This window comes from Jaculus jaculus, chromosome 3 (assembly GCF_020740685.1).
Source record: "Jaculus jaculus isolate mJacJac1 chromosome 3, mJacJac1.mat.Y.cur, whole genome shotgun sequence".
Classification (NCBI taxonomy): domain Eukaryota; kingdom Metazoa; phylum Chordata; class Mammalia; order Rodentia; family Dipodidae; genus Jaculus; species Jaculus jaculus.
In genome coordinates, this window is record NC_059104.1 from 115,012,152 (window position 1) to 115,156,330 (window position 144,179).

Here is a 144,179-nt window from a genome sequence, read left to right on the forward strand (position 1 = left end):
TGCACTGAACAACTGAGCCATCTCTCTAGGCCCTGAAAATTCCTTCCTTCCCTCATTGTCTTCCTTCATTCCTTTGTTCCTTCCTTTCCTTTCCTTCCCTTCCTTCCTTCCCTCCCTTCTGTCCTTCCTTCTTTCCTTTCTTTTCTTCCTTCCATTCCCTTTCCTTCCTTCCCTTATTTCCTTCATTCCCATCCCCTTCCTTCCTTCCCTTCTTTCCTTTCTTTTCTTCATTCCCATCCCTTTCCTTCCTTCCTGCCCTTCCTTTCTTTCTTTCCTTCATTCCCTTCCCTTCCCTTCCCTTCCCTTCCCTTCCCTTCCCTTCCCTTCCCTTCCCTTCCCTTCCCTTCCCTTCCCTTCCCTTCCCTTCCCTTCCCTTCCCTTCCCTTCCCTTCCCTTCCTTCATTCCCTTCCCCTTCCTTCCCTTCTTTTCTTCATGCCATTACCTTTCCTTCCTTCTTTCCTTTCTCCCTCTCTTCCTTCCTTTCTTTCCTTCCTTCCTTCTTTTATTTCCTTCATTCCCTTCTCCTACCTTCCTTCCTCCCTCCCTCCCTTCCTTTCTTTCTTTCTTTTCTACCCTTCCTTCCTTCCTTCCTTCTTTCCTTCCTTCCTTTCCTTCATTACCTTCCCTTCCTTTCTTTCCTTCATTCCCTTCCCCTTCCTTCCTTCATTCCCTTCTTTCCTTTCTTTTCTTCATTCCATTCCCTTTCCTTCCTTCCCTTCCTTACTTTCTTTCCTTTATTCCCATCCCCTTCCTTCCTTCCTTCTTTCCTTCCTTCCTTCCTTCCTTCCTTCCTTCCTTCCTTCCTTCCTTCCTTCCTTCCTTCCTTCCTTCCTTCCTTTCCTTCATTCCCTTTCATTCTTTCCTTCATTCCCTTCCCTTCCCTCCCTCTCCCTCCCTCCCTCCCTCCCTCCCTCCCTCCCTCCCTTCCTTCCTTCCTTCCTTCCTTCCTTCCTTCCTTCTTCCTGCCACACTGAGCAGCAACTCACTCTGTAGTTCCAGGCTGGCCTTGAATTCATGGCAATCCACTTACCCCTGCCTTCCAAGTGCTGGGATTAAAGGTGTCACCATACCCAGCCCCAAAATATGATTTTAATAGTTACAAAGTAGTTATTGTATACATATATCATTTAACATTTTCCCATTGTATACATATCATATCATTTAACATTTTCCCATTGCTATTTACTATGCTGTTCAAGTTTTTCCCTTGAGAGATAGGTGTGATTTGCACTGTGTAATGTCCCAGCAGTTGGGAAGTGGAGACAAGAAGATCAAGAGTTCAAAGCAATTTTGAGGCCAGCCTGGGATATATAAGATCCTTCCTCAGAAAAATAAAACACATTTTCCTTCCTGTGATACAATAAGCTTTATTACATATCCAAGCCTTTTTATGCCTGAGGAAACTTGCATTTAACTATGAAGAATAAAAGCAAATAAGTTTGTAGAAGGAACTCGAGATAATATTTATGATATGTGATATGATTCATGTATGTGTGCATTAGAAATTTAATGTATTGGTTAGTACTAGCATGTGGAAAATTTTATCATCATTATTACTTGTAGTATTAATATGTAATCAATTTACCATGTAAGGGAAAGATCATATCTACTTTCTTTTTGGAATTTTTTTGATGCAGGGTGTCACTCTAGCCCAGGCTGATATGAAACTTACTCTTCAGCCTCGGCTGGCCTTGAACTCATGATCATACTACCATTTTAGTCTTCCAGGTGCTAGGATTAAAGGTGTGCATCACCATCCCAGGTTCATATCTACTTTAATAATGAGCTAAATCATGAACTATAGACTTGGTGACACATTTACAACAATGTATTAAATAAAAAATAATACGAGAGAGCCCTGATTGTCAAACTAGGTGTCAAGCTACTAGCAACTGAAGAGATTTCATTGCCTGTTATAGCATTGTTTTAGGAAAACAGAACTGAAAAATATGAGTGTATTCTTTTGTTATTACAGAGTGAGATCCAGACATGGTGGTACACACTTGTAACCCTAGCACATGGAGGTAAATTCAAAGCTAGACTGGGTTACATAGTGGTCCATGTTAAAAAAAAAAAAAAAAGTGAAACCCATTAGTATGGTCCATAGGGAAGTTTATTCTTTTGTAACCACTAGAGGGAGGTAGATTACATTAGTTTTTTTTTTTAAATCCCAGACAACAGTTTAATACAAGTTGCCTTGGTTTTATAACACATCCTGTCAGACATAATATTTTAAAAGAGTGTGGCTGGGTGTGGTGATGCATGCCTTTAATCCAAACACTTGAGAGGCAGAGGTAGGAGAATCCATGTGAGTTTGAGACCAGCCTGGGACTACAGAGTAAGTTCCAGGTTAGCTTAGGCTAGAGTGAAAAACAAAAACAACAGCAAAATAAAACAAACAAACAAAACACCAAAAACAAAAAGAGAGAGAGAGAGACCCTAGGGATGGCTCAGCCTTTAGAGGCACTTGTTTACATTACAAAGCCTGATGGGCTTGGTTCATTTTCCCAGCCATCCATGCAAAGCCAGATGCACAAAGTGATGCATGTGTCTGAAGTTTGTTTGCAGTGGCAAGAGACCCTGGTGTGCCTATTCAAACACATAAATAAAAATATTAAGGAAAGAGTGTACTAAGTCTTCAAGTAACAACAAATTAAATGTTATACATTCACTGGGGAATACAATGGTGAATAAAATAGTCCTGTAATTTGTCAAGAAGACCACTGTGATAACACTTGTGGTCTTGGCATGATTCTTTTTTCCGGTTTCATACTCTTGCCCTTCTCAGTTTTCAAACTGAGCTTCAGGCATGCTGAGCTATTTGTATTCATCTTACACATCCTACCCTGTCTTATTGCTTGTGTCCCTCTTTACCTAGTGAACTCCAATTTATACTTCAAGCCCTACAGCCTGCATTGCCAGAGTTAAGTGCAAGTGTGGACTGTTGCCACTCTACTTCTTTGGGCCCAAGTTTCGCCCTCCTATGGGTGAGTATGTATGTCTCTAATCCTTGGGAGCCTTAACTATGAGAGGGCTAGGGATATATTATTCATTTCTCAAGCTGTGTTTCTAGTTGTGGTGCAGGATTGGGCTCACAGAAAGTGCTTAAAATTCCTATTTAGAAGATAGGCAAGTAAAAGTACTACAAAGAGATGCTTTAAGAAGAGAAATTCCTACCTAATCTCTCCATTGGTCCTTCTAGGAACCTTATATTTTACATATACCACTAAGAAGCAGCCACCTACTCTCCAATACAATTTTTTCCCCCCTAAGGTAGGGTTTCACTTTAGTTCAGGCTGACCTGGAACTGACTCTTTAGTCCCAGACTGGCCTTGGATTTATGGCAATCTTCCTCCCTCTGTTGGAGTGCTGGGATTATAGGTACAACCACCATGCTGGCTGTGAACAGACTGTGTTGATGATGATGAGGGTCTTTGTTAAATATGAAAGGGTAAGAAAATCTGGGAGGATGATTTAGTATTTTAGACTTTTTTTTTTATTAGTGTGACCAAGTACACAAGAAAAATAAATTAAGGAAGTATTTTTATTTACTTATTTCTTGAGGTAGGGTCTTGCTCTAGCTTAGGCTGACCTGGAATTTACTATGTAGTCACAGGGTGGCCTCAAACTCAAGGTGATCCTCCTATCTCTGCCTCCAAAGTGTTGGAATTAAAGGCATGCCCAACCATGCACAGAGGAAGTATTAATTTTGGCAAATGGTTTCAAGCATGTGCCTTTAACCACTGAGTAATCCCTTCATCCCCATTGACTCATTATTTCAGAGGTTTCTTGGGAAGGGTGTGGCTGAGCAGAGCTCTTTACCTCATGGTAGGGAAAGAGCAAAGTTCCCAGGGACCCACACTCTCCAAATAGACCCCACTGCTTAAAGTTTCCACCATTTTATAAAAGAGTGCACCAACTGGGGGATCAAGTATTAAGCCCAGGAATATGAGGAACACATCCCATAATCAAACCATGATATCTAGGTTTCCATAATATTCCCCCGTGATATCTTGGTGTATGATATCCCCTTTAGATACCCAACCATAAGACTAAATTACATTTGTTCTTCCATTTCTTCCTTACACTAGCAATACTTACTCAGTCAAGGGGGTGGAGTGGTTTTGTTTGGCACTGGGCAGCAGGTAATGACCTTACTCCTTTATTAATAAGCCATTTTCCCTGTGCTTTCCACTCACAGAAACAAAAGCCTGAAGGGTTTAGAGTCAAGTTTAAACATGTCCTAAATACTCATGGGGTAAAGTAATCAAGTATCCATCAAAGTAGCATATGCATTTGTTTATATATATTTTTTGTGATTTTCTATCTTAGTCATGTTTGTAAACAGTACAAAAAAAGACTTCTGGCCAAGATGGCAACCGGCTAGCTGCACTGCAAATCCTGGGGAAAGAAAGGCAAGACATTAAGGGTCAGTGGGAGGGCACAGAGGGGAGGGGGGAAATAGGGAATCGTGGGCGGGTAGCCCACCCCTCCATGAAATAGCCGCTGTGTCTGTCACCACTGTAGCCGCATGCCAATCTCGGGCCCACCGTGTGCCGATGGATCCCTGCATGCAGAAGCTTAGACTGCTCTGCACACACACCCACATAACTGCTCCGGCCACCACGCAATCAGTGACTCCTAACAATAGGGAATTCCCCATTCCCTCAGGAGTGGGCAGCCCACCCTGCCCCATATCCACAGCACAGCTGCATGCAGACCAATCCCTGTGTGTGGAAGTTTAGGACTGCTCTGCCCACTTGCTCAATTACTGCTCCTGCTGGCTGCATGTTCAGTGAGCCCAGTCGCACAGCAACTGCCACACAAGCACAGACTGTGTCTCTCACTTGTGCCAGCTCAGCTACCATTCCCTACCTGTCTGCCGTGCCGGCCATCCGCCATTGTCCTGTGGTGGGGGAGTGCAGAATGCTTCCTGGTCCCAGTGTTCCCAGCCAGAGTTTGGACTGCTTCACTGCTTGGTACCTCAGTGTCCCTCCAAGCTCAAGCGCAGGCAGCTTTGGCGCATTACCACTTGAGAATTCAGGCAACTTTAGCACCCCTGCCAGGCAGTAGATAGGCGGCTTTGGCAAGTGACAGCCAAAGCTCAGGCTGCTTGGCAACTGCCCCAGGCTGCCTCAGATTCCCATTGCACTAGAGCCCAGGCTGATCCACCCACCTATGTGCCAATACACTGTCATGGGCAGACCACAGCACAAAGGAAATAACATGACAAATCAAATGCAAGAAAATCCAGTTATATCACCCAGTCCTACAATGAATACATCTAACCAAGACATAGAAGAGTCATTAGGATCAGAACATCAAATTGAAGCTATGAGCAATGCAACCCTGACCAACCTACTGGTAGAACTTGCAGGAAAGCAACAAAGGAACAATAATCATGTGAATATTGCCATCACTAAACTAGAATTAATAGACAAGAAACTGGAATGAGTTCAAAGAGAGTTAAGAGATTTGAGGGAGAGTGAAAAAAAAGAAGCCTTTAAAAATCAGCTGGCCATGCTAAATGAACACATAAAGAAATGCAAGGGTGAATTCCAAGAATCATCAAGAAAATCAGAAAATGAGGTGAAAAGGGAGCTTGACAGAAGGTTGGAAATGATACATAGAAAAGTAGTAGAAAATGCGAACTTAATTGAAAAAGTCCAAAACTCTCTAGAGGTTCTCAAGAATAGAATCAGTGAAGTGCAGGATAGAAACTCAGATCTGGAAGACAAGATGGAAGAAACAGTTTGAGAGTTCAAAAATTTCAGTAAGTTCAAAAGTTCCTGTGAACAGAACATGAGGGAATTATGGGATACACTTAAACGTCCTATTATCAGAATCATTGGAATACCAGAAGGAGAAGAAATTCAGACCAAAGGCATGGAGAACTTATTTAACAAAATAATTGAAGAAAACTTCCCCAGTCTCTTAAAAGAAAGGCCCATCAAGATACAAGAAGCCAACAGAACTCCAAGCAGATGGTCCTAAGAAGAAACTCTCCAAGACATATTGTCATTCAGACTCTAAATATTCACACCAAAGAGAAAACCCTAAAAGTAGCTAGGGAAAAACAGCACACCACTTTCAATGGTAACCCCATCAGAATTACTTCAGACTTCTCAATGGAAACCCTGAAAGCTAGAAGGGCCAGGAAAGAAACACTCCAAAGTCTAAGAACCTATGGCTTCCAACCCAAACTACTCTACCTAGCAAAATATCCCTCATAATAGATAGTGAAAGAAAAACATTCCATGACAAAACTCAACTTCACAATTATATGAACACAAAGCCAAACCTACAGAGAGTATTTAAGGAAATTCTCCACAGAGAAGAAACAAATAATCAAACTCAAGTGCCTACAAGAAGCAGATCACAATAACCAAACTCAGAGTAGGCACAAAAAACTTCAAAACCCATGAAAACACCAACACACATCTACCATCACAATATGGCAGGGATCAAATCAAATCTCACAGTCACTACCCCAAATATTAATGGCCTTAATTCATCCATCAAGAGACATAAGCTAACAGGATGGATCAAAAAATTAGACCCCTCAATCTGTTGCCTTCAAGAAACCCACCTCACCACTAAAGACAGACACTTCCTCAGGGTGAAAGGGTGGAAAACAATATTCCAAGCAAATCGGAATAAGAAACAAACAGGTGTAGCTATATTAATATCAGACAAAATAGACTTCAAACCAAAAATAATCAAAAAAGACAAAGAAGGCCACTTCCTACTTATCAAGGGAACAATCCATCAAGAGGATATTACAATCATAAACTTGTATGCACCAAACACAGGGGCACCACAGTTCATAAAACAAAACCTATTTGATAATAAAACAGAAATAACTACCAATACCATCATAGCTGGGGACTTCAATACACCATTACCAGTAATAGACAGATCATCCAAACAAAAACTCAACAGGGAAGTAAGGGAGCTCAACAAAATTATAGATCACTTAGACCTAATGGACATCTACAGAATTTTTCATCCCAAATCCAAGGACTACACATTCTTCTCAGCAGCCCATGGAATTCTCTAAAATAGACCATATACTGGGTCACAAAGACTGCCTCCACATATTTAGGAAGATTGACATAATTCCCTGCATGATATAAGATCATAATGCTATATTGCTAGAATTCAACAACAAAAGACCCACCAAGAATCCCAATGGCACCTGGAAACTGAACAGCACACTTTTAAACAATAAATGGATAGTGAATGAAATAAAAAATGAAATTGAAAAATTCCTGGAATTGTATGACAATGTGAACCCATCGTACCAAAACTTATGGGACACAATGAAGGCAGTCCTCAGGGGAAAATTCATAGCACTCAATGCCTTCATCAAAAAGACAGAAAGATCCCAAATTAATGACCTAACCATCCACCTTAAAGGAACTGGAAAAAACAAGAAAAATTCAACCCAAAGAGCTCCAGAAGGAAAGAAATAATTAAAATCAGAGCAGAAATTAATGAATTGGAAACTAAGGAAACAATTAAGACAATTGACAAAACAAAGAGCTGGTTCTTTGAAAAAATAAAAAAGATTGACAAACCCCTGGCCAATTTGATCAAGCAAAAAAAGGAGAAGCTTCAAATTAACAAAATTCCAAATGAAAAAGGAGAGATCACAACAGACATAAGTGAAATTGTGAGAATCATCAGGACTTATTTCAAAAACCTCCACTCCACAAAACTGGATAATGTGGAGGAGATGGATAAATTCCTGGACGCATACCATCTATCAAAGCTAAACTCAGAGCAGATTAATCACTTCAATGAACCCATCACAGTCATGGAGGTTGAAAAAGTAATAAAAAACCTTCCCCAAAAGAAGAGTCCAGGACCAGGTGGCTTCTCAGCTGAATTCTATCAAACCTTCATGGAAGAACTCAAACCAATCTTCCTAAAACTGTGCCACACAATTGAAGAACAGGGAAAGCTACCCAACTCCTTTTATGAAGCTAGTATCACCCTAATTTCAAAACTAGGCAGAGATGCCACAAGTAAAGAAAACTACCGGCCTATTTCCCTAATGAACTTAGATGCAAAGAACCTGAACAAAATCCTCGCAAACCAAATCCAACAACACATCAAAAGCATTATCCGGGCTGGAGAGATGGCTTAGCGGTTAAGCGCTTGCCTGTGAAGCCTGAGGACCCCAGTTCGAGGCTCGGTTCCCCAGGTCCCACGTTAGCCAGATGCACAAGGGGGTGCATGCATCTGGGGTTCGTTTGCAGAGGCTGGAAGCCCTGGCGCGCCCATTCTCTCTCTCTCCCTCTATCTGTCTTTCTCTCTGTGTCTGTTGCTCTCAAATAAATAAATAAATAAATTTAAAAAAAAGCATTATCCACCTTGACCAAGTGGGATTCATCCAAGGAACACAGGGGTGGTTCAACATATGGAATTCTGTCAATGTAATACACCACATAAACAAGGTTAAACATAAAAACCACGTGATCATTTCGATAGATGCAGAAAAAGCCTTTGATAAGATACAACATCACTTCATGATCAAAACATTGGAGAGAATTGGCATGGTTGGTTCATATCTTAACATAATAAAGGTAATATACAAAGCTAATATACTTAATAATAATAATACTTAATGGAGAGAGACTGGAGGAATTCCCATTAAGATCAGGAACAATTCAGGGTTGTCCTTTCTCAACTCTGCTTTTCAATATAGTACTGGAAGTCCTAGCGCAAGCAATAAAAAAGGAGAAGGAAATAAAAGGGACACAATTTGGAAAGGAAGAAGTTAAGTTAGCTCTATTCGCTGATGACATGATTGTATATGTAAGAGACCCAAGAGACTCCATCCCAAAACTCTTGAATGTGGGAAGCCATGCTGGCTTTATCAGGCTTTGCTGTGTCAGCTACTGTGGGAAGCCATGCTGGCTTTATCAGGCTTTGCTGTGTCAGCTTGTTTACTGCTTTTGTATCCTAATTGTCTGTGCATGAGCACATGATGTTATCCTAACATGGCTGCTCACCTATCCCGATTGGGTGATGCATAGTCAGCTGATGAGACTTAAGCCAATCAGACGACACTGCACAATCATCTGACCACTAGTATATAAGCTTGGGGCTCTGTAGGGTCAGGGTCCTTCTCTCTTTCAGTCTGGAGCTCCCAATAAAGTGTGCTTGAGAAGAATCCTGTTGTTGTTGTTCTTCCTGCTGGCGGGAGGGGCGCAACAAGTGGTGCCGAAACCCGGGAACTTGTCAACAAACGGCCAATTGAGAGGACCCCTGAGGATACTTCCGAGGGAGGATTCAGAACTCAACATACGGAGCGGCGGTACCGGTAAGTTCCCCTGGTGCTATATGATAAGTTTTGGCCTGTAACTGATCTCTAAGTAACATACATAAGGTTGCAAAATGGGACAACACCACTCCACCTTTTTGGAGCCACTTCAGGAAGTACTAACACAACGTAGACTTAAGATTTCAGATAAAACTCTTAAAGGGTTTTTGGAAGAAGTGGCTATGATAGCGCCTTGGTTTGAGCTGACTGGAGGTTTAAATTTGACCTGCTGGGATAAATTAGGCAGAGACATTGACCGTAAGTCAGAAACGCGAAAGTTGCACGCAGGTACACAGCCCTTATGGCGTTTGGTGCGATCCTGTTTGGAGGACAAACATTGTGAAGAAGTGATCAGGGAAGGTCAACGCATATTAGCACATCATCAAGATAGTATGTCAGAGTCTGAAGAAAGTAAAAGGGGAAAACAAAAAAAGGTTAAAATAAAAGGAGAACCTAGGTTTCAAATAGAACAGAATAAAAGTGCACAGAATAAAAATGAATCACAAAAGGAAGGGCCAAATTCAGGTCCTAAGTTATATCCAGATTTAATGGAACTTGCAAATTTATATATAGAAAGTTCTAGTGAATCTGAGGGAGAAGAATTAACTCCAGAGGAAGAACAGGATTTTGAGGAAGTAGAGACTGAATGTGGTCGGGAGTGTTCTAGACCCAGACAAGATGGCGTCTTTGCTTCTCCTCCAGCTTATGCTTCTATGAGTAAAAAGTGTAAACAACAAGATGGCCGACTTCCGTTTGGGGCACGTCCTTCGTCCGGATGTAGTCTGATAAAACCAGATACTTGGAAAAAGCTGGCTAGTGCTTATCCAGTCTTTGAGGATCCTAATACCAATAATAGATATCATGAAGCTATAGGATATAAGGATGTACTTGAAAATGTCTGGAAAGGCCCGGATCCAGTTATAGCCAGATCCAGGGGAGCTGTTTGTGTTTTTCCACAGGGCCAAGCTGATCCTATCTGGGTGCCAGAGCGGTTGACTCGAATCGTGCGTCATGAGACAACAAGAAATGACAACCTCCGTATTACTACTGATGATCCTGAGCCTGTTCCTGCCGATGATGATAAAGGGAATTAAGATGCAGTTTTGGGCTGTGGCCAGAACATGGCCTGTCCCTATGCCAGTTCATTCATATTCTAGTGTCTTACCTACTCTATTTTCCACATCTTGCCAAGGGGAAATGCCTTGCATCAGGGATCCTATGCAAACACCAACAATTTATAATCAAACTTCTTTTCATCTGAATGGCACTTTGTGTTTTTTCCAGGGTAATAAGAACCTAGCTCCCCCATGTATTGTATTACAAAAACAAAATCTTAGTGCTTGGCAGGACCCATTAGAAAAGTCTAAAGTTGATATGAGTATAATACTTGCAACTTTAACTCAGATTACTAAGAAAAAACAAAATGGGTCAGGAGAGGGAGGTAATGTTACAAATGTTAATATTACCACATTATTGATACAGAGTGAAGTGACTGTCCCTTCTAGACAGCCCAATCTTAAGATATATGCTAGTAATGTAAAAGGTGCTCCCTGGTGTGAACCTAATTATGCATTTCCTCCGATTTTTACTCCATGTCAGAGTTCAGATAAAATCCAGAAACAGATCTTACAGGGATTTCAAATGACCCCTCCATTAAGGCGTTACCAATTTAAAAGTAAAGGAGATGATACTCTTAGTAATAGTGCTGGTTGGCCCTGTTATAAATGGCTTCTGTCCAATGAGGCCGGTGCTATGGCAGATGTGTCAGCTTTAGCAGGATTATTGGGAACTAAACATGCATTATGGAATGTTTCAGCAGTTAGAGTTAATATAAATGATAAAATTTATATTAAAGACATAAATAAAAATCACCAATGGATTAATAGTAGCTTTAATCCAGCCTCAATTTGTGTACAAGCTCCATTCTTTTTTCTGACAGCAAATGTTAGCACTAACATCTCTTTGATAGATTGTAGAAATATCACATGTTGGCTTGCAGAGTGCTGGAATGCTAGAGTTAATCTAGCTTTAATAGTAAAATTACCTACTTTTGTCCCCATTCCAGTAGAGGCGGATCCAAATACCTTTCCTTTAGTAGGACTTATTCGTCATAAAAGAGATTTTGGTATTACTGCAGCAATCATTTCCGCCATCGTCATTTCAGCTGCAGCAGCAACTACTGCTGCTATTGCCATGACATCTCAGGCCCAAACTGTGGAAGTTGTTAATAATATAGTAGAAAAGACTTCTACAGCATTAGAAGCACAAGAAGCAATTAATACACACCTTCTTGCTGGTATTCATCTAGTCAATCAAAGAGTAGATTTGGTGCAGAATCAAGTAGAGGAATTATATAAAATAATACAACTTGGATGTGTGTCTCAGTATCAACATTTGTGTATTACTCCTTTGCAATTTAATTTTACTGCTTCTTTTAATCAGAGTCGCAAGCTAGCTGAATTTTTGACAGGAAACTGGACGCGTGAAGGAGAGCAGCTATCTCGGAAGTTACTGTTCCAGATTGTACAGCTGAATAGAACTCATTTGGAACCAATCTCTTTGGGAGATTTTACTTCTTGGTTATCTTCTACATTTTCTTTCTTTAAGGAATGGGTGGGGGTGGCTATGTTTGGAGCAGCCCTTTTGTGTGGTATGGTGTTCTGTCTCGGTGTTCTGTCTCTGGCTTATCTGTCGAATCAGACGACAACGTCACCAGGATAACATAAAGATTGTTCAGGCACTTATAGCTTTGGATCAAAGAGCATCTCCACAAGTGTGGCTGGCAAGCCTGCAAAATGGTTAGTTCCACCCTGCTTACTGTAAGGCCTTTGCACACCAAGTGACCTTGTTGTCATTGCACCTTGGAAGGCTTACATTCCTGCATGAGCAGCCTTTGCACCCTGAAGGGATTTTTCCATTGCACTCGGGAAGGTGCTGAAGCAGGTTTTTGGTCTTGGGCTCTACCCTTGATCGGACTGGCCATCATGAGGGCTGGTCCTGGATCGGGTATCCTGAGGTTCAAAACAATTTTTAAAGGGGGAACTGTGGGAAGCCATGCTGGCTTTATCAGGCTTTGCTGTGTCAGCTACTGTGGGAAGCCATGCTGGCTTTATCAGGCTTTGCTGTGTCAGCTTGTTTACTGCTTTTGTATCCTAATTGTCTGTGCATGAGCACATGATGTTATCCTAACATGGCTGCTCACCTATCCCGATTGGGTGATGCATAGTCAGCTGATGAGACTTAAGCCAATCAGACGACACTGCACAATCATCTGACCACTAGTATATAAGCTTGGGGCTCTGTAGGGTCAGGGTCCTTCTCTCTTTCAGTCTGGAGCTCCCAATAAAGTGTGCTTGAGAAGAATCCTGTTGTTGTTGTTCTTCCTGCTGGCGGGAGGGGCGCAACACTTGAAGGTGATTAACTCCTATAGCAAAGTAGCAGGATGCAAAATCAATGCACAAAAACCAGTAGTCTTTCTATATACAAAGGACAAAGAAACATAGAAAGAAATAAGGGACATAGTCCCATTTTCAATAGCAACAACAACAACAAAAATACCTTGGAATTACGTTAGCCAAGGAAGTGAAAGATCTATACAATGAAAACATAAAAACACTCAAAAAAGAAATTGAGAGGACTTGAGAAAATGGAAAGACCTCCCATGTTCCTGGATAGGCAGAATTAACATTGTGAAGATGACAATCATAACAATAACATAATCATAACATAACAAGGCAATATACAGATTTAATGCAATTCCAATTAAAATACCTACAGTGTTCTTCACAGAGATAGAAAAAAATGATCTCAAATTTCATGTGGAAAGGCAGAAGGCCTTGCATATCCAAACATAACCTCAGCAAAAGAAATACCTCTGGAGGCATCACCATACCTGATCTAAAGCTATATTACAAAGCCATAGTTTAAAACAGCATGGTACTGGAATAAAAACAGGAGTATAAGACCAATGGAATAGACTTGAGGACCCAGAATTTGGGTCAAGCAACTATAGCCTGGAACTCTGTAGTCCAAGGCTGGTCTTGAGCTCACAATGATTCCCCTACCTCTTCCTGTTAAGTGTTGGGATTAAAGGCATGCATCACCATGCTTGGCCATAATATATTTTAATTATAATCCTCTTCTGTTACCTTCTCTTGTTTTTCATGCCCACCCCCCATAACCCTCCACTGAACCCCTTCTTATCAACTAGTCCCTTTTATTTTTTATTGTCTTTTTTTCTCCTCCTCAACCACCCATGATGGAGTGTTGATGGGTCCACTGTTGTACAATATTTGTGCAGGCAGTGACAGTCATTGTGAAGTTATGAATACATCAGCTATGCCATGTCCCGAAGACAGTGTTCCAAAGTATTCCTCTGTCCTCTGGCTCTTACATTCTTACTTTTTTTTTTTTTTTGAGGGATGCTCTTGCTCTAACTCAGGCTGACCTGGAATTCACTATGTAGTCTCAGGGTAGCCTCAAACTCTTAGCAATCCTCCTACCTCTGCTTCTCAAGTGCTGGGATTAAAGGCATGTGCCAACATGCCTGGCATCTTACATTCTTTTTGCGTCCTCTTTCACAGTGCTCCCTTAGCCTTTGAGGGATGACACATACAGAAGTCTCACTTTGTGCTGAGCACTCCACAGTCATTTCTTCGGAGTTTTGAGTCTTCCTAGTAGTCACCGCCAACTCTCACAGCAATTCTTGCCCAGTATTCCAACATGTGCTCCTGAGCTGAAGTTATAATTGCACGCTCGTCTCCTTAGTCTCACTCATGGTGCAACCTTTTTGAGGTCTAGTCCTCAAAGCATAAGCCCATCTAATAATCCTCCCCTTCCTGGTTCTGTTCTGGGTTCTGTATGTCTGGGAGAGGGCTAGTTTCCATGACACTCAGGAAAGTGGTACTGGTCCCAGCTGGGTGGTATTGTTATGTTGGTATCTCAGACTAAACCTATAGCCATTTTCTAGGGGTTACCAGTAACCACTGTCCCTCAAAGTGACAGCGGCTGGGCAGAAGAAGAAAACCACTAAGAATCAAAGATTATCTTTTTTTTTTTCCTTTGGAGGCAGGATCTGACTTTAGCCTAAGCTGACCTGGAACTCACTCTGTGTTCAACTTATGGGGATCCTCCTACTTTAGCTTAAAGAGGTATGTCACCATTCCCAACTAAAATCAAGTCTTTATGAAAGTTTACAACATCAATGTCATTCATACCTCTTGAACAAAATGGTCATCAATAATCTCTGGTGCCCAAATCTTCTAAGAACTAACCTTCCCTTCTCCACTTTCTCCCTCCCTCTCTTCTTCCCTCCCTTCCCCCCCTGTTCCTTTTCTTTTCCTCTCTCTACCCCTTCCTATTTCGTTCTCCATATTTCCTTCTGTATCCTTTTTCTCCTTCCTTCCCTCCCTTCCTCCTTCCCCTGCCTCCATTTCAGCAGGCAGTTCTATCATTACATAACTTTTCTGGCCAAAATACTTTCTGAAACCACCCAATTTTTTCCCTGTATTTTAAGAATAAACCGTCAAAAAAGAAGAATTCAAAATATGTTCATATTCTGCACCACCATTATAACTAGTCCAGACCTTACAACCTCACATAGATAATTGCAAATACTCTTCACCTGGCGCCTCTTAAATACTTGCCACCTCCTTCCTTCTACTGTGGACAGTCCCCAGATAGGAGTGTGGTTCTCTCAAAGGGCATGCTCCTGTCTCAGCTGCCATTCTTCTACCTCCCCTGCAGCTGGCTCCCTTACTCCACGATCTCTGCTCATCATCTCCTCAGAGACCTTCTCTCAACACTTCACCTATCTTTCTAAACTAGGACTCCCATTCTCCTCTCCTTCTGCCATTCTCTGAGTTTCACTTAGCATACTAGTAACTACCTCACAGCATATTTCAAGACTTTATTTTCTTGAGGTAGGGTCTTACTCTGGCCCAGGCTGACTTGGGACTCACTCTGTAGCCCCAGGCTGGCCTCAAACTCATGGTGATCCTTCTAGCTCTGCCTTCCAAGTGCTGGGATAAAAGGCACCACTATGCCTGGCTATATTTCAAGATATTTTAAAATTTGAATTGTCCACTGAAATCTAAACTACATGATGAGAAATAATGTGTTTTATTTTCTATTTTATTTCTGACGCAGAGTAGCACCCATCACATTAGGGATTTGCTGAATGAGTATTTTCTCTGTTATTCATTATTTGAAGCTTGCTATTAAATGCACTATTTAATTTTTTTTCTTGAGATAGGGTCTCACTCTAGCCCTGGCTGGCATGGAATTCACTTTGTAGTCTCAACTTGGCCTCGAACTCACAGTGATCCTCTTACTCTACCTCCCAAGTGCTGGAAGTAAAGGCATATGCCACCACACCTGGCCGACTTTAATTTTTGAGAGTACAAAAATAAACAGAAATCTACCTGCCAAGGAGCTCTTGACTTAGAAGATACATGTATGTACACAAGCAAGTTCAGGTACAACAAACATCATTTGTTTAGAGCAGGTACTACTAGAGATGATTAGGAAAACAGAAAAAATCAATCTGAACAAGATCTAAAGCAGTGTATAAATGCTTTGTGGCAGATTGAAGGGGTGTGGAGGATGTGTGCCCAGCTGTGGGTACAAGTGAATGAATGGCAGAGATGTGTGCAATAGCCAGTTTTCTCTGGGAACTGGAAGGGGTTTGCCAGTACTTTATGGCAGGAAAGGTGGGAAAGAGGATGCTGGGACAGCAAGGCACACTAGAATATGGATAGTCCAGCAAGCCACGCTGAGTGCAAATCCTCTCTAGTGGTGCACGTGGAGGCTTTTAAGATGGGATTGACTTAGTGGATTTCACTCTGGCATTGAATCCTCACTGTAAATATGTCACCAGAAATAAGAAAATCAACTTGAATCATCTGGATGAAAACCTGAAGTAAAAGTAGTGGGGGGAAAATCAAAAGCAACAGGAAGTTTGCTACTATATTCCAGAAAGCCAGCTTCTAATACAATTTTGATTTCACAAGATATTGCCATGGGGAAAATATACTTAAAAGAGAGCAAGTTAACCAGTTTACTTTTTATGTTTACCATTTGATCCCTTTGAATTTTTCTTTTCCTTTTTAAAAAATATTTTATTTATTTATTTATTTTTGAACGGGGGGGGGGAGAGAGAGAGAGAGAGAGAGAGAGAGAGAGAGACAGAGACAGAGACAGAGACAGAGACAGAGACAGACAGGGAGAGAATGGGCACGATAGGGACTCCAGCCACTGCAAATGAACTCCAGACGCGTGTGCCCCCTTCTGCATCTGGCTAACATGGGTCCTGGGGAATCAAACCTGGGTCCTTTGGTTTTGCAGGCAAATGCCTTAACTGCTAAGCCATCCCTCCAGCCCAGTTTCTCTTTTTCAACTAGTTTATGAAGTAGTGGGCTTCCTCATTACATTCTCTTGCAAACTTTGGCTTATTCTCTCCCCCAATCACCCTGTCTACCCATTTTTCTTCTATGCCCCATCACCCTCAGTATTGCCCCTTCTCTTCTAATATCTCATGTGTTTTGCTGTCTCTTCCTCCACTCCTACCTTAAAGCCTCTTTTCTCCAGTCGCATGGGCCCCTTTCTAGTTTCCCTACCTTTCCCTTTGAAAATTTTTTGAGGGACTATGCTTGGGAACTTAAGCCCTTGTACATATAAGGCAAGTGCTGTACCACTGGACTACACTCCAAGCCCCTCTTTGAGTTTTTTAGAACCTAATCAGATAACAGGATTAATTGCTGAGCATGCAGAATAGATAGGACCCTCTTGGTAACATCTCCAAAGTACAGAGGTCTTACAAAGTCTTAAATGAATAGTCTTATTATTTATAGTAGGTATTATTAATCATAAACTTCTTATATTACTGTACAAAATTTTATTACAATTAGGAATTTCAGAAAACAAAACAGGGCTGGAGAGATGGTTTAGTGGTTAAGCGCTTGCCTGTGAAGCCTAAGGACCCCGGTTCGAGGCTTGATTCCCCAGGACCCACGTTAGCCAGATGCACAAGGGGGCGCACGTGTCTGGAATTCGTCTGCAGTGGCTGGAGGCCCTGGCGCACCCATTCTCTCTCTCTCTCTCTCTGCCTCTTTCTCTGTCTGTCACTCTCAAATAAATAAATAATAATAAACTAAAAAAAAAATTAAAAAAAAAGAAAACAAAACATAATTATACCAACACATAATTTGAATAATAAAATATTCTTTTATTTTTTTAAATAGAACAAATTTATATCCAGTAGCATGCTTACTGAAAACACTGAAATATTTCCATTCATTAAAAATATACATATCAATAAAATACATAATAAAGTATACTTTGTAGCATAAATATAAACTACTCAATTTCTTTACATTACCTATACTATGATCTAATTTTATAGTTATAGTATTTTTAAATCATTAATAAGTATATAAATATATGAGATATTTACAAGAGATTCTCAAAAATAATGATTCCATTAAATAAGTCAATGTCATATTTCACCAGTGTTTTCTTTGCATTCGGGATCTGACATCAGGAGATGTACTGCTCCTTGGCTGGCTATTCTGGAAGACAGTTTCAGAATTTTATTTTATTTAATTTAATGGTCACAGACTTAACTGGTCAATCACCTTGTAGAATAAAATTTATTTGTTTTCTCCATATTTTATATTTTCATATATATATGTGTGTGTGTGTGTGTATTGATCTTATTACCCACAATTTCTCTCTCTTGTCCCTTTCCATGAACAAACACCCTTCTTACCCACTTATCCCCATCTTCCTTTCATGCCTTCTTCTAACCCACTAAATCAGGGCTGCCTGCATGACCATGGGTAGAAGGTAATTTACTGTGGAGTGGACAACCTTCCAGTGGCTGCACCACTGATGAATCTGAGTTCCCCCTTCCCAGCAACCATTAGCTGCATTAAGGCACTCTGGATAAACTGTGGCTTTCCATTTAATTTATTTATGTATGAAAGTGTGGTGGTGGAGGCAGGGAGAGAATGTACATACCAGGGCCTTCTGCCACTGCAAACAAACTCCAGACACATGTGGCACTTTGTGCATCTGATTTTATGTGGGTATTGGGGAAACTGAACCTGAGCTAGCAGGCTTTGCAAGCAAGCACCTTTAACATCCGAGCCATCTTTCCAGCCCAAATTATAGTTATTTTTTTTCTTGGTTTTTCAAGGTAGGGTCTCATTCTTCTAGCCCAGGCTGACCTGGAATTCACTCTATAGTCTCAGGCTGGCCTCAAACTCATGGTGATCCTCCTGCCTTTGCCTCCCAAGTGCTAGGATTAAAGGCATGTGGAGTCACGTCTGGCTAGCGTTATTTTAATTTTCATTTTTTAAATGCTGGGGCCTTGAGCATACTAGGCAAACACTCTACCACATAGCTCTAGCTCTAGCCTTCCTTGAAATATAGAAAACTTTTCATAAATACATAAGAAGTGTACATATTTAGGAACTCAGGAAGAGGATCACTTGGCAAAATGCTTGCTTCACAAGCATGAGGCACTGAGTTCTGATACCCAACAGCTATGTAAAAATAGGCTGGGGAGAAGGTTCAGCTAGAGGTTAAAGGTGGTTGCTTGTAAAGCTTGTTGGCCTGGGTTAAATTCCCAAGTACCCATGTAAAGCCAGATGTACAAAGTGGTGCTTGCGTCTGGAGTGTATTTGCAATGGCAAGAGGCTCTGACACGCCCATGATCTCTGTCTCTCATACATAAATTATTAAAAATGGGGAGGTGGGGGGCTGGAGAGATGGCTTAGAAGTTCAGCTCTTGCCTGTGAAGCCTAAGGACCCTGGTTTGAGGCTAGATTCCCTAGGACTCATGTTAGCCAGAGGCACAAGGGGGCACATGCATCTGGAGTTTGTTTGCAGTGGCTGGAGGCCCTGGCATGCCCATTCTCTCTCTATCTGCCTATTTCTTTCTCTGTCTGTTGTTCTCAAATAAATAAATAAAAATAAACAAAAATATTAAAAAATAGGGAGATGGCTCAGAGGTTAAGGCATTTGCTTGCAAAGCTTGTTAGCCCAGATTTGATTCCACAGTACACATGTACAGCCAAAATTGCAAATGCATCTACAATTCGTTCGTAGCAGCAAGAGGCACTACTGTGCCCATTTTCTCTCCTGCTGTGCTCATAAGTACATTAATATTAAAAATAAAAACTTGAGGACTGGGAGATGGATTAATAGGTAAAGGTGCTTGCTTGCAAAGCCTTCTGGCTTAAGTATAATTCCCCAGTACCCATATATAGCCAGATAAACAAAGTGGCACATGTGTCTGGAGTTTCTTTGTAGTGGCATGAGGCCTTGGTATGACTGCTCTCTCATTCAAATAAAAAAAAATAAACAAACTTGGGATCAACAAAAGTTTTTATCATTATTTATGTGCATTCAATATCATGATATTCCTTAAAACAAGCAGAAAACAAACAAACAAATAAAAAAGTTCTTCAACTGCTTACCAGAAGTGGTACTAATTGTAAAGCATTTTTGATGGATGGATTTTTGCAAATGGTTTCTTGTACATCTAAAAAATATACCATGACACAGAATAATTATTCTCATATATACAGAGAAGAATGACTAAGAATTTATTATTAAATTATGATATGTCAAAATATTAAAAACTGAGTAAGAAACTTTTCTTTTATATTGACCCCAGACATGCTTCTTATATACTAGGTTCAAAATAAAGCAGTTTAATTAAAAATTACACAAAACTTTAATACTATATAATAATTTTCATCCCAATATTATGTTTCCTGTTCTTTAATTTCTTTTCTTTTTATTAAAGAAAAACCACAAATATCAACTTTGTTTTTTCTGTGTGGGTATGTGCATGTAATGTGGTGTGTGTATGTAATGTGTGGTGGCCAGAGCAGGATGCTAAGTGTCCTGCTCCACTGCTCTTCTGCCCATTACTGTTTGAGCCAGAGTCTCTTACTGCCTGTTTTTTGTGAGCCCTGGTGATTTTCTGATCTCCTCTTACAGGTGTGTATGAACATGCCCCAATGTTGGGTGAGTTTTGAAGATTCAAACTCAGGTGATTTCAGGCCCCCTTGGGCCTTTATGCTTCTGCAAGAAGCACACTTACCTGCTGAACCATCTAGCTAGCCTACAAACTTCAACTTTTGAGTATCTCAGGGAACAGTACATTTTTATTTTTATTTTTTTGGTTTTCTGAGATAGGGTCTCACTGTAGCTCAGGTTGACCTGGAACTCACTATGTAGTCTCGGGGTGGCCTTGAACTCAGGGTGCTCCTTCTACCTCTGCCTCCCAAGTGATGGGATTAAAGGCATGTGCCACCACGCCTGGCTCGAACAAAGCATTTTAAAAAATATTCTTTCTATATACTTATGACAGAGAAAGAGAGAGAGAATGGGTGTGCCAGTGCCTCCAGTCACTGCGAACAAACTACAGAAGCATGTGCCACCTTGTGTGTTTGGCTTATGTGGGTACTGGGGAACCGAACCTGAGTTCTGAGACTTTGCAGGTTTGTCGGGATTATAGACAGTGTGCCACTTTGCATCTGGCACACATGCAAGCAAGCACTTTAAATGCTGAGCCAGCTTCCAGCTTATGATAATTATTTGAGGATTGGAACATAGTGAGGTTTCTCCAGAAGTGTATAAATGTATGTTTTTCACCTACTGTACTTCCAGTTTAAGACCATTCTAAATTAAATATCTTCTTGATAAAAGCTAGTTGCAATATCCTCTGTATTTTCCAAAGTCTTCATTTATCTTTACTACTTTTTCTTCTTTATTTTTATTTTTATTTTTTTTGAGGTAGGGTCTTAGTATGTATGTTAGGCTTGAGTACAATTTGGTAGGTAGCCCAAGTTGGCCTTGAACTTGCATTATCTTCTTGCTTTAGCCTCCCAAGTGTTGACATTACAAGCATGTTCCCCATGCCCTTATCTTTACTTCTTAGTTTTAAGAATTCCTTATATTTTACTAGCTCATTACTACATATAGATTTTTAAACTACTTACTCAAGAATTTATAGTTTTTAAATCATTTTAAATATTATTTATTTATTTGAGAGAGAGAGAGAGAGGCAGATAGAGAGAGGGAGAGAGAATTGGAGGGCCAGGGCTTCTAACCACTGCAAACGAACTCCACAATCATGTGCTACCTGTACATTTGGCTTAAGTGGGTACTGGAGAATTGAACCTGGGTCCTTAGGCTTCACAGGTAAGTACCTTAAGTGCTAAGCCATCTCTCCAGCCCATGAATTTATAGTTTTACTTTTTTGTTTGCTTGTTTTGAAGTAAGGTCTCACTCTGGCCAAGGTTGACCTGGAACTCATTATGTAGTCTCAGGGTGGCCTTGAACTCATGGCAGTCCTCCTACCTCTGCTTCCTGAGTGTTGGGTTTAAGGCATGTGCCTCCATGTCTGGCTAAGAATTTATAGTTTTGTTTTTTTTTTTTAATGCTGGTTAGTATAGATACCTAGTCTGTTCATTTTTAAAATGATGGTAACATATTTATATATTCCTCAAAGACAGTAAGGCAGAAATTGGTATCGTAACATATGGTATATCTGAAATAACATGAAGCATTAAGCATATTCTGTTTTTATATACTTTATTAAATATTAAGTGATAACTGGAACATTTTAAATTTTTACTTCTTTTTTGAATTAAATTAAAAGTTAAAATTGGTTAAGTATGGGCTGGAGAGATGGCTTAGCGGTTAAGCACTTGCCTGTGAAGCCTAAGTACCCCGGTTCTAGACTTGATTCTCCAAGACCCACGTTAGCCAGATGCCCAAGGGGGCGCACGCATCTGCGGTTTGTTTGCAGTGGCTGGAGGTCCTGGCATGCCCATTCTCTCTCTATCTGCCTCTTTCTCTCTGTGTCGTCGCTTTCAAATAAAAAAAAAAAAAATACTAAAAAAAACCAAAAAACAAAAAATGGTTAAGTAAAGTACCCTTCCATACTTACTGTACAGCCTTTCATTAAGACGGCTGAGGGACTGCAGGATCTTTTGTTCTTCAGTTGACAGTGTGCAGATGTTGAACTTCTGGGTCTTGTTTAAAGATGGATTTGGTTTCTGCAGCTCGTTGCTCTTCATGGCAGTTAAAATTTCATCCTCAGGCACTGAAACTTTCACTAGGTTTTCAGCCATCAAAAAATCCAAAATACTATCTGAAACCATAGAAATGTTCTATCAGTTAATCTTTGATCCCTCTTTGTCTTTGGGGTCAGCCCTAATACCTACTTAATAGAATTTTGTTTGTATGCAGTTTTAAAATATCGTAACATGATAGAAGTGAGATAATAAAATTTCCTAGTGTTACCTGAACTAAAGAAAAATATATTATGTTTATACAAGTTTTGTGTTGTGTTTTTGTTATTCATTGGTGGTACAAAGACAATCTGTCTGTTGTCCTTATAATAGTTGTTCAAATGAGTTATAAATAAGAGTAAGATAAAATCAGCTTAAGAGAAGCAAATGATAAGGAACATACAGATACCCTCTACTAGACTAAGACAGCAGGATCAAAGAAACTTGCAAGGCCTGAGACAAGGAGAGATGAACCCCAGTTCACTGCTTATAAAGGACTTACTTCAGTTTCACATCTCACCATTCACTTAAATAAATTACAGAGCTCAATCTAAATAAGGCAGCTTTTTTTTTTTTTTTTTAAGTCACAGGAAACCTTATTATTTGCAAGCAAAGACAGGGAGAGAGAAACAGACAGAGAAAATGGGCACTCCAGGACCTCCAGCCATTGCAAATGAACTCCATATACATGCACCTCTTTGTGCATCTGGCACATTGAATTGAATCTGGGCCGTTAGGCTTTGCAGACAAATGCCTTAACCACTGAGCAATCTCTCCAGTCTTAAGTACACTATTTTTTATAATTGTGTGTGTGTGTGGGTGGGTGGGTGGTGTGTATGCACGCATACATGGGTCAAGGTCTCTTGCTGCTGCAATTGAATGTCCATCTGGATTTACTTAGGTGGCTAGGGAACTGAACTCCAGGCTGGAAGACTTTGGAAGCAAGTGCCTTTAACTGCTGAGTCATCTTCCCAGCCACCAGGAATCAAACTGTTAAAGCTACCCAAAGGAAAAAGAAACAAATACTTGTAAACTGCTATATTGAAAAAGTTAATTTGAGTTTTATTTTTATTTTTACTTCTTGTGGCACTGGGGATTGATCCTAGAGCCTTGCATACATGTTAGGCAAACACACTGTAACTGAGCCCTATTTCTTACTCTCTTTTTAAAAATTTTCTCTTGGTTTTATGAGTAGGGTTTTTCTCTAGCCTAGGCTGACCTGGAATTTACTATGTAATCTCAGGTGGCCTTGAACTCACAGTGATCCTCTTATGTCAGCTGGGATTAGACTCATGCACTACCACACCTGGCTGGCTCTTTTCTGGTTTTAAAATAGTATCTCACTAAGTTGCCTTGTGGGTTGGATTTAACCCACTCTTTAGCCTAAAATGGTCTTGCACTTATACTCTTTACTGCTTCAACTTCCTGAGTAGCTGGGATTCCAGGTATATACCACCATGCCAGGCATCTTTGATTTCAAAAGTAATGAAGAGATCACTCAGACAAGTCTACATCATATCATTTCTTTAAGGTCACCAGTCTTCCCTGATAGACTACATTTCTGAAGGGCAAGACTTTACGACCACACATCCACTATCTACTTCTAAGTAGTAAATTAGCTTTCAATAATCATTTATTGAATTAAGAAATAAAACCAAAACTTACATATGTAAAAATACAACATAAGTGGAATAAATGAAAATAATAAAAGTCAAGAACATTCACAACTAATATAAGGATTAGAATCCTTGACATTGTAAGAATTTGTAGCAATCAATGAAATGAAAACATACTCTCTAAGAAAAAGAATGAGAACAGGCAAGTTACCAAAAAGCACACACAAAACAACTAAATATATTACTGATTAAACATAAAAATCAAAATATGAGATAATTTCTTGGTCTATCATATAAACAAACATTAAAGGTGATGGATGAGGGGTTGGAGAGATGACTTAGGGGGTCAGAGCATTTGCTGTGTAAGAATGAGAACATGAGAGGGCATGGTTTATCCAGTTTGATTCCCTAGCATTCAAGTAAACAGGCATAGACATACATGCCTATAACTCCAGCCCTGTGGGGATCATGAATACATCTGCACACATAAATGTGCGTGCACCACACATCATATCACACCACACATGCAAAGAAATAGTGATTGTACTTCAGAGTTAACATATAACACTGGAAAAATTTGAATAATAATTCTTTTTAAGAAAATGCTTCAGCAATATGTATGAAAAGCTTTATCAGTGCTAATTTTAACTCAGTAATCACTTAATATACAGAGTTTAGTTCAAAAACTGGGTGCCAATTATATGCCACATTTATTCTAATGGAATAATTGACAAATCAAGAAATGGATTAATATAAAAAGATGCTTAATATATTATTATTTGAAATTAAAAATAATTGGGAATGAACTGAATGTTCCGAGGTGAGGAAAGTTTAGGTCCAAATAATTACATATTTTATCATGCCCTGAGACAATCCATATGACAAAACAACTCACTGGGAACAATGTTCTGAGAAAATATTTAAATTCAAACGTACCTTCTTCAGTATTAGAAGAACCCCTTGTAGTTTGTTTTGGTTCACTTGAACTTAGCTGGACACTTTGTACAAAACTCTATAAAAATAGAAGTTCAGAATATAATTCCACATTTTAAAGTTCATGACATGACTAAGGACTTGAAAGCACTTGGAGTTGTATGCATCACTTTGTGATCACTACTCATGTTGCTTGTTGCCTACTTTCCTGTTTTGGAGCAGAAAACAAGAATTACTGGATTAAGATCTTTCTGTGATAAATGACTATTCAAACAGGTTTTATGTCTTTTGACCAGGTGACAGAAAGCTAGAATAACTATGCTGCATGCAGTTCCATAGGAAAGAGAGTAATCAGCAGTGGAGATAAACAACAATGGATACTGTAAGCCTTAACTTTAGCTAGCCAGACCAAATAAGCCAAGGGGTGCAACAGTGGCTTGTCTGTTATGAGGGAAATCAACTGCTCTCTAATTGGCCTGGAGGCCAATTCCACGGGAGGGAATACATGCCCAATACTGAGAACTTGTGTCAGGGGAAGTTATTAGCCCTAGGGGTGTAATGTTTGCTGGTGTCTGGCTAAATGTATGTACTATGCTCGCCAAACTGCCTGGTGAGAACTTCTCTTAATGTTCATATCCATGTATTAATGCTACTCTCACTTTTGGTTAGAGAAGCTTCTCTTTTCAGATTGTAGTGACCTTGGGATGAGTGAGAAGGCACCATTGTACTGAGAAGAAGTGACAGAGGAGTGCTCAACACTGAACTATCTCTATCACATCTTCCAAGGCTCAGGGTCCATTGCAGAAGAGGTGGCAGAAAGAATGTAAGAGCCAAAGGAATGATAAGACTCCTTACAGTGCACTCTTCTAGACACAAAGTGGCCTAAATATCCATGACCTCACAGTGCTTGACACTACCTACACACAACCATCATAATAGGAGGAAGATGATGACATCAGAATAAAAGAGAGACAGATTGAGAGGAGAAGGGGATATGATGGAGAATGTAGATGCAAAGGCAAAGTGGGGGGAGGGAGGGACATACCATGGTTTATTGTTTATAATCATGGAAGCTGTCAATAAAAAAAGGTTTTACATCTCATGAAAATTTCAGGTTGCAATGTTGTTGTATTTAGAGATTTGCAAGAGCAAAAATAAGCTGGTACCAGTCAAAGGTATGGAATAAAGGGAAGGTAAAAATTTACATTAAGGTTTATAACTTACTTGGTATATCTTTGTATATCACACTAGTAGTACAAATTCTCTGACTGGCTACTGTCATGGATAGGTAAGGATCTCAAATACCTGCTCCAGGGCTGTGTAGAATAAGGAAATTTCTGAGTGGTGGCAGTAAGTAGGCCCATCAACACTGTATGAAGGACACCAGCTCCCCCTCCATGAACATAGTCTTCTTTTTTTAAAGTTTCTTTCTTTATTTGCAAGCAGATATCTATCTATCTATCTATCTATCTATCTATCTATCTATCTATCTATCTATCTATCTATGTATCATTCATATATACATACATACATACATACATACATATATATATATATATACACACACATATATAAAGAGAGAGAGCGAGGGAGAGAATGAGAATGAGAATGGGGCACCAGGGCCTCTAGTCACTGCAAACAAACTCCAGATGCATGTGCCACTTTGTGGAACTGGCTTTACATGAGTGGGGAATCGAACCTGGGTTATTAGGCTTTTTAGGCAAGCACCTTAGCTGCTAAACTATCTCTCCAGCCCCTATTCTTCATTCTTTTTCTATTTCACGTAAGAATTGTTTGCTTTCAGTTAAAATTACCTGTCTAGGACTATATAGTTTGTCTTTTTTCCAGTATGCTCTGAAGAGTAGCTGACAGACTTTTGCAGCAACTATCTCTGTCTAGTTCTCATAGTCTGCCTGTTTCCATTATACATGTGAGACCTTTGAATGAAGCCCTGTTACATTTCTTTTACCTCTTTTGGATTCTTTCTGCATAGGGTTCAGCAAAATGCAGAATGATAAAATCTATTTTGTAAGAAGATGACAAAGTCCTTTGCTATATTATCTGAATATTTGATTAGGTTCTCTAGTAAAAAAATAAAAACAAAACAATGAGGGAGAAAATTTTTGACTTTAAAACTTGATTTTGATTCTAAGGTTAACAATATGTTGGGGGATATTTAAAAAGACATGCTGGCTTTAATCCCAGCACTTGGGAGGCAGAAGTAGGAGGACTGCTGTGTGTCTGAGGCCAGCCTGAGACTACATAGTGAATTCCAGGTCAGTTTGGGCTAGAGCAAGACCCTACCTCAAAAACCAAGCCAAACAAAGAAACATACAAACAAACAAAACTTTTGTGTGAAAGAGATGTGTATTGAAAGGAGAGGTAAGGATTTTTGGAAAGAAGGACAAAACTAGACTTGGAAGACAGTAAGACAGGATGAACAGCAGCAAGAGAGAAAATTTAAAAGAACCCCCTAAAATAAATAAAATTTAGAGAGGGTAGTAATAACAGGCATTTAAAATTTAGTTCATTCATTTTTATGATTATAGCTACTATATATTACTTTTATATCTGTAATATTTTAATAAAAATAAAGAAAATGGGGCTAGAGAAATGGCTTAGTGGTTAAGGCAATTACTGCAAAGCTTAAGGACCCAGGTTCCATTCCCCAGTACCATAAGTCAGATGTACAAGGTGGTGCATGCATCTGGAGTGAAGTTTGTTTGCAGTGGTTGGAGGCTGTGGTGTACCCATTCTATCTGCCTCTCACTCTCTCAAATAAATAAATAAATAGCTTACAAATAAATAAAGAAAATGAAGATAAGCTGGGTGTGGAGGCACATGCCTTTAATCTAAGCACTTGGAAGGCACAGCTAGAAGAACTGCCATTTGAGGCCACCCTGAGGCTACATAGTGAATTCTAGGTCAGTCTGGGCTAACTCGAGACCTGAGACTCTACCTTGAAAAACAAATGAACAATATATATATGAAAAGCAAATGGTAATATATTCACATTTTAAGTTTTGAGATGACTGGTGGAAATAATACAGAAGTTTAGGAAACAGCATTAGTTATTATTCCATTTGTAATTAGAAAATTCTGTTTATGTTTGTTATCAAGCACTAAGACTATGATTTATATAAATTTATAAATTTATATAGACTATGATTTATATAAATCATAGCTAGATGGCTTGGTTTTCTTCATAAGCATAGATCATGGTTGGCTGTTATATATTAAAAATTAACACTTCTTGGGCTGCAGATGTAGATGTGGCTTAGTGTTAAAAATGCTTGCTTAACATGTGAGAGGTTGTGGTTTTTCATCCCCAGTACAGGGGGAAAAGTGCATACAATATGTAAATAACAGGACCCTCAACTTACACCTCCAAATGTACTCCCTTTATAGGGTATCCTATCTCATTTCTATTAAAAAATTAGAAGTGTCCGGGCATGGTGGCGCATGCCTTTAATCCCAGCACTTGGGAGGCAGAGGTAGGAGGATCGCCGTGAGTTCGAGGCCACCCTGAGACTCTATAGTGAATTCCAGGTCAGCCTGGGCTAGAGTGAAACCCTACCTCAAAAAATTCAAAAAAAAAAAAATCAAAAAAAAATTAGAAGTGATATTTAAGTAGTTCCAAGTAAATTGCTATTTACTTATCTATTTCATATACAGAATATTTTCAATATTCTAAGATAAGCCTTAGATCATGTTAGGTCTTTAGGAAATGTCATACTAGACCACATTTATTTATTCCTCACAGAATTGTCTACATCATTTAAAAGTTATGGTTATGCTTTTGGCTTTTATTGACTATTTCTGTCTCAAACAGCCATATTAGTTTGTTTTTAACTGCTCAGCCATCTCTCCAGCCCTGTGTATTAGTTGTTTTTGAATTGTTACTAGAGACATACCCATGTACTTCAAGCTCTCTTATAAAAGGTCCTTTGGGCTGGAGAAATAGCTTAGTGGTTAAGGTGCTTGCCTGAAAAGCCAAAGGACTTAGGTTCAGTTCCCTGGGACCTATGTAAGCCAGATGTATAAGGTGGCACATGTGTCTGAAATTTGTTTGCAGTGGCTGGAGGCTCTGGTGTGCTCATTCTCTATCTCACTCTCTCTCTCTGCTTTTCTTTCTTTCTTTCTCTCTCTCTCAAATAAATAAATAAGCACAATATTTCTAAAAAAAGATGTCTGAAGAAAAGGTCAAATCTAAAAAAAAAAGGTCCCTCATTTAGGAAATATCTTTAAGGGCTGAAGAGATGGCTTAGTGGTGAGGGCACTTGCCTGCAAAGTCTAAGGATCCAGGTTCGATTCACCAGTACCCACGTAAACCAGATGCACAAGGTGGTGCATGTGTCTGGAGTTTGTGCCCTGGCATGCCATTCCTTGCTCTCAAATAAATAAATATTTTTTGAGGTAGGGTCTTGCTGTAGTGCAGGTTGATGTGGAATTCACTACGTAGTCTCAGGGTGGTCTCTAACTCATGGCAATCCTCCTACCTCTGCGTCCCAGGTGCTAGGATTAAAGATGTGCGCCTCCACGCCCAGCAAATAAATAAATATTATTTTAAAAAAGAAAACATCTTTAAAAATTTGTGCCACATGCAATATCATTACCAACATCTCTTAAAAACTACAGTCTTCTTATGTCCCTTCTCTCTCTCCTCTTTCTTCTGCCTTTACAAATGTATACTTTAACTGGAATTTGTTGTGAATTGCCTCTGTTTCCAGAGTTGGTGATACATAGTAATAGGTAAAATAGTAACTTCTTACAGTTAATTAGAAATCTTTGTGGCAACTGATCACGTAGACACACATGCAAATATAGTAAACAAGCACAATAAATCTTAGCACAAGATTCCCAGACTCATGGCCATGTTCATACTCATGCTGTGGCACACAGTTTACAGTAAAAGTACAGTCCTGTAAGAACACTTGGCTTTTCTCTCTTTCTTTCCTTCCTTCTTTCTTTTTCTTTGTTTTAGTTTTTTGAATACTTTTATTTATTTGAGAGAGACAGAGAGAAAAGGAAAGAGAGCGGGGGCGAATGTATGCTCCAGGACCTCCTACAAATGAGCTCTAGACACATGTGCCACTTTGTGCATCTGGTTTTTATTTGGGTACTGGGGATTCAAGCCTGGGCCATCAGGCTTTTCAAGCAAGTGTTTTTGACCATTGTCAGCCCACACTTTACTTTCTCAAGAAAATTGTACCACTGAAGAGAGATCTTTGTTGAGACCATACTTGCAATCACTCACTCATTCACTGGACTTCATTACTACAACCACTCACTCATTCACTGGACTTCATTCCTACAAGTACTTACTTGTTCACCAGACTTCATTCCCACAGATTCAGAAGTTTTTCTTTTTTGATCTAAAAGGGTTCTCCATTTATTTCCAACAATTCGTTTTCTTCTTGTAACAGCAGAATCTTAAACAAATGCAGCATAATGTCAAGAATTATACAAGTTGAGTTTGTCATCTATATCCACTACCAAATTTCAAGTTATTTTCAAACATTACAGAAAACTGTGGAAGCTTTGTTCATTTGACCAGAAATTAAAAAAAAATATTTATTTATGACAGGGGGAGACAGGAGGGTAAGAGAGAGTGTGAGGGAGAGAAGGAAGGAGGGAAGGAGGGAGGGAAAGAGAGAGAGGGAGAGAATGGGCATATCAGGGCCTCTAGCCATTGCAAACGAGCTCCAGATGCAGGCCTCACTCATCATGTGCATCTGGCTTACACGGGTTCTGGGGAATTGAATCCTTAGGCTTTGCAGGTAATCACCTTAACCTCTAAGCCATCTATCTAGCCCCAGAATTTTTTATTCAGTTTCTACAAATTTCATGCATGGCACAGTTACAACAATGAATTCAACCAAATTCTTGCTATGGGGGGTTAGGGCTTAGAGCAGTGATCTCCAAAGATACCAAAAGCATTGGGAAGGTGTAATACGATACTAGTGTAGAGGCAGAACATTTACAATTTCAATTTATATTGATCAAGAAAGAAATTAAACTTCACTTATGTCTTTTATGATGCTGGGAACCTTGTTAGCTGGCAATGCCATCAATTAATTGTACACAGTATACTCAGTTATTAGAAAAGTTCTGAGTAAGAGAGCTTAGCATTTACTAATGCTCTTTACTTTCCTTCAGTGTAATAAATTTGTATGTACTCAGGTAAGTGGATTTAGGTATCTCATGTAGTATTTGAAGAAGTCTTCATAAAATGAGAAAATAGAAGACAACATTTTTGTAGGGCTTTAATATTTTAATATTTAAGGTGAGAGGTGGATATATGGATGGATATGTTATTTTTGCATAACTAACTAAAAATACATTCTTACATAGTCATATATCAAAGATAATACTAGGCCAGGCATAGTGGCTCTCACCTATAATCCCAGCATTTACAAGGCAGAGGTAGGAGGATCGCCTTGAATTCAAGGTTAGCCTGGGATACAGAATGAGTTCCAGGTGAGCTTAGACTAAAGTGAGACTTTGCCTCAAAAACTCAAAATAAATTAATAAATATATAGGATGAAACTAATAAGTGAACAACAAACTAATGGAAGAATGGTAGAATTGACACACTTATTGTTATTATAAACTCCTGGCCATATAATAAGAGTGACATTTTAAGTGTGCAATAAACTCAAAAATTATCCAAAAACTATAACATATCTTACCTTGAATGTGTATTTTACCATGAGATGTTAGCTAATGATATTATGTATAAAAAAGTTGTCATAATTTAAAATTTTATTTATTTGAAAGAGAGAGGAAGAGAGAGAGAGAGAATGGGTGTGACAGGGCCTTCTGCCACTGTAAATGAACTCCAGACACATGTACCACTTTGTGCATCTGGCTTTATGTGGGTAGTGGGGAACCAAACCCAGGTCATTAAGCTTTGCAAGCAAGCACCTTTAATCACTGAGCTATCTCTCCAGCCCAAAGTCCCCATAATTTATAAGATATTTGAATGCTATGCAATCAAAACATTAAAATCATTTATTTACTTATTTATTGAGAGAGAGAGTGAGAGAGAGAGTGAGAATGAGAATATATGGGCATACCAGGGCTTCTAGCCACTGCAAATGAACTCCAAATGCATGAGGCACCATGTGCATCTGGCTTATGTGTATATTGGAGAATTGATGCTGGGTCCTTAGACTTTGTAGGCAAATGTTTTAATCACTAAGCAATCTCTCCAGCCCACAACAATATTAATAACAATGAGAAGGAAATAATTTTATGTAGTTAGTAGTTATTTTTATAATTATTTAAAATACATGTATAAAATATAAAAAATATTATAAAAAGTTTGTATATCATCTTCATCTCATACTTTAAAATTGATTGATGATTAATATTCTTAGTGTACATAAGTAATATACATATATGCTATACATATGTATATTCAACTTTTTATTAATAGTGACACAATAAAGCAATCTCCAGTCCACTGACTTAGACGAAAGGATATAAAGTTAAATGGTCATAGTAATTAAGTTACTAATTTTAGAAGTGGAGAACTTACAGATATTGAGAAGAGCCAGGATATTAGAGGGATGGATAGTTCAAGTGGAACAGTATAGAAGGTCATTCATTAAAGATGAATCAAGATGGAGAGAGATCAACATGTTAGCTTGTTCATACTTATCCAATGCAATGGGAAGGGCTTTGCATGAAAATGAGGCTGAATCAGGTGCCAAAGTCATCTTTTTTTCATTATCTTTTGTAGACTGGCCTCAAATTCATCCTCCTCCTATTTCAGTGTGTGGAGTTACAGCATGTACCACCATGCCCAGGCAGAATTATCTTTAGGGGAAAATGACTTGAGGCATCATGTCATGAGGTGGCATATTGAGTGTTGGGGCCTCATGAGAACACAGTTTTACCTGTCTAGCTCTCTAAGTTCTAACAGAGAGCAGAATGCCCTCCATAACACTCATCTCTATGCACATGTGTGTAACAGAACTGACCTGGTAAATAGGAGAGGAAGGAATGAACAATATCAACCCTCACTGAACCAGAATTCATTAGTGAAAGACATAATTTTTTAAAATCCATGGGGCTGGGGAGATGGCTCGGTGGTTAAAGGTGCTTGCTTAAAATCTAGATTTTTGTAGGCAAGCACTGAATATTTTTAGTCTGCAATCTTCTCATTTGATTTCCCATTTGCTAATGTGGCTTGTGTCCAGATATTTTAAGAAAAGTTTGAGGGCTGGAGAGATTGGCACAGTGGTAAAGGTAAACATTTGCTTGCAAAATCTGATGGTCTGGGTTCAATTTTCCCATAAAACCAAGCACACAAAGTGGCACAATGTTTCTGGAGTTCTTTTGCAGTGACAGGAGGTCCTAGAGCGTCCATACTCTCTTTTTCTCTATCAAATATATATTTGAGGTAGGGTTTTGCTCTAGCCCAAGCTGACCTGGAACTCACTATATAGTCTCAATTTCACAGCCATCCTCCTACCTCTGCCTCCTGAGTCCTGGCATTAAAGGCAGCACCACCATGGGAACTAATAAATATTTTTGAAAAGTCCCTCTCACTTAAAAAAAAATAGAAAGAAAAGTTTGAGTACTTACTAATGTTCAAGCCCTGCTAGGACCTGTAACAGTGATGCATTACAAATAACATCCTTTGCCTTAAAGACTCATGGTGTAATTGAAGAAGACAATGAATATTTGATTTTAAACTACTTCTACTTTTTGTTGTAAGTTTTTAATTGTTTATGACAAAGAGAGAGAGAGAGAGAGAGAGAGAGAGAGAGGGAGGGAGGGAGGGAGGGAGGGAATGAGAATGGGTGCACCAAGGCCTCTAGCCAATGCAAATTCCAGGTGCATGCACCATCATGTGCATCTGTCTTATGTGGGTACTGGGAAATTGAACTTGGGTCCTTTGGATTCGCAGGCAAGTGTCTTAACTGCTAAGCCATCTATCCAGCCCTGGTTTTTTTTTTCTTAATTTTATTTATTTGAGAGAGAAAGAGGCAGAGAAAGAAGACAGAGAGAGCAAGCAAGACAAAGAGAGAATGGGCATGCCAGGGCTTTCAGCTATCACAAATGAACTCCAGATGCATGCACCACCTTATGTATCTGGTTTACATGAGTACTGGGGAATTGAATCTGGGTCTTTAGGCTTCACAGGCAAATGCTTTAACAACTAAGCCATCTCTCTAGCTCTTGGTTTTTTTTTTTTTTAGGTAGGGTCTCTCTCTAGTCCAGGCTAATGAACTCACAGGATTCCTCCCACCTTTGCCTCCCCAGTGATGGGATTAAAGGCATGCATCACTACATCCATCTAATTCTCTGTATATTGATACTTGTTTGTACTATTGGAAAAAGGAAAGAGTTGCTTTTCTGTTCATCTCCATCACTCATAGTTTTAACTCTTTGTCAATAGGAAACTGAGTCTACAGGCAGCAAATTTATGGGTGTCTAGAACACTCCCTAAGAAGAGGAAAGTAGCTTCATAAGGAGTCAACTGAAGGTATTTGCATTCTAGAGAATTAAATATTCAGAGTTTAAGGCAATGGTATCATTTCTTTCCCCACATCACAACAGAACTATACAGCAGATAGAAACAGAAAAGTCCTACTTAATAGTAACAAAAGGCATGGGGAGATCAGCTACATCTATTACTAGCACACAGTAATACATACAATAATTTAAAAAAGAAATGAATATATTACAACACTTATTCACCGATTTAGAATAGTAAGTGAATAACATTTAAATGTTATTCAATTAATTATTACATTCAATTAAATACTAAACACTATTTTACAGGCTTAACTTCACAGAAAATTTGACTACAATACTGCGGATGGAATAGTCTAAGTGGGATGAGGGACAGGGATGGAAGACAGGAGGAAGGTTAATCAAAATTTGAGATGTTATGAATAAGGTGTATGGAAACCACTACATTGCTGGCATACTTGTATTATATGCTGAAAGGGAGTTTAGGCTGAAGTATCTTGCAGAGGTGGACAATGTTATGCCCAGAAGCCATAGGTTGTTATAGAAAAATTTCAGTGCTAGGGATGGGGTTGTTGGCCAGGGAGGGTCCTGATGCTCCCCAAACATTACAGCCTATTTTCAAAGCTCTTGGTTGCCACCAGAACTAGATGGTAAGACCCTGTTGCTGAAGACTCCACATGCTTGGGCTGAAGGTCACTGAGAAATCATGTGGGAGCTGAGCTGGAAGCTTCTTCCCTGTTAACTAGCTATCAGGATGCTAGAAAGAGCTATGTAGCATGCAGCCTTTTAGGGCAGAAAAGTAATCAATGGTGTTAATCAGCAGTGGACCCTTATAAGCTTTATGGCTGGTCAGGCAGGCCAAATGTATCAACTCATGCAATGATGGCATGTCTGTTATGGGAGAAATAAACTGTTCTCTGATTGAACTAGATGTCTGTTCCACAGCAGGGAATTCATGTCTGGTATGAAAAACCTAGTCAAGGGCTGGAGAGATGGCTCAGCAGTTAAGGCACTTGCCTCCAAAGCCAAAAAACCCGGGTTTGATTCCCCAGTACCCACATAACACCAGATACACGAAGTGGCACATGCATCTGGAGTTCATTTGTAGTGGCTGGAAACACTGACATACCCATTCTTTCTCTTTCTCCTTGCAAATAAATAAGTGAATAAAATAATAAAAACCTAGTCAAGAGCCTATGGCTGGGGAGGTCATAAGCCCTAGGGGAAACTATCACTGCTATCTTGCTAAATGGATAGATTATACCCACCTAAGTCTATACACTTATATTTATGTATATATAATTTTTTTCAAGCAGAGAGAGACAGAGAGAAGAGATACAGACAGTGTATAGGCAACCCCAGGCCCTCCTGTCACTGCAAGCAAACTCTAGACACATGTACCACTTTGTGCATCTGACTTTACATGGACACTGGGGAATTGAGCCCAAGTTATTGGGTCTTGCAAGCAAGCACCTTAACTGCTGAGCCATCTCTCCAGACCCTATGCCCTTATATTAATGCTACTCTCACTTTTAGCTAGAGAAGCTTTTCTTTTCAGATGGTTGTGATCACTGGAGTGACTCAGAACTCACCACAGTGCTGAGAAGAAGTAATAGTGGACTGTTCAGCACTGTGAGACATCTCTATCACCTCCTCCAAGGCTCAAGAACTATTGTGGAAGAGATGGTGGAATGAATGCAAGAGCCAATGGTAGGGGAGTCATCCAGACACAAAATGGCCTTAATATTATTCATGACCCCACAGTACTTGACACTACTTACATAAGACCTGCATAAGAGGAGGGGAAAAAATGGTGCCATCAAAATAGAAGAGATTAAAGCTGGGTGTGGTAGTACATGCTTTAAATTCCAGTACTCGGGAGGCAGAAGGATCACTGTGAGTTCGAGGCCACTCTGAGACTACATAGTGAATTCCAGGTCAGCTTGAGCTAAAGTGAAACCTTACTTTGAAAAGCAAAGCAAAGCAAAGCAAAGCAAAGCAAAGCAAAGCAAAGCAAAGCAAAGCAAAGCAAAGCTAAGCAAAGCAAAGCAAAGCAAAGCAAAGCAAAGCAAAGCAAAGCAAAGCAAAGCAAAGCAAGCAAAGAAAGCAAAGCAAAGCAAAGCAAAGCAAAGCAAAGCAAAACAAAACAAATAGAAGAGACTAGTTGGAAAGAAGGGATCCAGTGAAAGCGGGATTTGGGAGGGGAAGAAAAGAGGTAGAGGACAGGGAATATGATCATGGTATACGGTATATTGTCAATATTTATGGAAGTTTTCAATAAAAGTTCAAAACAAAAAAAGAAAACGAAAATCTGACTCTAACAGTAATGACAAATAATATGGCACAAGAATCAAGTTCTCTCTACTAGATCAAGTTATAGTACTGAGAGGCAAATTTTTTATAAGACTAATTTATAACTTGATATTTACAGTGCACATTGCCATCTGTCAATGAGGAAAATGTCACATGACTTAAAATAAGTTTGCCTATCAGGAGGTGTACATCTTATCTTACCGGTGACCTTCTCGTTTTGGCCCAGCCTGTTCTTCCCTCGTTTCCACAAGAGGATTGACTCTTCTTCAGTATTCCCATGAGTCACAGGCTGGGAACTTTCCTCACCAACAGGACTTCTTTGGGTGCAATATAAAGTCCCATCTTGCTGCGAAACCATTTGAGTTCTATTTAAATGATTTGGTTTGGCTAAAGTTTGGCACTCAGAATAATAATATGATGGTAGAGTTGGTATCACAGTGACCAGGTCAGAAGAAACATCTGAGTGTGGAGGACTGCTTTCTTCATTCCACTGACATGACTTGTGTTCACTTGGAAGCACATACACTGAATTAAAGCAGTTCTGTGACATGATGCTTTGAGAATTTTCAGGCATTATTGATTGACACTGAGATACTTGCATATTTTTACCACTTCTAATGTGTGATGGTGGTTTAGGGGGAGGATGAGGTATAATTAGCATACCCTGAGTTTGAGCAAACATACTGGCTTTGCTTGCAGACTGTGGCTGCATGATAGTGCCTTTTCTGTTCACGTACTCTAAGCCTGGCTGGACTTTTTCAGGCCCTATTCTTCTAATTCCTTTTGCCCCACCTCCATGGGGTTTAACTTTCTGAGTCTTAGGGTCACCATTATATACAGGGGTTTTGATTTCTCCTCTTTTGCATGCTGGCCAGGCTTGTTTAGTAAAGGTATGATCTGAATATATGAAAAAGTTCAAAGGCACACTGTCATTTTCAGATTCTCTTAAATTAGCAACATTTTCTGAGACAGAATCAGGCTTGGATGCTTTCCTATCAAGAGTATTTATAGCACAGTCAGGAATACCCCATGTGTTGCTTCCAGTTTCACTTTTAATGTGAAGCTGCTGAGACACTCCTGGACTGCTATTCAGTGAGTGACTATTACCAGCACTGTTTTCTGTGTTACCAGTTTCATCAAACCACCTCAGCTTTTTAATAGTCTTTGGGATTTCTGCATCTTTCCCCTTTTCTTTTGTCAGTTCAACACTATCTCGGATAGCTTCAGCTGTTTTATTTCTGAACATAAAGGCCTGGTTGATAATTAGTGTCTTAAGATAATCGTGTTCATATTTAGATTCTTTCTTTAAGATACTTTTAAGAAACCTCACACTGTTTCGCTCATGAATGTTGTATTTCATTTTCTTATGCCGGTCATGTAAGTCATCACCAGAAGTTACCTTAGATGATTGTGCCGATGTTTTGGCTGTTTTTTGTTTTCTATCTTTCAAATCAGAATTTTGGGGTATACAGGTGGCTTGAAGATTTCTTGAAAATAAAGGTGACTCTTTTTCATTACAGTTAAAATATTTTGTGTTTTCATTTTTAACATCTTTCAGTTCCTCTGACTTATCAGAGCACTGAACTGGGTCAACTTCTTTAATGTGCATATTGCTGTTTGCGAAAGGCCTGGCAGACTGTGCTTTAGATGACGGAACAAGAGGTGTTACCACTGGTACAGATGAAGCGGGAGATGAAGAGGTTCTGTTCTCTTGAGTGAATTCAGGCTGTTTGCCTGGGCTTGACCGTGGACCTACTTTCTGTGTGTGAGATGCTGGAGTAGTCCAGGCTTTGATGACTTTAAATGTTGTTCTCTCAGTGACTGATGGCCTCTCCTTTTTGAGTGTACCAGGAGTGGTGTCACTTGTCCTCACAGTACTAGTTTCTGAGGCTTTTTCACTTTTTCTACCCAGTGCAACTCTGGGTGCACTGCATACAAAGACTCCTGAATCATTTGCAGTACTTGGGACTCTCTGCATAGTTCTACTCAGAGTACATGGAGTTTGTTCTTTATTTCCAAAACATTCCCATGAAGAAAGAACACTAGATTTATTTAAAATATCTGAGTAAGGTGTGATAGACTGAGTATTCTGAACATCTAGATTTGTGAGCCAGTCGTTTATATGTTGAGTTTTAGAGACTGACAGTTTGTCTTCATCAAAGCAGTTGAGAGTAGCTGACTGCAGATGTGCTGACTTAAGGGAAACTCCAGCATTTTGTTGTGTCCATGCAGTGGACTCCTTATCAAGTGCTACATATATTTCTTCAAGTTCTCCAGCCTCAAGACTGTCTATACTGGAGAGAGTTTCAGTATTTATCTGATTAACTTCATCACAAAATTTCTGGGGAAAAAAAGAAAATTGTCTTATGCCTTAGAAATTTTCAAATGGCAAACTTAATGATATGCCATTGCTAGAGTTCAATTCTCCTTGGAATATAAAATAAATTAATATGACTATAAATAGTATAGGTAAAAAAGTATGTAATAAACATTTTTGCTTTAGTTTTCCTCTGAAAGTAATTAATTATTCTAGCCACAATTACAGTATAGAAATAATTTCTAATCTATGAAAAATATAGACTTTCTTGAAGGTTTCATAATAGTAAAAGAAAATTCTGAAAAAGAGGCCTTTTGTTTGTGGTTCTAGGGGTTGAACAAAAAGAGAATTAAAAATATTTATTTGTTTGCTCATGTATATGTCTTACCACTGCATGGGTGCTGGGGAACTGAACCCAGGTCAGGAGGCTCGGCAAGCAAATGCCTTTCACTGCTGAGCCATCTCCCCAGACCTGAAAAGAGACTTTTAAAAGTTCTGTGATCTTATTGTGAACTTCTTGTTGGTAAAGGACATATCCTTTTTATAAAGGTTGGTCTCATGTTATACAGTAAGGCTTTTAGCTCTTGTTGTAAGAACTACAGAAGGACCTTCATAAAAACATCTATGTCTGGGAAGATCAGGAGTTCAAGGATAACCTTGGCTATACAGTGAGTGTGAGGCTAGTTTGGCTATAAAATTATAAATAAAATACAAACATACAAAGTCTATGTCTGGGGCCTGCTAATTTAATACTTACATGAGGGCTGGAAAGACTGACCAGTGGTTAAGGTGCTTGTCTGTAAAAGCCTCACTGGACCTGGAGATGCTACTTGGCCAGACTGGCTAACCAGCAAGACCCAGTGATGCTTCAGTCTTGATCCCCTACCCTGCAGAAGTGGGGTTATAGGCATATGTGGCTATAACCAGCTTTTTATACAAGTACTGGGGGCTAAACTAGGCCACCTCAGGTTCTTACGTTTGTGTCACAATTGCCTCTACTTGCTGAACCAATTCTCTATCCCCTTTAAAATCTTAAGAGAGTGTTTTAACTGGAATCTGGGTTTCCAAGGTCTATTATATCTAGATAGAAAGCCTAGGAGACCATAAAGCTTATCTGTTTCCTTTCTGGAGGGGGGAAGAGAGAGGGAGGGAGAGAGAGAGAGGGAGAGAGGGTGAGAGGGAGGGAGGGAGGGAACACATAAACCTATAAATTTTTATCTATTTACCTATCTAAAAGAGAGAAAGAGAACAGACTTATAACATTTTATATCTTTCTCCCTATCTATAAGAAAGAGAGAGAGAGAGAAAGAGAGAGAGAGAGAGAGAGAGAGAGAAAACATGGGTAAGCCTGGGCCGATTGCCACTGCAAATGAACTCTAGACACATGTAGCACTTTGTGATCTGGATTTTCATGGGTATGGGGAAATTTAACTCAGGTTGGCAGGCTTTGCAAACAAGTACCTTTAGTGATCCATCCCCATAGTCATTTCCTTTCTTAAAAGAATTATTTATTTGAGAGAGAGGGGAAAAGCAAAAGAGACAGAGAGAGAATGGGTACACCAGGGCCTCCTGCTGCTGCAAATGAACTCCAGATGCATGTGCCACTTTGTGCATCTGGCTTTACACAGGTACTGGTGAATTGGACCTGGACCATCACACTTTGCAAGCAAGTGCCTTTCATTGCTGAGCCATCTCTTCAGCCCATTTCCTTTTTTCAAGATGAAATCCTATATTGTTATTGTCCAGTCTTTATAAACAGTTGTATTATATATGTATATTATTTAGAATTGTGGCTATTTATGTTTCTTATTTATCTATTAGAGAGGGGAAAGAGAGAAAGAGAATGAAAGACCAGGCCTGGCAGTGCATACCTTTAATCCCAACACCTGGGAGGCAGAGGTAGGAGGACTGCCATGAGTTGGAGGCCGCCCTGAGACTACATAGAGAATGAATACGGGTGCACCAGGGCCTCTAGCTACTGCAAAAGAACTCCAGATGAATGCATCACCATGTGCATCTGGCTTATGTGGGCTCTGGGGAAATGAACCTGGGTCCTTAGGCTTTGCAGGCAAGTGCTTTAACTGCTAAGTAAATTATGATTATTTATGGCAGAAAGGCATATTATTATTGGCAGCAAAAATCCATTTTTTCAGCCTTCACATTATGAATTTAATCTTGTCACTGTCCTCATAAGAACCTCATGAATGTGTGCAATTATTCATGAGAAATAAAGTTTATGAACATGTAGAAAAATCAGTAGAAACTATATTCATTTATGGAAAAACATCAACAAAGTTAATGCCTACTAGGGATAGGCTAGGACCATTATTTCTAGATAATTCTACTATATCTCAATTAAGAATCTATTTATTTTTCAGGTTTATTTTGTAATATAGTCTCTAAATTGACACCTGCATTACACTGTTCTTTCAAAAAATTTTTGTGTTTGTCATAAATACTATTTATAAAGTATGTTTTGAAATAGGAGATTGGAAAAGTTTATAAGAAAGTAATGAAAAAAAAAACCCAACTAAGTTTTTCTCCATTATCTGGGATGAATTTGTGCTGATTCATTCAGTTATTTTTTAAGGCCTCCATTAAGCTGATGACATACATTTCTTTAAAACAGAACACTGAAAACTAGGGCAGAGTTATTACCAGCAATTAAAATATCAGCAACATATTTATGGTTTCATACTTGCAAACTACTTAAATGCTGATCTTCTAGGAGTTTCTGAGTTTCTTCCAGCTTAAGTTGGAACATATTTTTGTTAGCAGTTAGGCTTGTCATATTGTTGTCCTGTGGAGTTTCCTTATCACAGCTGATTTTGCATAAGAGATGTTTCTGATGCTTGAGATCATTTTTTGACAATGCTGAAGGCAAGGCAGCTTCTACAGCTCTGTAAACCAGATGTAAAAATATTTAGTACACTTAAATCAAACTTATTCTTCTAAGTTTATAAATGACATATCTGTGTAATATGCTTGCATGTGTCCAGGTAAGGACATACAAGGATATTGGAGAATTTAGGTATAATAGAATTGGAATGGAAAACAATCAGTAGTTCCACAGAAATATTTGTGAGACTACAGTGCCAATAAAGAAGAGTTTCCTGTGGGATGCTCAACTACTCATGACTTTGATCTTTACAGTCTATTCTCCTATCATTTGAAAATTTACAGTCATTCTTCAGTTCTCTAGGTATATCCTCTATAGGCAATAACATTAATTATCCTTTGATATGTGTTGATGTCATGGTGAATAGCTCTTCATTCAACCCTAAGGGAGCTGGTTGAAGATTCAAGCAGATGGAAATTATATTTTACCAAGGCAGGCAGGAATTCCTCCCTACTTAATGGGGCTTGGAGCCTGACACAATGAAGAGACTATGCAACTGTTTTTAGTTTGTTTTAGGAATAGTCAGAGATAAACAGTTTTTTTAGCTGCAGGAACAAGTATCAATAGAGTTTAGTCTTAGGGTACAAAAGTACCATCCCCAAATTACCAGTGCACAACATCATAATGTATCAGAATGTTGTATATTGTCTGGAAACTGATAGTATGGTACATTTCAGCATATGTACAAAGTGAAAAAGCCAAAAGCTTAGGAAGATTTCTGGGAAGATGGTGTGGGATGAGTTTATCAGATAGCCAGCTGCTGGGCTAGAGCCAAGGAATTTTATTCCCAGTTCAGTTAAATTAATCTCAATCAGGATAAAAATATTTTGGAGGGTGGCACATAGCCACATGTGATATATACCTATCTCCAATACCCATATATGTCATTATTTAGACAAAATAGTCCAGGTCAATGATTACTAGATTCCTAACTATTCCTTTGTTATCACAGGAAGGTCAGGAAGAGCAAACAAAAAGGGTATTTAATATAAGTTCCTGAACATTGAGGATATATTTCTGCCTCTTCCTTTCACACTTTTCTACTCTTGCATAATCCTTCCCCTTTGATCACTAGCCCCAAACAATATAAAGCTAAATCTACAAAATGTCTAATAAACTCAAATGATTTACCTTTGTAGTTGCCGTCTCTCAACTTTTTCTTCTCTATTCCTTTCTTCTCTACTCCACTTTCTTCTCTCCTCTTCTCTACTTTCTTCCCCCAGTGAGGAGGGTTGAAGGGATGGATAGGAATAAAAGGAGATGGGGAGACAGAAAGAGAGGGAGAATGAAGCATGGGGGGGAAGGAAGAAGAAATCAGAGAGGAAGAAGAAGCAGGAGAAACTGGAGAGGGAAAAGCGAAGTAAGTTGGAGGCAAACATGGAGAAGGAGAAGAATGCAAAGGAGAGGGAACAAGAGGTAAGGATGCAGAAGCAGAAGAGGAAGAGGAAGGAGAGGCAGGGATGGATGAAGAGGAAGAAAACAGGGCAGAGGGTGAAGAGGATGTGGAAGTAGAAGGTGATGAGGGCAAGGAAGAGGATGAAGAGTTACAGGGAGCTGGGTGGGAGAAAACTGAGGCAGGCAGATGGTCTTCAAAGGCCTTGGGCTGATCTGACAATGTTGTGCTTTGTGGAGCAGATTGCTGAACTGACTGAAAAGCATTCAACCTAGCAGAATGTGCAGGTAATGGAGTGGTAAGAGAGAGAGGGGGGACTGGTTGAGGAGGGGGATGACTGGATAAACAGGACGGCTTCAAAGCAGATAGAGCTTCCAAAGGGGTTGGGGAAACAACTAGTCGAGCTGGAAGGGAACGACGAATAAGGGCAGGCATTAGAGTAGCTGGGGTAGATCGCTGTGCAGGAAGGAAATGTTTGGGTCTGAATGTTTTATAAAACAGCCTGTTCTGTGAGTCAGGATCACGAATAACTGGAGGACTCTGGGATGGTTTAGAATGATGGTCCGGTGGGCCAGAAGGAATGGGGGCTGGTAGACGAGGAAAACTGCTACGAAAGCTGGAAATAACTGGGGTTGGAGGGCGAGGGAGATACTTGATTGGATGAGACAGTAATGGGGCTGGTAAAAAGGTCTTTGGGAGAGTAGAGGGGACAGATGGAAGGATATGGGTCTGGCGAAGGGGAGAAATAACTGGGTAGCTAGGAAGAACTTGGAAAGGGTGGTCTAGCAAGGGGGCTTGTGAAGCAGACAGCTGATCAGGAAAGAAGGGGTCAGTAGTGGAGACAGCTGGACAGGCAGGGATGGATCTGCACAGGTGGGAAAGCATTTGGACAGGCAAGTAGAAAGAACCTTATTAAGATTTTAAAAAAGTGTTTGTTGGGCTGCCTCTAGGTTTTTGATTCATCTTAGTGTTTAGAGGTGCATGTGTCATCCCCATTAGTCAGCCAGGGTCATTTCATACTGACTAAGAAATACACACAGCTCATTCAGGTCCCCGTCCTCATTCTCTGCTCTTAAAGAACATTTTCAGAAGTCTATTAGTCACACAGATACACGAAGACAGATACATGGAGAATCTAGGTTAAGGCACTAGTGAGGAGAACAAATACCAGTCACACAACTGCTCAGCACTGACCACACTTCTCAGGGCAGTATATGTTTACAATTGACTAGCTCATCAGAAACACATGGATATTGGAGATAGATATCAAATAATATCATTCAATAAAAGAATAAGTAGTTAATATAGGGGAGAAGATAAGCTCATCTAGTAGATTAGCTTTGTGGTGATGATTTGATTGTGATGGAAGGTTGATTACTTATCTTTTTAACTTTAGTCCCTTATTAATATTCTTATATATCATTGTTTCCTGAAGTGGTTTCTATGTTCAGAAGAACACATTCTTTGACTTTTCTTGAGGCACAAGCACTAAGTAGTTTCAGTTTTTATACAATTTTCTGTTTTAGGTTAGAATATTATCAATATCTTAAACTTTTTCTTGATCAATAACACTTTCCATATTAGAACAATGTCTTGGGCTTGAGACTATAGCTCAGTGCTATAGTGATTGCCTAACATGCACAATAGCTAGTGTCCAGTTTCCAGTACCATGAAAGAAAATAGAAGTATTTCTCAGGAGTAGTGCTATACCTCTGCTACTTTGAAAACACTATCACTTTATTTCCTAACCCATTTTAGGGTTAGAGTCCACTGAACATTTATTTATTTTTAATGTGACAATGGTTTATTACTATTTGTAGCTTAATTATATTTATAATAAATATACCCATTTCCATAAACTTAACCCTTGATCCTGAATATTCCAGTGTCTCATATTTGTACAGCACCTTTAGTTTACAGAACACTTAATACACATTATTTAATACTTTCAGTTATCTGTGGAGATAAGTCCAACTTTTATTTGTAAACCTTAGTGTTTTCTCTATAGCAATATATATGTATATATGTATTTATATATGTGTGTATACATATACTTGTTATTTTCCAGATGTTACACTTATATTATACATATGCATATATATATATATATACACACACACACACACAACATAGCTATCATTAAGTCATAGTCATAATAGTATATTATTATAATATAAAAAGTGAATAGGCATTCTGATACAGAATGGAGGTCGCGCTCACAAACAAAGGTGATTGGTTCTAGCACAGATTTACTGATATGAAAACCACATTAGTTTGCTTCAAAGTAATTGAAGTTATTCTGTTAGCTTAACTCTTCTTAGACTTTAAGCAAGTGCACATTGATGAGCAAGAAAAATTCTTGTTTTCATTTATTGCATAAAACTTATTTAAAATTGAAAATACCTAATTAGCACAAAATAACAACTGATATAGAGAAAATAAAAATGAATGGGAAAGTGAACAGGCCTATATTAAAAATTTATATTACTTCTATGCTAAATGGTTTAGATTTTTTTTTTTTTTTCTTTTCAAGGTATTATTTCCATGTTGACCTGGAATTCACTATATAGTCTCTGGCTGGCCTAGAACTCACAGCGATTCTACTACCTCCACCTCAAGTTGCATACCACCATGCCCATCATGGGTTAGATTTTTAAATATCAGTCTAAGTTTCTTTTGAAACCTAAGCATTCCCCTAATTATATGTTGTATTTTTCCAGACAAGATTTTCCAAAGAGTATTCAAATGGTTTCCATGTGTTCCTTAACACACTGCTAACTTATGCCACTTTCACACTGCTTTCCTTTGCTTGTGATTAACTACTTAGTGATCATAAAAAGAGACACATGACTAGTCTCTTTAACGACTTTAATTCCCTTGGTCTCCATATCATCATGTTTTCTTACTTCTCTTACAGTCCCTTCTCAGGCTCTTTCTTGATCCTAGCTTTGCTGGCCTATCCATTACTTGCTGGAAATTTTGAGTACACAACCCTTTTCTTACTGGAGCCATGTTCCATGACTGATGTAATGTATCTGTGGGTCAGTAAAGGGCTACCAAATCCATTCTCCTTCACGATGGGCCACTTCAGTGTTGGGTTACCTTTTGCAGTTGGTTCTCCTGCCACCCGTTGCTGTCATTTGTGGGAAGTAGGGACATAGCAAAGACTGCTTTGTGGTGTTCCTTGAGGAGTCTTCTTACTGAAGAATGTCTTACTTAATGAATGAATTTCTATCTTTCTCTGCTAGAATCCAAATCTAGCCTATTGTAGTTATTTAGCTGAACTCAAACCACCACAGGTAGTAGACATGGAGCCATGGCTTTTTATCAGTTGATGACTGTCATAACTGTTATTGTAGTCCAGATTTCCAATGAAATATTGGTTTCTGAATATCCTATGTTTCAAATTTATAATCTATCTTCTTTTTTTGTTTTGATTTTTCTATTTTTCTGGCTTAATTTTTTTATTATTGACAACTTCCATAATTATAGACAAGAAACCATGATAATTCCCTCCCCCTTATTTTTCTTTCTTTTCTTTTCTTTTTTTTTTTTTTTAGATTCACAAAGTAGGGTCTCACTGTAGTCCAGGCTGACCTGGAACTCACTATGTAGACTCAGCCTTGAACGCACAACAATCCCCCTACCTCTGCCTCCTGAGTGTTGGGATTAAAGGCATGTGCTACTATGCCCAGCTTATCTTTCCTTTAATTATGCTCTCTCCCAAAACTGCTCATTCCTTCCTCATAGTCTCATTTTTTATTGTGGTATATACTTAACACAAGGTCTATTTTCTTATTCTCACAGTGCTGATTTTGATAAATGGTTTTATCATTCATTTATTGACCAAATCCAATCTCTGGAGTAATCCATGACTCTTCTCCAGCACCTTCTAGTTATTTCCTAAGTAGTTATTAAGAGATCATCATTTTTATTAGCTAAAGTACTAGTTTATGTTAGTCTTACCCTATTCATTATATTTGGACAACATTTCCAAAATAAAAATCTGTAAGGATGACTGAAATCTTTCAATAACTGTCTCTAGAACATATTACTTAATGAGTTCTTTATGTTTAACTCTTGGCTTCCTTTCTAACCTGCCTGCCTACAGCTGTCTTCTCACTACATATAAGCCAAATTAATCTATGTGTTCTCCACAACCCCTAGAACTCCCGATCTTCTTGCTTCCACTTCCTAAGTATTAAGATTACAGGCACTACCATGCCTATCTCAAAACAATGTCACTCTGCATCAATCTCCATATTTTTATACCTGGCATACAAGAAGCTTTCTATTATTCTTGGAATTTGCACATGCTTATCACCTTCTTTATAATGCCATTCAGCCACTTGTTCCATCATTAACTCCTATTTTCTTCAAAGCTTTGCTGAACCATTCTCTGTCTCACAAGGTCTTTCCTGAACTCTAATGAAGACTAAAAACCTTAGTCTACTTTTTCTTCACACTAATCAAGGTAATTATTGGGCTGAGAAATTAAAATAATGGAATAATGTTATATATAGAAAAATATTAACATAATTTACCATTTGAATTATTGATAGCTTCATACATAAATGTTGTAATTATCATTACTCATGCTATACTTTTATATGTGGTGCTGGGATTCAATCCCAGGTCCTTGTACATGATGGGCAAATGCTCTACCATTAAGCTATACCCACAGGCTCAGTGTCTTATCATTTTTTAAAATTTTATTTTAGGGAAAAAGAGAGAGAGAGAGAGAGAGAGAGAGAGAGAAGTGGCATGCCAGGGCCTCAGCCATTGCAATCAAACTCCAGATGGTTATGCCACCTAGTGGGCATTTGTGACCTTGTTGTTACCTGACCTTTGTGCCCCTGGCTTATGTGGGATCTGGAGAGTTGAGCATGGGTCCTTAGACTTTGCAAGCAAGTGCCTTAACCGCTAAGCCATCTCTCCAGCCCTATAAATGTGTTTTTGAGGCAAGGTCTAACACTAGACCAAAATGACATGGAACTCACTTTGTAGCCCAGGCTAGCCTTGAATCATGGCAATCCTCCTACCTCAGCTTCTAGAGTGCTAAGATTATAGGCCTGAGCCACCACACCTGGTTCCTGATGCTTTCTGAAGCACTATTTTTCCTTTCTCTTATATACAAGGGATAATATTTTATAATAGTATGCTTTTCCACATTTTCTTACAATGCTTCATCTTCTACTCCTCTCCATGCAATGACATCAGTAAATACATGGAATAATTAAATGGAAAGCTCAGGATATCAGAAAAAAACCAAGTTGTTAGTTGGTCCATACTACTTCTTTTGGATGATTCACTTCTGTAATTCTGGAGAGAAACCATGAGACTCTGTAGTCTTCCAGAGGTATTCAGAAAAGATTCTCAGTACATAAAAACTCATTTCAGCCTGGTGTGGTGGCGCACGCCTTTAATCCCAGCACTTAGGAGGCAGAGGTAGGAGGATCGCCATGAGTTCAAGGCCACCTTGAGACTACAGAGTTAATTCCAGATCAGCCTTGACCAGAGTGAGACCCTACTGCAAAAAACAAAACAAAAACAACAACAAAAAAATGCATTTCAACTGTAAAATGACTCTTTTAAGCTACATTTGTATCATTACAATTTAAAACAATTCTATCTTTTCAGTAAAGATAATAACATCAATATATTACAAATAGTTTTCATGATATTTTCTACAAAGTAGTATTCAATATTACAGTATTTGGAATATTAAAGACTCTGAACTAGAATTCTGATTAACTCTTGTAGAAATTTATATTCTCCCATACTTAGTTTGTGAAAATAAAGAACAAATTCTAAAACACAGGTGAGGAGTAACTGATGAAAATACCTACAAATTTAGCAAGTAGAAAGCTATATAATTATTATACATTAAGTAATAGAAGTATAATTTTAATATAAGAATAGGTTACTTACTTCCAGTTTACAGTTGATCTGTGGGAAAGAGGAAGGCTTACTTCTGATTTTAAGTTGGATTCTTGAATTTGTTTGAGGGCCTCTTCTAATGGAGGAACTGGTTTTTGAAAAACTAAGGGGAGAATAAAAAGCAAACAGTAAAGAATCACCTTACCTTCAACAACAGCTTTAGATATAATTTAATTTGTCAGTAATAAAACAGTTCAAAATACATGTAAGAAGATAATATATTTACAATAGCATAAATATTTTAAGTTTTGATACCTCAGTTCCAAAAGAGAAATTGTTAGCTTGAAATTTTTATTACCAATTTCAAGATTATAATTATCTAGAAAGAAAAAAAACTTCAAAAAATATCAGTGAGGCCGGATTTCCCTATAGGCCAAAATGACCTGGAACTCACTTTAAATAAAATCCTACTTTAACAGCATCTTTATTTTGCTAGGTAAATCCCTCTACAGTTGATCTCATAGTTCCATAATTATGATAAAATTTATAAATATTACAATGATACAAGAGAAAGGTAAACTCTAAGTATAGACCTTATCTTAAGCACTTTGTAAGTATGAGCATGTTCATCCTCACTATAGTTAGTAAGGAAGATGCAGTTCACATTTCATAAGGAAGCTAAATAGATAAGGAGACTTGTTCAAGCTAATACAGCGTTATGGTGCTCATCCACACAGTATTCTGTTCAAGCTTTTTTTTTTTTTTTAAATTATTTATTTATTTATTTGAGAGCGACAGACACAGAGAGAAAGACAGATAGAGGGAGAGAGAGAGAATGGGCGCGCCAGGGCTTCCAGCCTCTGCAAACGAACTCCAGACACATGCACCCCCTTGTGCATCTGGCTAACGTGGGACCTGGGGAACCGAGCCTCGAACCAGGGTCCTAGGCTTCACAGGCAAGCGCTTAACCGCTAAGCCATCTCTCCAGCCCCTGTTCAAGCTTTAATCCATTATTGTTACCTATATGCATCTATTTTTGCAAACCCCTTCAATATGTACTTTACCTCTATATCTCCTACTTCTCTCTTAATATTTTCTTCATCTGACTTATAAGAATATTGACTTTCCTGTAGCCCTCCCATGTGGAGACATTATATTTCTCCCACCATATGCTCAATATAACTTAAAACCTATACATCTGATAGGTAATTTTATAACTCTTCATGGAAACCTAAAATTTGTTTTCCCCCCTTTCTCCTCTAAAACCCAAATGTCAACATACTTTCCCATGATTCCATGTCTGCAGTTTAGTTTTAAAATTCTTATACAAATTCAGTATATTAGTATGTGAGGTTCAGTTCAAGCTTAAACTCTAGACACAATCTATTTTCCTAATCAATTGGTAATAACATAATGTACAGCTATTGGATGGCTTGCTGCTATTCCAATCAAATAAGAATTTGAATCAAATGGTAAATAAAATGCCAGAATGAATGTGACACTCATTTATTGAACCCTACATTCTTTTTCTGTTGTTACTTACAAAATAATTTTAAAAAGACAAAACACTGTAAGCCAGTATAAAGTTGAAACAAATTTGTGAGTAAATAGTTTACCAAGAGAGTCAACAAAATATTCTCCAAATTCAATTTAAATCAAATCACTGCTTTTCACTTGCTGATAGTCTATGCAAAGGGCATACCAGATCTTTTTTGTTTCTACTTTGTTTCCTCATGTATCATTCAATTGTTTATTCAAGTCAAATGTGACTACAATTATTTTTTGGTTTTACTTGCTATTCTCATAATCTCTGTAGAACTACCTGGTCTCCTTCTCTGAGAGAGAGGAATATGTGCACGTTGAAATTTCTCAGTAACCTCCTCAAACTTCTGTTTTCTCTGCTGAAGTATTTGCTCTCTCATTTGGTATTCTTTTTCCTCCTGTTCTTTTCGTTTCTCTTCAAAAGCTCTGTATTTAAAACATAAAGAAAATAAGAGAAATAGATAATAAGTTAAAAAAGAATGCAGACAGTGGTTTGAAAATGATGCTATTTGTTGAACAACAGTGTTTTCAGACTTAAAATTTTAACTAGAGACAACAAATCTTGGTTTTATAAGGAAGTACCTTTAGCCACTGAGCTGTCTTCCCAGCCTCAAAACCACAGAGCCAAAGGAAGGGTAGGCTGCTTACAACACAATCTTCCAGACACAAATGGCCTTGATATTCATGACCTTGCAGTGCCTGAAACAACCTACACAAGACCTTCCTAGCAGGAAGAAAAGATGATGACATAAAAGGGAGAGAGAGACTAATTGGAAGGGGAAGGGGATTCTATGCAGGAGTAGGGGGGAAATGGGAGTGGAAGGAAGGGATTATCATGGCTTTATTGTCTATAGTTATGGATACTGTCAATAAAAAGCTTAAAAAAAAAACCAGATTCTTGTCAAGGAATTAAAATATATTTGTAGAATGGCATTTTTAAAACTTCATTCTGATCTGTTGCACCTAAGAGAATGCTCTGTAATGAGGACCTTTCTAATTTCTGGCAGGCCTGCTAACCTGGTTCTGCCTTCTAAACTCTAATAAGGAAGACTCCTTTCATAACGAACACAAAGAAATGGTTCACTGGTGAAAAAAGCAGACTTACAAACCATGGGGAAGTCAGAGAAATATACTGTATTTTATTTCATCAATATAGATCCAAAGATTAAAAATTAGTTGTCATGTTAAGTCTTAAGTATTTAAAATTCCAGATAATTTCCATTTTTTATTTATTTGTGTGCACGCGAGAGAGAGCGAGAGAGCAAGAGAGCGAGCGAGCGCAAGAGAATGGGCACACTAGGGCCTCTAGCTACTGAAAACAAACTCTAAGCGCATGTGCCACCTTGTGCATCTGGCTTAATAGGTACTGGAGAATTGAATCTGGGTCCATAGGCTTCACAGCCAAGTACCTTAACTACTAAGCCTTTCTAGGCTGGGGAGATGGCTTAGTGGTTAAGGCACTTGCCAGCAAAGCCAAATGACCCAGGTTTGATCCCCCCAGACCCATGTAAAATAGATGTACAAAGTGACGCATATGTCTGGAGTTCATTTGCAGTGGCTAGAGGCCCTGGCATGCCTATTCGCTCTCCATTCCCCCCCCTCTTTTGTGTATCTCTTTGCCTCTTTCTCTCTCAAGCAAATAATAAAAAAATTAATAAAATGTTATTTCTGGCTTTCCTTATAAACTTAGAAGACTTGGAAACCTTGAACTTTTTATCAAATATGGCTATAAGCACCCATCTTACATTCCTTAGTCTTCTTAACTTTCCTCAATACTCTCCTCAAAAAGAAATCAAACATTTATTTTAGAGTGCGCTTTGGTACTTGAATTTACATTATCTAGTTTAAACTTTATTGCCTCAAAGAATCAATTTTGTCTTTGGAAAATACATGTATTTGTATTATTCAATAATTACTTGCCAGAAATAAGCAAAAAAAAAAAAAGCAAATTGGCAGCTCACTGATAAAGCCTCAGGTAATATAATGGAGAATGGAATTTCAAAGGGGAAAGTGTGTGTGGGGGGGAGGGAGGGAATTACCATGGGATATTTTTTTATAATCATGGAAAATGCTAATTAAAAAAAAAGTTAAAAAAAAAAAGCCTCGGCATGGTTACTTTGGCATGCACAGGATTGGGGGGGGGGGGTAGTTGGTAAGAAAGCTTTAACATTTTTTTTTTGTTTGTTTGTTTTTATTTATTTGAGAGAGACAGACAGAAAGAGGCAGAGAGAGAGAGAAAAAGAGAATGGGTGTGCCAGGGCCTCTAGCCACTGCAAATGAACTCCAGATGCATGCTCCCCCTTGTGCATCTGGCTAATGTGGGTCCTGAGGAATTGAGCCTTGAACCGGGGTCCTTAGGCTTCACAGGCAAGCGCTTTAACCACTAAGCCATCTCTCCAGCCTTGCTTTAAGATTTTCATGTTATAGGATACTGTCAACTATTGTTCTAAAGAGTAGCTCTGTATGGATCTTTAAGCTTAAATAACTCAGATCCAAGGAACTATACTTCTGGTTGATAGGTTTTATTTTATTTTTTATTCATATTTGCAAGCAGAGAGATAGAAGAGAAACAAACAGAAAGAATGGGCATGCCAAGGCCTCTAGCTCCTGTAAATGAACTCCAGATGCATGTGCCACTTTGTGCATCTGGCTTCACATGGTTACTGGGGAACTGAACCTGGGTCATTAGGCTTTGCAGGCAAGTGCCTTAATTGCTGAGCCATCTCTCCAGCCCTGACTGATAGGTTTTAGATCTTCAAGTGGTCTACTCCTTGTGGTGGGTAGTATGTAGTGGTGAAGTGTCATATGTAGAGCTGTTAATCTTCCTAAACAATCTCTTTTAAGAATCCCCCAAGGAAAAAAAAAGTTTTTTTCACTGCAGCTTAGGGAAGAAAATAGTTTATTTAAGGTTTTGGGGGGTGTCCATCATAATGGGCAAAGCATGGCAGAAGCAAGATGCTGGCATCACACTGTCATATCAGCAGGAAGGAAGTAGAGAAAGAAGTGCAACTGAGGCTCTGACTATTAATACCTGCCTCTAGTGGCACACTTCTTCCAGCAAATTTCTAACCCTATGAGAGGCTCCATAACCTCCCCAAATAGTGTCATCAACCAGGAATTAAGAATTCAAACACATGAGACTATGGGAGACATTTTACATTCAAATCACCACATTCTGATCCTTGCCCTCATAGACTCTATGGCCATCTCATGATGAAAAATGCACACAGTCCAACTTTAGAGGTTCCTGTAGTCTTTACCACTTCTAACACTGATTCTATAACATTTTCAATAGTTGAAGATAATCTCTAAATCTCTTGTTTCTTTAATCAAGTATATTAAACCTATTTATTGACATACTTAAACTTATTTGTACTTATATATTTTTACCTTTTTTGTTTTTGTTTTTTTGAGGTAGGGTTTCACTCTAACTCAGGCTGACTTACAACTTACTCTGTAGTCCCAGGCTGGCCTCAAACTCCTCCAACCTTGGTCTCCTGAATGCTGGGATTAAAGGTATGTGCCTTTATACCCAGCCTGAACTTATATATTTTTAGCTTATACCAGTATCTATCTATCTATCTATCTATCTATCTATCTATCTATCTATCTATCTATCTATCTGTCATCTATCTATCTATTCAATAAATATGAATTATTGTTTAAAATCTAATTCCTTCTTAGTCTGAGTATGTTTTTTATACTTTATAGGCAAGTCTGAACTCTATACTTTGTTTACCAGGTAATGAATTTCATTGCTTTTTTTAATCTTTTAATCATTTCTGCAATCAAGATATTTGAGAAATCTTTTTTTTTTTTTGAGGTAGGGTCTTACTGTAGCCCAGGCTGACCTGGAATTAACTATGTAGTCTCAGAGTAGACTTGAACTCATGGTGATCTGCCTACTTCAGCATCCCAAGTGTTGGGATTAAAGGCATGTGCCACCATGCCTGGATAGTAATCTTTTTTTATTATAAGTTTTAGTTGGGCTAAAGAGATGGCTTAATTGTTAAGGCACTTGCCTGCAAAGCCAAAGGACCCAGGTTCGATTCCCTAGAACCCACATAAGCCAGATACACAAGTTGGCACATGCATCTGGAGATCTTTTGCAGTGGCTGAAGGCCCTGATGTGCCCATTCTCTCTCTATCTGCCTCTTTGTCTATCTCTCATAAATAAATAAATAAACAAATAAATAAACACATAAATAAATAAATGGGTGGGATTGTAGTGATGTGGCAGAACTCTTGTAAAAAAAAAAAACATTTTAGTTATTCTTCCAAAGTGTTTTTCCTTCATTGTTAATAGTTTTTCTTCTTTTGGCATTTTTTTCAATTTGGTCCATGTCTTTCAAGTTATACAGATGTTTCACCATCTCAATTTTTAAGTTTACACATGCTTGCATTATAGTGATTTAAAACTTTCTGAAGTCCTTCTTTGGGATTGATAATTTTTCCCCCCTGAAGTTCTCACAGTAGCCTAGGCTGATCTAGAATTCACTCTGTAGTCCCAGGCTGGCCCTAACTCATGGTGATCCATTTACCTCTTGGCTCTCAAGTGCTGGGATTAAAGCCCTGTGCCACCACACCTGGCTGGGATCCATAATTCTTAAAAATTTCACTTTCATTTTCTTTGGCTCTCGAGGTCTCATTACTGCCCCTTTCCAAAGTTTAATAGTAGAATGATGAGGTAGGAGGGTACACCTGCAGTCCTAGCCACTAGAGTGAGTCTGAGGTAGGAGGATCATTTGAACTCAGAGACCTGCCTGATACAGCCTGAATATCTCCACTCTCCCCTCTCACCTCCCCCCAAAACCCTAGTATCTCGTTGACTGACCAGATAAATTCTTCTCCTTACATGATGTTGCCTCACTGACACTCAGTTACATTGAGTAAATTTTCCATTTATTTATTTACAAAAGGTAGTTCTGAGTAGTAATAAGCTGTAGACTGAATATAATGTAGGAAATAAGTTAATTTCCTTTGTATGTATCTGAAAACAGTTGGTTTGCAAAAAAATCATACTAAAAAGTTATTTTAGAATATACTACAGAAAACTAACTAATAGAAATATTAGAAAGTAGTAAGCAGGAGAAAATAAATGCATAACTTTAGTGGAAATAAAGAGCACTTGAGTCTAGGAACATATTCCTTTTACAACTGTTGGAGACACAACATTCACCATGTTAAAGTATAACTGACAAGTAGCACAATGAGATGGTTTCTATCTGAGGACTACAGGGGCTGGGGAGATGGTTCAGTGGTTAAAAGACACTTGCTTGTAAAGCATGCCAGCTTAGGTTTGATTTCCTAGTCCACATATAAAGCCAGATGCACATGGTTGGGTGTGGTGGCACACACCTTTAATCCCAGCACTTGGGAGGCAGAGTTAGGAGTATTGCCATGAATTCAAGGCCACCCTGAGACTGCATAGTGAATTCCAGGTCAGCCTGAGCTAGATGAAACCCTCCCTACCTTGAAAAAAAAAGGGGGCACATGCATCTGGAGTTTGTTTGCAGTGGAAAGAGGCTCTGCACCACCCTCTGCCCCACTTATAAATAAATATTTAAAAAATAGTAAAATAAAATCCCTAAGATTCGATGATTCCATATGTGTAGACAATATAAACTTAGATGAATACTTGTCATGTGCCTTTTTTAGTCTTAAGGAGTCAATTGGTAAAAAGAGAAACAAATAACAACAAACAAGCTTTATTATTTCAACAATGTTGGGCAAAGAAACAGTTAACCTCAAGAGATAAAATCTCAGAAAGAAATTATAGGTAAACAACTTTGTATTCCCCAAATGGGATTTGCAGCATATGACCAAATGATGTAGTTAATAAACTCTAGGGGTTTTTCTGCTCTTTATGGGTTATAGGAAGATGGACAAGGTAAAAAAAAAAGTAATAATAATATCACATCACTATTTTGTCTTGAAAAATCAAGTAATTTAAAAATTCTAAGAATAAGCTAGGCATGGTGGTTCACACACACCTTTAACCCCAGCACTAGGAGAGCAGAGGTAGGAGGATCTCCATGAGGCCAGCCTGAGACTATATAGTGAATTTTAGGTCAGCATCGGCCAGAGTGAAATGCTACCTTGAAAAACAAAACAAAACAAAACAAAACACCTAAGAATTAAGCAGAGATTGGATACATTTCATTGTTACTTTTAGTAAAGTAAGGTTTTAATGTAGTCATATATAAAATTTTATTTATGATGTTCTAACAGTATTCCTATTTCCCCCTTTTTTGTAATTAAATGAATGAGGGCGGCACATTCAGGAAACCTACATAAAGTGAATAGTAATATTAGAAATTAAATAACATCTACTCTTTTAATGCACCATGAAATAAGACAAAGAAGTTAGCACAATCTTTATCCATTTTAATATATGTATATGACAATGTAACCAGCTGTTGGACCACAAGACTGCTATGGTATGTAAATAAATTCGATCACACTCACTATCATGATGCTTCAGGAAGAAAAATACAATTTACAAAGCCATGTGAATCTTGGTCACTTGTTTTATAGACAAAACATTGTCATGAATTAAGGTATATAGGCCATAAAAGTTTATCCTGACTTTGAATTTTCACACTTTTGGATCAAATACAGTTACTTACTTTTTTCTCCGGTTTGACTCCACAAAATATTTCCGCGCTCGATTTCGACATATTCTTTGTTGCTGCAGTAATATCTGGCGTTCTTCTTCTAAATTTTTCTCTAGATAGATTTTCATATCTCTAGTGATATCATTAAGTTAAGAACAACAGTTTACATCTTTAGTGGGTGTCATAATTCTAGCCTTGTGCTAATGGCATAATGATGCCTTGTGGAACTATTAGTATGTGTATGCATTAGTGCTAGCATGTGACCAGCAAATGTTCTATATAAAAGCATCCAACTTGAGACTGAAGAGATGGCTTAGCAGTTAAAGGTGTTTGCTTGCAAAACCCACTGGCTTGGGTTTGACTCCCTACTACCCATGTAAAGCCAGATGCGCAAAGGGGTGCATGTGTCTACAGTTTGTTTGCAGTGGCAGGAGGCCCTGGCATGCCCATACTTAATTCTCTCTCTCTCTCAAATAAATACATTAAACACACACACACACACACACACACACACACACACACACACACACACAAAATCCAACTACGTATTAGGTTTTAAGGCATCTCTTACTTTCCCTGAGGGAAGATATGTCATTTTTAGGACTCATGAGCACAAATAAGGAGAATGGATATCTTCATTCCCTCTACAGACATGTATTTAAATACTTACTAACAAGCTGCCTTCTGAAGCATGTAAGGAAATGAAAGACTGCATTTTAGTAATAGGATGTACATGAGCTAAATGTCTCAAAAGCTCCTCTAATCATTAGTATGAAATTCATATTCAAATATGAAAAATTCAAAGAGCAATATAACTGAAATCTTTGGGAATGTATTTATGTTTTCTCTTCATAGTACACATATCCATTTAGTGACTTGCTTATAGGTTATACAAAAGTATCCAATAATGTCTAGTCATCTGTTTAAGTTTTCTAGAGAGGAAATGGAATATTTTGGTTATCCTTATAATTTAAATTTAAATACAAACTTTCCTTGCATTTAATTGCATTGATATGTTAGTTGTTTCCCCAATTTGTGTTTTGATTATTTTTGCCAAGTTTATCATAGAAAGGTTTTTTATTTTTTTGTTTTCTGAGGTAGGGCCTCACTCTAGCCTAGGCTGATCTGGAACTTACTATGTAGTCTCAGGGTGGTCTTGAACTCATGGTGATCCTCCTACCTTCACCTCCCAAGTTCTGGGATTAAAGGTGTGCACCACCTTGCCTGGCTGAATTTTTTTTTTTTTTTTTTAACGAGTGGAGGGTGTCAGCCACAGGGCTTGATGGGTAGTTTTTTTTTTTTTTTCTGTTTGCTTGTTTATTTTCATCTATTTATTTGAGAACGACAGACAGAAAGAGGCAGAGACAGAGACAGAGACAGAGAGAGAGAGAGAGAGAGAGAGAGAGAGAGGGAGAGGGAGAGGGAGAGGGAGAGGGAGAGGGGAAGGGAAGGAGGGAGAGAATGGGCACGCCAGGGCCTCCCGCCACTGCAAACGAACTCCAGACATGTGTGCCCCCTTGTGCATCTGGCTAAAATGGGTTGTGGGGAGTTGAGTGTCGAACTGGGGTCCTTAGGCTTCACAGGCAAGAACTTAACCACTAAACCATCCCTCCAACCCTAAGAGAATTTTTATAATGTTTATAGCCTGTAGAGAAAGGCCATTAAGAAAAGTTGAAAGTTAATTATAAGCAAGGTGTAATAATTTGAAACCCAGTAGTTCTGAGGAAAAGAAAATAGATGGATAGAAGTGAATGCATTCACTCTCTATAGTAAAAGTGGCATCACATCAGTGAGCCTGTGGGTTTGTATTGCTTGTTGGGAGGGACATGATAGAGTTCATGCCATCTGTTTTATGAAGTGGTAAGATGACACTGACAGTGGTGAGACCGAACATAGATATTAACAGGAAAAAGATAAAACTTTGCTCCTATTTAGGTGAAAGTGAAAACCATTAGTTTTTAGGACTACCTATCTGTACTGTCATGCAAGTAACCCTATTTGCCCCCCAAACATTATTATTATCCACAAGAGGCAGTTTCTCAGGGCAGGAGTATGAATAACTATGGATAGTGGTGAGAAAATACGTGTAAGTAATCAAGAATATGGTAAATGTTGGGTACAAAAGAGGCAAATGTCAACTTTTTGGATAAAATGGGATATATTTATGAGGAAAGAAAAGTCAGAGTGCAAGGAGACCTTTTTGTCCTTAACAAGTTGATTTCTACGAAGTCTTATGAGAGAGTGAAATGGAACTTGAATTAGATGAACTTTGTTCTGTTATAGGCTTTATTCAGGGCATTTGAACTCTAGCTAGACTACATCTTCAGCAGAAAGCCTGAAGGCTTTTGGATAATGTGTTCGTATTTGAGATCACATCCAACATTTTTACCAGACATTTGCTTATTTTAAAACTATGGCTCTTTCATTGGCTTTCTTTTTTGCCCAGTCATTCATTTAACATATTTGAGTAACTATACTGTATTAGAAATCCCATCCTAGGAATATGCAAAATAATATTCATACTAATGTGTTTATCCAAGTAGAAAATAATATTCTTGATTTAATGGCATAGCTTTAATCCCATTTAAATATTATATATACATGTATTAAAAATATAAAAATCAGAAAATGTACATATATAAGCAACAGTTTTTTGTATTTTATCCAAGTCTCTTGGTCATCTACTGAAACAATCTTTTACAACTTGCTTACATTTAACTATATAGCCTTTCCATATACTTTTAGCAATAATTTTTACTTTTTTTTGTTCTTTTTTTTTTTATTTATTTATTTGAGAGCGACACACAGAGAGAAAGACAGATAGAGGGAGAGAGAGAGAATGGGCGCGCCAGGGCTTCCAGCCTCTGCAAAGGAACTCCAGACGCGTGCGCCCCCTTGTGCATCCGGCTAACGTGGGACCTGGGGAGCCGAGCCTCGAACCGGGGTCCTCAGGCTTCACAGGCAAGCGCTCAACCGCTAGGCCATCTCCCCAGCCCAATTTTTACTTTTTAAATTAATTTGTTGACAACTTTGTACATCTCCATATGTATTTTGATCACATATATTCTCTATTATGCTTCCTTATTCCCTTCCAAGTAATGTATTTATTTATAAGAAATCATAATAATTCTAGAATAAACTATTTTTGGATATATTTATCTACCATATTTATGAAATTCATTTATTTTTTGTTCTTGGTTGATTACTCATATCACATAACGTTTTACAAAATGAAGTTTACGACCATTTCACTAGTGAAAATGATGGGAGAGAGACATATGCTTTATAAGTGAGTCATTTCCCTGCATTCTGATTTAGAGATGAATGAGGGTCAGTGTGATGGGAATTCACTATACAAGAAAATACACTGTCAAGAAGCAGCAGCAAATTCAAATACAAGAGGATCCTATTCATTTCAGAGCACGTCTCTGTAGAGTCGACTGAGGAGAGCAGCAACGGCAAAACAAACTGAATGGTGTTCTGGATAGATGAGAGGAACTGGAGGCTGCTATTGCTGGGCCCCTTTTGAGAACATGACTCAAGAGACAAAAGACAGAAGGGATGAAAGCTACAGGAAAGCATGACCAGAGATGGGAGCATTCTATCTGGGGAACACAGAAAAAAGTTTGCCAAAGAGCAATCAATGTAAATTGTTCGATGAGTTGCTGTTAAAATTGTAACCCAGTATGAAAACAAATCTGGAAGTTGGAGATAATGAGGCTAGGGGTGAGGGGAGCAGTGGTTACGGGAGCCCAGTTAGCTTGGAAACAGAAGATATGCCATTCCCTGAGCAAAATGGAGATGACTATACACCATCACTGCCAACCAAGAGTCCTTTGAGAACAGAAAGACTAAATTCTGATTATAATAACGTTCAGAAAATAAACAGACATCATATAGCGAAAAAATAAAACTCACTTTCAATTTTCTGTGTTACCAAACATTAACATCAAATGTAGGATCCAAACAATTCTTGGCGGTGGGGGGAGGGGGGGTACGGTCAGACGTAAATTAATTCAGATCGTGAAGGTCCAGGTTCCTTGTTTCTCATTTCCTTTCAGGTATCTGACAACAGACTAGGCAGAGTCAAAAAGCAAAACAAAATGACCAAATGCGCCAAGGTTTAGCAGCAATGGCAAACAGATTAGATTGTGATTTATTTGTGCAATTTCTCTTTCCAAGAAGCAAGATTAACCATGAAGCGCTTTATATGTAAATAATTCTAGATGACAAATCTTTGCCTGACGAATACACGGCTGATGCATTTTAAAACACACACACACACACACACACATACAAACTGATAATGAAGTTGCAGAATGGGTGTGGGAGAAGGGGTTGGCAGGAGAAGCAGCCACCGAATACGATAAAACGGTATGATTTTAGGTCCAAACGGGGGTTATAATGCCAGTTGCTCAAGGAAATAATCCGCACTCTAATTACTGGCTAGTTTCCATCACCTTGCGTCAGCGGTGCTGGGACTAGGATGGCACCCACTTCCAGCACCGCTGCCAGGCAACCCCAGGCTGGCAAGGATACAGGTAAGCGCCAGGTCGGTGGCGTCCGCCGCTCTCCCGAGGGCCGAGGGTGCCCGAGGGGTCAGCGCCCAGGCCGGCCACAGAGCCCTGGGCTCCGGGGCTCCCGGCCAGCATCCTTCACCTCCGCGCCGCCGCCCGGCCCGCCCCTGGCGCCTCCCTCATGGCAGCGCGGGCACGGTCCTCCGGTCGTCTCTCAGGCCCGCGTCACGGGCGTCGAAGGCTCGGCCCCTGCAACCCCGGCTTCGCAGCGGCACTAGGAATAGTGGTGGCGATTGCAGCGGCGACGGCGGCGGTAACTTGGCCCGGCAAGAGCAGAGGTGGCCACCGGGACTCCGCCGCAGCCATCTTGACAACCAACGGACGCCGCGTCCGTGGCGACGGAAACCAGGAGGCGCGCGAGGCGGGGCTGCGAGGCTGAAGGAAGCAGCCAATAGGAGGCGCCGGCGGGGGCGGGGCGGGGCTGCGAGGCAAATTCAGCCAATAGAAGAGGCCAGAGCTCCCCTCTCCTCCCCCCCCGCGTCCGCTGCTCCCAAGCTACGCAGAGGCGGGCGGGTGGCAACCCTGGCATCCTCTGGGACGCACGCAGGGTGGCAGGAGAGCACAGCGAAACTGCGTTACAGCTTTTTTTTTTTTTAAAAAGACGGTGCTTTCTTGAGGGCGGGGGCGGGGGTGGGGGGGGATGGTGGGAGGTGGTCTGAGAGACAAAAGACAGCGAATGGGAAATCCCCATATACAGGCACAGATCAGTGACAGTCTCTGAAATGATAATTTTGGAGATAATTTGGGGTTGGTTTAGTTAAATATGGAATCCTGTGCTGAGGTTTTAAGTTGTGAGACTTTCCAGGGTATCACTGTTTCCAGTCACATCTCTTAAAAAAAAAAAAAAAAAACACGTTGTGAAGTGGAAAATTCCTTTCCCTGCATGCTGTTCTCATTCAGGCTATGAGTCTTCTGCCATCTTCTCGTCATTGCCCTACTTATAAAGTCTACATTTCAAAGGCTCCTAATGGTTTCTTGTCTTGCTGCCAGATTGTGGAAATGGAACTCTCACAGCAAAATCGGCCTGAAAAGAATTCCAGATTTAGCTTAGAATTCTCTTGGGAAGATATGCCAAAGCAGATAGATCATCGTGAAGTTGTTTTGAGGGGTATGGAAAATGGAGTTTTGAGTCACTAGTTTAAAGGCTATGTAAGAGAAAATTTGGAAAAAGGATGAACTTTTTTTCTTTCATTTCAAGTTGGAACCCGGTGTAAAAACTTATATAAATTTTGACTATATTTTAGCCAGTTTTGTGTGTGTGTGTGTGAGTGAGTGGTGAGAGAGAGAGAGGGTGAGTGTGTGTGTATGTGAAACTCCTAGGTTGGGAACAGAATGTACAGACCAAATAAAAATAATCACCCAACAATCAAATGTCTCTGCTTTTCTGAACCCATTAGTTCATGTTTAGAGTTCAAATAATAAACTTTTCTGGTTGAAACAATTTAGAACAGTTCTTGAAAACTTCGTATGATATAATGATTCAAATCGGGATGTGTTATGGGAATTGAGATTTTTAAAGTACCCCAGCAAATCTAGTTTTGACTTAAAAAATGCCCAAGGCTCCTTCAAGAGCATACCAAAAGAACAAAACATACCATCCTAAAAAAGGCTAAATGTTAAGACTGGACAATTAGCTAGGTTGGCAACTTTATAAGTGGTCTAGCCACAGGCATTGGCCTTGATTCTATTCCCACTGCTATCTTTCATTACAACTCTGTCTCTCCAGGGTTGACTTAACCATTAGCAAAGTAGGGCAGTGAAAAGGGCAAATAAAAGTGAGATGATTGTAGCTAATATTTGAAATTTATTTTAAAATAATCCTTTGACATGCACATAACTTTACCATTTCATAAAGATGAAAGCCAAATTTTATACTATGATATGGATGAGTCTTTTTTTATTTTTTAGCCTTTATGAAAGTTTAGCTTTTTCTGTGTTGTTAGTTTAGTAAGTGCTATCTTCTAGCTGCATTATTTTTTGCATGATATATTAATTAGCAATAAGAAGTATGATTTGAACTGAGTATGGTGGTGCTTGGGAGGTAGAGATAGGAGGATCAAGAATTTAAGGTCTCTTTCCCTTTGTCTCTCCCTCTCTTTCAAATAACTAAATAAAATAAAATACTTTAAAAAGTGGGCTGGAGAGATAGCTTAGTAGATAAGGCACTTTCCTGCAAAGCCAAAGGACCCAGGTTCAATTCTCCAGGACCCAGGCAAGCCAGATGCACAAGGTGATGCACCTGAAGTTTGATTGCAGTGGCCAGAGGACCTGGCATGCCCATTTTCTCTTTCTGTCTGCCTCTTTTTCTCACCTTCCCTCTTTCTTGCAAATAAAATAAAATATTTTTTAAAAAGTCTTCTGGGTAAGATGGCAGCATAGGAGCCATGCCAAACCAGCCTTGTCAGGAATTTAAGCAACACCACAGCAAAATACACTCCTCTTCTGAAAAATGAAAGTGTATAGGTTTTCATTAGCCACAGGAGAGAAGCAGGAGAGACCAAGATCCACCAGACAGGAGGAAAATGGCCAGAATCCCACTGAGGCACTTGAGGCCCCGATCCACACTATCTGCGGGGTGGTGCACCTGCCTGCAGCTGCCCACCCAGTGCTGAGCTGCAGGGGCACAGACCAAACAGGATTTTCTAACTTCATCAGCTACCTTGCAAAGTCAAGAAACCTGAAGGGGAGATAGTGGAGAACAGCTAAGAAGCTGCTGAAAGAGATACAGGTGGGACCAGCTGAACAGTTCCAGTACAATTACATGCTGCCTGCACTCTCCCATCCCCAACCATCAGAACGGCAAACCTCTGGAGAACACATTTAGCCCCCAGTGTCAGGGCATCCAACACAGCTGATCCCAGCACAAGCTCTGCAGCACAACACTGAGGGATCCAGGTGGGCACTCAGCATTGGTGAAATTTGAAGCCACCCCAAAAGGTAATGAGGCTGACTGACAATAAAGCAAGTACATAGGCCTGTACTGGAAGTACTAATCTCCATGTCAGGGCAGGTTACCAGTTATATATTCTTGGTTGGCTTTACCATTCTCCATTAAGCAGTACTTGGGGTTGACTATTGTTGACTTTGATGATTTCAGATTTATAGGTCCATTGTTGTTTGCTTCTGTCATTATTGGGGGCAGTGTTTGATTCAGATCCAGGCTGACCTGGAACCCAATTCAGAACAAATATCTTAACTTCTCAGCTGACGGGATTAAGGGTATAGAGCAACACACAACCTTATGGATTTTGCTTTAGAAGATTATTTGTGTGTTGTAATCATCACACTTTCATACTCTATGCTGTTATTTATTTTTTTATTTAACAGAGAAAGAGGGAGAGAGAATGGGCATTTCAGGGCCTCTAGCCACTGCAAAGGAACTCCAGACATGTGTGCTCCCTTGTGCATATGGCTAACGTGGGTCATGGGGAATTGAACACAGTTCCTTTGGCTTTGCAGGCAAACACTTTAACCAGTAAGCCATCCCTCCAGCCTTGTGCTGGTTTTTACTGAATGTGTATATTGCTCAGTTGAATTTTAGAATTTACCAGTAAATTGTTCCACCCAGCCCACTAGCATAGTTGAACAGCAGGCAAACTCAACACCTAGGATTATTTCTGCCATTGGATTGGAGTACAGCTACACTTGGCACCTTAAACTCCTACTATGAAGATATATAAAGTTATATTTCTACTTCTAAAAAGATTGCAGATTATTAGAAAACCCAAGCATCAAATCAATTCAGGAGGCAAAAATTGCAACCTTATACTACAAGAAACACAAAGAATCAAGACAATATGATCCTACCAAAAACTATAAATCCATCTGAAATAGCCTCTAATGGAATGCCTGAAAAAGATTTAAAAAAAGATTTTATCTATATTCAAAGAAATCAAAAAAGAAAACAAAGGAATTAAAGAATAAAATAATCATCAAAAGAAAAAACAAACTTCTGAAAGAGAACACAGGAAACCAGCTTAATGAAATAAGGAGGACATTACAAGACATAAGTAAGGAAATAGAAATATTGAAGAAAATTTAGGCTGAAATACTAGCTCTGAAGAATACAGTCAGTGAAAAAACAAAACGAAACAAAACATCTGTGGAAAGTCTCACCAGTAGAATGGACGTAGGAGAAAACAGAATATCTAAACTAGAAGACCAGGTGGTCTAACAAAGAGAAAGACAAGCTAATAGCAAGGTATGAATGGGAATTTCAAGATATCTGGGGCACTATGAAAAGATCAAGCATAATAATTCAGGGCATAATAGAAGGAGAAGAATTTCAATCCAGTGTTTTCAACAAAATCATAGAAGAAAAAATTCCCCAAATTGGGAAATAAATGCCAATGTAGATACAAGAAACTTTTAGAACACCAAATAGACAAAACCTGGAAAGAACCCCTCTAACTTACCATGTTGTAATTAAACTACTAAATCCACAAACCAAAGAAAGTATATTGAAAGGAGTTAGAGAGAAAAAGTAAATCACCTACAAAGGCAAATCCATCAGAATAACTGCAGATTATTCAACACAAACTCTAAAAGCCAGAAGGACTTGGAATGATGGATTCCAAGTTATGGAAGATAACTCTCAACCAAGATTACTTTATCCTGCAAAGCTATCTATCCAAATTGATGGAGAAATAAGCACATTCCACAATAAAAACCACTTAAAGGAATTTATGACAACTAAGCCAGATCTAGAGAAAATACTTGAAGGAATTCTTAATGCTGAAAAGAAAGCAAAGCACACACATAAGGAAATAGGAAAAAAAAAACAAAAACAACACACTCAAATGACAGTTAAAACAAATGAGTAAAGAGTAAACAGAAAACTACAAAACAAGAAGAATGGCAAGAATAAATGCATACCTTTCAATAATAACTCAATAGCAGGGACTGCTACCCTAATATCTGACAGGATAGACTTCAAACCAACATTAGTGAGGAAAGATAAAGAAGGTCATTTTATACTGATTAAAGGAACACTCCGACATTATAATCCTAAACCTATACATATCTAACATGGGGGCTCTCAGTTTCATCAAACAAGCACTATTAGACTTAAGGTCACAGAACATCACACACAATTGTAGTGGGTGACTTCACTACCCCACCACTCTCATCAACTGACAGGTCATCGCAGAAAAAAATAAACAGAGAGACATCTGGATTAAATGATGGCATGGAACAAATGGACCTAACAGATATCTATAGAATATTCCATCCAAATGCTGCAGAATATATAGTTTTCTCACCAGCACATGGAACAGTCTCTAAAATATGTCATCTACTAGGACACAAAGCAAATTTCAACAAATACAGGAAAATTGAAATAATCCCTTGTACCCTATCTGACTACAATGGGATTAAACTGCAAATCAGCAACAAGAAAAGTTACAGAGAATACAGAAACTCATGGAGACTAAACAGTACACTATTGAATGATCAATGAGTCATTGAAGAAATCAAAAGGAAAATCAACAATTCATAGAATCAAACGATGATGATAATGCAACATACCAAAACCTTTGGGACACAATGAAGGCAGTCCTAAGAGGAAAATTTATAGCTCAAAATGCCAATATTAAGAAGTTAGAAAGTTCACAAATAAACAATTTCATACTTTACCTTAAAGCCTTGGTAAAAGAAGAACAAGGCAAACCAAAAATCAGTAGATGAGAAGAAATAATAGCATTAGGGCAGAAATTAATAAAATAGAAACCAAACAACAACATCAAAAAACCAATCCAGAGCCGGGCGTGGTGGTGCACGCCTTTAATCCAAGCACTCAGGAGGCAGAGGTAGGAGGATCGCGGTGAGTTTGAGGCCACCCTGAGACTACATAGTGAACCAAATCAGCCTGGGCTACGGTGAGACCCTATCTCAAAAAACAAAACAAAAACAAACAAACAAACAAACAAAAAAAAAACCCCACCAATCCAAAGAATCAATGAAACAAAGAGTTGGTTCTTTGAAAAAATAAGCAAGATTGATAAACCCTTAGCAGATTTGACCAGAAGAAAGAGAGAAGAGACAAAAATTAATAAGATTAGAGATGGAAAAGGCACCATTACAACAGATACCAAGGAAATTCAGGCAATTATAAGGTACTTTAAGAATATGTATGCCTCTAATTCTGAAAGAAATGGATAATTTCCTTGATTCATATGACCTACCAAAATTAAATCAAGATGAGATAAATCATTTAAATAGACCTATAACAAGTAGGAAGATCCAAGCAGTTATAAAAAGTCTCCCAACTAAAAAAAGCCCAGGCCCATATGGATTCACTGGTGAATTTTACCAGACCTTCATGGAAGAACCAACACTACTGATTCTCAAACTTTTCCAGAAAATAGAAAAAAAAAGAAAAGGAATTCTACTGAACTCCCTCTATGAAGCCAGCATCACCCTTATACCAAAACCAAAGACAGAACAAAGAAAAGAAAATTACAGACCAATCTTTCTCATGAACATAGATGCAAAATTTCTGAACAAAATATTGGCAAACAGAATACAAGACTATATCAAAAAGATTATTCACCCCTGACCAAGTTGGCTTTATCCCAGGGATGCAGGGATGGTTCAACACATTCAAATTGGTAAATGTAATACATCATATAAATGGTCTGGAGGACAAAAATCACATGATCATCTCAATAGCTGCAGAAAAGGCATTTGACAATATCCAACATCCTTTAGCAGTAAAAGTATTATAGAAACTCGGGATAGAAGGGACATATCTCAATATAATAAAAGTAAAATTTATGACAAACAACATCCAACAAAATACTAAATGGAGAAAAACTTGAAGCTTTTCCACTAAATTCAGGAACAAAACATGGGTGTCCACTGTCCCCACTTTTATTTAATATAGTACTGGAAGTCTTAGCTATAGCTATAAGGCAAGAGACACTCATAAAAGGGATACAAATTGGAAAGGAAGGCATCAAATTATCACTATTTGCAGATGATATGATTCCATACATAAAAAACCCTAAAACTCTACCAGCAAATGGTTAGAACTAATAAACACTTTTAGCAACATGGCAGGATATAAAAATAAATACACAGAAATCAGTAGCTTTCCTATATACTAACAACAAACACACAGAGGATGAAATCAAGGAATGTCTCCCATTCACAATTGCCTCAAAAAAATAAAAATAAAATAAAAAGTAACTTGGACCAAATTTAACCAAGGAAGTGAAGGATCTCTACAATGAGAACTTTAAAACACTCAAGCAAGAAATTGCAGAAGACACAAGGAAATGGAAAGACATTCCATGTTCTTGGATTGGAAGAATCAATATTGTGAAAATGTCAATCTTACGAAAAGCAATCTACACATTTAATGAAATCTCCATTAAAATTCCAATGGTATTCTTCATGGAAATAGAAAAAACAATTCTAAAATTCATTTGGAAGCACAAAATAACCTCAAATAGCCAAAATGATTTTTAGCAACAAAAATAAGGCTGGTGGTATTACCATACCTGATTTTAAGCTATATTACAAAGCCATAGTAACAAAACCAGCATGGTATTGGCACAAAGCCAGACATGTAGACCAATAGAACAGAATAGAGGACCCAGATGTTAATCCAGGTGGCTACAGCCATCTGATTTTTTACAAAAATGCCAAAAATATTCACTGGAGAAAAGACAGCCTCTTCAACAAGTGGTGCTGGGAAAACTGGATATCTATATGTAGAAAGATGAAAATAGATCCTTGTCTTTCTCCATGCCCAAGAATGAAATCCAACTGGATCAGGGATCTTAATATTAGACCTAAAACTCTGAAATTGCTCAAGGTAAAGGTAGGGGAAAAGCTTCAATATATTGGCATAGGTAATAACTTTCTGAATATAACCCAATTGTTCAGAAAATAAAGTCACTAATCAACCAGTGGTTTCTCATGAAATTACAAAGCTTTAATACAGAAAAGGACACTGAATTGAGCAATGAGACAACCTATAGAATGGGAGAGCTATACATCTGATAATGGATTAATATCAAGAATATACAAAGAACTCAAAAAACAGAGTAAGAAATCAAACAACCCAATTAAAAATTGGTCTATGGAACTAAATGGAGAGTTCTCATCCAAAGAAATACAGATGGCATATGAACATCTAAAAATGTGTTTTACATCTTTAGCCATCAGGGAAATTCAAATTAAGACCACCTTGAGATTCCATCTCTCTCCTGTCAGAATGGCTACCATCAAGAAAACAAATGACAATAAATGCTGGTGAGGATGTGGTAAAAGGGGAACCTTTCTACACTGTAGGTGGGCATGTAATCTGGTACAGCCATTGTGGAAATCACTGTGGAGGTTCTTGAGACAGCTGAAAATAGATTTACCATATGTTCTAGCTCTATCAATCTTACGCATATATCCTAATAACTCTTCTCACTACCTTAGAGATATTTGCTCAACTTTGTTTATTGCTGCTCTATTCACAATAGCCAGGAAATGGAACCAGCCTAGACGTCCCTCAACAGATGAATAGATTAAAAAGATGTGGTATATTTACACAATGGAGTTCTATTCAGTGGTAAAGAAAAATCAAATTATGAAATTCGCTGGGAAATGGATGGATCTGGAAAGGATTATACTAAGTGAGGTAACCCAGTCCCAGAAAGCCAAACTTCGCATGTTCTTTCTCATATGTGGAACCCAGCTATAAATGTTTAGAGTTTTGTGTGAGCTGGAACCAAAAAATTGTTAGCAGAGTCCAGTAAGCTGGAAAAAGGCTATAAGGGAGGGAGAGAGAAGGACTTTAGGGGATGGTATTGTATATATGTAAGTAGAAGAGCAGATTATAGGGAGTGGAACCACCTAAGGGAGGCCAGGGGAAGAGATTAAGAGAAGGGTGGGGGGAGGGTCAATCAAAATTCAAGATATTCTGAATAAGAATATGAAAGCCTACTTCTCTTACTAGAAAATTTTCAGTGCCAGGGATGAGATACCTACCAGTGAGTTATTAGCCAGGGAGGTCCTTGTTGCCTCCAAAACATTACAGGCTATTGTCAAGGCCTTTGGTTTCCCTCTAGTAACAGATGGTAAGAAACCTAATGTTGAAGACTTCACATGTGTGGGCAGCAAGGTCACTAAAAAATTAAGCTGGTACTGAGTTGAAAACCTTCTCCTTGTAAACTAGATAACTGAAAGCTGGAAAAGCTGCACTGCATGCAGTCCCATGGGAGACTGACTTCATCAGCGGTGAAAACAGTGGACAATGGAAGCCTCAAGTTTGGCCAGACAAGCCAAATAACTGAACAGGTGCAATAGTGGCATATCTTCTCTGGGGAAATCCAACTGCTCTCTAATGGCACTGAAGGCCCATTCTATGGGAGGGAATACATGCCTGGTACTGAAAACCTAATCAAAAGCCTATAGCAGGGGAGGTCATGTGCCTTAGAGTTATAAAGCCTACTCTTGTCTGACTAAATTCACATTATTATCACAAAACTGCCCTGAAAGCACTACACTTAATGTTCTTATTCATATATTAGTGATGCTGTCATTTTTGGTAGAGAAGTTTCTCTTTTCAGATGGCAGTGACCACTTGGATGACCCAAAAGACAACACAGTGCTGAGAAGGGATGGAGGAGTGTTCAGCACTGAAACATCTCCATCACACCCTCCAAGATTCAGGGTCCATTGAGAAAGAGGTGGCAGAAAGAATGTAAGAGCCAAAGGAAGGGTACAACTCCTTACAATGCCAAATGTCCAGGAAGAAACTGGCCTTGATATCCATTACCTTGGAGGGCCTAGTAATACCTTCACAAGACCCTCATAATAATAATTCAAAAAAGACTATGACATCAAAATAAAAGAGAGAATAATGGAGAGAGGGAAGGGATATGATGGAGAGCAGAGATGTGAAGGGGAAAATGGGGGAGGGGCATATTATGGTTTATTGTCTGTAAGTATAGAAATTGTCAGTTAAAAAAAAATCTAAAAAAAGAATTCAAGGTCATCCCCATTCATATATATAGTATGTTCAAGATTAGTCTTGACTCTATGACATACCATCTCACAAAGCTTCCCTCTCTAAAAGGTATGGTTTGGTTTTGCAATTGTCTATAAGTACTTGCTTACATAATCACACTTTTTTTAAAATGAGAGCATACGTGCATGTGCGTGTGCAAGAGAGAGAGAGAGAGAGAGAGAGAGAGAGAGAGAGAGAGAGAGAGAGAGGGAGAGGGAAAGAGGACAGAGAGAGAATTGTTGTCCCAAGGCCTCTAGCCACTGTGTTTGAATTCTGGATGCATGTGCCACCTCATGCACATGTGAGAACTCCTGTGCTTGCATCACCTTGTGCGTCTGGCTTAGGTGGGACCTGGTGAGTCAAACATGGGTCCTTAGGCTTTGCAGGTAAGTGCCTTAACTGCTAAGCCATCTCTCCAGCCCCCAAATCACTCTTTACTTAACGTTTCCTTTATAAGGATAGCCAAAAGCAAAAAAACTTGAACTTAAGTTTGCTAGCTTCTTGTAAAATCACAGAGTTTTTAGTGTCAAGGTCTTTCTTTCTTCAAAATATTAAAAAGATTTTCCACATTCTATTCAAGTGGTACAGTTCTATATTCTAAAACTAAGGTGAGAGAATGCTTCAAGATTAAAGGTAAATATTTGGATAATAGATAACTTGAAGATTTTATCTTTTAGTGGGAAAGGCAGAATATGATTTAAACAATATAGAATAAACCAAAATACTGATATTTTGTTAGAAAAGACATATGAATTAAATGTAATACTTGTTTTATCCATCCAAACAATAAACTCAATATTAAGGAAATATATATGTGGAACATCTTATATGCCAAATAATTGTTGGGTATTCGGGATTTAATGGTAAATACAACTTCAAAATGTTAGAGCCATCCTGGTTATATGTATTTTTCCCTCAATAGAATATATTAAATGATGAAAGTAGTTGTAAGGAAAAACTGGAGTAGTGTGGGAGGAAAAAAGACTGATGCAGTTCTATTTTAGATAAAGTGCTCAGCAATAATCTCTAAGGAAAGAAAATTAGATCAGAGGTCTGAATAAAGGAAAGAGATTGTGGATTATAATGGTAGTGATAGAGATGACAAGAAGTGTTTGAAATTTGAACTTTGATCCATTAGGTGTGTTCATAGATGGGTGTGGCAAGTATGAGGGAAAAAAATAGAGTCAAATGTGACCTTCCAATTTGGGGTTAAGTATTGTGATTTAGATGAGGAGAAGCAAACAGAGCCTGGAAGAATGGTAACAGGTAGGCTTCAATAGGTTGTTATAGGAAAATCCCAGGGCCAGAAGTGGGATACTTCCCACTAAGTCATTGGTCACAGAGGAAAACAGTAACTGGCTATTGTCAGTGCTCTCTGTTGCCCATGAGAGCTAAACAGTTGATGTAGACAGTGGGAACTGGGTTGGAAGCCTTATCTCTGCTGGCTAGCTGTCATAGTTCTGGAAAGTGCTATGTAGGCTTCTGAGGGAGAAATTTCGTTAACAGTCTTATGCGGCTTTGAATCCTAAGAGCTAACCATCTGACTAGCCAGAAAAGATGTGCCCATTGGTGCAAAGCATTGCTGGTTGGGTATAACCAACTGCTGTCTGATTAGATGTGAGGCCCATTCTACAGCAAGGAATTCACTGCTTGGTACTGAAAATTTAGTCAAAAGCCCATGGCAAGGAATGTTACAGGCTCTAAGGAGAAACTACTATTGTTCTTTGGTTAAGTGGATATATTGTGTCTATCAAAATATTCTCTAAATATTTATGTTAATTCCTATATATTAGTGCTGCTCTTACCTTTGGTCAGAGAAGCTTCTGTTTTGTAGTTGTCAGTGACTATTTGGGACACTCAAAATTCATCAAAATGTCAAGAATAAGCGACTATTGAGTGATTGGCACTAAGTGAGACATCTTTATCATACTCTCCAAGGCTCAAGGAACACTGCCAAAGAGGAGGTGGAAAAATGTAGGAGCCAGAAGATGGGGTGAATTCGTTGGGGAGAAGACTTTCAGTGGGAGGAGAATGGGGGAGAGGGGACAAGAGAAGTAGGTAACAGGAGAGGATTATGAACAAAGTACATCATATACATGTATAAAAACTGAGTCAAATGTTAAGAAAATATATAGATTTTATGGCCTGGAAAGATGACTTAGCAGTTAGGGCATTTGCCTGCAAAGTCAAAGGACCCTGGTTCTATTCCCCAGGACCCACATAAGCCAGATGCACAAGGGGGCACATGTGTCTGGAGTTTATTTACAGTGGCTGGCGGTTCTGATGCACCCATTCTCTCTCTCTCTCTCTCTCTCTCTCTGTCTCTCAAATAAATGAATAAATAAAAATAAAAGAGGAAAAATAGGCTTTCACTTCATTAATACAATCTCATAAATTAATGGTACTTTACAAAAGAAACTGATAACCATTTTATAGTTATAAAGTATGGTCATATAACTGTGCTAATATCAGAACTTTAGACACATTTAAGACGACTTTATTTGAGCAAAAAGAGATTCATGAAACCAGACAGCACTCAGAACCAGGAGCCACCAGGAAATTACAAGTAGCAGCAACGTGAGCTCAAGCTTTCAAAGTCTCCACCCAGAAGCAAGGTAAGAAATTTGTCTGATTGGCTACATCTGTAGCATGTGTCATATTGCTCATGATTTATTCAGTTGGCTGTGATTGTCTGAACCTCAGCTCTTTATGTTGAGCTGAACCACAGCTTACAAAAAAAATGCACTCCTAAGGTAGGTTACATTTTCTTTTCACAGAGGAAAACAAAGTCTTAGGTTGCCTTATGAATGGCCTCCTGCTTATTCAATTTAACAGCTGTCACAACCTTGCAAGTCATGTAGCAGCCTGTGAAGGACGATTTTTCTGTGTTTTTCCTTTCATCTGGCTGAGGATACTTTTTTCCATTTTCTGCGGAAGTATCTTCTTGGGAAAATAAGAATTGTCTGAATCTATCTTTCGGAAAGCTGTGAAAGAACAAGGAATATTGTCTGGTAGATTTCAAATGCTATAGGTCAGTCTTCTTAATTTCAGTTACATAATATTTCAACTAAAAATTTAAAATGACAGGTGTGTATTCATCTCTTAGAATTGATTTTTTATTATTGCTATTATTATTTTGTTTTTTTTTTTTGAGGTACAGTCACCCTCTAGCTCAGGCTTACCTGGAATTCACTCTGTAGTCTCAGGGTGGCCTTGAACTCTTGGAGATCCTCCTACCACTGCCTTGGGAGTGCTGGGATTAGAGGCATGTGCCACCACACCCAGATTTAACATGGATTATTAAGGTCATCAGTTTTGTCAACGGTGTTAGAACTGCATAGAAATTACATGAAAGATAAGCAGAATGACAATCTCTCCTATTTGCTGGCTAGTTGTTTTTCATACATGGTACTAAGGGTTTGCATGTACTGAAGAATTAACCCATACCATTCTTATTCTACAAAAGAGGTAACTGAGCCATAGCAACATCAGTAATATAATCTTTCCAAAGGTTTCAGAATAAAGGAATGGTGAAATCAAGATACAAACCAGGCAGTCTGTATGCTCAACCACTTAGCTACCTTGCAGAACTCTGAGAAAGTAGTGTTAGGAAATAAGAGGTAATAATGTTGGGGTTAGGTAGTGAGGGAGTGATGTCAGGAAAGAGGTAATTACTTAAAGGCATTTATTTTTTTAAATAATTTATTTATTTATGAGAGAGAGTGTTGCAGTCCGGTTCGCATTGCTGGTAGAAATCACCCACCCAAGAGCAGCTTCTGGGAAAAAGAGATTTATTTTGGCTTACAGGCTCGAGGGGAAGCTTCACGATGACAGGGGAAAACGATGGCATGAGCAGAGGGTGGACATCACCCCCTGGCCAACAGAAGGTGGACCACAGCAACAGGAGGGTGTGCCAAACACTGGCAAGGGGAAACTGGCTTTAATACCCATAAGTCGGCCCCCAACAATACACTTCCTCCAGGAGGCGTTAATTCTCAAATCTCCATCAGCTGGGAACCTAGCATTCAGAACACCTAAGTTTATGGGGGACACCTGAATCAAACCACCACAGAGAGATAGAAAGAGAAAGAGAGATAGGGGCAAATAGAGAAAGAATGAGCATGCTAGGGCCACCATCCACTGCAAATGAGCTCCAGATGCTTGAGCCCCTTCATACATCTGGCTTGGGAATCAAACCTGAGTCCTTTGACCTTGTCAGCAAACACCTCAACTGCTAAGCCATCTTTCTAGCCTGGTATTTCTTTATTAAGTAAATATTTGTGTGCCTTTTGTATGTGAGCCACTGTGCCACCATCACAAAGTTAACATAATCCTTGCCTTCCAGCTCTGAGACTCAGAAAGAAGATGGGCAAGATAATATCTTTAAAAAAATATTTTCTTTTTATTTATTAGTTGAGAGAGAAATAGGCAGAGAGGAAGAGAGAGAGAGAATGGGCACATCAGGGCCTTTAGCCACTGAAAATGAACTCCAGATGCATGTGTCACCATGTGCATCTGGTTTATGTGGGCACTGGGGAATTGAACCTGGGTCCTTAGGCTTCACAGGCAAATGCCTTAACCACTAAGCTACCTCTTGACCCCAAGATAGTATCTTGAATCAGAAGCCAGATTGAGGGAAATTTTGCTTTGCCTTGTAATTTTAAAATTAATGAAGTCTTAGGCATGTTACTAGAATGAAAAGGAGAGCCACTGTAAAAGAAGAATGAAGGCTTAGACCAAGACATTGCTGTATTAACTTTCAGAAAGTGGTCATTTTAATAGCAATATTTCTGTTTTTCTTAATTTTGAAGTTTCAATAATATAGCTGTAAAACATATAGATCAATTAGATTTATCGAAATTAGGTATTGGTATGGCTAATATGACCATTAATGATTGCATCTATTTTAAAAAATGCTGAGTCTAATTATCTACTTTGGGTGTCTACACTGAACAAATCTCTGCTTGGCACTTGGAAATATTTCCAAGGTAATATTTTTTACCACTTCATCAGTCATTCATACTTACACCCCCCCACACACAATTTTTTCCCCCTAGGTTGGGTCTCACTCTGTAGTCCCAGGCTGCCTTCAAACTCACAGTGATCCACCTACCTCTTCCTTCCAAGTTCTAGGGTTAAAGGCATGCACTACCACACCTAGATCATCTATCTACCTATCTATCTATCTATCTATCTATCTATCTATCTATCTATCTATCTATTATTGATCTATTACCTACACAGCAAAAACATGGTTTTATAATGCAGGTATTAAGAAATAAAAAGGATTTGTGTCAGTTAAAATGTGAGCATCTTTAGAGGCTACCTTGTTTTTCACATGAAGGGTGTTTTGTTTCAGATGAGGGCCTGGAAACTAGTAGGTATTGGAATCTATTTTTGTTGTGCTCCATCCAGAAATTTTTAACTGAAGACTCCATGCACTGTAGTTCTTTCCACAGAAGGCTGACTGATATTTGAAGAAGATTTTTTTCATTTCTCCAAGAAAATATGATGTATCTATCCCAAGTTTCATTCTTGTTCTTAAATGTATGTATTTTTATTTGTGGAGAAGCTGCACAAAATAACTGTGTACATCATTCTACGGTAAGAATTTTAGCAATATTATTTTATCTAGGAAGCCTTACTATCTTTCAAAGTATATTAGAAACCTGAAAACATAGATTATGTGACAAAGTGAAATATATGGAATAATTAAATGCTTATTTAAAATATATTGAGAGTTCTTATTTTACTATTTTTTATATTACCTTTTTTTAATTAAAAAAACTTAGGGCTGACTTTTTAACAAATTTGCCATCAAAGCCACTTAAATAAACTTTAGGTCTAGGTAAAAAAACAATTCATGACTTTCCTATTAACTTTGATAACGAAATGGCTGATGCATAATAAAAATCATTTTAAAAGAAAGCTATTCTACAAACTTTTGCATTTCACATGTAATCCTATCAGTGGCTACTTAGGAAATGAGAAAATGTCATCCAAAACAATATCAGAATGATAGCTAGTATGACATATGCATTGCTATGAGTAGCTGGGGATTTGGATCCCCACATGTTTAAAATGTTGGTTTATAATCTTAAATGTTACAAAATGTATTTACCATTGTATCAAATTCAAATCCTAACGTTGTGTGGTTTAAACAAGAAAAATTGTAAGATAGCCACAGCAATATTAATTCCTTAAAATGCTTCCTAAAATTTAAGATCTTTATTGAAAAGAGGATACAAATAACCTCATTTTCTTTAAATAATAAATATTCCCATTATGATAGAAGTAGAGAGAAAGAACAAGAAGCACAAAACAAATCTGTGTAACAAAATATAAGTATTTTTTTTAGGGGCAAATATCTTCATAACATGGTCAGTTCTATGTTAGTCTCTCAATATTTAGGTTAAACAAGGCAGAATTTGTTATTGTTCTCATCTTGAAATACTAAATATACATAACTTCTACCAAAGACTATTATTTTGGTATATGTTTGTGGTATATGCATGAGTGTTGTATGCATGTTGCATGTACAGGTGCTTATAATGTGAGCACAATGCAGAGGTGTGGGATGGCTAGAGGACATTGTATGTCCTCCTCTCTTACTCTTCTGCCTTATATCCTTGAGACAGGGCCTGTCACTGAACCTGGGGCCACCCGTTTTTCATCTAGGCTGGCTCACCAGTGAGCCCCATTTGTTCTGTCTCTGTGCCCTTGGTACTAGGGGTACAGGTACACATAGCCAGAAGTTAGTTTACTATGTAGGTGCTGGGAATCTAAATTCACCTCTTACTGCTAGTGCAGCAAGTGTCCTTACTGACTCATCTCCTTGCCCCTCAAAGAATGTTTTTTTTTTTTTTTTTCCTGAGGGACGGTGTCACTCTGGTCCAGGCTGACCTGGAATTCACTATGTAGTCTCAGGGTGGCCTAGAACTCTCGGCGATCCTCCTACCACTGCCTCCCGAGTGCTGGGATTAAAGGCGTGTGCCACCACACCCAGGCTCAAAGAATGTTTTGATATAGAAGAAACCTATGTTTTACCAATAAAATTTTATCTTTGAAATTGGTTTTTGTCCTTCTAATGGCTTTGCAAAACAAAATTCTACACTTTAGATTTTATTACGGATAACTTTCCAATCTATGAAAACTTAACCTTTCAAAATTTTAAATACTTTATACAAAAGCAACAGGTTTCCTACAGGTTCTTCCTACACTTTCTAATAAGTGGTAGCTGAAAGTATAATTTGCCAAGAGAAGAGGATATCAGGAGGAAATTTTCTTAGTCCTTCTTCACATTCTAGGAGGGAATTTCAATTGCAGGATTCTTGGAAGATAAGTGATTCAGTGCTGTATCATATATATATATATATATGATATATATATATCATATATATATATATATATTTATATATATATAAATTTGCAAATGCCAAAAGGCAAATTCATAGAGTCATAGGAATATAAATAAATACTAAATAAATTCATTTGGAATTTGAGAAGAAAGGCAAGTATTGAATCATCACATGTTTATTATACATATCCAAAACTTACCCATAAGGTTTATATGTGGAACTTTAAATTAATCAGTTCATTGTATTTTTTAATTGATCATCTTCACTGTATACCCTGATTACAATCTTTTTTAATGGTCTTGTAATTTATTATATATTAGGTCCTAGAACTATATCTATCTATCTATACATATATATATATATGTAAATATGTCCAAATACATACATACATATATGTTGTTGTTGTTTTGAGAGAGGGTCTCACTCTAGCCCAGGCTCACCTGGAATTCACTCCATAGTCCCAGGCTGGCCTGGAATTTACAGTGATCCTTCTACCTCTGCCTTCCAAGTGCTGGGAATAAAGGCATGCATTGCCATGCCTGGCACCTTAGAACATATATTTTTTTAATTGAGAACTTTAACATATGAACATATTGTAATTTGATCATGTTCCCATCCCCTATCCTCTTTTGTCCCCTCTCTCTTGCCCACCCCATCTCCAACAAGACTCTCCTCTTCTTAGGTAGTCCTTCCTTTGTTTCGTTGTTTCATCCCTTAGGTCCTCATCCATCCTCTATGTTAAAATGCTGATGGTGGGCTGGAGAGATTGCTAAGTGGTTAAGGTGCTTGCCTGCGAAGCCTAAGAATTCATGTTCAAATCTCCAGGTCACATGTACTCAGACACACAGTGATGCAAGTGATGCAATGTCGTATATGCTCACAAAGGGGCGCATGTGTCTGGAGTTTGTTCATAGTGGTTGAAAGCCCTGGCATGTACATCTCTCTGTTTCACTCAAAATAAAAAATAAAATAAATTAAATTTAAAAAATGCTGATGGGCTCAGAACAGAACAGATCTTGTGGGGGCATTGGCAACCTTTGTGGGGTCATGAATACTAGTCGGTTCATGTGGAGGACAGTATCCCAAAGTATGTTTTTGCACTTATTGGCTCTTATGTTCCACACCCCTCCTTCCCCCACCTTCTGCAATGTTCTCTGAGCCTTGGAGAGCATGACAGAAATCACCTTTAATTTTGAGCTCTCTACATCCTTTTAATTTCTTCTTTAATGAGTTTTTGTTTTAGAAACTTAATTTAAAAATATTTTATTTTTATTTATTTATGAGAGAGAGAGAGAGAGAAATTGAGAGAGGCAGGCAGATAGATAGAATAGGCATACCAGGGCCTCTAGCCACTTTGAACTCCAGATGCATGCTCCACCTTGTGCATCTGGCTGGGTTCTGGGGAGTAAAACGGGTTCTTTGGCTTTGCAGGCAAGTGCCCTAACCACTAAGCCTGATCTCCCATCCTGATGAATTTATAAAAAAGCTCTTAAGCAGGTTGTGGCAGCATATGCCTTTAACCTTAGCACTACAGAGGCCAAAATAGGAGGATTGCTGTTAGTTTGAGGCTAGCCTGATACTACATGGTGAATTCCAGGTCAGCCTGGGCTAGAGTGAGATTCTACCTCAAAAAACTAAACCAAACCAAACTAAACCAAAAAACCAAACCAAAAAGTTTTTTATTTTATTGACAACCTCAAAATATACAGACAAAAATATCATGATGGCAATCCCCTCCCACCATTCTTCCTTTTTCCCTCCACTGAATCCCCTCTTTTGATGAGCCATCTTCATAGAGAAGGCTCTGGCTGGTAGTGAGATCAGCACTCATATTCATTCAGACACTTCCTCTGCAAAGCTCCCTGAGCTCTGGTGGGTGTGAGGCTTTCTCTTCTCCTTGTCATTTTGATAAGGTTTGGGTCACCTGGGTATTTACTGCCACTGGGGACAGGGACTGGTGCTGTTGGGCGTGGTCCTCCTGGCTCCCTGCTGACCTACATACCTGTGGGTTGGAGGGAAGGGGGACCTAATCCTTACAACAGAGTCTTATTATTTCTGTTTTTCAAAAAAAAGGACTCTCCAGTAATTAACAATGTGGAAGATGCGTCTAGTGCAAAAGATAAAAGCCAAAGTAAGGATGCTGCTTATAAGGAAGAGTGTGAAGGATCATGTGACGCTAAAGCCAAAAGTAATCGAGAAGAGAAGCATTTCATGTGCAGTAAGGATTCAAGTTCTCCTCTGACCTTCACAGTGAGCCATGGCATTTGCACACCTGCACTCACATGCACGATCATTCATATGCACACGTTAAATTAATGAAGAAATAAGTTAAGTTTTTGAAACATTGAGAGATGAAGCTGGATGAGGTAGAATTAAACCATCAGAAACTACCAATGTGATCCTACTGCTAGGGTAAAAGAAAAGTAGATATACATAATATCTTAAAAGGTAATACATGCAACAATATGTGGGTCCTATAGTTATAGAGGGCATCATTGCTATCATAGGTAAAACTTAAGCCAGGCATGATGGTGCACGCCTTTAATCCCAGCATTTGGGAGGCAGATGTAGGAGGATCACTGTGAATTTGAGGCCACCCTGAGAGTACATAGTGAATTCTGGACTAGAGTGAGAACCTACATTAAAAAAAAAAAAAAAAAAAAAAGAAGGTTGATAAACTAGGTAAAACATTCTCAGGGTCTGAGAAACAGACATAGTCAATTTATATTATCTGATATAATGATTGTATTGATGAGAATGTCTTTGGTGTAAGAAATAAAGATTAGAAAACATCTCTTAAGAGGACATCATATGGCAACATGATTTCAAATGCCTTAAGGAAAAATTCTTTGCACTGTTTTAACCTTTTTTAAAATAAGTAATGAATTTTTCTATGAATATTTTTATTATGATTAAAGGAAACCTGCAAAATTCAATCGTTTCTTATACACAAAGTACCAAAAAACTATTGAGAAATATAATGGAAGAGCAACAAGCATCTCTGGATTATTTATCTCATCAGGTATGGATTATTCGGCAGTGTTCTTCTTGCATGTGCACTCAGGCTTAGATGTGTCTGAGAGTATAATAGTTTTATTTCCTATGCATTCATGTTTAGACATCTACTTAGTGCCCATTATGTGTGAAGCACCATAACAAGCCTCAACCAAACTCAAACTAATGAAAACAATGGGCTTTTGTTCAAGCAGCATAAAGCTTAGTAGAGCCCACCCCCCAAAAATATTGAAAAATATAAGGTAGATACTATTAGAATGACATTCAAGAGAAATCTATGACACAGGAAGCGTCTCAGAGAGGAGAGCCTGTGAACTGAGTCATAAGACCTTAAAAATCAAAGTTTGGGTAAGAAGGGTAGGATATCTTTCTGTGGGGGGGACACTTATGACTTGGTGCTAGAATGGGGGAGCTGATGACGTTGGGTGTAAGGAAATCTGACTAAAGAAATAATTAGGGGCCATTGAGCAGTTTGAGCAAAGAAACAACATAGTCCAGTTGAGGGCTGGTGGTGTGGAGGATGATTTGAGGAAGAGCAGTGGGAGGCAATAAGAAATTGTAACCATGGCTCTAGCACAGTAGGAACAGATCTATCTGCAAGAGCAGTTAAATGCAGACGGGAAAGAGAATTAGTCCTCAAAGTAGACACCATTGAGCATAATGGCTGTTAGTTTATCCATGCCTCTATTGCTTTGTTAAAACAGTAATAATTCCACCTAGAAATGGGGACATCATTATGTCTTTCAAAGTTGGGTCTGAAAAGTTTAGGGCAACACTTGTATAATTTAGCTAAAGAAGGTTTGTCCAATTTCCTTAAATGTGCCTGAGTATGTACATGTTGTTTAGGTTAACGAGCTTACAAATCGAGTTCTCCTTTTGACTACAGAAGTTTTGAGAAAACAGCTGGACCCTTTTCCTCACAGACCAGTTCAATCACATGGTGAGCGCATGGTATTTCAGCCTTGCTTGCATGTTTCCTGGACAACGTGGTGCATTTAAAAGTTTTGTTTAAAAAACACAGCTCACTGTTTTCTAACAGACAGGAGAGCTAATACATGCCAGTTGCACAAAGTACAATGTGTACTTTCCTAAACTGGGAAACTTTTCCAACCATTTGAAAACCACAGCTGTAAAAAGATATTTTGAATCTGGTGAAAAAAAAAATAGTTTTAAGTTCCTTTATCCTGGACTCTCCACCCTTTGGCATTTTATTGATAATTACTTTTCAGACAGAAGAAAGTTTTAGAGTTCCTCCCACCTGTGAAAAATGTTTTTGACATGTTTCAAATGAATATAAAATTTGAAAAGAAAAAGTGACTTAAGACAGAAATATATAGAAAGTTAATAAAAAATTTTAACTAAAACATAACATATTAATCCCACATGTTCAGACTTCTAAAAGAAATGTCCTAAAATCCTTACAAATATACCAAAATGTTATAAGCAAATAAATATTATTGAGGGATAAGTATGTGATCTTTAGCTTTTTCTTAGAAGGGGGAGGGAATTAACTCTACTTGAGAAACTTCTTGCTCTAGCTAAGAAAGGCAATACTATTTTTTCAGTTACTTAATTGCCTCATTTACTTTCCACAATTTTCTGTCAGTAGGTAGTGTAATTTGGTAGTTAATAGCATGAACTCTAATGTCAGACTGGCCTGATTTTTTTTTTTTTTTTGTTTTATGAGATAAGGTCTCATCTAGCCCAGGCTGACCTGGAATTCACTGTCTGTATTCTCAGGGTGGCCTTGAACTCATGGCGATCCTCAAACCTCTGCCTCCCAAGTGCTGGGATTAAAAGCATGTGCCACTATGCCCAGCTGGCCTTATTTTTTTAAAAAAATATTTTATTTGTTTGAGGGAGAAAGAGGGAAACTGGTGTGGGCATTGGGGGGTAGAATGAATGGGCACTGCAAACAAAATCAAGACACATGCACCACCTTTTGCATGTGGCTTACATGTATATTCTGGGGAACTGAACTTGGGTCCTTAGGCTTTATAGGCAAGTGCCTTAACTGCTAAGCCATCTCTTTAGCCCTGGCCTGATGTTTTTGAGCTGTTGCTTCCTTGATACCAATTTCTTTATCAGCAGACTGTTTCTGTCCTTTCTTATTGCTGTGACCAAACACCTTCCCCCTTCCCCCAAAAACAAACTTAGAGAAGGAAGGTTTTATTATAGGTGCTAAGAATGTGAGACTTCTGGTCACATTGTGTTACAGTCAGGAAAAAGAAAGAAATGAATGCTGGTGCTCAGCTCACTATGCCCTTTTTTCTTTATTTTGTATTTATTATTTTTATTAAGAACATACTTTATATGGATACATCATGTGTTGGTACCATCTTTTCTCTCCTCACTGCCCCCATTCCTCAGGAGGCCCTGGTCAGTGGAGTTTCAGGCATTCCCCATGGGGTTGTGGGTTATGCCTTGTGGGAACAGCAGTCATTTATTTGGGGGGAGGCAGTGCCTCTGGGCATGATGTTTCAACTTGTGACTCTTACACTCTTTCTACCCTCTCTTCTGCAAAATTCCCTGAGCCATGGTGGTATGTTTTAAATCTGCTTTAGTGATAAGCTCTTAGGAGCCTCCGGATTTCTGCTTTGGTAGATGATGTGTATCCTCAGTGTCTGTCTCCTTCACCCTGGCACTGACTGTCAGGCTCACCATGGAAACAGCACTCTTGCTCCTCTTCCCTGTTGCTCTGTGGCTTTGTCTGAGCCTTGGCTGAGATGTAAGGGATGGTTTACCTTCTTGGGTCTCACTACCTTCTGAAAAAGAAAAATAGGTTCTCCCACAGAGAGTGAAGTCAGCATAGGTTAAATTGGCTTTTAAAGTTTGTGATGAGTAATCTGCTGTGAACCTGAATATTGTCACAGTCAGGTTCACATTGCTGGTAGAAATCACTTGAACAAGAGCAGCTTTTGGACAAAAAGGGGTTATTTTGGCTTACATACTCAAAGGGAATCTCCATGATGGCAGGGGAAAATGATGTCATGAGCAGAGGGTGGACATCACCCCTGGCCAACTTAAGATGGACCTTAGCAACAGGAGAGTGTGCCAAACACTGAGAAGGGGAAACTGGCTGTAATATACAAAAGCCTGCCCCCAACAATACACTGCCGCCAGGAGGCATTAATTCCCAAGTCTTTATCAGCTGGGGACCTAGCATTCAGAACACCTAAGATTATGGGGTGCACCTGAATAAAACCACCACAAATATGCTAAGACCTTGAGTGATTAGTCAACAGCACAAAAAATGCTAAGTCAGTTATCTGAATAACTGATGATCTAAAAGTTGAATTTTTAAAAAATGGTTCTGAGGGTTGAACACAGAACCTCATACATATAAGCTCTGTCAGTGAGGTATATCCCCAGACCTCTTTTTAAAATTTATCTTTCTGACTTTGTGGATTGGGCTTTATGTGAGTACTGGGGAATTGAATCCAGAACAGCAGACTTTGCAAGCAAGTGCCTTTAACTGCTGAGCAATCTTTCTAGCCAAACAGCCCCCTTTTAAACTTTTTAAAGTATTTTAGTCATAGATAAGAGAGGGGGGGCAGAGAGAGAGAGAGAGAGAGAGGGAGATGGAGAGGGAGACGGAGAGGGAGTGGGAGAGAGAGAGAGAGAGAGAGAGAGGGAGAGAGACACACACACAGAGAGAATGGGCTCACCAGGGCCTCCAGCCACTGCAAATGAACTCCAGACACATGTGCCACCTTGGACATCTGGTTTATGTGGGTCCTGGGGAATTGAACCTTTAGCTTTGCAGGTAAATGCCTTAGCCATTGAGCCATCTCTCAAGCCCTTAACTTTTATTTTAAGACAGGTCTCACTAAGTAGCCCAGGCTGGCCTTGAACTCAGAGGGTAATATAAGCAGTTTTTGACCTTGTGATCTTTGTGTACCAGCCTCCCTAGTAGTTGGGGTTATAGCTTGACCACCAGGTCAAGTTGGCTGAGATTGATTTTAGTTTATCACACTTATAGAAGATATAATAGACTATCTCTAGGTGAAATGTAATATCCCTTGGAACTTCCATAGCCACATACAGTCTCCTGGGACACTGAATATGCGGTGGGGGAGGTATAGCTGTAACTCCTGTAAACAGAGCAAGCACTATCCCCAAGCTTGATTTCTTGTTGAAGCAAGTGATTCATCCTTCTTTCTTGTGGTTATTGGCATTAGTGATTTTAAGAATCTCAGCATCTTCAGTTTGGAATGTGGCAATCAGGATGTGTGTTGAAGTTAACCTACTTATTCCTTTGCATTATTTCCTCCCCACTCATTCTTTTATACATTGTGTCCTGTAAGATTAACCTGGATTCCTTGGAAAAGAGAATGCCTGATTATAAAATATATTAAGTAAGCACTGATCCCAGCATAGAACACTAGTTGCTAACAGTGATGCTATTGGCGAAGGTCTGTGGAAGCACAAATTCTTTTATTTTTATTTTTATTTATTTATTTGAGAGAGAGAATAGGTATACCAGGGCCTCCAGCCACTGCAAGGGAACTCCAGACACATGCACCCCTTTGTGCATCTGGCTTGCCTGTCTCCTGGGGCAGGGTCCTTAGGCTTCACAGGCAAGTGCTTAACCACTAAGCCATCTCTCCAGCCCCCAAAATTCTTTTTTTTTCTTTTCATTTTTTTAATGTTTTTATTAGCATTTTCCATAATTATTAAAAAAATCCCATGGTAATTCCCTCCCTCCCCACCCCCCATGCTTTCCGCTTTGAAATTCCATTCTCCATCATATTACATCCCCATCACAATCATTGTACTTACATATATACAATATCAACCTTTTAAGTACCCTCCTCCCTTCCTTTCTCTTCCCTTTATGTCTCCTTTTTAACTTACTGGCCTCTGCTACTAAGTATTTTCATTCTCACGCAGAACCCCAATCATCTGTAGCTAGGATCCACATATGAGAGAGAACATGTGGCGCTTGGCTTTCTGGGCCTGGGTTACCTCACTTAGTATAATACTTTCCACATTTTTCTGCAAATTTCATAACTTCATTTTTCTTTACTGCTGAGTAGAACTCCATTGTATAAATGTGCCACATCTTCATTATCCATTCATCTGTTGAGGGACATCTAGGCTGGTTCCATTTCCCAGCTATTATAAATTGAGCAGCAATAAACATGGTTGAGCACGTACTTCTAAGGAAATGAGATGAGTCCTTTGGATATATGCCTAGGAGTGCTATAGCTGGGTCATATGGTAGATCAATCTCTAGCTGTTTTAGGAACCTCCACACTGATTTCCACAATGGCTGGACCAGATTGCATTCCCACCAGCAGTGCAGAAGGGTTCCTTTTTTTCCACATCCCCACCAACATTTATGATCATTTGTTTTCATGATGGTGGCCAATTTGACAGGAGTGAGATGGAATCTCAATGTAGTTTTAATCTGCATTTCCCTGATGACTAGTGACGTAGAACATATTTTTAGATGCTTATATGCCATTTGTATTTCTTCCTTTGAGAACTCTCTATTTAGATCCATAGCCCATTTTTTGATTGGCTTGTTTGATTCCTTATTATTTAACTTTTTGAGTTCTTTGTATATCCTAGATATTAATCCTCTATCAGATATATAGCTGGCGAAGATTTTTTCCCATTCTGTAGGTTGCCTCTTTGCTTTTTTCACTGTGTCCTTTGCGGTGCAAAATCTTTGTTTTTTCATTAGGTCCCAGTGGTTAATCTGTGGTTTTATTGCCTGAGCAGTTGTGGTTGTATTCAGAAAGTTTTTGCCAAGACCAATATGTTGAAGGGTTTCCCCTACTTTTTCCTCTAGCAGTTTCAGAGTTTCTGGTCTGATGTTAAGGTCTTTAATCCATTTGGACTTAATTCTTGTGCATGGCGAGCGAGAAGAATCTATTTTCATCCTTCTGCAGATATATATCCAATTTTCCCAAAACCATTTGCTGAAGAGGCTGTCTCTTCTCCAATGAGTATTTTTGGCATTTTTATCGAATATCAGGTAGCTATAGCTACTTGAGCTTACATCTGGGTCCTCTATTCTGTTCCACTGATCTACATGTCTGTTTTTGTGCCAGTACCATGCTGTTTTTGTTACTATGGCTCTGTAGTATAGGTTAAAATCAGGTATGGTGATACCACCAGCCTCTTTTTTTGTTGCTCAGTATTGTTTTAGATATTCGAGGTTTTTTGTGATTCCAAATGAATTTTTGGATTGTTTTTTCTATTTCCATGAAGAAAGCCTTTGGAATTTTGATAGGGATTGCATTAAATGTGTAGATTGCTTTAGGTAAGATTGCCATTTTCACAATATTGATTCTTCCAATCCAGGAACAAGGGATGTTTCTCCACTTTCTAGTGTCTTCTGCAATTTCTCGCTTGAGTGTTTTAAAGTTCTCATTTTAGAGATTCTTTACTTCCTTGGTTAGGTTTATTCCAAGGTACTTTATTTTTTTTTGATGCAATTGTGAATGGGAGTGATTCTCTGATTTCATCCTCTGTGTGTTTGTTGTTAGCATATATGAAGGCTACTGATTTCTGTGTATTTATTTTGTATCCTGCTACATTGCTGTAGGTTTTGATCAGCTCTACCAGCTTGCTAGTAGAGTCTTTAGGGTCCTTTATGTATAGAATCATGTCATCTGCAAATAATGATAACTTGAGCTCTTCCTTTCCAATTTGTATCCCTTTTATGTGTGTCTCTTGCCTTATTGCTATGGCTAAGACTTCCAAAACTATATTAAATAAAAGTGGGGACAGTGGACACCCTTGTCTTGTTCCTGATTTTAGTGGAAAAGCTTCCAATTTTTCCCCATTTAGTAATATGTTGGCTGTAGGCTTGTCATAAATAGCCTTTATATATTGAGATATGTTCCTTCTATTCCCAGCCTCTGTAGGACTTTTATCATGAAGGGATGTTGGATTTTGTCAAATGCTTTCTCTGCGTCTAATGAGATGATCATGTGATTTTTGTCCTTCAACCCGTTTATGTAATGTATTACATTTATAGATTTGCGTATGTTGAACCATCCCTGCATCTCTGGGATAAAGCCTACTTGGTCAGGGTGAATGAACTTTTTGATATACTCTTGTATTCTGTTTGCCAATATTTTGTTGAGAATTTTTGCATCTATGTTCATGAGGGAGATTGGTCTGTAATTTTCTTTTTTTGTTCTATCTTTGCCTGGTTTTGGTATCAGGGTGATGCTGGCCTCATAGAAGGAGTTTGGTAGAATTCCTTCTTTTTCTATTTCCTGGAAAAGCTTAAGAAGCAATGGTGTTAGCTCTTCCTTAAAAGTCTGGTAAAATTCAGCAGTGAATCCATCCGGGCCTGGGCTTTTTTTAGTTGGGAGATTATTGATAACTGTTCGGATCTCCATGTTTGTTATAGGTCTATTTAAGTGATTAATCTCATTTTGATTTAATTTAGGTAGGTCATATAGATCAAGGAAATCATCCATTTCTTTCAGATTTTCATACTTTGTGGAGTATATGCTTTTATAGTATGTCCCGATGATTTTTTGAATTTCTCTGGAATCTGTTGTGATGTTACCTTGTTCATCTCTGATTTTATTAATTTGTGTCTCTTCTCTCTTTCTTTTGGTCAGATTTGCTAAGGGTTTATCAATCTTGTTTATCCTTTCAAAGAACCAACTCTTTGTTTCATTAATTCTTTGGATTGTTCTTTTTGTTTCTATCTCATTAATTTCTGCCCTAATCTTTATTATTTCTTCCCGTCTACTGACTTTTGGTTTGCCTTGTTCTTCTTTTTCCAAGGCTTTAAGGCGAAGCATTAGGTCGTTTACTTGTGACCTTTCTAATTTCTTAATATAGGCACTTAAGGCTATAAATTTACCTCTTTGAACTGCCTTCATTGTGTCCCAGAGATTTTGGTATGTTGTGTTTTCATTGTCATTTGACTCTATAAAGTTTTTGATTTCCTTTTTGATTTCTTCATTGACCCATTCATCATTTAGTATTGTATTGTTTAGTTTCCATGATTTTGTGTATGCTCTATAGCCTTTCTTGCTACTGATTTGTAGTTTAATTCCATTGTGGTCAGATAGAATGCATGGAATTATTTCAATTTTCCTGAATTTGTTAAGATTTGCTTTGTGTCCTAATATATGGTCTATTTTAGAGAATGTTCCATGTGCTGCTGAAAAGAATGTATATTCTGCAGCCTTTGGATGAAATGTCCTGTATATATCTGTTAAGTACATTCCTTCTATGACCTCATTTAGTCCAGATGCCTCTCTGTTTATTTTTTCCTGGGACGATCTGTCAATTGGTGAGAGTGGGGTGTTAAAGTCACCCACTACCACTGTGTTTGGTGTTATCTGTGACCTTAGTTCTAATAGTGTTTGTTTGATAAATTTGGGAGCCCTCATGTTATGTGCATATATGTTTAGGATTGTAATGTCCTCCTGTTGGAGTATATATATATATATATATATATATATATATATATATATATATATATAAAGTGACCTTCCTTATCTTTCTTGACTAACGTTGGACTGAAGTCTACCTTGTCAAGATATTAGGATAGCAACCCCTGCTTTTTTTCTAGGCTCATTTGCTTGAAACACCATCTTCCAACATTTCACCCTAAGATAATGTCTATCCTTTGTAGAAAGGTGAGTTTCTTGGATACAACAAATTGTAGGATCCTGCTTTTTAACCCAGTCTGCAAACCTATGTCTTTTTGTTGGGGCATTGAGGCCGTTGATATTAGGAGATATTATTGAAAGGTGTGTATTTATATTTGCCTTTTTTTTTTTTTGTGGTTCCGGTTCTACCTGTGCTCTTTTAACAAGTATTTGAGTATTGCTTGTTTTTTCTAGGTTCCTTATATGTGTGCTTTTCCTTTTCTTCAGCATGGAGGATTCTATCAAGTATTTTCTGTAGAGCTGGTTTTGTCTTCAAATACTCCTTTAACCTGCTTTTGTCATGGAATGTCCTTATTTCTCCATCTATTTGAATGGATAACTTTGCAGGATAAAGTAACCTTGGTTGACAGTTGTTACCTTTCAGAACTTGGAATATATCACTCTAAGCCCTTCTGGCTTTAAAAGTTTGTGTTGAATAATCTGCTGTAATTCTGATGGGCTTACTTTTGTAGGTAACTTGATTTTTCTCTCTAACTGCTTTCAATATTTTTTCTTTGGTGTGTGTATTTGGAAGTTTGATTAAAATATGTCGAGGAGAGGTTCTTCCCATGTTTTGTCTGGCTGGGGTTCTAAAGGCTTCCTGTATCTGTATTGGCACCTCTTTCCCAATTTGGGGGAAATTTTCTTCTATGGTTTTGTTGAAGACATCTACTATGCCTTTGGAGTGGACTTCTTCTCCTTCTACTATGCCCTGAATTCTAATATTTGATCTTTTCATAGTGTCCCAAATATCTTGAAATTCCCACTTATACTTTTCTATAAGTTTGTCTTTCTCTTTGTTGGACTGTATTAGATCTGCCACCTGGTCTTCTAGCTTAGATATTCTGTCCTCTCCTTCATCCATTTTACTGGTGAGATTTTCTACAGAGTTTTTTCTTTCATTAACTGTGTTCTTCATTGCTAGTAATTCTGACTGGTTTTTCTTTATTATTTCTATTTCCTTATTTATGTCTTGTATTGCCTTCTTTATTTCATGAAATTGGTGTCCTGCATCTCCTTTGATTTCCACTTTAAGTTCCTCTTTGACTCCTTTGATTTGATCTCTGACTTCCTTGAACATATTTACAATCATTCTTTTGAAATCTTTCTCAGGCATTTCCTCTAACTCGTTCTCACTGGAGGTCATTTCTGATGCATTAATACTTTTAGGTGGATTTATATCATCTTGCTTTTTAGTGTTTCTTGTGTTATAATGTATATATTTTTGCATGTTGGATTAAGTTAATGCTTGGATTTTCTAGCTAGCTGGGTATTCTTAGCTGTATCAATTGGTTTGATGTTATATATTTTCAGGGTAGGAGCTTGAGGTGTTATATGTGGCTCTTAAGACTCTGAGAATATCTACAAAGGTGCTCCTAGGGGTTGAGTTTCCCTGCTATGGGAGTATTCAAGTATGCTGAGTGGAATAAAATACAGGTAGATTCTAAAAGTTAACTAAACACTGTACCCATTCAGTCAAAACAGCCCCAAGTATGTATGCCAGAGTAGTTATTATAACAACCAGATCCTCTATCAACACAGAGGTTAAGATTTCTGGTCTGTTGAGGGATCCAAGTCAGCTTGTGACCAAATGAGACCCTTCCCTGGTGCAAACCCAGTTACCTTGGATGAGTTTGGTCTCAGTCAAGTTGCTGCCTGGGTCATCGGGCTGCTGTTGTGATTTCTGGAGCTGGGCACTGGCTTTTCTTGCAGGGCAAGCCAAGCCTGGCAACTGTGGCCCTGCAGATCAGCTCCCCCACTAGGTCTTTCAGCAGCTGAAGCTTCTGCCACTCCTTGGTCTGCTGCTGCTTGGGCCGCTGTTACCGGTGCTGGAGCCACTGATGTTGCTGCCGAACTCTGCTCCTGCTTGGGTCAGGTTGGCGTGGCCGGGTCCCAGGCCGCTGCTCTGTTCGCTGTAGCTGGGCTCAGGCGGTGGGGGAGGGGAGGGAGCTGCAGCTGCTCCGGTTCTCTCGCTGCTCCATGTGTTCTTCTACTTCGCGGTCTGCTCCTCTGCTGCTCACTGCCGCTCTCCCTTCACGTTTTCTGAGTTGCGGAGAGCACGGTGTGAGGGGAAGCTCCTGCACCTGGCTTTTCTTGTGGCTGGAGCAGAGTCTGGCAGCTTTCTGGTGCTCTGCTGCCCCCGCCGAGGTTGGCGGAGCTGCTGCAGCCGCTTTTCCTGCCTGTGCGGGTTCTGGATGCTCTGGATCTCTCCTACTTCTCCGCTGCTGCTTCAATTTCCTATACACCTCACTTTTTAGTAAAAGTGTATATTTTGCTGAGTTTTTTTGATCTTTTTACCCCCCCAGGCTGCCTTGGCATGGTACCTATGCCGCCATCTTAACCAGAAGTCTCTTTTCCCAAAATTCTTTAATTCCTGATCTTCCATGTATTTTCTCCTGATTTCTAGCATTGGGATATTATTTTTTTCATTTCTAAGGAGTTGTCATCATAATATAATTAATGGAAATTATAGTTACAGTTTCAGATAGTACTATCAATTCTGCATAGTAAAATGATTCTCTTCAATGTACTGAATATATCCTAAATAAACAATTTTACATTCCCAGGTTTGGACTGCACTGATATTAAAGATACCATTGGCTCTGTCACCAAAACACCAAGTGGTTTATATGTAATAATCCCAGAAGGCTCTGGTTACCCATTTGAGGTAAAGCTTTCCTTTATTGTATAAACTAAAGTAAAAAATGAACTTAATACTTAAATTTTAATTGTTTTAATATTTTTTCTTGAAAAAATTAAAGTAGTAAAAGTTCCAGTTTCAAAATTTTTTTTAAATTTTATTTATTTATTTGAGAGCGACAGACACAGAGAGAAAGACAGATAGAGGGAGAGAGAGAGAATGGGCGTGCCAGGGCTTCCAGCCTCTGCAAACGAACTCCAGACGTGTGCGCCCCCTTGTGCATCTGGCTAACGTGGGACCTGGGGAACCGAGCCTCGAACTGGGGTCCTTAGGCTTCACAGGCAAGTGCTTAACCGCTAAGCCATCTCTCCAGCCCAGTTTCAAAATTTTTGTCCTCTCTAAATTTGTTACTCAGACCATTAATCAATGAAGGAACTAGAGGGTCTTTTTTTCACTTTTTGATTTGTGTTTCCATGGTTGCACTATTTAAAGTGAATCCATGTGGTTCAAGATTTTTGTATTATTCTCATAGTAAGCAGATTATGCAATATTAATCCTTGCTTCAATAAGCGAATGGACATTAGAAAACAATGGTATACTTTGCCATGAAGCTACTTAAAGTAGTGTGGACTTCCTTCCTATTTATAATTATGCTCTCTTTTGATGCTAATTAAGTTCATGTGCTTGTACAAGCAATTAGTAGTAAGAAAGTGATAAAATGATCCAGTTTTAGATTTTTTTTTTTAAATTTAAAAACAGGGAGAGAGAGACAGAGACAGAGAGGGAGAGAGAGAATGAGCATGCCAGGGCAGTGCACGTGTATCTGGCTTACATGGGTCCTGGGGAATCAAATCTGTGTTCTTTGGCTTTGCAGGCAAGTGCCTTAACCACTGAGCCATATCTCCAGCCCCAAATGATCCATTTTTAACTTGTATGTTGTCTGTCCTTAGTACTTCTATGTGGGTATTTCTACTAGAAACTTCTACATAGGTTATACATATTGATGAAATAGATGTATGTGTATGTATCTTTTTCTGGAGACTTTTTCTGTGTGCATGAAACATTTATGATACTTGTGCCTTACTGGTAGTCTTTGATGTATAATAATTTTTTTTTCTAAGTAGATACTACCAATTTCTGTTTTTGGAATCACTACCATAACTTCTCTTGAAATCTATTGACAAGATGTCAAAAATTGGGAATTAGGTGGGAAGTAATTTTAAAATTACTTAAATTACTTTGCCTACACATTCAAAACTGGATCTGAACAGCTGTATAGAGGAAGGCTTCTAATTTTGTCAAGAGTGGGATGCATCATTACTTCTGTGGAAAAGTGTTGGTTGCCTAACTTCCTCCACATTGGTTTTTTTCCTTTCCTTCTCTTTTTGGTCTCTGTGTGGGAAGTCTCATGGATGAGACTGCTCTGATTCCTTCCCTTGTGACTTATACAGGTCCCCAGCAGGGACATTTACACAGTACCAATGGGTACATCTGTGAGCACCTGCTGAGTGGGCACAGATCAAGTCTGTCTTTCTCACAATGCCAGTCTGAACACAGGCTGTGGGAGAAGAGAATAAGCAGAGGCAGGAAGACAACTTTTTTTTTTTTTTTTTTTTTGGTTTTTCGAGATAGGGTCTCACTCTAGTTCAGGCTGACCTGGAATTCACTGTGTATTCTCAGGGTGGCCTTGAACTCACAGCGATCCTCCTACCTCTGCCTCCTAAGTGCTGGGATTAAAGGCGTGTGCCACCACGCCCAGCCAGGCAGACCACTTTAATGCTTTAAAAGACCCCCAGCATTTAGGGCTGGGGACATCCTCAGTTATTAAAAGTGCTTGAGAGCTTGGGATCCTGATTCACTAGCACCCATGTAAACAACTGGGCATGGCCATACACACCTGTAACCCCAGGCTTGTGTGGCAGAGACCAGAGACATGCTGAGGTTTGCTGACTGAAAAATAGCAGCTCTGAGCTGAGAGGCTCCATGCTAAGGAAGCAAGAGGAGGAACAAAAACGTAGGACACCCTGAGTTCTCCTCTGGCCAACACATCACACATGTGCACATGCACACACACACATACATGCATGCACTACATACATATTATACACCATACCACACATAATCTATACATATACACACACCTACACCCCCCACACAAACACACACCAAAAACCCCCAAAACTTCAGCCATTTAATTCAAAGAAAAAGTTTATTTGTAAGGTGATCCATTTTTCTGCCACACCATAATAGTATCATTGAACTAAAGTTGATGTTCTTAAAATACTACAATTGTGTTCTTTCATACAGGACTATAATTATGTTAGTTATGAATTTGTTTTACAGTGAATAGTATTTAAATAAAATACAGTAAAATCAGATGTGGTGGTGCAAGCTTGTGATCCCAGCACTCCGGAGTCAGACACAGGAGGATCACCATAAGTTGGGAGGCCAGCCTGGTTTACACAGCAAGTTGCAGGCTAGTCAGGGAAACATGGTGAGACTGTGTCTTACAGATAAAAAAAAATAGTAGTGTTTGTAGAAAATTAAACATCTGACTATATTAATGGTATACAGGGCATTGAAAACATTCAACAGAAGTATTCTCTCTCTCTTTAAAAAAATTTTTTTTGGAGGTAGGGTCTCCCTCTAGGCTAGGTTGACCTGGAGCTCATTCTGTAGACTCAGGCTGGCCTTAAACTCACAATAATCCTTCTATCTCTGCCTCCTGAGTGCTGGGATTAAAGGCATGCATTACCACATCTGGCATGCGTCTTCTCTTTCTCTAGTCATATGGGTGAGTTTAATAATGTCGAATAATGAAAATAACAGTGTATTATTTTGGTATCTTCTGGGCCCGTTTTAGGTAATGTGCGACATGGATTTCAGAGGAGGTGGATGGACCGTGATACAGAAAAGAATTGATGGGATAATTGATTTCCAAAGGCTGTGGTGTGATTATCTGGATGGATTTGGCGACCTTTTAGGTCAAATTTTATGTATTTGCTATCTGTTTTTTTTCTTCCTTTTTTAAATGCTTTCCTATAGTGCCTATGTTGGTCAAATCTTTACTAAGAATAGAAAATCTATGTGAATATCAAATATGATTTAAATTAGTTTCTTTTCACATTGAAAATTTACATTTAGAGATCTGTTGAGCCAGGTGTGGTGGTGCATGCCTTCAATCCCAGCTGTGGTAGGAGGATCACTCTAAGGTTGAGGCCAATTTGAAACTACAGAGTGAGTTCTATATCATCCTGGGCTTAGAGAAAGACCCTTCCTCAAAACACAAAACAAAATAAAACAAACAAAAGGGATGTGTTGAAATGTGAGTTGGATGTTTATTAGGTATCTGTTCCAAACATAGTTCTTCAAGGGGCACCCCAGCTATTTGTAGAATGAAGAAGGAACAGGCAGGGTAATCTTATAGCACCCTTGAGATATTGTCCACATAAATAAGTGAACTACAGAATTGAGGCATATGACTATGCAAACTCAAATTACTTGAACTGTGTGTAATACCTTATAAAATATGAGTATACATCTCTGTCCTCAAAATTTGAAAATTATAAACTCCAGGTGAATTGTAAAACCTCTGTATGTTATTGTAACATGGTGGTATTATTTTTGCTTGTAAACAGGAGCACCAGTATTTCTGAACCCTTCAAACCTTTATGCTAGTTGAAACTTCTGCAGTTGATGTCGATATTACATATACACAATTTTAATGGCTATCACTATTGGAATTTAAAATACCTAACTTTCCATAATGCCACCCAAGGATTCAGTAAGTGGTGGTGTTAGTACTGGTGATGGAAACCCCACCTCATGCCAATGATTTTGGAAGGCATTTAGAGGCTAGGAAGATGGCTAAGTTGATAAAGTGCTTGCTTGGCAAGCATGAGGACTGAGTTTAGATCTCTGGTACCCATGTAAATGTGGGGTGGCATGGGGCCACTTGTAAGATCAGTGCTCAATAGGTGGAGATAGAGTATCTCAGGAGCAAGCTGGCTGGTTAGACTATGTGAGTTCTGAGTTCAAGTGAGAGACCCTGTCTCAGTAAATACGGTGGTGAGGAATCAAGGATGACATCTGATGTCAACCTCTATCCTCCACATGTGTGAGTACACACAATGTATGCCCATGAAAACATATACACAAGCACACAAGTACACAACACACACGTGCATACATGCAAAACAATGAAACTTTTGGCCAATAACCTGATAACTTCCACTCTACAGAAAGCAGTGAAATATTTGCATTTTCTCAGCACTGTCTCTAATTTCCCATCAAGTACTACCTATGAAGTTAAGGAGTCACAGATTGACATTTACACTTCAAACTGTCATTTTTCCTTACTTCAGTTTTATTTTTATAGGGAAATGATATGAGTTTTGACTAATAAAGTCTTCAGACAAAATGAGGCTGCTTTGTTGTTAGTATGTTTTATAAATGTATTTGAGGTTAAGAAATACATGTACTAACTCTTAAATATGAGGTTCGAATAAAGCGGAAAGCAACAAAAATGCTTCACTGGAAGAGTTATAAATCTTGTGAAGCCAAACAGCGCCACCCCATCCTACTGTGTCCATTTTCTTCCTGTGCTTATTCAGGACACTGTAGTTCTAGCTGATGGCATCTAAAATACTTCAGGAGGAGGTTTTTAATCAGTTACAGTCCGCCCCCCTCTCTGAGATAGGGTTTCACTCTAGACCAGGCTCACCTGGAGTTCACTGTATAGTCTCAGGGTGGCCTCAAACTCACAGCAATCCTCCTACCTCTGCCTCTCGAGTGCTGGAATTAAAGGTGTATGCCACCATGCCTGGCAAGCTTTCCAGTTACAGTTTTTTTTTTTTTTTTTTTTTTTTTTTTTTTTTTGAGGTAGGGTCTTATTCTTGCCCAGGCTGACCTGGAATTCACTATGTCGTCTCAGGGTGGCCTTGAACTCACAGTGATCCTCTTACCTCTGCCTCCTGAGTGCTGGGATTAAAGGCGTGCGCCACCACACCTGATTTCCAGTTACAGCTTTAATGACATCTCATTATCTTATCACCTTCTGAAGTTTGCCTAAACTTTTGTGTCCTTTGGTAATTCCATGTTTTGGAAATATATATCAGAGGTGTCCACATTTAGTTATGCCATGGTACTTAGGGGGAGGTAAAAAAAAACATTGGCTGAAATGTACCTGCAAGAAGAACGCTGTCTAAATTAGAGTTCTGCAATCCACCCTAGATCAACAAACAACTCAGAAAGACTGACCCTAAATATGGGGATGGCCCAGTGTTGGCTACATGTTATTTCCAGTCAGGTGATTAGTAAGCTGCATTATTTTTAAGTATTTATTTATTTTGACAGACAGTCAGAGAGAGAAAGAGAGAGAGAATGGTCATGCTAAGTCCACTAGTCACTACAAACAAACTCCATATACATGTGTCATCTTGTGCAACTGGCTTGTATGGATTCTGGGGAAATGAACCTGTGTCCTTAAGCTTTGCATACAAGTGCCTTAACTGCTCTCATTTGTCCAGCCTAGCAAGTTGCATTTCAACAAACATATATTTGTCTAGAAAGCACTCCTTAAGACAGAAAAAGTAATTGCAGGGCTGGAGAAATGGCTTAGTGGTTAAGGCACTTGTCTGCTAAGTTTCAGAACCTAGGTTTGATTCTGCAGTATCCACGTAAGTCAGATGCACAACGTGGTACATGCATCTGGAGTTTGTTTGCAGTGGCTAGAGGTCCTGGACTACCCATTCTCTCTGTCTCTTTTTATCTCTTTCAAATAAATAAAAGTAACTACAACTGAGCATTTTCAGGACATGTTTCTTTAGGAGTGGCTGATTTGGAGGTGAAAGCTCTATATTTATTGGAATGTAGCTTCTTTAGCCAGCACAGTGTTTCAACAAGTTTTCTGTTGATGTGCCTTAAGATGAAAATTAACTCTGTTTAGTTTTCACATAAGTGTTTAAATTTACTTTGGGGAGATTAAATGTAACAGTCTGTTTTTCTTCTTCAGCTTAGTGAAGTAGAAATCAGAGGATATTTTGTTTTTTTTGGTACATTAGATAAACACTGTTAGTTTGAGCTAAGTCATCTAGTCCCTATAATTCTTTATGTGGGTCACCTCAGTTATTGAAACACCTATTCAGATCAAAATTCAGTAACAAAGGATTGTCCTAATTTGAACTAAATGTATTAAAACAAAGAATTTTTTTTAACAGGAGAATTTTGGCTAGGACTGAAAAAGATTTTTTATATAGTAAATCAAAAAAAGACCAGTTTTATGCTGTATGTGGCATTGGAATCTGAAGATAACACATTTGCTTATGCATTATATGATAATTTTTGGCTAGAGGATGAAACAAGATTTTTTAAAATGCACTTAGGACGATATTCAGGAAATGCTGGTAAGTTTTCAATTCTTACATTTATCCAGAAGATTGAAATATCACTGACTCAATATTAAGTAGAGATAAAATAATTCACATGTTATTCACATTAAGCATATGTTAATGACATGTAATACTGGCTAAGCCTGCATTATTAAAGCTCTGTTATTAACAGTGCATCACTCAATGGGTTTGAAATGCCATTTATAATTTACTTATTTACTTAATTAATTTGTGTGTGTGTGTGTGTGTGTGCGCCAGACCCTCTTGGGACTGCAAACAAATGCCAGATACTTTTGCTACTTTTTGCATCAGGCTTATGTGGGTGGCTTAGGAATTGAACCTGGGCTGCTGGGCTTTGCAAACAAACACCTTTAACTGCTGAACCATCTTCCCAGCCCTTGCTTTGTGTTAATTAATACCATTATACACATATACACATTATACACATGTCGCCACAATCATTTTCTGGATGGAGACCCTGTGGGGAAAGTATTCCCATTTACACAATGAGAGAGGCTGACATTTAGAAGTCATAGAATGTTAGATTTAATCTCTACCCTTTCAACATTGCCAGTGAAAAATCCCAAAAGATTAAGTAGCGGATCCCCTGAGTCCTCTCATCCAAGTTGGTATGAACAATGAGCTCTGGTCTTTTCACTCTACCTTGGGGCAGCTCCTCATTTCCAAATGAACTTGACCTTATTAGAACTTCAAAATACTTGAGGATAAACATATTTTGATGTTGAAAATTTAAAGAAATTTGAGTTAAAAATATGACATCAGGGCTGGAGAGATGGCTTAGTGGTTAAGTGCTTGCCTGTGAAGCCTAAGGACCCCAGTTCAAGACTCAGTTCCCCAGGTCCCACGTTAGCCAGATGCACAAGGGGGCGCACGCGTCTGGAGTTCGTTTGCAGAGGCTGGAAGCCCTGGCGCGCCCGTTCTCTCTCTCTCCCTCTATCTGTCTTTCTCTCTGTGTCTGTCGCTCTCAAATAAATAAATAAATAAATACTTAAAAAATATGACATCAATTCCCCAATAGTTATTGATTGTGGCATTTATTGGTTATGTATATTTAGGTTTAAAAATCCAAAATCAGAGCCAGGCATGGTGGCTTACACGTTTGATCCCAGCACTTGGGAGGCAGAAGTAGCAGGGTTGCTGTGGATTTGAGGTCACCCTGAGACTGCATAGTGACTTCCAGGTTAGCCAGGGCTAGAATGAGACTCTACCTCAAGAAACAAAACAAACAAACAAACAAACAAAAAATCCAAAATTAACACACAATTGTAAGGCAGTTTCTGAAACTTACAAGATACCCAAGACCTCTCCCCAAGGTTATATAAGGGGTACTAGCTGCTGGGAAAAAGAATCTCTCCCAGGCTGAGCTCCCTGAAAGTCATGTAGCATCCAAGCATGTGGCAACATTTGTGAATCTTCACCTATTCTGGGGTGGGCTTTTAGGTGATGCAGTCACCTAAAAGTCATCCTTGAGTCATTCTGCTTCTGTAAGTAATACCTTACCCATACTCCTGTGTGTAACCCTAATAAACTCACTGGTTTATGAAGCTAAAAATAATCAGAAATCCAAAATTAATGTTATATATTCTGAAGCCTTTCATTAATCACAATCCAGAGGGGAATATAAATAACACTGAAGCAGAAAACTGAGAGATCTTTTGGGTTTGAAGAGAGAGTTAGGATGATTCCAACCAACTGTATCCAGCAACTTTTCATGGAAGGGCAGTATCCGAAAAGAGGCTCATGTGAAACATTTTTGAAAATCCATGCTCTTGCAGAATCTAATTCAGTAACTTCAGGCCAGATGGATGTGCTGGCGAAGTCACACTTGAGAACCACAGACCTGAACTTGGAGGAATGGATAGGCTTTTGGCAAATGAATGTTGGCAAATGGAGCAGCCTGTGTCAAGGTACAGACGAAGGAAAACAAGGTGAAACAGGGAGTAACTCTATGGCTGGAATTTACATATCTGATGAAGTTTAAGTCTTTAGATACTAGATGCAAGTTTGAAATTCAAATGCAGCTATACAGGGGCAAATGTAGAGTTACAACATACAGTTTTCAGTGTTTTGTCCCTAAAAGTGCAAGGGACTACCTACATGTGAAAGATACTATATGAGGAAGCATATGTGGAGGCTTTCTGAGGGATGACTATGGCTTTGCTAGAAGATTTCATAGCAAATATTCTTATACAGCCCTTACATATTGTTAAATAACTTAGATTTGGATTTTTGGGGGGCATGGGAATTTTGAGGTAAGGTCTCACTCTAGCCCAGGCTGACCTGGAATTCACTATGTAGTCTCAGGCTGGCTTAAAACTCACAGTGATTCTCTTACCTCTGTTTCCCAAGTAGTAGGATTAAAGGAATGAGCCACCATGCCTGGCTAGCATTGTTGATCACATCATACATTCAAAATAGCCAAAGGAAAAGGTACAGTAGACTGTTGTGCAGGCACATAGTTGAATTAGGGTGTAAGTGTAAACAGGGTACAGATCTGGCTTTGAGCTTGGAGCAGAAACAGAAATAGGAACTTGGATTTATGTAACACAGTTGTTTCTTAAGAAGTACAAATATTCCCAATAAAACTTGAGAGAAATTCCTCTTGCACAGGATTTGATTTCTGTCTACATTTTGAAATATATATATATATACACACACACCCCTTTGATCCCAGCACTTGGGAGGCAGAAGTAGCAGGGTTGCTGTGGATTTGAGGCCACCCTGAGACTGCATAGTGACTTCCAGGTTAGCCCGGGCTAGAATGAGACTCTACCTCAAGAAACAAAACAAACAAACAAAAAAATCCAAAATTAACACACAATTCTAAGGCAGTTTCTGAAACTTACATACATACATACACATACACACACATACACACATACATACATACATATACACATACACACATATATATATCTATACGGGGGAGAGAGAGAGAGAGAGAGAGAGAGAGAGAGAGAGAGAGAGAGAGAGAGAGAGAGAGAGAGAGAGAGAGAGAGAATGAGCATGTCAGGGCATCCAGGCATTACAAACTCCAGATTCATGTGTCACCTTTTGCATACTGGGTAATCAAACCTGGGTCCTTAGGCTTTGCAGACAAGTTCCTTAGTTGCTAAGACATCTCTCCAGCCTTCTCTCTATATTTTGCATAGCTTCTCTCAGTGTTTCAAAGATATTAGCCAACATTTTCATGAAGGAGGAATGTAGGTACTATGAGTTCACTAAACATCTTTTGTAATACGTTTTTATTTATGAGGGGGGGGGGGAGAAAGAGAGAAAGAGAGAGAGAGAAAGAGAGAGAGAGAGAATGGGTACCCCAGGGACTCTTGTCACACTGCAAAAGGATTCCAGACACATGTTCCACTTTGTGTGTCTGGTTTTTCGTGGGTACTGGGGAATTGAATCTGGTCTGTCCGGCTTTGCAAACATGCACCACTGACTGCTGAGCCATCCATCCAGCCCTTCTAAAATCTTTTAACTTTATGAAACCAAATACAATTTTCTTTTGGAAGCAAGTGCCTTAACCACTGAGGCCTCTTCCCAGCCTCCTAGGAACTTTAGAAAATGAGTATTTCTTTAAATTTATTATTATTATTATTTATTTGTGTATATGTAAATGTTTGTTTGCGAGTGTGAGAGAGTGATCCAGCACATGTATGGGGTCAGAGGACGTCTTTGGTATTGTTTCTTGCCTATACACCTTATTTGAGTCAGAGTTTCTTTTTCTGGGTTCATGCATCAGTGTGGTAAGTTTGCAAAATTCTGCCTGCGATGACTTCCTGCTTTTTACCTGGGGTCTGGGGATTGAACTTGGGTAGTTCCAGTTTGAGTTGTGAGCACTTTATCCACTGAGCAATCTCCCCAGCTCTTCTTTTTTCCTTTTCCTTTTGAGGCAGATTTCACTCTAGCCCAGGCAGACTGGAAATCATTTTGTAACCCAGTCTAGCTTTGACCTCACAGTGACCCTTCTACCTTTTTCTCCCAAGTGCTGGGCTCATAGGTGTGAGGTGAGCCACCATCAACAAAATACAACTTCTGCTTTCTTAACTTATTTGTTAACTGGATTGTCTTGGCAAATATACTTTATCTTTGGAGCAATCTTATCAATAACAGGCACACTGCTCATACAGTATGTATTGTAAACCCTTTAAAAATGGTTGGTCTGGCTGGGTGTGGTGGTGCATGCCTTTAATCCCAGCACTTGGGAGGCAGAGGTAGGGGGATTGTCTTGAGTTGAAGGCCTCCCTGAGACTACATACTGAAGTCCAGAATTTAGCCAGGGTTAGAGTGACACCCTGCCTTGAAAAACCAAAGTGGGGAGGGGGAAAGTTGGTGTACATGGAATGTAAAAGGCCATGAAGAAAAACAACTCAGGAGTACATTTATAGTTTTCTTGAGGGCATTAAACATTCTATATAAACTTTATACCCTTCTAAATAAGACTAGCCAATCTTGGAATTCTAAATCTCGTTTCCTTAAAGGTACAAGTTTCAACTTCATCCCCAAGTCTTTTCTGAAGTTTTGTAAATGTTAAATATAGAAATTTACTATATTAACAAAAGAAAACCTACTGTAAGTTATTTTCTTTCCTGAAATGATCAACCATCATATAAACCATTTCAAAATATGACAGATCTGTACACCGTCATTTTGGGATTAAATTAAGTGGGGGGGAGGGAGAGGGAAAGACAGAGGGGCAGGGTGTGTGTGTGTGTGTGTGTGTGTGTGAGAGAGAGAGAGAGAGAGAGAGAGGAAATTGGCATGCCAAGGTCTCAGCCACTGCAATTGCATTCAACACTTGTGCCACCTCGTGGGAATGTGTGACCTTGCGCTTGCCTCACCTCTGCATCTGGCTTACATGGGATCTGGAGAGTTGGGCATGAGTCCTTAGATGTCACAGGCAAGCGCCTTAACTGCTAAGCCCTCCAGCTCCAAATTACTTGATTTTTGTACATATAAGCTTTCATTTTGAAAGGTCTATTTTGGTTGGGTACATTTAAAGATGTCTGTCAATTCATCAGCATATTTTAACACATTTGCAATCTGTGTGAGAGATTTTAACATGGTAAGTAGGAAAAAAAGAATTAAAAGCTATTTTGAGATGCAATACTTTTGCATAATCAGCATGTAATGATAATGGTTGATTAAAATAATAAAAGGTTCCTCTAAATTCAGTCTTTTGAAAAAAATGTGTTTTTATGCAGGTGATGCCTTCAGGGGTCTCAGCAATGATGATAATCAGAATGCGATGCCTTTCAGCACACCTGATGTTGACAATGATGGGTGCCGCCCTGCTTGCACGGTTAGTGGTAAATCTGTGGAGAGCTGCAGTCACCTTCATAATGACACTGGCTGGTGGTTCAACCAGTGTGGCCTCGCCAATCTGAATGCCATCCACCACTCCCCTGGAATCCAGTGGGGAACATGGACCAATAACAATAGCTTACCTGTCAAGATTAAATCTGTTTCAATGAAAATTAGAAGAATTTACAAGCCATATTTTAAGTAATCTCATTTTAAAATTGTGTTGCAATTTCCTCAATTGTTTTTGACAATATATTAAAAAGTTCTCATATTTTCTCTTAGAATTTCAAGTACATTAGCCAAAATTTGAGTGTAGATGGCATTTTGTTTTGGTTTCATTAGTCGACTTCCATTTTGCAACATTTTATAAAAGAAATTATGGTATATTGTATGCTTTTTTTCCCCTATTAACTACATGAACATTACATAATTCAGTGCATTTTGAACAAACTTATAATGTTTTTAAAGGTATTTCTTTCTGGACTTTTTGTGAAGCATACAGACCATAATAAGTTGTTAGGAAAGGTGAAGGGATTATTTTACTTCCATAATCTTTTTACATGCTTAATTATATAACATACAGATAATTCCTACTGAGGTCAGTTGTAAGGAGTAACTTATGCAAATTAATATGCTAGCTATATTTTTTTTTAAATTTTACTATATTTGGGTGATATGACAGTATTTTAAAGGTAGTAAGAGTTTGCTACTAAAATAAAATCTTTTTTGCTATCATATACTTTCATGGTTTATAACTTTATTCTTATTTGTAATATACTTAGTGTACATTTATATCCTGATCAGTTGCATTCTAAAATAACCTATATCAGGTTAGTGAGATGGCTTAGTGATTAAAAGTGCTTGCTTTCAAAGCCTGACAATCTGTGTTTAATTTCCCAGTACCTATGTAAAGCCAAATGCACAAAGTGGCACATGCATCTGGAGTTTGTTTGCAGTGTGGAAAGAGGCCCTGGCATGTCTGTTTTCTTTCTCTCTCCTTTCCTCTTTGCAAATAAATAAAAAATATTTAAAAATAAAATAACCTATATATTAAGTATTTTTTTGCATACTTTTATTAAGAACATACTTTGTATGGATATATCATGTGTTGGTACCGTATCTTAAGTATTTTGATTTTAATTTTTTTTGAAACAGGATCTTATTTGGTAATCTAGGTTTGCCTGGAACTTGTGGGCAATTCTCTTGCCTCAACCTCTTGAGTGCTAGGATTACAGGTATGAGATAGCACACTTGACTCTTAATTTTTTTTTTTTCCGCTTTTCTTTTCTTTTTTTTTAATTTTTATTAACATTTTCCATGATTATAAAATATATCCCCTGGTAATTCCCTCCCTCCCCACCCCCACACTTTCCCATTTGAAATTCCATTCTCCATCATATTACCTCCCCATTACAATCATTGTAATTATATATATACAATATCAACCTATTAAGTAGCCTCCTCCCTTCCTTTCTCCACCCTTTATGTCTCCTTTTCAACTTACTGGCCTCTGCTACTAAGTATTTTCATTCTCACACAGAAGCCCAGTCATCTGTAGCTAGGATCCACATATGAGAGAGAACATGTGGCACTTGGCTTTCTGGGCCTGGGTTACCTGACTTAGTATAATACTTTCCAGGTCCATCCATTTTTCTGCAAATTTCATAACTTCATTTTTCCTTACCGCTGAGTAGAACTCCATTGTATAAATGTACCACATCTTCATTATCCACTCATCTGTTGAGGGACATCTAGGCTGGTTCCATTTCCCAGCTATTATAAATTGAGCAGCAATAAACATGGTTGAGCATGTACTTCTAAGGAAATGAGGCATATGTCCTTTGGATATATGCCTAGGAGTGCTATAGCTGGGTCATATGGTAGATCAATCTCTAGCTGTTTTAGGAACCTCCACACTGTTTTCCACAATGGCTGGACCAGATTGCATTCCCACCAGCAGTGCAGAAGGGTTCCTTTTTTTCCACATCCCCGCCAACATTTATGATCATTTGTTTTCATGATGGTGGCCAATCTGACAGGAGTGTTAATTTTTTTTTTAATCCTGAGGAATAATGTGGACTTTAAGTAAAGAACAGGAGAGAAAGAGCAATGAATCAGTGCTTTAGATGAGTTTGGGAGAATGCTGGTTCTCTCACTTTTACTGAGTTGGGCAGGTAGATGTACAGTAAAAATACAATGGGAGAAGATAGCAGGGGACATTCTGAGCCAAGTTAATGATAATGGAAAAATAAAAAGTTAGTTTTGAACAGTTAATAATGTGTGGGACATAGAGGAGGTCAGAGGAGGCTGAAAAATGAGGAGGGAAGATGGTTGAGTTAAAAGTAGTTCTGTAGACACTGATGTGAGAGTGTGAGATGCCTGAATTCAGAGTAGAGCTAAGCTTTATCTGAATACAGAATCTGATTTGGTTCTTCATGGGCAAAAATGATACTGAGATCATTGTGCAAGAGGGCTTTTACTTTGAAAGCCCCTGACAGCAGAGAATGAATCATGACCCAACTAATGAGATAAGGTGGCAGGTGGGGTACACATGGTTCCCTATGGCCTGTACATCTCAGAAATGCAGGTGAGGCTTTGTGTCCTGGCAGTGAAGTAAACACCTGCCTGGCTGGAGGATGGGAGGCTGTGAATTCATGCTCTCTTGTGTCTACAGTAATTTGAACACCAGAAAGCAACCTAATCTACAAATTAAAGTCATAATTTTGCTACTTAGCAAGCCACATCCACTGCCTGGGTCCTGGGTCTTGTAATTCTTGCTGAGCCTTCACTGAGCAAACTCCTTTATGGCACTGCAAGGTGTAGGGGCGTCACATTTATATCCCATCCTAAAGACTATGGAGACGATGGAAACATTGAGAGACTGCTGGTCCCCTTACCTGAGGCTTGCCTCTCTGGGATTTACTTTCTAATCGTTCCATTACCTGTGGTCAGCCTCTATCTGAATTTTTATGCAGCATAACAAGATGTCTTGAGAGGGAGATCCCATTCTTGCAATTCATTTAATTATTCCATTATATATGTTCTAAGTTATTATTAGTTATTGTTGCTTATTTACTGTAGATATGCTTCATAGAACAAAAACAAAACGGCTGGGCATGGTGGTGCATGCCTTGAATCCCAGTGCTCAGCAGGCAGAGGTAGGAGTATCACTGCGAGTTCAAGACCACCTTGAGCTACATAGTGAATTTCAGGTCAGCCTGGGCTAGAGTGAGACCCTACCTTGAACCAAAAACAAAACAAAAACAAAAACAAAAATTTGTAAGGCATATACATAGTTCTGTCTTAGCAATGATTTCTTGGAATGTATTTATCACAGATAAAAGGGAACTGCTGAACATCTGGTAACTGGAAGATGTGTGCATACCAGGAGCCAGAAATTTTGGAGAACATTTGAGAATATTGCCTATCACAAGAAAGCTATAAAACTGAAACATTTGTAATGTTACAAAAAGATTGGTCATGAGGCTAGGAATTCTATAATAAGATATGTAAGTTGATAAAATATGTAAAAACTTGTAGTACATAGGAAAACTAGAGCCTTATGTTATATACATGCAGATAAATGGTCATAGGGAAATGGTCAATAGTGTGAAAATAAGAAGAACATTAAGAACATTTTATTGCCAGGCGAGGTGGCGCACGCCTTTAATCCCAGCACTTGGGAGGCAGAGGTAGGAGAATTGCTGTGACTTCAAGGCCACTCTGAGACTAGAGAGTGAATTCCAGGTCAGTCTGGTCTAGAGTGAGACCCTACCAAGGGAAAAAAAAACCCGAAAAACATGAACATTTTATTGACAGCATATATATAAATATATATTACCATGATCCGTCATAATCTATCTCAGGAAAATAAGACTGAAGAGTGATAAAGGAGGACTCTTTCACCTGTGCCCTGGCACATGTACATTTGCACACATGTATGTACACACACCACAATACTATACACAAAAAATTGATTCCAGATATGCTTAATATTTTGAGAAAACAAAATTGTTTAGTATTAGGCAAGCATACAAGTAAATATTTTTACTTCAGAAGCATAAGGAACTCATTTAATTACTTGACTATTTGAAACTTCAATATATCCCAAACACAATAAGCAAAATTAGAGACGTATGAAGAAGTAAAAATGTATTTAAAAAAACGACAAGTTCAGGGCTGGAGGGATGGCTTAGTGGTAAGGCTCTTGCCTGCAAAGCCAAAGGACTCCAATTCCTCAGGACCTACATTAGCCGGATGCACAAGGGGGTGCACACGTCTGGAGTTTCCAGTGGCTGGAAGCCCTGACATGCCCATTCTCACACCCCGCGCTTCTCTAACTCTAATAAATAAATTAAAAAAAAATGACAAGTTCAACCAAGCGTGGTGGCGTATGCCTTTAATCCCAGCACTTGGGAGGCAAAGGTAGGAGGATCGCTATGAGTTGCAGGCCACCCTGAGACTACATAGTGAATTCCAGGTCAGCCTGGACTAGAGTGAAACACTATCTCAAAAAACAAAACAAGTGCTGGAGAGATGGCTTAGCGGTTAAGCGCTTGCCTGTGAAGCCTAAGAACCCCGGTTTGAGGCTCGGTTCCCCAGGACCCACATTAGCCAGATGCACAAGAGGGCGCACGCGTCTGGAGTTTGTTTGCAGTGGCTGGAGGCCCTGGCACGCCCATTCTCTCTCTCTCTCTCTCTCTCTCTCTCTCTCTCTCTCTCTCTCTCTCTCTCTCTCTGCCTCTTTCTCTCTCTGTCTGTTGCTCTCAAATAAATAAATAAAAATAAAAAACATTAAAAAGACTCTCCTCTTAAAAAACAAAACAAAACATGACAAGTTCTATGTTTTTATATGTGATGCATCCTAAAATACAGAAAAAGAACGTCCTTATAAAATAGAAAAATGTCAGAAACAGTGGTTGACATTATGTAAATGGCCAATCATCATAAAATGGTGTCATTAATTGTTAGGAAAATTGACCTAATTTGCCAGTTTTAACTCAGTGTTTTTAAGAAGCTAGGAGTAAGATTACTTATACTTTTTTTTTAAACTTATACTTTTGTAGCATGAACTGATAGAACCTTACTGAAGTCAGGGGAAACAGCTCATATCAATTTCATAGACCACCCCCACACATACTTATGAATGGTCAACTTAGTTAACATTTATTATTTACCAGGTATCTGACACTATTTTGAGTATTGTGCATGAATCTCAGTTCTTAGAGCAGTGAATATTTTATTCACTGAGCCATCTCTCCAGCCCAAGATCTCAGTTCTTAGGAAAGTCTTGTGAGGGTGTTGTTTTCCCTTTACTGATGAAGACAGTTGAATTGGAAATAGAGCCACAGCAGTACTATCTATGTGCTATCGGTCTGGAATTTGAACACAAGATTTCCCTTCCCTGTTCTTCCCACTCCTACAGCTGGTCTAAGGGCAGTGTGGAGATTCACATATGTGTGGCTCCACCTTGATCTGCTCCTACCACATTCTGTTATCATGCATAGTATGTTCTTATGTGTAGGAACAAATGGAATCTCCTGTTAATCTCTGAGAGAAATTTTTATTTATTTATTTTCAAGGGTAGAGAGAGAGACAGAGAGAGCCCTCAGGTTCTCTAGCTGCTACAAACTCCAGATTCATGTGCCACGTTGTGCATGGGTACTGAGGAATCAAACCTGGGTCATTAGGCTTTACAGAAAGCACCTTAACCACTGAGCCATCTCTCCAGCCCTTGAGAGAATTCTTCCTCTTCTTTTTTATTTTTGTTTGCTTTTTGGATTTTTGAGGTAGGGTATCACTCTAGCCCAGGCTGACCTGGAATTCACCATGTAGTCTCAGGGTGGTCTCGAACTCTTGGTGATCCTCCTATATTTGCCTCCTGAGTGTTGGGATTAAAGGTGTGCTCTACCACACCTGGCTCCTTGAGAGAATTTTTAAGTGATATTATAAAAGAATAATTCAGGAAGACATCTGCTGATGTAATTTCAGGAGAATAAAGGCAGATAAGAGGAAAAAAGCATAGAATTTTGTCTAGTGAAATAGACTAAAAGCAGGCTTGTCATCAAATTGTACAGTGGCTTCTTATCCAAGGAATCATGTATGATGTTCACAACACCCATGCTTTCAATTTAAATAAGCATAGCTAGAAAAGTACAGCTAGAAATAGAAGCAAGAAGAGTTTGTATATCAAACCATATAGAAGCCATTTTCATTGCATTGCTCCTAGAACTGTACATTAAACATTCATGTTTTTTGTATAAAAGCTGAGCTTAAGAAATCAAATATTTGCTATGTGGCACCTAAGAATTTAATGCAATACCTGGGGAACATAATGGAAGAGGGGGCAGAAAGAATGTAAGAGCCACAGGGTAGGAAAGTGTACTCTGAGGCTTTGTTCCCTCCACAGAGAGTGACTGGTGCATTCATGATTACCAGTAACTCCACTGAGGAGGGCTATCAGTGGAATGGGGGTAGGGAAGAGGGGACATAAGAGTATAACCTGATGGGAATATGACCAGTTTGCAAAATGTTCATATAATAAAGTTATCAATAAAAAGTAATTTAATGCATTAAATAGCTGTAAATAATAATTGAGGTTTTTCATTTTCCATAAACAGTGAAGCATTTAAAAATATTTTGATTTTATTTATTTATTTGAGAGAGAGAGAAAGAATGGATATGCTTAGCTCTCCAGCCACTGCAAACAAACTGCAGATGCATGTACCACCTTGTACATCTGGCTTACATGCGTCTTGGGGAATTGAACCTGGATCCTTTGGCTTTGTAGGCAAGTGCTTTAACTACTAAACCATTTCTCTAGTCTGAAGTTTTTTTTCCTTAACAAAGCTAGTCTTCTTTGAAGCTGGAAACAAATAATATAATGAAAACCTTGCTTCTAAGTTATACAAAATTTCTGAAAACACATTTGAAAATATTTTATCTAACAATATTGCAATTTCACACTTCATAATTTTTATATGAAAATACACTTATAATCTATAGACATCTCAAACACCTGTCATATCTACAAGAAGTAAATAGAGCAGCTAAAAAATCCTGAAAAGTAAGAAGATTGTCAGTCTTCTACCATCTGGACAATACTACTTACATTTTTCTTTCTTTTTTTTCTGTTTTTGAGGTAGGGTCTTGCTTTAGTCTGCGCTGACTTGGAATTCACTATGTAGTTTCAGGCTGGCCTCAAACTCATAGTGATGCTCCTTCTTCTGCCTCCTGAGTGCTGGGATAAAAGGTGTGCTCCACCACTCCTAGCCCTATTTAAATGGTTTAAAAATATTTTTATTTATTTACTTGAATGTGTGCCTATTAGGGTCTCTTGGTTCACATGAACTTCGTATGTCAGTTTTTGTTATCTGGCTTTATGTGGCCATTGGATAATTAATCCTGGCTGACAGGTGTTGCAAGCAAGTGCCTTTAACTGTTGAGCTATTTCTCCAGGCCCCTAGTTAAACTTCTATTCTAAACAAATATTCACATAAAATAATACATAAAATATATATGTATATTCTATACATACACAAATATAGTATGTATATTATATATATGTGTATATATTTATCAATTGTCTATGTCTTCATTCATGCCATAATGATAAAGCTGAAGAATCCCAACTGAAACTCTATGTGGGTTTCTGGGTTCCTGCTTCAAGCGGACCGCGGTTTCCCCCGAATGCAACCCTGGCAACTGTGGAGACCAAGGTTGTGCACTCCTGAAGAGAGAAACATGCCCCAGAGATAGCTCTGGTGAACAGTTCTCGGTTTATTGTGAGGGAAAATGGATTTATAAGCCTCTGAAGGAGGGAAAAGGACCCTAAAGGGATTGGTGGATTTAAAGATTGCTAGTCTATGGGGACATTCATTCCAGCATGTTGGCAATGGTGGGTCAGGTGATGTAGGGTCAGAAGATAAGCAGTTTCCTAGGCAACTGGCCAAAGGCCACAGAGTTACGGGCAAAGCCTAAGTCTTATGTGAAAGTCCAGGTATCCTGTACTTGGAGAGGGAGTGGCCTTACTTCCTGCCCATCTCGGGGTCTGTGATTTTTGTCCAGGGGTCCAAGCTCATGGTGACCCTCAAGAATTGGGGGAGGATCCTGGCTCACTGCAGCCCCCAAGGATGGGAGGAAGAGCTACCCTGTCAGTCCAGTAGACCGTGGTTCAGGCTGCTGTGATCCCTCCATAGCCTGGGATCTTCATGTCAGACAGTTTAGGTCTGCTTTCACCCAGGGCCCTGCCAATGTCCGGCAGCTCCCCCTTTGTTTTTATAATGGGGAGGTGTCATGTCATCATATTGAGTGAAATCCTTATAGTCTAGCATAAGCTCAGATAGCGCTAGATGGTGCACAAGAACTTGACTAGTAGCAACCTTATCAATATTAGTTATTTCTTGTCTGAGAAATTTGATGAGGCAGGGGGCTACAAGTAATAGGGTTCCTATAGCAAAGAGGGAGCTAAGGATGGGGAGAAGCTAAGTGACTAAAGGGTTAGAAAACCAGGTAATGGGGTCCTCAGGCTTGTAGTGGTCAAGCAGCTACTTGTGGAGTTTTTTGAGAGTTTTAACATCTTGTTCAAAAATATCTGACTCATTAATGAAAAAGCAACATTCTTCCCTCAAGACCATACATGTTCCCCCATATTCAGCAGTAATGAGGTCTAAGGCTCCACAGTTTTGAAGTACCACACCTGTGAGAGAGTTCAATTGTCTCTGAAGAGATCTCAGGCTGTCCGTGGTGGATGTCATGGCCTGGTCAAGCTTGTCTCAGAAGTCTCCCGCGAGGTGGTTGGTCTGGGCAAGAGTGGCTCCTGCAGCCCCAGAGGCACCAAGGGGCAGCGTTAGGCCGAGGCCCACCAGCAGAGGGATGAAAGTCTCTTTCAGTTGGTGCAGACGAGCTGATAGGTGGCTTCCTCTTCCTCATAGAGATACACCTGTGGACCAATCAAGACTGGGGAACAATAAGTGGGAGAGGAAATATTTATGTATGGGGTGGTTATCCCTTCAGACCATAGGAGAGTGGGTGTCTTGACACAAGTGGTCCTGATTATGGAAACACTGAGGAGGCATTCAGCTCTGGTTGGCTTAGAGCTGGGCAGGCAGAGAGGCATACCTTGACGGGAATCAAAAAGGGGAATATCAGTAAGGCAGGGTTGGGCATAGTTTGTTATAGATGTAGAGTATTCCAGGGTGGCATTATTGGAACTGCAGTTAGCAGGGGATGGGTAGGAGATGCACAAAAGAAGCAGTTAGAAGCATTAGGACAATTAGTAAAGGGGAGAAGGTCAGCTACATATTGGATATATTGTGTCCATGTTATAGTGGCTTGTATTTTCTCTGTGACTTGTTTTTCCTGTGAGAGAATATGATGGTTAGTTTGCACTGGGTGGGAAGCAGGGATGTACTGTCTAGAAATATGAAGAGTCCCAGAGGGAGATGATGAGTAGTGGATAGTAGCACAGAGTTTTCCCATCACCCCTGTCCTCCAGCATTCTTTCCTGGGCTCTTGTATGGAGAGTGTACGTTCTCTAGGTTTTTAGGCTTTGAAGACAGCGTCTGGACCCCTAAAGGTGTCAATGACACAGTAATTGTATCAGCATCCTCCATAATAGTCCTCACCTTTAAGGCACTCTGTTGGTTTGATGATAGGCAAAGTATGTCATGCTATTTGTACAAACCACAGACTTAGGATAGATATGGAAAGTGATAGTGTCTTGGTAGCCCTTAGTAAGACAATATCCTGTACCAAAGATTTTACTGACCCCTGGATAGGTCTCTCAGGCTTCAAAGTCCCATCCTGGGGGGTGGGGGATGAGAGAGGTGGTCTGAGAGACATTTGCATTGGAATGTAAGATTGTTAAAAGCCGGGTGTGGTGGCGCATGCCTTTAATCCCAGCACTCGGAGGCAGAGGTAGGAGGATCACCATGAGTTTGAGGCCACCCTGAGACTACAGAGTTAATTCCAGGTCAGCCTGGACCAGAGTGAGACCCTACCTCGAGAAACAACAACAACAAAAAAAAAATTGTTAAAGCCACCAACAAAACAGATGAGAAGGAGGTCTGTGGTGGGCATATGGCTTTGGCTGCATCCACAACGTAATGGACATCCCCCCAGGGGCTCCCTTTTTCAACTGGTGGGGGCAGTGCTTTCTCCATTTCTTCTGTTTCTGATTTGTCAATGTCAGGCAAGCCATCTCTTTGGTTGGTGGGGTGGAATAGGTTTTTGAGCTGGTACAGAAAGAGGGGGAGAGAGATAGAGAAAGTGAGAATGGGCACGCCAAGGCCTCTAGCCACTGCAAATGAACTCCAGATGCATGAACCACCATGTGCATCTGGCTCACGTGGGACCTGGAGAATCGAATCTGGGCCCTTAGGCTTCACAGGCATAGGCCTTAACCATTAAGCCATCTCTCCAGCCTATTTTCCCCCCTGTTTTTAAACCTTCCATCATTCATGATGAAATGTTATGCAGGTCTTGGCAGGTAATGAAAGTTGCTGGGAGGTCATAGAAGCAGTAGAGACAGGAGGATTGCTGTGATTTCAAGGCCATCCTGAGATTGCATAATGAATTCCAGGTCAGCCTGAGCTAGAGCAAGATCCTGCCTCCAAAAATCCAAAACAAGGCTGGAGGGACTGCTTAGCGGTTAAGGTGCATGCCTGCAAAGCCAAAGGATCCAGGTTGAATTCTCTAGTAGCCACATAAGCCAGATGCACAAAGTAGCACATGCATGTAGAATTTATTTGCAGCTGCTGGAGGATCTGGCTTATCCATTCTATCTGCCCCCCTCTCTCTCTTTCTCAAATACATAAATAAAAATAAAAAACCAAACCAACCAACCAAACAACAACAACAACAACAAGAAAAAGGTGAAGAGTGATGTAAGAGGAAAGCAGCTAACATCAACCTCTGACCTCCATGTGCACACACATTTGCATTCACACACGTGTGCACCCACACATGCCATGTATGCATGTGCATGCGTGCTCACACACACACAGACAAGGGAATACCCTAACCAAACCAAAGCAGAAACAAAAAGTAAAATCAGACACCGGGTGTGGTGGCGCAAGCCTTTAATCCCAGCACTCGGGAGGCAGAGGTAGGAGGATGGCTGAGAGTTCGAAGCCACCCTGAGACTACATAGTGAATTTCAGGTCAGCCTGGGCTAGAGTGAGACCTACCTCGAAAAACAAAACAACAACAGCAAATCAACAAATGTCCATAATAGAGTGCTTGGTTCTCTGATGGAGAAGTAGCGAAAATACTAAGGCTGAACAAGTATAGACTTCGATATACAATTGCCCTGGGTCCTTTCCATGATGAGATTATAAGAATGATTTCTTCTCTGAATAATTACTTTGGTTGTTGCTCAAGGTTGTGGACAAGGGATGTAGTATGTGGGGGTTACACCCAGAGGTGAGAGTACAGAGGCTAGACTAGGAGATATGGCTGAGGGACATGGTCTGTACAAATAGGTTGGGCAGACATAAAAGGGATTTAGAAACTTAGGGGGGAGAGAAAGTTGAGCATTTCTCAATCATGGACCCAGGCTTCATCTGTCTTTTCTCATATGTGTCAGCATAAGATCACTGTCAGTTTAACTCTCATCATGTCCACATGTCAGGTGGGATAAAGATCATTATCCCACAATAGTACGAGCTTCTTGAACACAGTGGTAAGTAGTTTTCATAATTCATCACCAGTGTTTAGATTAGCACCGGGCATATTGGAATTTTACAGTGAATGTCTGCTGAGTAAAGAGCCATTCATATTAGGATTCAGTTCATATATACTTAACCACATTCATGATCCCAGTGATACCATCATATATTAGTCAAGCAACCCTATTAGGATGTAATGATGACCAAATTATTTAACAGAAGGGGAAATCATTCTTATAATCTCTTACTATGATTAGTCAAGCAGGCTAGGCTTTTAGGTTTTTAAGCAAATCCTAGTGAGGGAAAAAGAAACAGGGAGAGACCTTAGTTGGATATGTTTTGAGTCAAGGTTTATGAAAAGTTCTTCAAGTTTAGAAAAGGTGGAATGGAATGAGTAACCATTCAGTGTTTAAAGATCAAGTTCTCACTCTTGTCCTCTAAGAAGCACTTTGAGGAACTTTACTCCTCTTCCACTCATGGCCTTGAGAGAAAATTCCATAGACATTCCCTTCTATTCCCCATTTTCAGATTCTATCGTTTTGGCATTCCTTAAGTTTTTCAGCAAGTGTTGACAAAGGAAGTGCTCACTAGGTCTGCATGTCTGTACCCCTTTAAAAGTAATATGCTAAAGTTGTAATCTTCATCTTCCCCCAAAGTGGTGGTTTTAGGAAGTGAGGCCTTTGAAGGCTACTAGGTCATGAGGATAGAGCGCTTACATATGGGATTAGCACCTCATAAAAGAGTCCAGAGATAAACCCCTTGTTCTGTCCACCATATATCTTCACACAATAAAAAGACAGCAGAATGCTGACCTCACTAGGCACTGAATAAGTCTTAATCATGGACTTCCTGGACATCAGAACTATTGAAGAGAAATTTCTGACGTTTACCAGCCTTTCAGCTTGTGGCATTTTGTGATAGCAATGTTATGACATGAAATGTAGGGTGGTTTAGTCTTGCTTCCTGGGAGATGTTCCAGTGGTTTTTATTTCACCTGACTTACATTGCTCTCCTTATACTCATCTTATGTCTTTATTGCCTTCCTAGATACATCAGCTCCAACTTTCCCCATATTAATTCATGTGGAGAAGTTCAAATTATTTTACACCTTTAGAAGATGCGACTCAAGACTCTGCCTTGCAAACTTTGCTTATTTTCTTAGCAAGAAGGAAGGACTAATATCTGGCTGAATTCATACATCTAAAAGCTGAATAGCTCTTTGTAGTAAAGTCCACAATATGGCCACGGACACATTGAGTGGTGACTATAAATGCATAGGTAGTCTTTGTCAGAGAAAGAAGGACTGAGAACTATGAGTCTTGTTGTCTTGCTAAATTCACTAAGATGGTGGCTACCAATGGCATCTCCAACAGAATGAATGAGCAGGTGACCACACAGGCTGAAAATCAACCAAAGGGGTGGATATACTAATTAGCTTCCCTGGTTGCCTGAGTACTTGAGGCTATGATGATATGATGGCATGGACCCAGGTGCCTCTGGCATTATATCAATGTATCTGAGAAATTTGAATATCTGTGCAGAAGAGCTGGGATTATGCATGAGTAAGGCTCTGGTGGTCTATAGGAGTTAGTTGAATGGTGTGGGTAAGAGAGTTTGGGATTTCTGTCCTTCTGAGCTGAATCCCAGGGTTATTCTGATAAATTTCCACCCAAAATCTTTCTTTACTCATACTTTATTATGGATATTGCCATGCATTTGCTGGAGTACCTTAGCAGCTTATCAGAGGTTGGCCTGGACTTCTTAAATTTATTCCATCTATGATCCCCTTTTACCCAATAAATTTTTGCATGATCCTGGAAATATAAATATATAAAATAGGGATATAAATAATTTACCAGTAATAATTCATAAATTTATTATCATATGTAAATTATAAAGAAATTTATTTTAAAACACACTATTGTATCATGTATTACAGACAAAAATGAATTTACATCTTAATGAGATGGATATGCATGCTTATTTTTACATCTTGACTAAATATTTGCTACTGCAGGACCCAGGGCATCTTCAATGTTTTTCAGAGTTGATCGATATGCTGATTTTATAATCCTTGTTGACAATACTGCTTCACACAAATACAATCCAAAATGACAGAAGAATGTTTAGGGCCATTTCATAAATTGTTGGAAATTATGTCCTAGACCCAAGTCAAAATTCATTTAACTTTTTAATGAAACTCAACTCAGCAACTCAAACAAGTTTTAGAATCAGACATTAAAGCAAAATACAGTCCGAAGACATACTCTCTGTATGCATACTGAGAAATGTTGACAGAAAAATGTTAAAGGTTTTTCTTTTCCGTGATTAATCCATTGTTTCTTTTTAAACATTTTATTGACAACTTCCATACATTTAGACAATATAACGTGATTATATCTCCTCCTCCTGAATCCCACTCCATTGAATTATTTCTTCTTTCCAACTAGTCTCTCTTCTATTTTGATATCATCAATTTTTCCTGTGTAGGTAGTGTTGTGAGGTCATGAATGCCATGGTTCCTTTGTGTCTGGAAGATAGTGTTGCAAAGCACTCTTCCTTTTTTTTTTTTTTTTTTTTTTTTTGGCTCTTACATTCTTTCTGCCACCTCTTCCCCAATGTTTCCTGAGCCTTGGAGAGTATGCTAGAGATGTCTCAGTGCTGAACACGTCACTGTCACTTCTCAGTACTTGGATGAATTTTTAGTCATCCCACTGGTCACCACCACCTTAAAAGAGAAGCTTCTCTAACCAAAAGTGAAAGTAGCATTAACATAGGAGCATAAATATAAGCATTTTGGGGCTGTTTGGTGGGCATAATATATCCACTTAGCGAGACAACAGCATTAGTTTTTCCACAGGGTTTATGGTCTGCCCAGCCCTAGGTTTTTGGTAGGGTTTCAGTACCAGGCAGGAATTCCCCTGTGGAGCAAGCATCAAGTCCAATCAGAGAGCAGTTGGTTTCCCTCATAACAGACATGTCACCATTGCACCAGCTGGTGTGCTTGGCCTGTCTGACAAGCTGTAAGGCTTGTAGGGTCCACTGCTGGTTCTCTGTTTAAGACCATTGCTGACTTTTCTAACAGTCTGCATAGCTCTTTCCAGCATCCTGACAGCTAGTCATCAGGGAGAAGGCTTCTAGCTCAGCTTCAGCTTGACTTTTCGGAGTCCTTCAGCCCAAGCCGAGGTATCTTCAGCAATAGGGTTTAAATTTATTTTATTTTATTTTATTTTATTTTATTTTATTTTATTTTATTTTATTTTATTTTATTTTATTTTTCTTAGCAATAGGGTTTAGCATCTAGTTCTTGTGGGCAATGAAGAGCCTTAAGAGCCTTGCAATCACTCTATTATGATTACCTGAAGAACACTTTGTAAGTACACTCAAAACAATTCATGGCACACAGTAGGTCCAATCTGAGCCAAGTGTTTCAGGCAGTGTTCATTGGCACTGCAGGACATGACGACATGCACCACAGTGCAAAATGCACAGGTTGTGTGCTCATGATCAAGGCAGCTGATACAGCACGGAAGGTCAGTGCTGGAAACACCTTGGGCTCATTACACATTGAGTTTCAATTAATTCTTGGTTGTTGCATATTCAGAAACTTTTTACTATTGACAACCTTTTCAAGATCCCCCCCCCCATTCGATTATGTGACCCCATAGGCGTCACAACACACAGTTTAAGAAGCTGGGGTCCAGACGATGTGGTCTAGATGATTGCCACTTTAGCCATATAAATGCTGACATGTTAGTGTTTGGGATTCATAGATTCTGACACCTGTTACCCGACTCTTGCCTCCAGGCCTTTGTGTGAAAGGTCTTGAGTAGTGTGAGCTTCTTTTCTATAAACATAACTTCTGCATTTCTGTCTGTGGAACACACTGATGTTGATGGATTTCTGTGTCCTGCTTCCTAACACAATTCATTCTTTTGCCTTTTTAAAGATTAATTTATTAATTATTAGAAAGAAGGGGGAGAGAATGGGCATGCCAGAGCCTCTAGCCCCTGCAAATGAGCTTCAGATGCTTGTGCCACTATGGGTATTGGGGAATTGAATCTGGGTTCTTAGGCTTCATAGACAAGCACCTTAGCTGCTAAGCCATCTCTCCAGCCCCTATTCTTCTTCTTATTATTATTTGTGAGAGAAAGAGGCAGATAGGACAAAGATTAACTTTTAAAGTTAGCAAAGTGATGGGTTTCATTATAGCATTTTCATACATATTTATCATTATAATTTTTTTATTTGAGAGCGACAGGCAGGCAGAGAAAGAGGCAGATAGATAGAGAGAGAATGGGTGTGCCAAGGCCTCCAGCCACTGCAAATGAACTCCAGACACATGGGTCACCTTGTGCATTTGGCTTCTGTGGGTCCTGGGGAATCGAGCCTCCAACTGTGGTCCTTAGGCTTCACAGGCAAGTGCTTAACCACTAAGCCATCTCTCCAGCCCTACTTTGTTTTTTATTTATCCTTCTTTCCCCCATTTTTCCTGTTCTCTTGCTAATTACCTTTCTCCCCACCAAACATCCCCTCCTTCTGCTTTCTTGTCAAGTGAACTTCATTATCTTTTCTCCCTTTGATAGCTCTTCCTCTCACATGGCCTTCCTGTTGGCATTGCTGGTAGAAATCACCCAACCAAGAGCAGCTTGTGGGAGAAAAGAGGTTTATTTTGGATTACAGGTTTGAGGGGGAAGCTCCATGATGGCAGGGAAAATGATGGCATGAGCAGAGGGTGGACATCACCACACAGCCTACATAAGGTGGACCTTAGCATGCCAAACACTGGTATAGGGAAACTGGCTATGATACCCATAAGCCCATCCCCAACAATACACTGCCTCCATGAGGTGTTAATTCCCAAATCCCCATCAGCTGGGAACCTAGCATTCAGAATACCTAAATTTATGGGGAACTCCTGAATCAAATCACCACATTCTGCTCCTGGCCCCCATAAACTGAGAAACATCCATGATATAAAATGCAATGCATTCATGCCATCTTTAAAAGCCCCCATAGTTTTTATTAATCACAATGATGTTCATATATCCCCATAGTCCAAGATCTTTTAACTTAGCCACTATACCAAAAAAATCCCCCCTAAACCCATAATGGCACAGAATAAACATTCATACTGCAAAATATGGCATTGGGCATAGCAAAGAAATATTCAGGCAATACATGATTTAAAAAGGGCAAATACCAAACTCTGTAGCTCCAAGTCCAACAACTCTAGCCAGTGATAAGTCTCTAAGTCCACTAATTCCAACCAGCAGCAAGTCCCTGGTATTCCAATTCCACCCCTCCAGTTAGACTACTTACGGTTCTGGAAAACTTCATTGGAGTGGAGCTGGCAGCTTTCCTTAGCAGCCATCTCATGGTCCCGGCATCTACACCAGGTCCCCACTGCAACCCATGGTTCATCCTCACGGCCCCATGGGGTCTCCATGCAGGCAACCATTCAAACCTGCTTCACACTGCCCATGGCCATTTCCAAAACACAAGACTATGTTGCAAACTCAATGACCCTCTCTTTCCTGCATTTTTTATACTCCACAATACCAAGTAGGGTGCCAATTTGTTAGTCCAGGGGGTCTAAAGCAAACTTTGAAGAACAGGACACTTCTTTAGCACTCAGGCCCCTCCAAAAGAGTCTACATTCTTCCTGTTGCCCCAGTGCAGGTCAGCTAGCCCAATCTCAAAGGTTGTAATCTCCCAATTGCAGCTGAACAGGCAACAGTTTACCCAAAGATTTTTCTTTCTGTGCCATATCCCTCTGCTCACACCAGTTCATTGCTACACAAAGCAACCCTGCACAACTTCTCAGGACATGGGCATAAGAGCAAGCTTCTCACACAAACTGCTAGCCCAGTCCAAGCAAAGCTCTTTCTCACCCTTATAAGCCAAACCTCACAGTTCATAGTTCTTACTGTATGCAGGCCTTTCAACTCTGGCCAGAATAGTACATCAAGCTGTACTTATAGCACTGAAATGCATCTCTTAGGCCAAGGTTTCAAATCCTTCCACATTCCTCTTGAAAATCAGCTCCCAAGGGCCAAAGCCACACAGTCAGGTGACTAGCAGCAATCCCACTCCTTGGTACCACTTTACTGTTGCAGTCAGCTTCACATTGCTGGTAGAAATCACCCAACTGAGAGCAGCTTGTGGTAAAAAGAGGTTTATTTTGGCTTACAGGTTTGAGGGGGAAGCTCCATGATGGCAGGGAAAATGATGGCATGAGCAGAGGGTGGACATCACCACACAGCCTACATGAGGTGGACAATAGCAACAGGACAGCATGCCAAACACTGGTATAGGGAAACTGGCTATGATACCCATAAGCCCATCCCCAACAATACACTGCCTCCATGAGGTGCTAATTCCCAAATCTCCATTAGCTGGGAACCTAGCATTCAGAACACTTAAGTTTATGTGGGACACCTGAATCAAACCACCACATCTCTTTTCTAATTTTAACACACACACACACACACACACACACACACGAATTTAAATCTAGATTTTTCTCATGAGAGAAAACATCCACTATTTGTCTGTTTAAGAAATTGCTTAATGGTTAGCACTTGCCTGTGAAGTCTAAAGACCCTGGTTGGAGGCTCAATTCCCCAGTACCTACACAAGCCAGATGCACTAGATGGCATATGCATCCGGAATTTGTTTGCAGTGGCTGGAGGCCCTGGTGTGCCCATTCTCTCTTTGCCTCTCTCTGTGTCTCTTTCTCTATCTGTTTCTCTCAAATAAATAAATAAAATAAAAATAAAGTATTTTTTCCTTTATTTGCCAGCATAGAGGTACAGATGAGAGAGAGCGAGAGTGAGAGCGAGAGAGAGAGAGAGAGAGAGAGACAGACAGACAGACAGACAGACAGACAGACAGACAGACAGACAGAATGGGTGCACCAAGCTTCCAGCCACTGCAAATGAACTCCAGATGCATGCATTACTCTGTGCACTTGGCTTACATGGGTACCGGGGAATTGCACCCTAGTCGTTAGGCTTTGCATACAAGTGCCTTAACTCCTCTGCCATCTCTCCAGCTCAGTATTTGACTTTCTGAGTCTGGCATGTCCCTTAATATAATGATATCTATTTGCATCCATTTTCCTTCAAAAGATATGATTTTGTTTCTGTTTGTGCATGAAAAATTTATCCTGTGTCCATACCACATTTTCTTTATGCATATTCAGTTGTTGATGAACATGTAGGCTGTGTGCATTTCTTAGCTACATGTTGGCATCTTTTTACACAAACAACTTTAGGGTATCTTGGCACTGCCCTAGGGTTGGAGCTATACTCTGCTATGTTTACTCACAGGGTCTGAGAGCCTCGTGCAATAGGATTTCTGAGGCTGCTGCTCATTACTCAGTTATGGAAAAGTTTGTGGTACGGAATGCATTACTCATGCTAAGAATGCATTAGGTTGGTTATGTTAAAGATTTACAAGCCTCACAGGGCATATTTAATAAAGGCGAATGATCTAACACGGTGGGAACATGGAGATCTAAGAACCTTCCAGGTGCAGCTCCCTTGCGCCATTTTGATTCGTGCCAGGGCAGCACTTTGTTTCCAGATCAAACTGCCAAGAATTCTGTGGTGATGAATCTTTGTGAAGGGGAAGGAACTTATGGTTTCCAAAAAGTGTCTTTCTTACTCAAACTAGGCATTTTACTGGCTCTACTGGGCATAAGTCATCAGTAAATAAGCTGGTCCTGACTGCTACCAGGAATTTTGAACTTTGAGCAGCACATCACAAATCTTTAGCTTACTCTCCTTATCTCAGTTATGAGTCATTGCCAGAATCTTAGACATCCTCAAGATAAGCCAAGAGTTATCATGGCCCAGCTGTAAGATAACTTATTCTTTTAAATTTCATACTGCCCATTCTTCTTCCTATAAAGAAAAGGAAGAAGACATTTTTCAAAGTAGTAATCACCAGCCAATGAGGTATAGTGTTATATAGTGTTTTATTTTTTTAATTTAATTAATTAATTTATTTATTTGCTTTCCAAGGTCACTCTAGTTAGGCTGACCTGGAGTTCACTATGTAGTCTCAGGCTGGCCTTGAACTCATGGCAATCCTCCTACCTTTGCCTCCTGAGTGCTGAGATTAAAGATGGGAGCCACCACGCCTGGATTAAGATAGATATGTTTTAAAGAGATATTTCAGCTTACCAAATTTCCAATGCAAATGTGAATCTGAGTTTTTTTTTTGGGGGGGGTTCAAAGTGGGGTTTCATTCTGGCTTATGCTGACCTGGAATTCACTATGTAATCTCAAGGTGCCCTCGAACTCACAACAATCCTCCTACCTCTGCCTCCTGAGTGCTGGGATTAAAGGCATGAACCACCATGCTTGGCTTTTTTTTGAATCTGAATTTTTTATGAGAAGACAATTGATTTTTAAAGGCTCAATATATTTTACATGTCACAAAGTTCGCCCTATAATGATATAAAAATATATTACCAAAATTGTTCCGTTACCAATATTAATTGTGCAAAATCTGTATCACTCTGAGAAGTCCCATACATATCATTAGTTACTACCAACTGTTCCTCCCTTTGAACTCCTGCAAACTCAAGCACACTATTTTTGTGAAATTATGTTCTAAGTTGGGGACATGGATCAGTGGTTAAAGGCACTTGCTTGTAAAGCCTGCAGGCCTGAATTCAATTTCCCAGAACTCAAGTAAAGCTGGATGCAAAGTGGTTCATGTGTTTGGAGTTAATTTACAGCAGTAAGAGATCCCAGAGGACCATTACACACACATATATACAAACTAATAAACTAAATAAACTGAGTATGAAATTGACTACTATGAATATTTTATATAAATGGATTCATATAGTTAGTATATGTTCTTTTGTTTGTAACCAATCTTTTAAACTTAGCATGCTTGGGAGGGTCATTTGCATTGCGGCATGTATCAGCATATCTTTCCACATATTTTTATTTTTAAAAATTTTTTTGTTTTATGTTTATTTATTTATTTGACAGCAAGAGACAGAGAGAAAGATGCAGTTAGAGAGAGAGAGATAGAGAATGGGCACGCCAAGGCTTCCAGCCACTGCAAACGAGTTCCAGACGCGTGTGCCCCCTTGTGCATCTGGCTAACGTGGGTCCTGGAGAATCAAGCCTCGAACCTGGGTCCTTAGGCTTCACAGGCAAGAGTTTAACTGCTAAGCCATCTCTCCAGCCCCCTCATTCCACTTTTAAAAAAGATTAAAGCCAGCTTTATTAAGATGTAATTCACTTACCATAAAAGTCAATGGCTTTTAATGTAGTTACAGAGTTACATCACCCCCACAACTATGAATTTTAGACAAATTTCATCTTCTCTAGATTTTGTGGGCTCTATGGCTGTATAAATTAATGATTTTCATCAGATTTTGAAAGTTTTTGTCATTATTTTTTGAATAATTTTTTGCTCCTGTCTCCTCTTCCTTGCCATTATGCATGCATTGGTCACCCACTCACGTGTCACAGAGCTCTGAGCTATTCATTTTCTTCCTTCTTTTTTTCTTCCAGTTCTTACAGTGAGTAATACCAACCTGTTTTAGAAGTTTGCCCATTCCTTCTTTGTATTATTATTTTTATTTGTATGGGCACATGTGTGCCACACACACCCACTTTGCATCCAGCTTTATGTGTGCTGTAGGCAATTGAACCCGGACTGGCAGGCTGTGCACTAAGTGCTTTAGGTGCTGCGCCACCTCCCCTGCCCTGCCGCCCTTCTCCTGCGAGCCCAGGTCCGTCATGGAGCTGCTCCAGTGGAGTTCTCACTTGGATTACTTTTCTTTCAATTCCAAAATTTCTATTTGTTTTTTTTTTAAATAAAAATAATTTTTTCTTTCTTTATTGCTATTCTCTATTTGATGAGACACAATTCTTATTCATTCATCTGTGGAGCAGGAGAGAGAGGGAGAGAGAAATAGAGAAAGAGAGAATGCCAGGGCCTCCACCACTGCACATGGTCTCTGGATGCATGTGCCCCTTTGTGCATCTGGCTTTACATGGGTACTGGAGAACTGAACCCAGGAAAGCAGTCTTTCCAAGCAGGCAAATAACCAAGACATCCTTTTTTTTTTGAGGTAGGGTCTCACTTTAGCCCAGGCTGACCTGGAATTCATTATATAGTCTCAGGCTGGCCTCTAACTTAAGATGATCCTCCTACCTCTGCCTCCTGAGTGCTGGCATTAGAGGTGTATGCCACCATGCCCAGCTCAACTGTTTTTTGGCAACAAATCTTTGAATGATTATGTTGACATGGGATCCCAATTGCTTGTATCATTTAGTGACTACCATTTTTCTCTAAATCTGAAAACCCTAGTCAAGTTTAAAGGGCATCCTATTCTAACCAACTGAATTCTCATTTTTTATTGTAAAGTGCCCCAGTGTAGGAGAAGTACTCCCTACACGCTACCACACATGCTTCACGATTTGGGGCACTGATGGGGAAGGGGTACTATTTGAACAAAGGTTACTCTTTCAGCAATTTATATCATTTGGGAGAACCTAGGTCAGGGGTATAAAGATAATGATCATCCAAATGTTTTTTTTTCCCATTCTGGGAATCATGAAGAAGCTCTAGCCTAGGCTGCCTGTATCCATGGGCACAGACAGAAGTTCTTGATGCTGGGAATTCTCAACAGGTATCCTGGGAACTGACTATAGTGTTAGGGACTGTGAACCCAAGGAAGGGGGGTAACTTATCATTCAAATCTCTCTTTCTTAAAAATAATATTTTATTCATTTATTTACAAGCAGAGAGAGAAGAGACACAGAGAGAACAGGAGTACCAGGGCCTCTAGCTGCTGCAAAGGAACTCCAGATGCATCCAGATGTGTACTGGGGAATTGAACCCAGGTCCTTAGGCTTTGCAGGCAAGTGCCTTAGTGGCTGAGCCATCTCCTCTGGCCCTCCACCAAATCTTTCTTTGAACTATCTGGAACATGCTTGTGTCCCAGTGAGGGAGACAGAAAAAGTTAGCTTCTTCAGGTAGTTAGCCAAGGGAAGGAGCCCAAAGCAAAAAAATGTCAGCCCGTTGGCTTTGATAGAAATTCACCTTCATGTACAAGGGCTGCAGCATCCCCTGTCTCTCCCCCAATCTATCACACTGGTCTGGTGGGCTAGACTTTGGGTCAGCCCACTGAATTCGCAAACCAGCCAGGTCTTCCCTTTACAGACCTGAGTCTGAGGACAAAATCTATTCTAATGAACTCTAAAGGCATATCCTGCCTCTTCCTTCCCTTCCACTTTGGCCACCTGTTTGACTTCTGGCTCCTTTCCTCTGAGTTGTGAGTAAGTGTGTCCCCTCCTTCAGCAGCCTGCATGTTGAGAGAGGGGAGGGCCCCCTTTACCTGTCTGGGCCATCTGTCCTGCACATATATGCTGTATTTCCAGGTACCTTTTCACTTTGATCTTCCTTTAAACTCTGGGAGTTTTAACAGTACCCACGTGTGTAATTCCTGTCCACTCGGTCTGCCACGTGTGCCATCACTCTCTGGACTTTTCCTGCGCTGCTCACTTTTCCTGCGCTGAATTCTGGTTTCTGCTTTGGTGCTTTCCCCGATTCCCTTCCCTAAGCTCCAAGTCCATCACCACTCAGTGTCCTCACCCTCTCTCTGTGAGGTACAGCGCTGCCGCTCTTTGCTCCAGTGACAGTACCTGAATGTTTCCTCTCAATCCTTCAGCAGGGGCTCCTAGGTCCTGCCTTTCCCATGCGTGTGTAACTGCACCGGCCTCTTCCTGGATACCCAGTTTCCATAAGTAAACCTTGCAATTCATAATGTCTCCCTAAATAAACTCAGCAATTCATAATTTATCCATCTAGATTTTTAAAAAATTAATTCTTTGTTTAAATAGGGTAAGGAAGGACCCAAAAATTGAGGTTCACAAACTTGGGGAACCTCTCCTGCACCCCAAAATCTTGCATCACTAGCAAGAACACCTTTAGAATTTTTGCTTATAAGTAAAAGCATTTGTGATATCAGAGACAATGGTACATATGCAGAAGTAACATTGAATTGGCAGCAAGGAGCAAAGTGGCCTAAAAGGGATTCGACTAAAAGCCATAGCAGGCTTCTGCCCTATTAAGGTTCAGTCAATTCATGGTGGTTTTGCATGTCATTCTGGGAATTTTGGTCCACAGTAATTAAGGTTGTGCTTTCCCGAGAAAAGATGGATGACTTCTTCAAACTCTTCCTCATGTCTCAAACACCCAGGCCTAGATTCATGCTTTTTATTATTTTTATTCACAGTTTCTATACTTACAGACAATACACCATGATAATTCCTTCCCCTCCCCCATTTTGCCCTTCACAAATCCACACTCCATCATATCCCCTCCCTTTCTCCATTAGTCTCTCTTTTATTTTGATGTCATCATCTTTTCCTCCTAATATGAGGGTCTTATGAAGGTAGTACTAGGTACTGCAAGGTCATGGATATCAAGGCCAATTTCTGTCTGGATAATTGCATTCTAAGCAGTCTTGCCCTTCCTCCAGCTTTCACATTCTTTCCGCCACCTCTTCCACAATGGACCCTGAGCCTTGGAAGGTGTGACAGAGATGTTTCAGTGCTGACACTCCTCCGTCACACCTTCGCAGCAGTATGGTGTCTTTTGGGTCATCTCACTGGTCACCACTCTCTGAAAAGAAAAGCTTCTCTAACCGAAAGTGAGAGTAGCATTAATATGTGTGTATGAACATTAAGTAAGGGCTTATAGGGCAGTTTGGTGGGCATAATACATGCATTTAGCCAGAGAAGAGCAGGCATTACACTCTTAATGCTCATGACCACCCCACCATAGGGTTTTTTTTTTTTAAAGTTTTAAAAATTTTTTTATTTATTTGAGAGCGAAAGACAGAGAGAGAAACAGGCAGAAATTGAGAGAATGGGTGTGCCAGGGCCTCCAGCCACTGCAAACAAACTCCAGATGCATGTGCCCCCTTGTGCATCTGGCTAACGTGGGTCCTGGGGAATGGAGCCTCAAACCCGGGTCCTTAGGCTTCACAGGCAAGCGCTTATCTGCTAAGCCATTTCTCCAGCCCACCATAGGGTTTTGATTAGGTTTTCAGTATCAGGTATGTATTCTCTCCTATAGAATGGGCCTATAGTCCAATTAGAGATCAGTTGGTTTCCCCCATAGAAGACATGCCACTATTGCACCCATTGGCTCATTTGGCCTGGCTGGTCAAATTTGAGGCTTGCAGGGTCCACTGTTGTTTATCTCCACTGATGAATTCACTCTCTCATATGGATCTGCATGCAGCCCAGGGTTTTTTGTTTTTTTTTTTTTTCATCTTTTTTCCACCTCTGGTCTACAGGGAGGAGGTTTTCAGGTCAGGTCCAGAAAGATTTCTCAGTGACTTTGGAGCCACAGCATGTGGAGTCTTTAGCAAAAGGGTCTTACCATCTTTTCTTTGTGGGAAACCAAGAACTTTGGCAAATGGCCTGTAATGTTTTGGGGGCATCAGGGACCTCCCTGGCCAACAACTCACTGGAAGGAATCCCACCCCTGGCACTGAAATTTTTCTGGTAATAGTCTATGGCTTCTGGATGTGCCATTATTCAAAAAAATAGGTTATCATATGGCTTATTCACAATATCTTAATTTTTGATTAACCCTCCCCCACCATTCTTTTACTCAATCTCTTCCCCTGACCTCTGTTAGGCCATTCCACCCACAGTAATGTGTTTGAGGTTTTTCTTTTTTTGTAGTCCTTTTAAAAATATTTTTATTTATTTATTTGTAAGCAGCAAGATACAGAAAGAGAGAGGGGGAGAAAGTACAGGTGTACCAGGGCCACTGCCAGAACTCCAGATGCATGCATCACTTTGTACATCTTGCATACTTGGGTACTGGGGATTTAACCTGGCCAATGGGCTAAGGAGGCAAGCACCTTAACTGATGAACCCTATCTCCAGCCCTGCATGTTTCTTTTTCTTTTATTTTCTTTCCTTTCCCTTTTCTTTTCTGTCTTTTGTTTGGGCGGGGGGGTATGGTTCCACTCTAGTCCAGGCTGACCCGGAATTCACTATGTAGTCTCAGGGTGGCCTTGCCACCACACCCGCTTTCACCACCCCCCCCCCCCCCCCCAGGTAGGGTTTCGCATGTTTCTATTGATGGCCAGGGCTGATTAGAAATGTCAATGGAGGTGTCACGTTTGCAGCTTGCAGGCTTCTTAAGGAACAGCCCTCCTATGTGAGCCTGATACTATCTTTCTCGTGAGCAGTCCATACATCTATTACTTTTCCTGTGTTATCAATCTGTGTCTGCAATCTTCCTGAACTCCCATAACCTCAGTCTACCAGAGAACATTTTCCAGACGTCTTTTCCAGAATCTAGCATAACTGCACTCATGCTCCCTCTTGTGGCATCATGGTGAATAACAGTCTGAGTGTGATTCCAGCAGCTAGGTGCTTTGGGTTGGGGTTGCTTCACAAGCAGGGTACTCGCTTTTCTTTCCCCTTGTGCGTCTGGCTTGTTTTGTCTCTTCTTTTTTTTAAAATTTGTTTATTTTTATTTATTTATTTTGACGGTGACAGACAGAGAGAGAAAGAGGCAGAGAGAGAGAGAGAGAGAGAGAGAGAGAGAGGGAGAAGGAAAGAGAAAGAAAGAGAGAGAAAGAAAGAGAGAGAAAGAGAGAGAGAATGGGCGCTCCAGGTCTTCCGGCCACTGCAAGCGAACTCCAGACACGTGTGACCCCTTGTGCATCTGGCTAATGTGGGTCCTGGGGAATCGAGCCTTGAACCGGGGTCCTTAGGCTTCACAGGCAAGCGCTTAACCGCTAAGCCATCTCTCCAGGCCAGTTTTGTTTTTTCTTATGCCATATTCTTTCTAATTTTGGTAATAGATATACATTCAGTGTGAACAAAATTATGCTCAAAGTTTGACAATTACGAGTTTTTCTTGTGCTCATAATGCTATTTTCAGTATTAATCTAGGCTTGTTGGGTCTTCATTTGCTGTAGAGCGGGGTTGTGGTGATATGTTTACAGATATTAAAGTATGAGCTTATGATAGAGGGTCCATCCATGCGGCATGAAGGTCCGCGGGCACTTGGAGGGCATTTCTGGGCAATGTCTCTACTCTCTTTGATAGGACACCAGTTATGGTGGTTTGATTCAGGTGTCCCCCATAACTTTAGATGTTCTGAATGCCATTTCCCCAGCTGATAGAAATTTGGGAATTAAGCCCTTCTGGAGGTGGTGTTTTGGTGGGGGCGGGCTTATGGGTGTTATGGTCAGCTTCCGCTTGCCAGTGTTTGGCACACTCTCTTCTTACTGTCCGTCTGATGTTGGCGAGGAGGTGATGTCCACCCTCTGCTCATACCATCATGGAGCTTCCCCTGGAGTGTTTAAGCTAAAATAAACCTTTTTTTTTTTCTTTCCCCACAAGCAGCTCTTGGTTGGATGTTTTCTGCCAGCAATGTGAACCTAACTGCAACAGCAATAGAGTCTGAGCCTTAGGGTGTGTGTGTGTGTGTGTGTGTGTGTGTGTGTGTGTGTGCGCGCACATGTACATGCACATGCGCGCATAGGGCACAGGTTTCCATTGTTCATCCATTCTAAGGTAGATCAGAGCTCATGGACATTATCATTAAAATAAATGCCGTGTTTAGCTCAAATGAGTTTTAGTTTTTTTTTTTTTTAAATTTTTTATTTATTTATTTGAGAGCGACAGACACAGAGAGAAGGACAGAGAGAGGGAGAGAGAGAGAATGGGCGCGCCAGGGCTTCCAGCCTCTGCAAACGAACTCCAGACGCGTGCGCCCCCTTGTGCATCTGGCTAACGTGGGACCTGGGGAACCGAGCCTCGAACCGGGGTCCTTAGGCTTCACAGGCAAGCGCTTAACCGCTAAGCCATCTCTCCAGCCCGAGTTTTAGTTTTTATTACTTTCACATGACAATTCAAGTCTCATCTTTACCATTGTTATCTCTTCAATCACATCATAACAGTTGCATAAAGTTATTTAATATAATGTTACTGTGCTCCTAAGCCCCAGTAGAATAGGGAACAAATATTTAATTTGTTCAGATAGTACAAGCTAGCGAAAAGCAGTAGTATTTTTTAACATTAATGTTAAACCATGTTACAGTTCAATTTTGGCTCAATTTACTAATTGCTTAGGTATACATATTTTATGTACATCTTCCTACCTCTTGTGGAGGGGCTAGTAGATAGTTGATGCACAACAATTCCTAGATTTTAGACTTGTTTTCAAAGTCAGAGTACCTGGCTGTCTTTGGGCTAGCTGTGCTTGGTAATGAAATTTGGGTCTTGTGGTTTGGATGTGAAATGTCTTCCAAAGCCTTATGTTCTGTGACTGAGCCTCATACTCAATCATCAGCTGGCGCAGTTTAGGAGGATGTGTGTCACTTGGGTTGGGTCAAGCCCCCCTTGCAAGAGCTAGCTTTTATTTCTTAGCTGCTGTAGCAAGACCTGATGCCTATCCTAGGCTCTGCCATGCATTCTCCACCATGATGAAACTTCCCCTGAAGACTGTAAGCTAAAATAAACCCTTTCCTTCCATACGCTATGTTGGCTGGGTGTTTGTTCCCCTATGGGCAACTGAGTCTCCATTCTGCTGTAGAACTCTGCAAGGGATTGAAGAGGTGATTACTTCATCATTATTCCAACCAAAGGCTCTTATAAGACATTGTTGGTAGCTGATCCATGGTACATAAACCCCTCATTCTTATTTTTTTTTTTTTTTGGTTTTGGATGTAGGGTCTCACTTTGTAGTCTCAGGGTGGCCTCAAACTCAGGGCGATTCTCCTACCTCTCCTTCCCAAGTGCTGGGATTAAAGGCATGCACCACCAAGCCTGGCTAAGCCCTCATTCTTGTCGTGTGTTTTGTTACTTGGTCAAGTGGGTTATGGTACCCAGAAAAAACTCTTAGACAGATTGACAGTTGTTATCAGGTTTTAATGCACAAGAATAAATAAGGGGCATCTTTGAGTAAGTTTTAAACATTTCTCTCCCATTTTCTAAGCACCATCTTAGAGCTAATTGGGAAACTTAAATGGGATGTGAAAAGAATCCCGAATTTCTCCAAAGCTTTGGAGGCATAGTATTGATAGGCATAAGATATTGCATGCAATTTATTTTTAATGGATTCTGAATGCAGACAGGGTATTTGATTATTTTCCTGCTTTAATGGCAATTAGTCTAGAGGTCTTAAATTATTATGCAGATTATGTCAGTTGTTAAGGACATCTATTTCCATGAATCATTGTGGCACTAGCGAAATAACCATATGATATCTTCAGGTCCCCAGGGGCTTATGAGAAAGTGGTCTTGGGTCAATGATCCAGTTGTTTTGTTCCTACAGATCATCACCATGAAAGAATACCATAGTCACATTCAGGTTCCCCAGAAATTAATTGCAAGAACCAATGTCTAATAATCCCTAAAAGGTTTGGATATTTCTGTTTCTCCAAAGCCCAGTTTGCTTGACAAGCTCCATAGTTTCCATTGTGAAGGGCCTAAGAAACAGATACCTACTAACTGTAATGTTAGGTGGGGTTCTCTTTTGGGTAGATCTGGATTTCAGTACTGACTTTAGATAGATTAGAACACAATACCTATCCTAAGATACTTTATTGACTAGGGCTGAGAACTTATTCTAATGGTTAATGATAATCTAAACTTGTGTAGTGCAGTCTGGTGATCTGTATTTGGTCTTCCTTATATTCAAAGAGCCCTAGCCAGGCACAGTGGCAAAAGCTTGTAATCTTGGCACTTGGGAGGCTGAGGCAGGAGGAGCATGACTTTGAGGCCAGCCTGGGTGACATCATGAATCTGAAGTCAGCTATAGACCAAGACCCTGTCTAAGACAAACAAACAAACAAAAACCCAAAAATATAAAAGAGAAAATTCCAGAGTGTTCTTGGTTCTAGGAACTTGATAAAGGCTTAAATCCTCCACTTATTCTTAGTAACACAGGATATTTGTTATATATACAAAGCTGGATATTATTGGATATATAAAAACGTTTTTTATTGACAACTTCCAAAATGATAGACAATAAACCATGATAATTTCCTTCCCTATACCACTTTTCCCTTTACAAATTCATTGTCTACCATATCCCCCCAGTTAGCCACTCTCTTTTTTAATGTATAATTTTTTAATGACAACTTCTATATTTACAGACAATAAACCATGATACTTTCCTCCCCTCCTCTATTTTCCCCTTCACAACTCCACTCTCCATAATGTGCCCTCCCTCTCTCCATTAGTCTCTCTTTTATTTTGATGCCATCATCTTTTCCTCCTAGTATGAGGGTCTTGTGAAGGTGTTGCTGGGCACTGTGATGTCTTGTATATCGAGGCCAATTTGTGTCTGGACAGTTGCATTGTAAGGAGTTGTACCCTTCCTTTGGCTCTTACACTCTTTCTGCCATCTCTTCCGCAATGGACCCCGAGCCTTGGAGGGTGTGATAGAGATGGTTCAGTGCTGAGCACTCCTCTGTCACTTCTCAGCACTATGCTGTCTTTTGGGTCATCCCAGTAGTCATCACCATCTGAAAAGAGAAGCTTCTCTAACCAAAAGTGAGAGTAGCATTAATATATAAATAGGGGCTGGAGAGATGGCTTAGCGGTTAAGCGCTTGCCTGTGAAGCCTAAGGACCCCGGTTCGAGGCTCGGTTCCCCAGGTCCCACGTTAGCCAGATGCACAAGGGGGCGCACGCGTCTGGAGTTCGTTTGCAGAGGCTGGAAGCCCTGGCGCGCCCATTCTCTATCTCTCCCTCTATCTGTCTTTCTCTCTGTGTCTGTCGCTCTCAAATAATAAATAAAAAATTAAAAAAAATATATAAATAGGAACATTAAGTGTAGTGCTTACAGGGCAGTTTGGTGAGCAAAATATATCTATTTAGCCAGACAAGAGCAGGCTTTATACCCCTAAGCTCATGACCTCCCCTGCTACACAGGTTTTTGATTAGGTTTTCAGTACCAAGCATATATTCCCTCCCATAGAGTGGGCATCCAGTCCAATTACAGAGCAGTTGGTTTCCCCCCAGAGCAAACATGCCACTATTGTACCTGTTCGGTTATTTGGCCTGTCTGGCCAAACTTGAGGTTTCCAGTGTCCACTGTTTTCACTGCTGATGACTTCTGTCTCCCACAGGGCTGCATGCAGTGCAGCTTTTTACAGCTTTCAGTCAGCTGTTCTATAGGGAGAAGGTTTTCAGCTCAGCCTCAGCTTGATTTCTCAGACCTCGCAACCCAGGCATGTGGGGTTTTTAGCAATAGGGTCTTACCATCTGTTTCTCATGGGAAACCAGAGGCCTTGGCAATAGCCTGTAATGTTTTGGAGGCAGCAGGGACCTCCCTGGCCAACAGCTTACTGAAAGATATCCCATTTCAGGTACTGAAAAATTTCTAGTAACAATCTACGGCATCTGGATGTGGCATTATCCAAAAATGTAGGCTTTCATATGTCTTATTCAGAGTATCTTTAATTGTGAATGATCTTCCCCCTGACTCTTCTTTTACTCAATTTCTTCCCCTGGCCTTGCTTAATCATTTTTAGTTTGGAACTCTTTTTTTTTTTTTTTTGTGGTGGTTTCTCAAGATATGCTCTTTCTCTAGCCCAGGCTAACCTGAAATTCACTAGGTAGTCTCAGGGTGGCAAGTGCTTTAACTGCTAAGCCATCTCTCCATCCCAATTGTGTTTCTAATCTTAAGAGGTTTTAATATTAGAGTGAAACATATGGGCTGGGGTATAGATCTGTGGTAGAGTGCTTGCCTGCAAGTTCTAGGCCCTGGGTTCAATCCCCAATACCACAAAAATGACACACATTGTCAGTCAATCAATCAACTAGCCAACCAACCATTGCCAGCAATGGGGGGATACTCCTGTCATCCAGATCCTGGGAGGTGAAGACAGGTGGATCAGGAGCTTAAGGTCATCCTTAGCTATACAGTGAGTTTGAGAGCAGAATGGGCTCCATGAGACTTTATTCAAATACCAAAAGTCAAGCCAAAACAAAACCCCCTCCAAAACAAAACCCAACCAACCCACCACAAAACTAAACCAACCAAACAAATAATCTGTCCTCAAAGTCCCCAAACATCATTGAGATCAGTAGCAAAAAAATAAGTTTAATTTAAAATAAAGTAAGTGTTACATTATCATATAATTTAAAAAGTTGTACCAGAAGATGGCAACGTACTCTTAAATATTACATGCAGAAGGCAATTACATACAAACTATGGAAACTGCATAATAAATTTCTAAATTAAATTCATTTTCATTCATATGACTTTCCTCAATTAAGTGTCTTTCCTATTATCTATTTAAAATGTACAAAACAATTAATTTTATTATTTAATATATATTGTATTATTAGAATACAACTTTAGAAAAGTGAACTAAACAAACTTTATATGCTTCTAACCTTGTGACAACGCAAATGTGGTCTATATGTAAATATTATTGACACATAAGGTTTGAAATGTTCCCTTAAATGTTAGGACATTATTTACAAGGGGTTTTATAGTCCAGCAAAAAAAATTCTTAGGGATGGAGAGATGACTCAGTGGTTAAGGTGTTTGCCCATGCAGCCTAAGGATCTAGGTTCAACTTCCCAGTACCTAGGCAAGCCAGATGTACATGTAGTACATATGTCTGGAGTTCGTATGCAGTGGCTGGAGGCTCTCTTTCTCTCTTAAATAAATAAATAAATAAAATATTAAAAAAAATAAATTTTTGGCAACTATTGCAAGTGAAAGGTAATTTTCAGATCTGGATATTTGTAGCACTTGGAGAGCTAGCATATGTGATGTAATTTTAAATTCTTAAATTCTATTCTTTACTCCTGTAATCTATATTATAAACCAAGCATGAGAACATGAATATAAGATAATATTAGCAACATATTTTTCAAATATCCTACAGTTTAAACCAAATTTCTTCAGTTATATTTGTTTTTACTTTCTAGGACAAATTATCAGAAAGTCCATCTTAGGTAGGTTAATATACGAAATAGGAGTCTGGAGTTCTACCAGCAGATGGCAACATACTCTTAAATATTACAACATACTGTTAAATATCAGAATTGCTTAGAGTAGTATTCACCAACTTGACTGTCTCTTAGATTTACCAGGGAAGCATCAAAATCTACTGAGTCCAGGCCTCCCTCATATTAATGAAGTATACAGGTAACAGTGAAGCTAGGTGAGGAGCTAGCAGTGTTATTGGTTCTTATTAAGTGTCTCTGAATCAAGTAGGAATCTACGAAGGCACAGGTTTGCATTCAGTGGTGTGGGTGGGCTCTGAGCTTTTGCCTTTCCAACCGTCTCCTGGGTGATGCTGTGGCTGATTGTGGCCCATGGTTTTATTATGATTATCAATATATTTCATATGGATACAACATGTGTGGTACCCTCTTTTCCCTCATTCCTGCCCCCATTGCACTGGGGACACTCCTCAGTGGGGTTGCAGGTATTTCTCATGGGGTTGTGTTTTATGAATTGTGGGAGCAGTAGTCAGTTGTTTTTTTGGGGGGAGGGAATATCTCTGGGCATGGTGTCTCAACCTGTGGCTCTTACAATCTTTCTGCCCCATTTCACAAAATTCCCTGCGCCATGGTGGGTGACTTTTAAGTCTACTTCAGTGATGAGTTCTTAGGAGCTCTGGGTCTCTGCTTTGGTGTGTCTTCAGGGTCTGTCTCCTGCATCTTGGTGCTGATTATCAGGAACAGAGGGAAGCAGCACTCTTGTTCATCTCCTCAGTTCCTCTGCAGATTCAGCTGTGGCTTGGCTGAAGTGCGAGGGGTAGTTTATTTCCTCCAGTCTTGCTTCCTTCTGAAAATGAAGAACAGATTTTCCATCAGAAAATTAAGTTAGCATAGTTTAGATGGGATAAGCATTATTAATCCATAGAGAATTTGATATATGTAACTCTTATTTTAGCCAAAAACTAGTGAAAGCTTGCCACTGGAAAGCTTAAGCTTTGTCTGCATAATATTCTGATCTGGTTCCCAATTCCAGATATAGCTTCCTTTACACTGAGCAGAGGAAAGAAAGAAAGAAAGGAAGGAAGGAAGGAAGGAAGGAAGAGAGAAAGAAAGAAGGAAAGAAAGAAGTAAAGCAAGAAAGAAAAGGAAAGGTTTTGGGGATAGAGGAAAAGGGGTGCGGGGAATACAGAAAACTAATGGCAACAAGAATCAATTCCATAGAAATCTCCTTCTGGATACCACTCTACAAGTCATTACACTCAATAAGAGGGAGGAGGTCCCAGACAGAAGAGCCCCTAAAAGGTAGAGAAAGCATTCCCCTAAAATCACAGGCTCCTGTTGGTAATTCCCAGGGTCAGAATTGGGTCCCTCTGCCATAGTGAGCTGTTGGTCAGGGAGACACTTGGTCTCCAAAATAATACAGGCCATTGCCAAAACACTTAATTGCCTGCATAGCTAAAAGGTAAGTCCTGGGCTGGAGTGATTGCTTCGTGGTTAAGGTGCTTGATTGTGAAGCCCAAGGATCCAGGTTCAATTGACCAGTACCTAAGTCAGCTGGTGGCGCATGTGTCTGGAGTTCATTTGCAGTGGTTAGAGGCCCTGGTGTGCTCTCTTGTTCTTTCTCTCTTCCCCTATTGAATAAATAAATAATTAAAATAAAATAAAAGTTTTTTTTTTTTTTAAATTCCTTATTGATGAAGCCACCACAGCCTGCAGCCACAGGACATTAAGTGACCATACTGGAACTGGAAGGGAATCCCGTTCCCTCCTGGCTGGCCATTACAGTGCTGGAAAGTGCTATTAGAGCAGCTGGAGAACAATGGTTGCCCAAAGATTGAATAAGTATGAAATCGTGCCAGATACAAAATCAACCAGATGAGCAAGAATTGTACACTTATGCAATAGTGGCACACAGCTGATGCAGGCAACTAACTGCTCATGGACTGGACATGAGACCTGCTCAGTATAGGAGACCTCATATCTGGCTCTGGGAACCAAGCCAGACTCCCTAGGACAGGAAACCAGAGAGAACCTTCACTGCTCTTTACCTAAAAAGAGTGGGAATATGCATCAATAAATCTTTCTAATGACTAGCCTTATTCCCTTTAATTCAAATTGCTATCACTTTTGGTTCAAGAATCTGTTCTATTTTACAGATGGTGGAGAATACTGGGACGAACCAGGATACATCAATACATCAAGAATAGAGAGCCAGCTGTTAACTATGGGAGAGGTCACCTCTACCTCATCTGCCTCTCATTACAAAGGAAGTAGTGACACAAATACTGCTCTCATGGCTAGCCTGAAAATCAGTTCTAGGGAAACAGCAGCAGACATTGTAGCCACTCAGACCTCATCAAAATAGAGATCCAGAGGCTACAGAGAAAGCAACACTCAGTCAGATCCCTCTCTTGCCTTGAAGACTTGGGAGCATTGCAGAAGGGGGTGGGCAGAAAGATTGTAAGTCTCATGATGGGTAGAGTAGCCTGAGGTACTGTAAGATCTCCCTACTCCTGCTACATAAAGACTTACTGAGGCCTCTAAACCCCGCTGCAGGAGACCCTCAGCAGAACTGGAGTGGGGAAGTGAGGGTCTAGGAGTACAAGTTATTTTTTATTATTATAAAAAACCAATAAATATGCCTTTTCCCAGTTTCTGGTCTTGATTCTGTTCCTTTTCAGAAGGTAGCAAGACCGGAGGAGATAAGCGCTCCTCACACTTCAGTCAAGCCACAGCTAAACCCACAAGAGAACCGCTTCCATGCTCTTCCTGATAATCAGTGCCAGAGGGTAGGAGACAGACCCTGAGGATACTCAACACCTTCCAAAACAGGGATCCAGGGGCTCCTAAGAGCTCATCACTGAAGTAGACTTAAAACTCACCCACAACAGCTCGGGGAATTTTGCAGAAGGGGGCAGAAAGATTGTAAGAGCCACAGGTTAAGATACCATGCCCAGAGGCATTCCCTCCACCCCAATATAACTGACTGCTGCTCCCACAACAAATAAACTACAACCCCATGGGGAATATCTGCAACTCTACTGAGAAGGGTCCCCAATGGAATGGGGGCAGGAACAAGGGAAAAGAGGGTACCAACATATAATGTATTCACATGAAACATCTTGTTAATAATAATAATAATAATAATAAACATTAAAAATTAAATAACTAATCAAAAAATAACAAAATTGAATGCTGGAAATGAAAAAGTCAATTGATCAAATAAAAACCTCAGTGACAAGCACCCCCAGTAGACTAAAGCAAGCCAAAGAAGATCACAGATAGAGGGAAAGGTCAGAGAATCCTACACTGACCCATCAATAAAGAGAAAAACATTCCCATAGCATCATAGCATCCAAGAACTCTTGGATATAATGAAGAGGCAAAACTTCACCATCTACCTAAGGGTAGAAAGAGCTGAGATGAAAATTAAAAGCAGAGGGCATATATTCAATGAAATAATAGGGAAAGGCTGGAGAGATGGCTTTGCAGTTAAAGTTCTTGCTGGCAAAGTCTAAGGACCCAGGTTTGATTACCCAGTACCCACATAAGCAAGATGCCCAAGGTGGCATATGTGTCCGGGGTTCATTTTTCAGTGGCTAGAGGCCCCAGCATGCCCGTTATCTCTCTCTGTCTCTCTCTGTTTGTCTCTTTATCTGTCTCTCTCCCAAATAAATAAATATTTTTAAAAATTCTCAGAAAAAAAATTGTAGGAGAAAATTTCCCCCAAATTGGAAAGGAAATAGACTCTCAAACACAAGAAAATTGTAGAACCCCATAGAAGTTTACTATAACACACTGTTGTCAAAATCTAAACTACAAAGCAAAGACATAGCATTAAAAGCTGTATGGCATGGGAAAATATCAAATTATTCACACAGGCAAGCCCATAAGAATAACATGAAACCTCTTAACAGAAACTCTAACATGTACGAAATCATGAAATAATTGATTTCAAGCTGTGAAACTGAGTGTCACCCATGATTACAGTATACTATAAAAATATTTTGTGAAATAAAGGAGAAGAAAGAAGCAAAACACCAGCACTTGCAGTTAAGATGGTGGCATAGTAGCCATGCAAAAGCAGCCTAGGGAGGGGAATAAGCAGAAAAACAGAAAAATACAGTCTTCTACTAAAAACTGAAGGTGTATGAGGAACTAAGTACCACAGTAGAGAAGCAGGAGAGACCCAGAGCTTCCAGCAAGCAGAAAACCAGCCAGTATCCCACCAAGGCCCTGGCAGCCCCAATCCATGTGCATGCCTGCCTGGCCTGGCACAGAGTTACAGGAGCAGAAGTCAGTTGAAGGGATTTTCCACTCACATCAGCCTCCTCACAAAGTCAAGAAACCCAAAGTGGAAGACAGGAGGGACCGGGTGAATAGTTGCTGAAGGAGAACACAAAGGGGACCAGCTGAGCAGCTCGGGTACAACTCCAGGCACCCAGCACAGTCTCCCACCCCCAGCCACCAGTGCCATGAACCACTAGAGAACTCACCTACCTCCACACCCCTGACTAGCCACACAGCATCCAAGACAGCTGATCAGAACACTAGACCCAGAGACTCAAGCAGCCGAACAGAGTCCACAGTGTAACAGAGAGGGATCAAGATGGATACTCAGCAGAAGTGAGACTGGAAACCATCTCAAAAGGTAACAGGGCCTACTTGTGCAAAGTCAGGTACACAGGCCTGCACTGGAAGTACTAATCTCAACTTCCATGTCAGGGCAGTTATGTGTTAGATTTGACTGATGTATTTTTGGTTGGTTTTACTATTCTTAAGTAAGGTATATTTTGGTGTTGACTATTGTTGCCTTTGATGTTTCCTGACTTACAGGGCCTTTGTCTTTTTCTTCTGTCATTATTGGGGCAGGGTCTGGTTCAGCCCCAGGATGACCTGGAACCCATTTAAGACCAGAAATCCCAGCATCCCACTTGACAGGATTAATGGTGTAGGGCAGTACACACACTTAGGGACTTTGGCTTTATTAGATTATAAATTTGTTTTAATTCCCATCCTTGAATAAATACTGTGTGCTAGGAGGTGTGATTGAATGTATATTGCTTAGTTGAATTTCAGAATTTGCCAGTAATTTGCCCTACCCAGACTACTACAATACTTGCACAAAAGGCAAACTCAACACCTAGGATCACTTCTGCTGTTACTCTGGGAGTAAAATAAGAGCCACATCTGGCACCTTAAACTCCTACCCTGAAGATATATATGCGGCGAGCCCCCTGTCCCACAGGAAAAGCACGACCAGCAAACAAGGATCCTTCTTGATCACACTTTATTGGAGAGCCTCTTGGTTAACAGAAAAGTTGATGGCGAGGGGCGAGGGGCGCAGGAGTGTAGCTGCTTTTATAGGGCAAAATACTATGGGACGCCTGCTGATTGGCTGCCATAGGCTCACCCACCCACAGGAGCCACGGGATAGGCTCAGGACAAGGTGCATCAAGCACATGCACAACCTCAAGGGAGGTTGCTGCCTAAATGAGGAAGTATTTACCTCAAGACTGGCGAGAATGGCGTCTGCATTGGCTCCCTACAGTTCCCCCTTTTTTATTAACTTATGGCATAGCTCAGAAAAATAGCCACCTTCCCGATCAGGTCCGCACCTCATGATGTGTTGACCGATCAAGGGAAGAAGTTCAACCTCCCCTTCCTCAGTGCAATGGGACAGATCCCCTGAGAGTGCAAAGGCGGCAGTCAAACGAAAGCTACCAGATCCCTGCCCATCCTCGTGCAATGGGTACTCTGAGACCCTGAGGGTGCAAGGGCCAGGGGAGCTATTTGCCTTTTAAAACCAAATTTGGGGGGAGGAACCACTTTCCAAGGCAGCAAACGCTTGAGAAATGACCACCTTGTCCCTCTTGGTTTGGGCTCGCAAGTGGCAAACCAACCAGAGGCAAAGTACGCATCCTCCCAGGCAGCACACTAGGAACATTCCCACTCCTACCCCTTCCTTAAAATGACAGATAGTAGGAAGCATTGGTGCAATTACTAAAAGAGAAGTTACTAAGAACGAACAGAAACGGTGGATGAACACACACTAGCACAGGGGCAAAGGAAGTATTCCTCCCACAGCCATGTCCAATGTCATTAACACCCCCAGATGTATTGAGGCGCTTCCAAGACGCCCCTTCATCTTG

At 39.6% G+C, this 144,179-nt stretch overlaps 2 protein-coding genes across 3 annotated transcripts; one reads left to right on the top strand and one right to left on the bottom strand.

Annotated features, from left to right (window-relative positions):
• Positions 1-17,675: 17,675 nt before the first annotated feature.
• Positions 17,676-62,074, bottom strand: Cep126 (centrosomal protein 126). 2 transcript variants are annotated; one of them, XM_045146427.1, is made up of 11 exons: positions 61,962-62,074; positions 57,435-57,554; positions 51,086-51,231; positions 49,315-49,426; positions 41,790-41,991; positions 36,976-39,115; positions 30,298-30,404; positions 24,976-25,051; positions 22,300-22,503; positions 19,814-19,878; positions 17,677-17,899 (listed from the first exon to the last, which is right to left on the bottom strand). In XM_045146427.1, exons 1-11 carry the CDS (start codon positions 62,072-62,074, stop codon positions 17,834-17,836), a joined length of 3,351 nt encoding a protein of 1,116 aa, XP_045002362.1. In that variant the 3' UTR covers positions 17,677-17,833. The 2 variants fall into 2 exon arrangements, with proteins under 2 accessions (XP_045002363.1, XP_045002362.1); XM_045146428.1 differs by lacking the exons at positions 49,315-49,426; positions 51,086-51,231; positions 57,435-57,554; positions 61,962-62,074 and adding an exon at positions 43,122-43,504 and having other exon boundaries at positions 17,676-17,899.
• Positions 62,075-77,513: 15,439 nt separating this feature from the next.
• Positions 77,514-105,574, top strand: Angptl5 (angiopoietin like 5). The gene is made up of 8 exons (XM_045144802.1): positions 77,514-77,609; positions 81,437-81,581; positions 82,282-82,385; positions 83,225-83,318; positions 93,582-93,682; positions 96,519-96,639; positions 99,874-100,059; positions 105,270-105,574. Exons 1-8 carry the CDS (start codon positions 77,514-77,516, stop codon positions 105,572-105,574), a joined length of 1,152 nt encoding a protein of 383 aa, XP_045000737.1.
• Positions 105,575-144,179: the final 38,605 nt, after the last annotated feature.

What these genes read in the sequence shown, in the direction of transcription:
- Cep126 (XM_045146427.1), bottom strand. Translation starts at nt 62,074, where the DNA reads ATGCTGGCCGGGAGCCCCGGAGCCCAGGGCTCTGTGGCCGGCCTGGGC. An exon ending in AGATCAACTGTAAACTGGAA is followed by an intron (nt 41,992 to 49,314) that starts GTAAGTAACCTA and finishes TCTGGTTTACAG; the next exon opens with AGCTGTAGAAGCTGCCTTGC. An exon ending in TTCTTCTAATACTGAAGAAG is followed by an intron (nt 22,504 to 24,975) that starts GTACGTTTGAAT and finishes CTATGGTTTCAG; the next exon opens with ATAGTATTTTGGATTTTTTG.
- Angptl5 (XM_045144802.1), top strand. Translation starts at nt 77,514, where the DNA reads ATGATGTATCTATCCCAAGTTTCATTCTTGTTCTTAAATGTATGTATT. An exon ending in TGGATTATTTATCTCATCAG is followed by an intron (nt 82,386 to 83,224) that starts GTATGGATTATT and finishes CATGTTGTTTAG; the next exon opens with GTTAACGAGCTTACAAATCG. An exon ending in GCTCTGGTTACCCATTTGAG is followed by an intron (nt 93,683 to 96,518) that starts GTAAAGCTTTCC and finishes GGCCCGTTTTAG; the next exon opens with GTAATGTGCGACATGGATTT.